General features: G+C 44.7%; 5 protein-coding genes across 5 annotated transcripts in view; 3 read left to right on the forward strand and 2 right to left on the reverse strand.

Annotated features, from left to right (window-relative positions):
* Nucleotides 1-13,850, forward strand: part of LOC118785400 (integrin alpha-6-like) — a 16,107-nt gene extending 2,257 nt beyond the window's left edge. The window contains exons 2-25 of the mRNA XM_036540015.1: nucleotides 1,632-1,759; nucleotides 2,010-2,089; nucleotides 2,637-2,898; nucleotides 3,501-3,632; nucleotides 4,079-4,292; nucleotides 4,551-4,744; nucleotides 4,840-4,934; nucleotides 5,521-5,648; nucleotides 5,776-5,865; nucleotides 6,025-6,086; nucleotides 6,171-6,340; nucleotides 6,519-6,662; nucleotides 9,333-9,448; nucleotides 9,742-9,901; nucleotides 9,989-10,075; nucleotides 11,255-11,334; nucleotides 11,575-11,652; nucleotides 11,841-11,943; nucleotides 12,162-12,338; nucleotides 12,486-12,584; nucleotides 12,718-12,828; nucleotides 12,956-13,054; nucleotides 13,436-13,561; nucleotides 13,761-13,850. Of these exons, the coding sequence (XP_036395908.1) occupies nucleotides 1,632-1,759; nucleotides 2,010-2,089; nucleotides 2,637-2,898; nucleotides 3,501-3,632; nucleotides 4,079-4,292; nucleotides 4,551-4,744; nucleotides 4,840-4,934; nucleotides 5,521-5,648; nucleotides 5,776-5,865; nucleotides 6,025-6,086; nucleotides 6,171-6,340; nucleotides 6,519-6,662; nucleotides 9,333-9,448; nucleotides 9,742-9,901; nucleotides 9,989-10,075; nucleotides 11,255-11,334; nucleotides 11,575-11,652; nucleotides 11,841-11,943; nucleotides 12,162-12,338; nucleotides 12,486-12,584; nucleotides 12,718-12,828; nucleotides 12,956-13,054; nucleotides 13,436-13,561; nucleotides 13,761-13,850 (3,025 nt within the window). The remainder of the gene's footprint in view (nucleotides 1-1,631; nucleotides 1,760-2,009; nucleotides 2,090-2,636; nucleotides 2,899-3,500; nucleotides 3,633-4,078; nucleotides 4,293-4,550; nucleotides 4,745-4,839; nucleotides 4,935-5,520; nucleotides 5,649-5,775; nucleotides 5,866-6,024; nucleotides 6,087-6,170; nucleotides 6,341-6,518; nucleotides 6,663-9,332; nucleotides 9,449-9,741; nucleotides 9,902-9,988; nucleotides 10,076-11,254; nucleotides 11,335-11,574; nucleotides 11,653-11,840; nucleotides 11,944-12,161; nucleotides 12,339-12,485; nucleotides 12,585-12,717; nucleotides 12,829-12,955; nucleotides 13,055-13,435; nucleotides 13,562-13,760) is intronic.
* A 4,279-nt stretch (nucleotides 13,851-18,129) lies between these two features.
* On the reverse strand, nucleotides 18,130-44,701 carry LOC118785833 (neurabin-1-like). The gene is made up of 20 exons (XM_036540774.1): nucleotides 44,448-44,701; nucleotides 41,937-43,772; nucleotides 32,022-32,154; nucleotides 31,812-31,932; nucleotides 31,224-31,328; nucleotides 30,292-30,427; nucleotides 29,011-29,163; nucleotides 28,383-28,436; nucleotides 27,943-28,172; nucleotides 27,541-27,637; nucleotides 26,899-27,025; nucleotides 26,350-26,501; nucleotides 25,652-25,976; nucleotides 25,137-25,194; nucleotides 24,979-25,050; nucleotides 24,620-24,827; nucleotides 23,362-23,406; nucleotides 21,547-21,663; nucleotides 19,008-19,196; nucleotides 18,130-18,798 (listed from the first exon to the last, which is right to left on the reverse strand). The coding sequence occupies exons 2-20, from the start codon at nucleotides 43,665-43,667 to the stop codon at nucleotides 18,649-18,651; spliced, it is 4,203 nt and encodes a 1,400-aa protein (XP_036396667.1). The 5' UTR covers nucleotides 43,668-43,772; nucleotides 44,448-44,701; the 3' UTR covers nucleotides 18,130-18,648.
* Nucleotides 44,702-58,242: 13,541 nt separating this feature from the next.
* Nucleotides 58,243-103,361, forward strand: LOC118785455 (rap guanine nucleotide exchange factor 4-like). Its single transcript, XM_036540097.1, has 30 exons — nucleotides 58,243-58,350; nucleotides 65,882-66,024; nucleotides 66,242-66,330; nucleotides 67,174-67,320; nucleotides 84,178-84,250; nucleotides 85,014-85,063; nucleotides 88,859-88,965; nucleotides 89,459-89,580; nucleotides 89,996-90,179; nucleotides 90,516-90,600; nucleotides 90,691-90,751; nucleotides 91,042-91,118; nucleotides 91,364-91,510; nucleotides 92,282-92,397; nucleotides 94,528-94,613; nucleotides 95,189-95,267; nucleotides 96,206-96,356; nucleotides 96,834-96,922; nucleotides 97,079-97,109; nucleotides 97,804-97,882; nucleotides 98,705-98,851; nucleotides 99,492-99,589; nucleotides 99,899-100,024; nucleotides 100,189-100,367; nucleotides 100,852-100,942; nucleotides 101,459-101,509; nucleotides 101,620-101,707; nucleotides 102,260-102,324; nucleotides 102,428-102,482; nucleotides 102,885-103,361. Exons 1-30 carry the CDS (start codon nucleotides 58,268-58,270, stop codon nucleotides 103,010-103,012), a joined length of 3,027 nt encoding a protein of 1,008 aa, XP_036395990.1. The 5' UTR covers nucleotides 58,243-58,267; the 3' UTR covers nucleotides 103,013-103,361.
* Nucleotides 103,362-104,644: 1,283 nt separating this feature from the next.
* On the forward strand, nucleotides 104,645-121,625 carry LOC118785660 (mitogen-activated protein kinase kinase kinase 20-like). The gene is made up of 12 exons (XM_036540490.1): nucleotides 104,645-104,783; nucleotides 106,821-107,018; nucleotides 108,025-108,112; nucleotides 112,060-112,161; nucleotides 112,870-112,935; nucleotides 113,127-113,155; nucleotides 113,605-113,742; nucleotides 114,260-114,346; nucleotides 115,964-116,038; nucleotides 116,447-116,553; nucleotides 119,758-119,893; nucleotides 121,215-121,625. Exons 2-12 carry the CDS (start codon nucleotides 106,860-106,862, stop codon nucleotides 121,533-121,535), a joined length of 1,308 nt encoding a protein of 435 aa, XP_036396383.1. The 5' UTR covers nucleotides 104,645-104,783; nucleotides 106,821-106,859; the 3' UTR covers nucleotides 121,536-121,625.
* A 14,956-nt stretch (nucleotides 121,626-136,581) lies between these two features.
* dnah9l (dynein, axonemal, heavy polypeptide 9 like) overlaps nucleotides 136,582-139,921 on the reverse strand; it is a 61,428-nt gene continuing 58,088 nt past the window's right edge. Inside the window, exons 79-82 of the mRNA XM_036540016.1 lie at nucleotides 139,672-139,787; nucleotides 138,702-138,814; nucleotides 137,418-137,558; nucleotides 136,582-136,829 (exon numbers count right to left, since the gene is read on the reverse strand). Of these exons, the coding sequence (XP_036395909.1) occupies nucleotides 136,582-136,829; nucleotides 137,418-137,558; nucleotides 138,702-138,814; nucleotides 139,672-139,787 (618 nt within the window). The remainder of the gene's footprint in view (nucleotides 136,830-137,417; nucleotides 137,559-138,701; nucleotides 138,815-139,671; nucleotides 139,788-139,921) is intronic.

Genomic DNA, 139,921 nt, shown 5'->3' on the forward strand with positions numbered 1-139,921 from the left:
ACATCGCTGCAGGAGTGATCTTACACTGAGTAACATGGGAAGGGAAGCTTCAGTGTAACTGTGATGTACAAATCTGTGTCTTACTGTTTTGACACAAAATTTGACACTACGTCATGTTCCTTTATGCTTTTTTATGTGTACTCTTATATGTTGTTTTAATTGTGCTAGATTTACTTTATTGGAGGAATGAGTTGAAAGGTGTAAAGGGAATTTCTATGCACAACAGAAAATTAAAGGAATCTAATCAAAATCTATGGGCTTCAGAGAAAGTAAGTACCAGCACTGTGTCTTCCACTCTCTTTACAATGTTTATATAAATACCTGGCAGACTGCAGATGATGTTAAAAGACTGGAAGTAAAATTAACTAATCAAAGACTTACCTTCTGCCATTGAGGAAGTCCTGGACTAATAAAGAGTAACCCTTGTCATGCAATGGACCAATAGCGTGTGTACAGCAGAGATTCAGGACTCATGTGGACAGCTCTCAAGGGTGAAAGGAGTTTTGGTCTAAAGGAAATGTCTGCAGTATGTCACATAGTGTTGCCCAAGTAGTACATTCCCATGATCCTTTACCACCTCTCCTCTCTCCAAAGGCCCCCTTTAAAAGCACTTGGACGTGTTGATGGTGTGGTCAATTTTTTATTGACTTGGTGTGTTTCTAATTGTTTTTTATTAGTGAATGGTTCACACTTACTGTCTGAAGAGCATTGAGTAAGTGAGACATTTGTTGAGTGTCTTAAATTTAAAGCCAAATGGAAAAGTGTTCCCTACATCATGATCATATGATGTGTTCCCTTCAAGAGTTTCTGAGGTGTTACAGGAACATCACAGAAGTTATATTTTTAAGAGTATTCCAACTTCATTGCACATAATTTCCTTCCCAGTTCGGAAGCTATATGAGTAACACACAAGTTCAACAGGAAAAGTCTCAGAAAAAGTGTTTTTGGACCTTTACCTTTTTAATGGAGAGAGAAAATTGCTTTGGCAAATTGGAGGAAATGGCTTTTGAGGACTCTTGCCTTTAACTGCAAGTCTTTGATGTTACAACGCTTACAGGCACTTACGGCAGACCCTACAAACAGTACAAATCCATCTCCTAAAACTGTTGTGGAAAAAAAAAACTAAAACATCTTTTAAATGTTTTGGTGTTGTTCTCTGGTTAAACCATTTCAGATACTGTACTTTATAGAATTTAAAAAACTGAAATTTCACTTATACAGCTGGATGTATATATATATATATATATATATATATATATATATATATATATATATGATGTAATTCTGGCTTAAATACTGCCCAAGGGTACAACAGCAGTGCCTCAACAGGGAAATCAAGCCAACAGTCTTTGGGTAAGGAGCCCTGCTCATTAGCATCATACCACTCTGCTGCCTTGCGGCATACTATGCAGCCAGATAGGATGTGTGTCTGAAGAGGAGAAAAAAACTCAAAGACGGCAGGGATGAGTGTTAATTTTCTTACCTTGACGTCATTCCTATAAACCAAAATGATTCTACCTCACAACACACATTTAGCAGCACACATATCTACATCACTCAGCATGTTTAATTTCAAATCATGAAATAAACTGTGTGTCAGTTCGAGAAACGTAAGCAATTACCTCTTCCAGATTGCTGGTTGGAGCTCCTCATGCCAAAGCTTTACCCCGCCAGAAGGCCAACATAACAGGGGGCCTCTACAGCTGTGAAATTACCCCTGATTCCAACGACTGCAATCGCGTCCAGTTCGACAATGAAGGTGAGCGCTCCACAGAGGTGGCTGTTGCGACTGACTCAGTGATTGCCTCTCCGTAAAGCACATTACCATTAACTCAAAGCAAGGACTGCTGGGAATTCCACATTTCATGTACATGATAGTCGTCAGCTGTAGATGTCACGTGTGTGAAGAATGCTTGTTTGAAATGCGCAGTCACAATGATTCAGCATTGATGTAACCTTGGGGAAATATGCTGAGAATTTTTCTTTCCTGTATGTTTCTGTGCATGCAGTGAACCTCAGAGTGGAGATTAAGGAGAACCAGTGGATGGGGGTGACAGTGCAGAGCCAGGGACCAGGTGGGAAGATTGTGGTAAGTGAGGAGCAGCACTCCTAACGCCATGACCTCTGATAAGGAGGCACCCATCATTTCAGTCAGCCTCACTTACAGTCATTTATAGTCATTTCTTATCCAGAGCAACTTACACAGGTTACAGTTTTTACATGTTATCTATTTATACAGCTGGATGGTTACTGATGCAATTCTGGATTCAGTGCATTGCCCTAAGGTACAACCACAGTGCCCCAGAGGGGAATTGAACCAGCAACCTTTCGGTTACTAGCCCTGCTCCTCATCACTACACCACACTCCTGCCCATATCCCTTATCCCTCCCTGCGCTGGGGTTAGGGTTAGGGTTAGGGTTAGTTAAGAAAGTACTACAAGAGTTCATTGAAATACTGAGTTAAGTGCTAAACTAGTGCAGAGTGCTTTTTTTAATAGAAAATATGGGTAGTTAGGATAGATATAGAGGAAGGTAGACTACACCACACTCCTGCCCATATGCCTTACCCCTCCCTGCGCTGATCCATGTCCTCGTTTGATCCAATTTGGTGCAACTCTGCTGCCGGCTCACTGCAGACTTGCGCGCATCGCTACCAGAGGCGGTACTTCGTGAACACGCCTCAGGAGATGCGGGACCTCTCGGGCCGCTGCTACGTGCTGAGCGAGGACCTGAGCATCGACCCCGAGTCCGACGAGGATGGCGGTCTCTGGAAATTCTGCGAGGGCCGTGCCTCGGGCCACGAGAGGTTCGGATTCTGCCAGCAGGGCCTGTCCGCCACCTTCACTAAGGACTACCATTACACCGTGTTTGGAGCTCCCGGAGCCTACAGCTGGAAAGGTATGGAGGTCGTCTCGTGATGTTCTGAAGGTCTGTATGAGGGGGGAATTTTTTATTACTTTATACTAATAACTTTGCTAATGTAATGTAAAATAGCTTGCTGGTTGATGGTTGCATATCTTCTGATCTAACAAACCTATCTTGCAGAAAGCAGTTTTTTTAGCATGTGACAATATACAATTTATTCTTTTCCATCTTACCATTCTAATTATAATAATTTTTATATCTGGTAGGTCACTATCTACTTCGTATTACAGTATCTACTTAACTCTTCATTGAATAACAGATGTGCCGATGGTCTTCAGAAATATCTGGAAAACGTGTCACAGCCACACCCCCATGACTTGCTGCGACATAAAGTCATAGTGTCATCTTGAATGCCACAACAGCAAGTTATTTTCCAAAGCTCCAGCTTTAAGTAACATTTTTCTCATCTACAGATAAACCATTCACTTTTACAGTTTCAGACTGTTTTGTTCACATATTCATGATCAGCCTCCAGACAATATTATATATATTTAGTTTGGTGGTGAGTTGCTGTGTTTCATATCGTCCTTTCGCATTGTGTGTTTAGGCATGCATGTGTAACTCTTGCTTTGCAGGTATTGTACGAGTAGAACAGAAGAACAGCAGCCTGTTGGACCTGGGCCTTTTTGATGATGGACCTTATGAAGTTGGGGCTGAGAACCTCCTGGACCCAGATCTTGTGCCAGTACCAACTGACAGCTACTTAGGTAGGTTTTCCAGCCAATGGGTGTGTTTTCTCCTACAATTCCAAATACCCAATAATTGGGGTAATTAGCAACGCTAAACCCTCAAACTGGGGTCATACCGGCTGAATAATTTATCAAGTAAGGATGTCACTCAGTGTATAGACATTTAGGATGAATACCTGAGAAACAACACCACTTTTTGGCTTTACTGTTTGTTTCTTAATGCTGCATTATGTGTGCTGAATATGCAAAGAATCAGATTTGTTAATTAACATGTTTTCTTAATTTAGTAAGCAGTCAAGGACAACAGTTCCTCATGTTGCTATGTCTGGTTTTCCACTGCTGGACTTCATCTAAAGCGTTTACATTCAACATTTAAGACATTTTCATTTACTTGTAAGCTTAAAATGACATTTCTGTCCATCCATACACTGAGGCACTCTGGTTGACCTTGTTTCAACTGGCAGGATTCTCTGTGGATTCTGGGAAAGGCATCACCAGACAGGGCGAGCTGACAATCGTGTCTGGGGCACCACGGGCCAATCACAGCGGGGTGGTGATCCTGCTGAGGACAGACTCAGAGCCGGTCCTCATGCTGTCTCCAGAGTTCATTCTGGAGGGGCCGGGACTGGCCTCCTCCTTTGGCTATGATGTTGCTGTGGTCGACCTCAACAGAGACGGGTGAGTGTAACAGCTTTGCCCCTTTGCCACACAGCGGGACGTCTCTCTCATAGAGCCGCTGTGTTTTGACTTAGAGGCAGGTCCATTGCTGTCATCTTTGCACAAATTGAGGCTGGGTAACTTCCCAGGCAATTCTACAGCTAAGTATCTGGGACAACCGAGTCCTCAGGACAAGACATAGCTGCCTACCTCTGACAGAACTGAGAATAAGCAATTGCCGTCGTTCAGTAATACACCATGGTTTAACTTGCTTTTCAGGTGGCAGGATATTGCCGTAGGAGCCCCCCAGTTCTTCCTGAAAGACGGGGATGTTGGGGGAGCAGTGTTCGTGTACATCAATCAGGAGGGGAACTGGGACAAAATCACCCCAATTCGCCTAAACGGCCCCAAGGAGTCCATGTTCGGACTGGCAGTCGAAAACATTGGGGATGTCAATCAGGACTCCTACGAAGGTGGGAAAGCATGGAAATGGCACTTAAATTCTCACCGCTGACAGGTGCTGAAAGAAGCCCGCAGCCCCTAATCGGAAACCTCTTGTTTCACGCAGACATTGCTGTTGGAGCTCCCTACGATGATGCCGGTGCAGGGAGAGTGTACATTTACCACGGCTCTGCTGAAGGAGTCGACACCAAGCCAGTGCAGGTCAGCGGCTGAGGGGTTTTCCACAGGGTTGGGATCAGTGGCTGGGTAACTCTTTGGATTAGAATGAAACCATAAACCAGATTGGGTTACAACAGAACTGATACTGCCAAGTATCCAAAGTTGTCTGTTGCAGTTATGTATAGCCTCAGACACATGTAGAATTGGTGTGAGTGGGCCAGGCCACCAGAATTATAGGGACAGCAGTGTGGTGTAGGCTTGTAGACAAAAAGTTGCTGGTTTGATTCTCTGCTAGGGCACTGCTGTTGTACCATTAGGCAAGGTACCTAACCCACTGCTGCCTCAGTGAAAAAATATCCAGCTGTATAAATGGGTAAAACTGTAAGCTGCTGTGGATAAAAGTGTCTGCTAAATGACTGTAATGTACATGTAAAAACTGCATTGCAAAAAGGAGAATGGGTGATGTGAGATTTGGGAAACTCATTATCAAGACGCCACTTTAGTACAAAGAGGCTGAACCAGTTGGAAAATAGTAAAAACAGTCTTCTGGGCAAGACCAGTCCCATGTGACAGGGAGTAAACTCCCTGTGCCCTTATATGTTACTAACAAATGCTTCTTTAATTTTAGGTTCTTGAAGGACATGATCACAATATCAAATTATTCGGGTATTCTCTGGCTGGGAACATGGATTTGGATGGAAATTCTTACCCTGACCTTGCTGTTGGATCTCTCTCAGATGCAGTATTCGTTTACAGGTAATTGTTTAATCCTTTACTACAATGTAATAAATAAACCTGTGTAACTGATCAAAACCATGACTACAATGTAATAATCACCTATGTAACTGAAGTCAAAGTGAAATGGTATTTATTGTTGCTATAGGGCAAGACCAGTCATTAACATTGAGAAGGTTGTCAAGATAACACCAAAAGAAATTGACCTGACGAAGAAAACCTGTGGAAACAGTGTTTGGTGAGATGATGATGTCCCTTGGGGAATAGCTTCTGACAATAATCAGTTAAACCACTTTTTTCTGTTAGCTTTACAACTTCAAAAAGATAGTGAAATCATTTAGAAAAATGATTAAAAAAAAAAAACCTGAACAAACGGTGAAATGTTTTTTGCTTGCAGTTTGACGATTGACGCATGCTTTACCTATACGGCGAACCAAGCTTCCTACAACCCCAAACTGAGTAGGTAAATTATTGACTGGCTGTAGAGGTTGGGCGGCCAGCTGTAGAGGCCAGCTCGTGATGCCCTGCTCTGTGTCTTGGCAGCTCTGGCCTACAAGATTAAAGTGGACTCTGAGAAGAGGAAGCAGGGCCTGGCCAGCAGAGTCAAGTTCCTGAGGGATGCCAAAAGCGACCAGGACCTTCAGTCCTCGGGAACCCTGGAGCTCCGCGGGCAGAACAAGAGGGGCTGCATGACAGCTGAGCTCAAGCTGCAGGTGCTCTAGCGTTTCAGTCTTTCTATTGTCCAGCTTGTAAATAACATGTGATTGGCTGTTGGTGTTGTTGGCCATCTTGTAAATAACATCTGATTGGCTGTTGGTGTTGTTGGCTAGCTTGTAAATAATATCTGATTGGCTGTTGCTGTTGTTGGCCTGTTGACCTGTATTTTCTCAGGATAACGTTAAGGATACACAGCGGGGCATTCCCATTGAGGTGGCCGTGTCCATTCAGAGCACCAGGCGGGGTAAGAGGCGGAGCTCTCTCCCACAGCTCCTCCCTGTCCTCAACTCCAACCAGCCCAGCAAGGTCATCACGCAGGTAACCACAGCAACCAGCCAAATAGCACCAAATGGGACACTTTCTGTAGCACCAGGAACTCAGATATTGAGAGTGTACTTTCAGTGTTTTACACAGTAAAGCAAAATGAACAAGTATTGTCTTGCCCCTTTTAAGAAATTCTATAATACAGTGCACTCTGTTTAAAAGTACCCCATCCATCCCAGATGGTTTGATTCTTATGAACACTTGATTCCTAAAAGCAGAGTTCAAGTGAAGGTAGTGGGTGTACAAGAACACAATGATCCAAGCTATCAATTTGGCCAGTAGTCTCTTATTTTCCCCCACTCTGGAGCTATGCAAAATAGAGAAAACACAATAGAATAGGTTTAGTCAGTAATCCAACACAACAAGTTTTGTGAGAATTTACAAAAGGCAAAATCAAACCAAAACCCCCACACCCCACAGGCCACTTCAAGGCCCTTTTTCTCTGGCGGAATGAAGACAACAAGCCACACTTGAGGTGATTAGCAATCAGCTGTGCAGGTGGCTGTGTGTGAGGCTGCTGCTATCCCAACCTCTGAAACCTTCCAGGGCGTGGTAGGGAACACATCGTCCGAAAAAAAGGGCAGGAGCAGCAGCCCTCTGTACCCTCACCCCACCCTTTCCAGTGTCACGTTACATTACATTACTGTCATTTAGCATACACTCTTATCCAGAGCAACTTACTATTTTATCCATTTATACAGCTGGATATTTATGAGGCCATTCTGGGTTGAGGACCTTGCCCAAGGGTACAGCAGCAGTGCCCCAGCAGGGAATCAAACCCAAAACTTTTTGTTTGCAAGCCCTGCTTCTTACCATTATACCACACTCCTGCCACACAGAAGCATTCAGCATTTTTTAAACAATCCTGTACTAAATAAAAATAAATAAAATAAAAATAACAAGAAACACTTAATTATTTAATTATTTTAATTATTAATTACAATTATTTAAATATCACTGTGCAGATTGGTGGTGATCTTCCACTCACTGTAATTAATTAATCATATGACCATATTTGCATATCATTGCCTGATTTGTCTGAATAATCATTCATGGTGTTTTTTTGAAGGGTATATCTTCCACATCACACCTCACACCTGTGTGTGGGGGCTGAGGACATTTAAATACAGCACCTTGACAATGTGTTTTGCCTACGTAGTAAAGATAAGTCTCCCACTCAAACATTGGACCTTCTCTGGATGTCCATGTTGTGTGAAACAAGTAAGCATGAAGTATGATTATGACTATTAGTAGTCACAGTTACATTTTGCACAAAATCTATGAAATCAAGTAACCCTTCTTAGAAGTATCATCCAACTCTCTCTCCACAAGATTGTTGCTCTCACTGGTAACACAGGCTGCTTCACAGACAGTTCACAGTACGCACAGTTCATCCTGTGCGTATTAGCTGATCTTTATGTCATTACGATGGACTAAAAATCGGCACAGAAGAGAAGATAAACACATCAATATAATATAAAGCTTTGTGGGTCTGTGCAGGCACTTAATCTGCACTGATAACCATCAACCAACAGTCATTCACTTGAGGAGCCTATTTACAGGGCTATTGATCTCACACACGCACACACAATTAAGGGGAGTTTCCTGCCCACCGAGCGAGGTCCAGAATTAGACTGGAAAAACACCTGTAGAAACAAAGTGTCCTTTTCCGTTTCCTTCGGCCTCAAAGCGGCAGTTAAATTTTCCCGTCTGCCAGAGAATTTGAGGATGGGGGAGTGATTACCTCTCCCTCCGGACTCTGGGTGTTTATGTGAACACAGTTCACCAGCCCTGGCACTAAATGGAGCCAGGAGACAGCATTGCGCTGCAAGCCTGCAGTCAGGCAGATACTGTCTAACGTCATTGTTTCAGACTTTTTTTGTACATTATTAGGTGGAACATTTGGGATGGTCTGAATTATAATGGGGACCATCTCTTTTGTATTGCACATGCGTATGACCAAATAAATTCCAGTTATCAATAAATTGAACTTCACTCGGAGGTTTAGAGAAGTGGTAGGAAGAAAGGATTAATACATTTTGAGAAATCTTTATTTTGTTGCACTGAAACAATGATTTTTGAGCATGTTGTCCTGTCTGCATCAGTATAAATAACCATTCTACTTGGCCACTCACTTTTAGCCACCAGTAAGTTGCGGATATCTGAAGTATTTCATCCAGGAGTATCTTAAGTGCAAAGAAAGCTTAGTTAAGTTTGAAAAATTCCAAAGTAGATAATTATATTGTTTATGTATTAAATATGACATTTTTATGTAATTACCAGTTTAATACCATTTCCTCATTGGGTGTTAGTGTGCCACTTTTGTCAGGATGCACCTAAACTGTATTTATAAAAACTAATTGTGGAAACTGTTTTCTAACTTTAAAGGTCAGGTCATACTTAATAAATTAAGGGCAATGCACTCATCAGCTATTTTAAAATAGTATTTATGGGTATTTAAAATAAATTTTTGAAAATACATGTGTAGTCTGTGAAACGTGGGAACACATGTGAGGAATGGGAACAGTTTTATTGAAACACACTTTAAACAGATCCAGTGTTCCTTTCGGTTTTTCTCACGTTTCAGCTGAGACAAATAATAGCACTTTTCCAGCCATTTGTAAGTGTAATCACAACACAAAAGCCCTGTGAACTCTGTTTCAGGTGACCTTTCTGAAGGAGGGATGTGGGGCTGACAGCGTTTGCCAGAGTAACTTACAGCTACAGCACAAATTCTTCCAGAGAGAGCGCAACAGAGATGAGTTTACTGCATTACCTGTGTGAGTATGAGTACAAGGGGCTCCTGGCAATGAGCAGAATCATTATAAAATGATTTAAGTGCTGCACTTATGGTTTTATTTGTCACATTTCACATTACCAATGGGGCGAGGTAGGCTTGGCGCCAGGAGAAGATACAGAGGGGTGCAACTGCAATCCACGGAGGTGCACAAAAAGTCGTAAATACTATGTAGACATCAGGATATAAGGAGACAATTAGGGGTGCGCTGAGGTCTGTCTGATACTGTCTGTCCGTAGTGCCAGGGGACTGTCAGTGAGGTCTCCTGTTTTTCAGAGTGGATGGAGTAGCAGTGTTATCCCTCAGTGACCAGAAGGACATCGTCCTGGAGGTCACAGTGAATAACCACAATGGGGATGATGCCCACGAAGCCAGACTGGTGGCAACATTCCCCGATTCTCTGCACTACTCGGCCTTCCGATCCCAGAAGGCCGCGGTGAGCTACAAGCTGTGGTTTCGTCTCAGGGTTGAGCGCTCCTCCTAGCGGGTCAGTGCTGTAACTGGTTCTCTTATCTCCCTGTAGGGTAAACAGGAAGTGCGCTGTGTAGCCAATCAGGATGGGTCACGGGCAGACTGTGAACTGGGGAGGCCGTTCAAAAGAGATTCAGAAGTAAGTCTTGGAAGTGGATCTTATTCAGTGCCGTCACCTGCTGCATTTACAGTGGTCCCGTGGTTGAACAGAAGAGAGCTTGCTGTCCGTCCCTCTCCCCACAGAGCAGTTTACAGACCATTGTTTCCAGAGAAAAATTTAAAAAATAAACCAAAGTAAGACTGAGTGGGAAAAACCAAAAAAATATTACTTAACCCCTTGCAAAAGGAGATATTGAGATACACTCCTGGAAATATGCATGAACAGACATTACATATATATGAGTGATTGAGGAGACACCATGTGACAGTCAGCCAGAGTGGTGATGCAGGATGTAGGGACTCTGTATCTTCAGGGTGGTGAGTGGGTGATCCAGAGAGGGTGACAGAGCTGGATAACAGATCAGAGCTCACGGTCATGGCTATGTCTGAAAGCTATATTGACAGGGGTCCTGAGCAAATGTGATGTTTTTGAAAGCAGGTCAAACTAATTGTTTCAAATAGAAAGTTTCTCAAAGGAAAAAAAAAAGAGCAGAAAGTTTCTGCAGTGCAGATATTTTCTTTTGAGCAGAAAATTTCTCTGGGGCAGATTGTATTTTAAAGGGAGCAGGTGCAACCCTCCAGTTGCTGGACAGAAGAACCTGCTGTTCAATCTGAAGCCAACCTCTGTGTTATTACAGTGGACATAAATGCCTTCAGTCTTTTGGGGAGCAGTAAACCCATCAAAATAGATGATGATTGCAACTTTTAACATTGTCAACTGTATTTATTGAATTTATATAGATATACAAAGGAAAGGATCTGCTTATATTCATGTGTATTGTATTATAGAAACAGCATTAAATTTGTTTCATTGTCATCAGTTATTTGCTTCCCATATAATAGGGTTTGTTGATACGCCTTTCACAGTCTGAGAGAGAAGGGTTGCTTTTTCACAACTGCAATATCTTCTGATTGGCGCATGTATTTTTTACTGAGTTGCAAACAAAATGTTTTGTACCAAAAAGTATATTATACTGCAACATTACAATAATACTTAATAAATTGACTGATAAAGGTTATGAAAGCTGAGGGTTGTGAAAGTTATTTGTAGTAAAGCAGAATTCACTTAGTAGCACCTGAGAAGTATGTATGATGAGAACAACCCACAAGAGTGTGTCAATCTCAACTTCATCTGGAAATCTTTTTTTTTTTTCTTCAGATCACTTTCTACGTAATTCTGAGTGCTGCTGGTATCTCTCTGAACACCACAGAGATTGAAATAGACCTTCAGCTGGAAATGTAAGTATTTCTAGAATTTTTCTTGATCTCCTGATCTCAAAAAGAATATAGAGGATGATGGTTAAACTTTCTCTGTTTCATTTAGGTTGTTAACATTTTCATGAGGGAGAACACATTTTGACCTGGGATTTTCATATATCTTATATCATTGTTCTTACTTAATTACTTAGTTAGGTATTCTGCTTGTGCTGCCTTGGACAGAATCAACACAGTCACATTAGGGCTTATTTCCTTTTCCAGGACAAGTGAGCAGAAAAAGATTGAGCCGATGAAAGCCAAGGCCAAAGTTATCATCGAGCTGCTGCTGTCAGTCTCAGGGTGAGCACATTTCTCTGCTGACATCCTGTAATCCGTGTGTATTTTCAGATCAGTTAAGTCGTAAACCACGAGTGCTTCAGATTTTGCTCTCTTACGCCACTTAATTGCCAGCACCAGAAGCATCTGGTTTCTGCTGCCCCACGCTACAGGTTTGCATGTTCGCTAATGTGGTGTTTGACGTTCACCAGAGTGGCGAGGCCTTCCCAGGTGTACTTTGGGGGACAGGTGAAAGGAAAGAGTGCTGTGAAGACAGAGGAGGAGATTGGCAGTCTGATTGAGTACCAGTTCAGGGTAATTCCCACTCTCTTATTTAACAATTCCAAGCATTACTGTGTTTTTTTGACAGGCATACAGTATAGTGTTTCCGATTAGTTTTTTTTTTTTTTTTGTACCAGATAGATATAAAAACGGCGCATAGTAGTTCACATTACATCACAAACTGTCCCCTGATGTCACACAAGTGTTTTCTTTCATGCATGAAATCTCACCTCTTTGTGTTCACTGAACAGATAATCAATTTGGGAAAGCCTCTGAAATCGTTTGGAACAGCTTCTCTGAACATCCAGTGGCCCAAAGAGACTGCCGCTGGGAAATGGATCTTGTATTTGGTGAAGATTGACACAGATGGCTTGGAGGCCATCCCCTGCTCCCCTGGGAAAGAAATCAACCCATTCAAGTTCACTGAGGTAGCTTTTCCTAATGTGTGTACTGTGATGTGGAGAAGAGGAAAAGTAATACATCTGCCTCAGTGAAGTTTTCTTTTTTTTTGTAATAATGCACTTCTTTATGTAATAGACTTACAAGTTGATAACTCAAAACCATGATTTCAACAGTCCTCCTCATCTAGGAAAACACGTGCAGTTGGAGACAGAAAAGCTTCAGATTCAGGAGAGTTTTCTCTGTTCGCTGGCGAAAGAAAGTACAAAACTCTGGTAAATTAATTCACATCAACAGTTTTATTTATTTTTTTTTTTTTGCAAAAAGATAAATCTTGTGCTTGTTATTTTGTGAACAGATGTGGTGAGGTGATTTGAAAGAGGCTGAAAGACTTGCCTTCCCTTGCAGACGTGTACTAATGAGGCGAGATGTGTGGAGATCAGATGCCCTCTACAGGGTCTGGACAGTAATGCAGTCATCTTTCTAAGGGCCCGTCTCTGGAATGCCACTTTCATTGAGGTACAGTGAGGCTCTCTGTGGAAGACACCAAAGAAAGCAAAGCAGAGAGAAAGAACAATGACTACACATTTTATAAACCCATTTCTCATGTAGAAGTAAGGAATATGCCGTTCTTTTTTCCACACAGGATTATTCAGACTTGCATTACCTTCACATCATTGTGAAAGCGTCCGTTAGCCTCGATGCGTCTCCACAGAACATTGTTCTGAAAAATGCCGAAACCCAGGTAAAGTGCTCCAGAACCATCGGAAGCAACCATAGCCTGCTCTTCTGTCTGTTGGTAACCTGATGCTAATCAAAGATGTTTTCTTAACAAAGAAAACAAAGAAGAGAAAGAGAAAGAAAAGCAATTTCTTGTCTCAATAGCTTGTATCAAAATCTCAACATGCGAAGCCTGAATTAGGTGTCAGCCTTTGTATTGTTTTTAGTGGAGTGAATATGACCATGCTTGTGTTGTGACGGTACACTATGCTGCATGCTGTTCTGCTTACCATAATATTACCCAGATCACTCACTCATCACATAACAGCAAATCTGTATATATTTAAAACAATTTCAAAAATGAATGAATCACATCAGATTTATATAAGTGATTCCATTTCTGCAGGTGAGAGTCACAGTGTTCCCAGAGAGGACAGTTGCACACTATGCCAGTGTTCTGTGGTGGATCATCCTGGTGGGCATATTGGCCGGACTGCTGATGTTGGCTCTGCTGGTGTTTCTGCTGTGGAAGGTAGGTATTGCCAGGGAAGAGCCCACATCTCTGGAAATGGTAAATCTTACTTTCTAACGCAGCAATAGCCTTAAGATGGTTAAGTGTTATGTCAATATAAGATATGACTTTGAATCTTCGTGTTTAAAAATCATGTTTGAAGTCTGGTGGTTCAGAGAGAGGAGTGTTCACAATGATGTAACACGTTGCCTCCTGTTAGTGTGGTTTCTTCCAGACAGCCCATGATGATGGGGCAGGTGACAAGGCTGAGAGCAGCGTCCAAACCCCTGAGAGAGAAGCTGTCAACTGATACATTGCGTTGTCATCCTCATGCCAAGTGATCCTCATGGGTAAAAGTGATCAAATTTCACTTTTCTGGGTACCGGTGTCAGAACGGGGTGTAGACTTCAATATCAATTCACTTTCAGTATTACCAATTTGGTCTAAATTGCTTCAGCGGGAATGCTTTCTTGCAATAGTTTATCATAATAGGCAGCTTTCAGCAATAACAGCAATGTTGGATCTCTGTGCCACTTACGAAGTACACTGCAAGTTAAGTAAAGTGCAATTGTACAATGACAAATATAGATTAGGCATGCAGCCATCATTATGACTTCGTGTGCTTATAAACATCTGATATATGATTTTCTGCGGGGGCTTCGCTTTCTTTTTTTTAGTTTACTGCTTTGGCTGCCTGCTGCCTTGGATGTTGTCCATATAGAATGAATTCTCTTTGTGCACAAACATATTTTCACACAGAAACCTCCAAGCTGCTCCTGTCTGCTTCTTTGTTAGACCAGTATTCAAAGGTATTTAAGATGCCATTTTGGAAGATCATTTTATGTTATTTTCTTCCCAGTGTATTTTTTTTTTCAACCAGTCCAAATATGATGACAGCATTCCAACACTCTGTGCCAGACATCTAGGGAAGAGGAATTACAGTTTCACGTTGGAAAACCAAACTTGATATCCTTGAGGAAAAAATAGAAAAACAAAAAAATGAGGATGAGAAGAATGAGAAAAAAGCTACTCATAAGACTTTCTCACCGGTGTGATGTTGCTTGAACCATCATTGTACTGGTTTCTTTCAGAGAGGGGAGCTGAGGACCCACAGTCATGCTAGCTAACTTGCTAGGTCATGCTAGGGAACTTAATCACAGTTATACCTGATAATCGCTTCAGGTCTGAATCACTCCGATGCCACAGGCCCTTTTAAAGTGAAGTATGAAATAAAGCTCCACTTTGCATGGATTTATTCTGGTAGTTTTCTGCAGAATGCATGCCATTTTATCCCCGTCTGAATGTGTGTGATCACTTGGTTTGAGGCTGTAATAGCAGTCCAGAGGCATTTTGACTTTTTACTTCCACAGTTTCTCAAGATCTAGTCCTGCCTGCCTCAATGACTTCTGTCTGCATTTATGTGGCATTTTAAAAAACTGATTGTCTTTAACGCTTTTTAAAAATGCTTTTAATATACTTAGGTAATGTATATTTAATAACAGATTTAATGTTATAGGTGTTTATTGGTCATAGTGAATACTTTATTCTAGTTGGTCCTTAAGAATGGTTTTCTAGACATCAAAGAAATGAATAGGCAGTGGTATATAAAGCTAGCAGTCGCTGTTAGTTTGTGATGTGCAGGGGATTTAGGCCTTGTATATCTAACAGTATCAGTTCAGTTGTCTGAATCAGTGTGATTGTCTTAAAATGCAGTGGGCAATTGCTGCACTGCCTGTCATAATGGCCACGGAAACTTGATGATGAATGTCCTTTTATATTTATGTAATTTTAATGTACAGTACAGACTATGGTTAAGACAGGTAGTTGTCATATCTGAGACATATCAATATACAATAATCACACTGTGCCATCAATGCATTAGGCTGTGCAACTCCTTATTTGCATGGCACTTTTTATATCATTACACTTCAAGTGCACATATAGTTTAATATGAAAATGCATATGTTTTCTTTCAGAAGTGGCATGCTTTAAAATTGTACTTACAGTAATAAAACTGCAGCGAGTGGTAGAAAATGAAACTGGGTATTTTTTTTCCAACTGTGACACAGTGAAAAGGACAGACAGAAAAATACTCACCCATGAGTACTCTCACAGTGAACTGTGTTAAAGCACTTTAAGCAATACATGTAAGGATATATATCTACAATCTAAAGTGTTTTCATCACTAGCTTCTCTCTCACTACATCACTTCTTAAGAATACGTATATCGCGACTGAAGCCAAATTGGCGCCTGCCAGGACGCTGCTGGACCAGTGCAGGGAGAGAACAGTGGCTGTGGGTAGACCACAAAGCCAGTGACGCTTATGAGAGCTGACACTTGTTCCACATTCATGTGCCACAGAGAGTGAGTGGCTCCTGTTTTGTCTTCCTCCTTGTTCAGCAGAGTGGAGAGCAGGGTAATTGTGTTTGCTTATTTGTCAGAAGCAATCTTGCTTTCTTTTTTTACCCATTTTTCAAAAATTAAATTCATCCCAGCTGTTTTTGAGGTAAACAGTTGTGATAACTAATAATACCTCATTATTCTTCATTTGCTGTGGACTAGGGGAAACTGGGATAGCTTTTGAATGTTATTCATTGAAACATCTGGCCATATTTACTGAATGAATTAGGCTTTGGGAAAGGAAGTCTGAATGAGTAGAATCTATTCTCACAGAGACAGGCGTGATATAGCAAGAATAAGTCTAGAGTCTAACACCTTTAACTTGTTGGTGGGTTTTCCTGTAAATATTTGTAGCCTGTTCAATCCCTTTGTTTTGATTTCCCTTCAGACGCTTTCAAGGTGATTTAAAGTTTTAGTCTCTGGAATGATATACCATAGATGTCATGGGTAAATCATACCAAGAAATAAATTGTTCTGAAATGTTCTGATGCGTGTTCAGATGAATATAGAGAAGATTGTTAAGAAAATGGAAATAACATTAAAATCAATGTGAAATAAACAATCCTGTGAAAGTGTGGCCTTTGCTGGAACTTTTAATCCGGTATCCTTATCCTCAAGCAGCACCTCTCCTCGCTTCACCATGTTGGTTTTTTCCCCACTTTTCCTTGCAGCAGACATTATCCTCTGACTCCACAGGGATTCTTGGTGTCTCAGTCACCCCTGGGGAACCACAGGAACCCCCACTAAGCTGTGTTCCCCGCAGTGAAGCCGAATGACACCTTATTAGAGATTCGGCTGACCGTGCAAAAAGGGTCCCGACTGTTGGCCATTCTACTTAGTAGAAAACCTACATCTAAAAGCCTAAATCTCCCTTCATCACATAAAAGTTCCCTTTTAAAAAAAGGTTTATGCAGTTAATAGGCAGATATCTATAAAAGTTTTTTATTTATACATTTAAAACCATGTCAAGCTCTGTAATTTAAAAGACAATATAGCGTTTTTATCTCAATAACTGTACAAACATCCTGTAAGAAAAGATCTGTACATAGCTGCAGGTAAGTTATCCTTGCAAAAATACAATATAAAACATTTAAAAAGTAGTATCTTTCTACAGTAATAAAGAAATAGGTTTGTGCTCTGCGATCACTCATTTCTGGAAAATCTTGAGAGGTACTGCTTTGCAAAATTATAGTGCTTTTTCATATTCATAGTGGTAAACAGAACTCAAACAACGGTTAAACTTCCTAAGTCAATTCTATGACGCTTGCATGTACATAACTATGTTCGTTCTTACAGTTCCCTTCTGAAGTCCATGATCTCCAGATAAAAACGTGGTTCCTGTAACATGCTTATGTAGCACATGTTGCATTGGGTGTAAAGGCAGTCTGTGGGAGATCAGCACAGTAATCACTTGGTCCTGCTGATTCTCACAGCACCCTCCCTCCACCCGTAAGCTTTGCCGTCAGAGGGCACTCCGAGCCTGTGGCCCCCACTTCCACAGAAAGCTTTACGGTGTTTGCGGGATGTAAGAACGACAAAGTCGATTTCAGTAACTACACAGACTACCCATCTGGCAGGGGGTGCTTGGCTATGAGCTTGAAGGACTGGGGTGGGGGGGCAGTGAGTATCAATGTAGCAGGACACTGTGCTCCTTGGCAAAGGCACTATATGCCTCAAATATATCTCCAACTGTGGGCTATGCAAAAGGATCAGGAGGAACCAAATGAAATTGTAGCAGGTTCAGAGCCTACGATGGAATTTCAAACATCTCTCATTGTCGAGAATATAACTGTTTTTGTTATGCAAGTCTTCCCTCAAGTCTTAACTCTCACACAATTATTAACAAGGAAGGGATGAAGATACTGTAGAGTGGAAATGGGACCCTATGAAGACACAGTAATTGTATTAGAATGTATCGGTTCAGCTAGGTGTTGTACATGACTTAATTACATCCATGTACCAAACTCAGAAGTGCAATTCATAAAAAATTTCATTTATATATTAAAAAACAGAGCAATTAACAGCCACAACTCTCGCGCTGTTTGGGAATTCCAACCAAATTTCATACATTAAAAATATAGCATTGTCTGAATAGAAAATGCAAACCATCCACTGAAATGCTACCAAACAAATTAAATATATACAAAATGTAAAAGACTACAGTGTAAAAAGTTTTCACCTGAAACATATCTCAGCTCAAACTCGCATTATAAAACAACACTATGTCCTTGAGACTCATGGGTAATGTAGTTCATGATGTATGAGGTGTCACAGGCTACACTATGTCCTGCTACATTGGTTGTGTGTGTGTGAATCTGAAATAAAATCTGAAATCAAGTGCCTAATACGCTGTGACTACCCTGAAGTGCAACCTGGCAGTGACATCACTAACTACACAAATGGAGCGTACGTTTGTAGCAAGAAACTGATTCATGTAAAACATATCAAGCAGAGACTGTTTCAAGATTTACAGTTTTCAACTACGCATGAACACTACTGTGCAATGACAAAAGCGAGCCGTCACGTTATGGATTCTGTAACTGTTCTAGTTCCAGCTGGTGACACGCGGCATGTTTTTACACCAGGAACAGCCAAGCGGCCTAAAGTCACACTGTCTGATGATAGGCCTGCTTGCCTCCAATGGGAGAATGGCATGGGAGGGGGACAGGTGGACAGAGGCTGATCTGGAGTCAGTTGAAGGGGAAGCTCAGCAGGTGGAGTCTGTGCTGAGGGCCCGCTTCCCGCTGCGCCTGGCCTCCTTCTCCCTCTTCCTCTCCACCTTCTCCTGCGCCTTCCTCATGTCCTTTACCTTCTTCTTTATGGTGGCGCGGTCGCTCTGGCTCGAAACGCCCAGCGCCTGAGTGGATGACAGTTTTGCTGGTGAGGAGCAGGGTTGCTGGTTCAATTCCCAGGAGGGCCACTGCTGTTGTACCCTTGGGTAAAGTATCTACTTCAGTAGAGATCCAACTGCATAAATGGGGCTACAGTGTACTGCACACCTGTGTACTGGCAAATGAATCCTTACAACCAAAAATCCCAGCACAGACCCAAGGAGCACTCTCTTACCTTAAGCCTGTCGCTGTCCAGGTGCATGAGCTGCTGTCCGTCCACACACCTGGCGGTGAACTCGGGTGTGTACTGGTCCATGTTCATACCCATCAGCCAGTGGCACACCTGCTGGGGGGTCCACTCCAGCACGGGCCGGTTCTGCCACTGATACTCCTTCCCCACGGGCACCTGGTCCTCATCCAGAGTCTGCCAGACATCACAGACCCACACAGAGACACACACACACACACACAGTGCTGTTACATTACATAATGCAATGTAATGTTGCATACATGTAATGCAATGTAATGTTGCCCAAGCCCTGCCTGCTGACTTCACTTTAAATATACAAGCAGAACACCAAATATTCTACATGCCTCATAGCTAAAATTTCATATTCAACTACCCTACAAATTTCATATTCAACAATGAGAAGCCCGGCAGCGCAAAAGAATAATAAAATCCTATACTAGGAAAGATATATATGATTAGAAAGTAAGAGTACATACCACTTGACGTTTAATATTACCTCAACACATACAAAACCTAATGAATTTCAAATATAATAATTATGTGCATGGAAAACACAGCTATATTTGAGATGATATGTAACATGATAGACATTAGAAACCAAACATAAATCCTCAAGTACTAACCTTTTCATAATTACAAGCTAAATGCAAACAAGTCACCTGGTATAAGACTACAGCTATATGATTTTAGGCTTCATGGCCTCTTAACCTGCTAACTGAACATTCATCAGTACATACTTAGCAAAGCTACAGCATATTAGCTGAAAGAACAGAAATGAAATGAAAAATGATAAATATTATTAAGTGACGGTGCATCATATGCAAAAGACAGGCTGCTCACGCTGCAGCAGGAGCAGCAGCAGGCCTGTGGAAGGAGGCACCAGGTCAGCGGCACTGAAGACGCTTTTAACAGCTCTTCTTTTTCTCACCCTCACACCCTGCCTCCACACCTTTCTGAGGTGTGAGTACGCTTCCACGGAAACACGCTGTGGTACCACGACAGCCGTGGCCCCTCACACCCTCCCTCCACACCTTCCTGAGGTGTGAGTGCGCTTCCACGGAAACGCGCTGCGGTACCACTACAGCCGTGGCCCAATCCGAGAGAGCAAGCCTGTATACGACATTACTACATACTGGCCCGTGGAGGGGAGAGTGCGCCGGCAGTGTAGCTTAGTGGTTAAGGAGCTGGACTCGCAACCAAAAGGTTGCTGGTTCGATTCCCCACTAGGATAAGGTACTTAACCCACAATTGCCTCAGTAAATATCCAGTTGTACAAATGGATAACATTGTAAAAACACTGTAACCAATTTAAGTCGCTCTGCATAAGAGTGTCTGCTAAATGCCAATAATGTAATGATGTAATAATGGGAGAGGGTGCTATCTGGGAGCTGATCTGGGATAAGCTCTGATGTCACCATTCAGATACAATCGATTTGCCCTCTGTCATACCATATCCACACAGTTAAAATGTCTGAAGAAAATATGCATAGATAAAATGAAATTATGAAGTTAAACACATAGTGATGTTTATAGATGTTCTTAGCTTCATGATTCTGATATGATTTCCAGATGCTGCTGCATCTGCCGTTTCCATGGTTTTCAGCAGTTGCGCATTTTTTTTGTCACCCTTGTTCCGTCACAAGCCAAAGTGCTGGAACAATGATGGTGGAGTGTCCCCCAAATAACACCCTTCTCCTCTGTCCTCAAATATGCACTTAGTTGACAAAATCTGAAGTACAGACTCACATTTCCCTCCCACACTGTGACACGGTCACGGCCCATAAATATCAGAAAGAGAACATTCCCCGTCGTGGCCACTAGGGGCGCACAATAACAAGCAGAGATCACAGCCAGGGATGCAGTACAGTGCATATGCTTGTCATACTGAACACATGAAAAATAATGAAGCAGGACAGAAACTAATGTCAGCAAAGTGTGTTTTTATCGAGCTGAATATGGCTCTGTGTGTATACAGCAGGGAACACTGCCAGAGGTCAAAGGTTGAAGTGTGTTTCTCTGAGCTGGTTTTTTCAAAGCCACTTCTGCTCTGACCTGTTTTCTTTGTGCTGTCCGAGAGGTTCGCTGTCGGGTCCACACAGAGCCAAATTCAGCTCACTACACAACACACTTAGCAATCAGCAGCTGCTGCCACATTTATTTTTATTTTAAAAGCAAGGTTCCTTACCAGAGCAGAACCAATTACAGACATAAACATACACTGCTCTACAATCTGTGTGAAGCAAGCGCTCTGCAGAGAATATGTATGTGAATAGCAAGTGGGCCACCAGTAGGGAATCCACCTGTGATCAAACTGAAGAACGTTCACTAGCAGTGCACCAAAGTTGCAAGAGGACACCTGGTTTCCTGCCAATGCAAGCCTTTCATTTCCATGCAAGCTGCCCTCTACATGCATCCTGTAACTCGCAGAGCATGCCCAGCGTGGTGTCTCTGCGAAGATACAGCCGAGCAACTCGGGAGCGCTCCCGGGCCAAAGACAGAGACGTGCAGGGCTGCCACCACTCACCTCGGTAGAAGAGAAGGTTACAGTGTGCGAACGCCCAGACAGATTGGGCTCGGCTACTAGCCCTGTCAAGTCCAAACTGGGACTTCCAGGCTTTGAATCATCTATGACCGACAAACTCTGGAACAAGCGGAAACAAGGAACACATTAACTGGACAGAGACACTTGATATATGCCATGTCTATTCACTATGTGGCTCTAGGGTCTATTGGGTGGTATCTGGGGTGAAAATCTAGAGTAAAGAACATGAAAATGGGAGACATGCTAAATGATTGATGGTTTCACACATAAAACTGACATCTTGACATGACATGACACCATAAATGTGTCACTTCAAGTGAGTAAAACTTTGTGAAATTACGCACTAATAATGATCCAGAAATAACAATCAGAACATACACCCTTACATGCAGATAGCTTTTTCAAAAGGTTTTCAAATTAGGTTTTCAAAAGGTAAAGCTAAAGAAAACTCATGAGGTCATTCCATATATAATGAAACATACAGCCAACAAATCTTCCCTCTTAGTTTTAGAGCCATTTCCAAACATGTCCATTTCCAAAAAGGGAGAAATCTTCTGCTCAAGTGCTTAAGAGAGAGAAGAACCTGTGGCTACGAGTCCACTGTGCCGGGCACAGGTGCTCAGACCTGACCCTTGTGAGACCCTCAGGACTGGAACGCCTTTATTCCGGACTGGAGCAGAAAGCTGCACTTTGCTACGCTTGGAGGACGATACACAGGTCTGTCAGGCCTGGCTTTAGTTACTTCAGAAGTACTGAGAATTTGAAAATGTGTTTTTTTATCTTTTATTTTCTCAATATTTTTCCGTATATATGAAATAACAAATAGTACCCCATTTTTCACATTAGCTGAAGTCATTTCATACAAAACATGGGCAAAAGCCAAAAGGCTTGAGGTCAAAATGGCCCTTTTTGGACTGATTCCAGACAGAGTGACCCTACTGAAAGCGGATTGGCTAGCCATATGCCCAAGCTAACAGGCCGGAGAGGTGCTGATAGCCTCTTGTTAGTGAGACACAGAGTGTGACTACACTGAGGACAGTGTGAGGTAAACTCACACACACACAGAGCTCGCTGGAGGCTGTGGGCCTCCGCTGCCACCACATTCTGTGACTGTTCTCCCGAGTATCACAAACTACAGCCTTCTACAGAGAGCACCGCTACTGAGACATTTTTGACAACTACTGCTGCTACAGCTAGAGTTAGAACTGTAATACAACACACTGCCCTGTATGAATGGTACTGCGCCATCCACAGTGTGGTTATGGATCATGTATAAAGTCTTTTTTCCATACCAATGTTTCTTTCCTTTTGGTTTTTGTTCAGCTATAGCAGCCTCAGATATGAAATAACCACTATCAGCATGATCTGATCCTTATCTATTTACCGGCTTTGCATGATGCAAATGCTGTGCTGTGTACAGGGGGCTGCTGTGTTCGTCATAAAGTTTTACATGTATGATAATTAAAATAAAAGGATGGGAATACATTCAGGTAAAATTTTAGTGATCCAAAAAATCCATTACTGGATGGTTAGGGTGAGTTTCCATTAGAAAAAAACATAAGCTTGATTGTGCAACAAAAGTAAAAAAAAAACAAAAAAAAAAACACTAAATTCAATTCAACTCTTAGTTTAATAAAACTAGAAGTGCTAAAGCTGTGGTTTTATTTTCAACAATCAAGCTTATGCCTCTTCCTTATTTGTGTTAGTAGTTATGAAACTTAATTGCTAATCTACTGTGTTTAGCTACATAACTAGCATCCGCACACAGCATTCAGTGAAAAAAGGTTTATACTGTACCAAATCTAACGAGCGACTGAATAAGGAAGACCAGGACAGGTTTGTCTGTTTGGAAGAAGCAGAGTTAGCTCCAGCAAATCCCTGAGATTTGCACATATTTATGATTGACAAGCACTGTATGAATGCAAAACACACTGAAAGAAATTAAGGTCTCCTTTCAAAGGTAGAGACAGCATTATCTGGCCCAATAGCAGCATCTGCAGTCTGCATGTGGGCTGAGGTACTAAGGAGCATTTGCACCATCTTAAGTCTAAGTCTTATATAAGTCTTACATCTGAACCATTATACTACAGTAAGGTGTACAGTAAGAAATGGAACCTTTAACTTCTCTTTCTCTTTCGTGGCATGCTCTCTGTGATTTCACAGACGATGCCAGTGTGACTGTAGACATTAGACAGTCTGGGATACTCAAGAATTATGCTAATGTTAAAAATTCTAAAACTGGTCTGTTATAGATCTTGTTCTAATTATGAAATTTCTCAAAGTGAAACACAAATCACTTTATCTGTGACTGATTACTGATTGATTTGTGGTTGGAAGACACAAAAATGGCTGAAACATGCCAATTCACTAGCGTGGACACACAAACTCTGTACAATAAATCACTATATTCCTCAAACATCCAGTGCTATCAATGATTTCAGAATGAGAGTGATCCTCTCCAATACTGAAAAATTATTATAAAAATATAACTCATCTGCAATATAAAACACAAGATAATATATGGTGTGTGCTGAGCTGGCTTACTGCATGGTCACTGAACTGTCGTTAATGCCCTGCCATTAAAAAAAAATATATGACTTCTTATTGTCAAAGCCTGCTCTACTCTTCCATAGGTGAATCTGCAGTGTAATATATCCATGACAGAAATCACAGAGGCACTTCTCAGCTCCTTTACTGAATGAACCTGACTGTCCCTCCCTTGTTATCAAAGCTCATTATGGTAACCTGATAGCTGCCCAGCAGTCAGAGGGAAAAAGGAGTCCACCAGAACATTTTGTTCATTTTGCTCGTTAGCTCACACACACAGACAGGCCTCTGGCATCGTTTCGGGAGTGAGACACTATTTTCTGCCCCTAAGAGTGTGCCAGTTTGCCTTGTTCATCGCCTTCTAAAAAACGTATTCCTTAGTATGAATAATACATTTGAGAGTAAAAAAGGCCATTCTGATTGGCTGGAACGGGCTCGGTGTTAAAGCTGCGGTCCCACCTGAGGATGCAGTGATGGAGTGGAGAGACACGCCCCCGGTCCTGCTCACCTTGGGCCTCCGGTCCTGGCTCAGGTCACTGCTGCTCTCGGTGGTGGTGTAGGGCAGGCTCCCGCTGGAGGACGAGGCTGCCTGCTCCCTGTCCCGGTCTCTGTCTCTGTCCCCGAACCACGAGAAGGGCATGCAGGAGGGGACGGAGGTCACCGACTGCGACGGGGACACGTTCCCCCCGGACTCATCCAGCAGGTCCCTGGACCCCCTGGCAAAAAACACGACCACAAACCGCACCTGTGGATTAATGCCTGTAACTTTAGCGCAGAGGATCTCAGGGATCTGAGGATCAGCTTCCTGACAAATCAGCAGAGAGAATGTTATTATGACATCACAACAGCAGAGACATGTGACCTCACCGGCTGTCTATGGATGTCCTCAGGGCCTCCTTGTCCTGCTTCTTCCCTTTGCCGCCAGACTTGCGAAGGCCGCTGTTGGCATTGAAAGAGCTTAGCATTACGCAGGGGGGTCAAACGGGTACCTGGACAGCACACTCTCACAGTCGGTAATGGCCTACCCAAAGTCAGGGAACCTCCTTTTGGATTTCACTGTGGATGAGCTGTCACCGGCCTCATCTGTAAAGGGGAGCACTTCTGTGAGCAGCAGAATCCCAGCACAGTGCAACGAGAGATTAACACAGTGACAACAGCTCATTGGGACATGAAGCATTACATTTTTTGTTTTTCTTTCATCAACAGACACAAGAGGTGCAAGCTCACACTTTCTGCACCCTACTTTTCCCAAAATTGAAGAGAAAATTGCAATCCACTCAGGTTTTTCAAGGGGCCCACCATTGCCTCTATGAAATCTCTCAAGGTTTTTCAGTGGATCCACAACTGCCTCAACGAGATCTCCCAAGGAAAGGCCTTTTCTCTGTATAGACACAGTTTCCCTGCCACATCAAACGTAGCCAACAGAACTGCAGCAGACAGGCTTTGGTTAAAAGCACTCAGACTGCCTGGGCTCTCCCTCAGCCGGCTCCGGGCTCCGGGCTCCAGGCTCCGGGCTCCGGGCTCCGGATCAGGGCCTCACCTCTGGCCTCCTTGCTCTTGGACTCCCTCTTCTTCACGCTGCGCAGGAAGCCGGTGGGGGAGCGCGGGGTGGACGAGTCTTTGGGGGGCGGCAGGCCGGGGCTCGCCCCGCTGCCCGCGCTGGCTCTCTTGTGGCTGACCCCCGCGGGGAGGGAGGGGGTGCTGGCCAGCTCCGCTTTGCTCTGGCCATTTCCCACACTCTCAGGGCTCTCACCCTTCTGTCTGTTCCCAGGGTGGAGGACTGGCACGGGCAGCGATAAGCTCTCCCTCACGGAGCGCCCGGTCCTGAGAGACTCCCCATCCTCAGCCACATCCTCCCCGTTCTCCTGCAAAGACACCACGATCACCGCACCGAGCCGTTACAGTGGGACAAAGGCATCACCAATCGCTCTGCAATCGCGCAGGCACAATCACACGCTCGCATTCCAGGGGAAGGACAGATAATCGAGCCCAGAGACCAACTGAGGAGTGATGTGGGGGCAGACAGCAGAATGGCACAGCACTGAGTCATAACTGCTGGAACAAAGGCATCACCAATCGCTCTGTGATCACGCAGGCACAATCACACGTTCGCATTCCAAGGCAAGGAGAGATAATCGAGCCCAGAGACCAACTGAGGAGTGATGTGGAGACAGACAGCAGAATAGAGTTTTTTTCAGCTGAGGGCTGTGCAGATGATAGGGAATGTTCCAGACTGACCGGTGCTTGGCAGACGGAGGCCCCCAGGGTCTCTCTCAGCTTGCTGCGGGATGGGGGCTGGCGCTTGGCCTTCTGGGCGAGCTGGCCCTTGGCGCGGTGAGCGCTGGTGTCCAGACGCTCCGTCTCAGGCACCGCCTCGGGCCAGTCCGCATCTGCGCGGGAGACAGAGCGCGTTTCACTGCTGCGACATGCAGTACGCACACTTCCTCCTACAGAAACAGGCTGTCTCCAAACTCTGTACGCAAAGACCCCTGCCTAACGTGAGGCTGACAGCAAGCACAGGGCAATACAACCACAAAACGCTCGTGTCAGGCTCCAAAAGGTGACTGCTTGCTGGCAAAAGATGAGTAGGATGAAGAAACTGCCAATCCCCAGCGCACATATTGTTTGAAGCCATCTGGGTTACAGACACAGAGCCCACCGAACACAGGCCAGCAGCCAAATGCTGCCTAAATGCTGGAACTCACAAAGGCGTGTGCTGATCGCACTCAAGCAACATCACACTCTCCACTGAAGCTAAACCGCTAGCAGAAACGGAGCAGTCCTTACCCGACAGCATGGCGCTCACAGACTGGGCTTTTGTGATCAGCCCCGTCTCCTGGCTGCCCCACCTCCTCTCCGCAGACAGGACAGCTGCATGCTGACCCAAAGCGGATCCAGCCTCCAGCACCACAATCTGGAGCAATGAGGAAACGCTGTGAGCCACCTTCACCATGCTTTATCCGCTATTTGACTGTGACTCTTCCTGCTTTACCCACCTATGTAACTGTGACTCCCCCTGCTTAATCCACTGTTGCACTGTGACTCCCCATCCTTTAATTACTCTTGCTGACTCCTCATACCTTACCCACTCTGACTGTGACTGCTGTACCCACTGCATCATCAAGACTCCTGCTTCACCAAGTCTGACTCACCGTGACTCCTGCTTTACCCACTCCGACTCACCGTGACTCCTGCTTTATTCACTGTCTCACTGTGACTCCTACTATGACTATGACTCCCCTTCTCTCTCACTGTGACTCCTGCATTACCCCCTCTGCCTCTCTGTGACTCCTGTATTACCCCTCTATCTCTGTGACTCCTGTATTACCCCCTCTGCCTCTCTGTGACTCCTGTAGTACCCCCTCTGTCTCTCTGGGACTCCTGCATTACCCCCTCTGCGTCGCTATGACTACCCTCCCCTGGTCTTACCCTCTTCTGCAGACTCTCCAGCATTTCCCTGTGCTGCCTCTGCTTCTCTCCCAGAGCTCTCTTCAGCTCCTCTTCCCTCTTCACGAAGTCAATCTCTCTGGGAACGGGGCGAAAAACCCATCAGGCATTGCTGGAACCCGGCGCGCTCCAATCAGACCATGATTATGTAAAACCTAACGGACACGTCACCCTGGGCTCTGACAGAGACAGTGGCAACTGTTGTCTTTGGTCTGAAACAGTCAGGAGAGCTCAGGTCAACCGGAAAGCGCAGCACAAACAAAGCGCCTAGCCGCCAAGGTTTTTAAATAATGAATGTGGCGAGGAGGAAGTGCCCGGGGTGGGGGGGGGGGCGGTTTCACCCTCTCTCCCCGGCAACAGGTCCGCGCTCGGACGGGAACTCACTTCTGCTGGTACTCCTTCAGCAGCTTCTTGGCCTTGTTGTACTTCTTCTCCAGGGCCTCGTACTGGCTCTGCGTTTCCGCCAGGTGCTGGTTGGCGGTTGTGCAGAGGGCCTGCGCCTCCCGCCAGGACGCCTCCAGCCTGTGGATCCTCTCGTTACTCTCCTGCAGACCGTGCTCCAGCTCCGCCTGCCTGGACCTCCAGGCGGCTCTGTCCCCCTCTAATGAGCTCAGCTGGAAAACCACCAGGAGGGGCGTTTTTTTTCGCAATTACACAGAGAATAGCCGTTACATAAGCGCTGCCGCACTTCATACGCTGTAACGCCGAAAATGAGGCCTCTTTCTTCGGGATTTACGATCGTTAAAAAGTGCATTAGCCATATCAAAGGAAACTGTCTGCCTCAAAAGGTGACAGATTTCAAAGACTCTTGTGGCTTGACCTACCTTCTCTTTCATTTGGCTGAGCTCAGCTGTGGTGATACTGTGCTTTAGCAGGAGCTATAGAGACAGAGCAGGAGACAATGCAGAATCAAAGTCCAAAGCAAGCGAATGAATCTTCCACCTCACAGAAATCATCTAACGCATGTAATTCTGCAACCTCCCTGCCAATTCGGGACATTTTGCTCAGCTGAATACTGAAACTGGTGTGAGTATGGAGCATTAGCTCCATTTGACAGATAACCTGCATACCATCCAATCAATAAGATCAGCCCAGAAGCTTCCCGAAAACTAATAACTGATGACCAAAAGCAACAATATTTATTATCATGTTCTGAGGACTGCTCACGAATTTACAGTGAATCAAAGTGACAGTCTTCAATATTACACTACATTATCAGCAACTATCAGACACGATTATCCAGAGTGACTTACATAGGTTACAATTTTTATATGTTATCCATGTATACAGCTGGATATTTACTGATGCAATTCTGGGTTAAGTACCTTGCCCAAGGGAACAGCAGCAGTGCCCCAGCAGGGAATCAAACCAGCAACCTGTTGGTTACAAGCCCTGGTCCTTACCACTATGCTACACTGCGGCCCTTCGGGGAAAATGGTGTAATCGATATACCTCTTTGAACCTGTAGGTCAGCTGTGTGGAGTCCATGCTGGAGGGAAGGAACATCTCCTCACTCTCAGGAAGCTCCAGCACCTCAGACGGCCTCCCCGTGAAGCTGGAACCCAGGAGCTCCTCCTCACCGTCCTCTCCGTCGTAACGCTCCTCCTGAAGCGGTACACACGCGCACACACGGACACGCACACACACATGCACGCACACGGATACACGCACACGGACACACGCACATGGACACGCACGCACGCACGCACGCACGCACGCACACACACACACACACACACACACACACACGCCCCGGTTCAGGACACGCCCACCGACACCTCCAGGAAACAACGCCGCGGCACTGGAAAAAACCCTCATCACCATTTCCATGGTAGCCAAATTTTACTGGGCGAGTGTGCCTTCAGACAGAGCCTCTGCACTGAATGGAAACTACAGGCTTATCAGTGCACTGCAGGCCATGAACAGACACCCTGTTCAGGTAGAACAAGCAGCGTCACACAACCCCAGATTCCTCCTATGCTGTTTTGCATACCAGAATACAGCAAAGGTCAAATATCCGCGTGCGTTTTATCTCCCGAAATGACACGCTTCAGCTGCTGACACATGCTGCTTTAAACACAGATAAAACAATGGAAGATTCAAATGGTCATTCTGAACTTCATGAGATTCAAAGGAGGGTCCCCAAAGCTAAGATTTACAGACTGGTTTTCTTCATGGAATCCTGCCTTTTGTACCCAGTTCTGTTTTCAGTAAAGGTTTATGGTTTTGAATACTATCGTAAAGGAGTCTTTGCAGTACTGCGTCAGATGGCATCATTTTGACAAGTCACTTCTCCAGCACAGTACTCACCATGTAAATGCAAGTATAATCACCTCTTTCTTAAGATCTGTTTAGTGTTATTACTTTAGGTTGAAGCTGACCTCACTATGTCCACTCTGCAGTGTAACATTCACTCTGACCCAAAGTGGTCTTGCTGTTTGATGTATAAGGCCTGCTAAGATACAGACTGGCCCTGGGGCTGAATAAAACTCACTTTAACTCAGAACTGTGTAAACCTACTCTAACCCAGAGCTGTATAAACTCTCTCTAACCCAGAGCTGTGTAAACTCTCTCTAACCCAGAGCTGTGTAAACCCTACTCTAACCCAGACCTGTGTAAAACCCACTCTAACCCAGAGCTGTGTCAACCCACTCTAACCCAGAGCTGTGTAAACCCTACTCTAACCCGTAAGCGTGTAAAACCCACTCTGCCCCCCGTGGCGGGGTGACTCACCTCCTCTGTGGACTGCTCATACGAGTCCTCCAGCTGCTGCTGCTTCTGCTGCTGGCTCCTCTCCTGCTCCAGGGTCTCGCTAATGAGCCGTGCCACCTCACTCTCCGTGCCCGGCTTCTCCCGGCCAATCAGGAAGCTGCGTGCAGAGGGAGGCGGGGCATCAGCAGTGACAGCTTCCCTGGTAAAATGGTGCTTCCTTCTGTCCCCTCCCTGCACACTGCACTGGGGTTCACTCAATCCCTCTGACAGCCAGTAATTTACATATCTTGTAGGAAGTGACACTGAGACAGCAAACAGCGTTTCTGTGCTCTCATTGGCTCATTGGTGTAGGCCTCTGTGTGTTTGCGTGGAGTTGATTTGCCTGCGGTAAACCATTAACATATCTACCACTGCTCTGTGAGTGCTGGTCCCTATCACAGCCAAACAAAAACACACACTGAGTGAAAGGCAAGATGAAGGCCAGAAGACCCAGCTTTGATTACTTTGCTCCTGACACCTCTGGCCAAATCTAATCACAGGAGGAAGGTCTGCCTTATCTGACACAGCAACAGGAAAGTCTTCCAGAGACACAGAGTGTGAGGAGAAAGGCCAAGTGAAATGTTCAACAGGCTTTCAACAGGCTCTTAGAAAAAAGCTCTTTTGATGCTAATTTTATGTGTAGTATTATGATATATTATAATTTGTGTTCTAGGGACTATTGTAACGTAGTATACCTGGCTTTTGTCAGAGTGCACTCGTTAACTTGTGGTAGGGCTTGAATAGTGTTATGCTCACGCTCACTGGTCTGGGAGTGTTGTTAGCCTGGTCTGACACCGTTGCTTGTTTAAAATGAATACTTTCACTTATGTTCCAGTGTGATGGAAGTGGCTCTGAATAAGAGCATCCGCTGAATGCATGTAATGTAATGTGATGTAGAAAACATCTGATCTCACCTGACAATGCCTCTAGTGTTCTTCAGGACTGTAGCAGCGAAATGTTGCGTGACCCCAACCAGTCTGGTGCCGTCAACCTCCACAATCTGGTCGTTAACCTGGATCCTGCCGTTCAGAGCAGAGAGAAACCAGAGCGTTAGCGCACGCCTGTCACCGCTCACTGCGTTTGGACAGCTCTGACTGGTAAAGCAGCACAGTTGTGTGTTCTTTTTTTAAACGCTTCAGTTAGCGTGAGTTATCGCCCGCTGACAGGGGGTGGGGCGGGGAGCTGGCAGCCTCACAGAGAGCCGGCAGCCTCACAGAGAGCCGAGCTCCCTGGGAAACTGCTGAAGATGTTTTCTTTCGCTCCTGCTAAGGGTTATGGCTACAGCCGGTTGTTTAGAAATGTCATCCGGAGACGCCAGAGGATGAAGCACCAACGGCCTCTGACAGGGCGCGAGATCCGGGACCACAAAGACGGGAGAGGATCGGGGACAGCACCTCCTCACTGACAGCTTCCTCAGGGCATGGAACGGTTCACTAGCTCGGAGGAAAGGAAAAGACCCGCTCATCCCGTAGAGAGATCCCCCCACCCCACCCCCCGCTCACCGGCCGTCTCTTTCCGCGGCTCCACCCTCCGCTATGGTCTTCACGAATATCCCCAGCTTCTCCAGGCCCTGGTCCGCCCCCACGCCCATGCCGATGATGCTGATCCCGAGGCCGCTGTTCCCTGCGTGAGCCAATCAGAGGAGGGGGTGTCAGCGTGGTTGGGCGGAGCTGAGTTTGAGCTGCATTTCTATGGGGAGGGGGCACACCCACCCTTTTGGATCTCCACAGGGAACACGTCCATCTTCTCCACCCTCTTCTCCAGCTCGTACTCGGCCGACGCCGCCACGGGGTCCACCTCGTCATTTCGGCGGTCGTACTCGTCGTTGGAGTAGGTGCTGAACACCTGCGGCAGAGGCGGGGCAGGGCTGGGTGAGTCATTAACGCAAAGGCCAGGACAAGCCTCAGAGCAACCGCTGCTGACGCGATCCAGCGGTGTGCGTGCGGGAGCAGCACTGTAACAGGACGACGCAACTCTCACTGACATCAGCATCGCTCACACTTCACCACCAGCAGGGGGCACTGCTGGGTTTACTTTCATTAATGCGTTTTTACACAATAAATGGAAATACACGTGATAGTATCTGTATCTGTATTTCAATTAGTATAGGCATCATGGAGCCCTTGCTAAGGCCTGAATAGTGCCTGAATAATAACTCTGAATGAAGCACTGCAAGAGCATCACACAAATTCTGCCGCACAGCTGCTAAAAAGAGGAGTGTTATGCCTTCAGAGGAATCTGAACCCTAACCACTAAAGAGGAAACACTCCCATGCCTGGTGTTGAGTTACAGAACATGACGTAACGAGGTTCATATCAAGTTCATACTTTTCAGAACATATTTTCATCTAAGGAAAATGATGCATTTCTCTTTACTGTGAAGTCAGAGGCCCGCTCAACAATGCCCCCCAAATTTCACAATGAATCCCTTTCTCAGCCCTGTGGACTTCCATCTGCAATCACTGAATTTTAAAGTGCACCTTCTTATGTGGAAAACATACATGTATAGACAGTTAAATGGATTACTGGGAATACAGACTCATTTGTTTTGCTAAAGATAACAGGACCAGAAACAGACGAACATCAAATCCAAGAATACAGTTCACATTCCGCAGACCATCTATCCATGCACATCTGAAAAGAGGTCAAGTGACCAAGTATGAAAAATACAGACAAAAAAACACTTCTCTTCCCTCCGTGGTGACAGATGTGACCTCGTGGACCTGTCCTTTCAGGTCAGCCAAACTAGGGAATGGATTCAATGTTAAAGACCCCATTCAGATGACACAAACCAGGGACTCGCCGGGTTCATGAAACATTCCATGGAACTTACTGCACAGAGGGGGAATCCCTAGTATCTGAGAGGAATAGTTTTGGTCATCTTGTGTCAGTATCACAGAGTAACTCCCTCCCTCCCCACCTTGGCCAACAGCTGGTGAGTTTTCACCAGGGGAGTCATACATCTCCCAGCTGGTGCTATGAAGTGCTGGTGGTAGAGATTAGTAACCCCCTTCATTCGAATGCACATTGGGATTCACAAAATGGTGTGATAAAAATACACTCTGTTATTGCTGTTGTACTAATAACAAAGTACCAATAAAAAAGTACCAATAACATATATGTTAAATTGTTATGAAATAGCGATCACAATTTTGTTATCACCAACACCACCAACAGCAATAACAATAAACTAGTGTTATAGCAACACATAATAAAACATTTGTCAGCGTTATCAAAGATGAGAATGTCACGGAGTCAGCACAAATAGCACGGCTCTCTCCCACACGCGCAGTGATTCACAGCAGGCCTGTCTGCGCAGCAGGGATTCTCCACTGCCTTAATCAGCCGGAGCGTCTGTGCTGTCAGGACTCCCCTGAAACAGACAGCCAGCACAGCAGTGCCAGCCCCGCACTGACGCATCTGCAACACTAGGGGGCGCATTTAGTGTGCAGCTACACCTGGTGGAGATTCAGACAGGGCTGCTCAGTGATACACCAGCACATTACATTACACTGCTTTATTATATTATTGTCATTTAGCAGACACTCTAATCCAAAGCAATTTTATCCATTTATACAGTTCCATATTTACTTTGGCTATTGTGGGTTAGGCACCTTGCCCAAGGGTACAGCAGCAGTGTCCCAGCTGGGAATCGAACCAGCAACCAAAAAGTTCGTAACCAAAAGGTTATGAACCCTGCTCCTTACCACTACACCACACTGCTGCACCACATCCAACTGTCCTGAACTGATTTTCATGTTAAAAACTGCAGTTTATATCTGTATTTTCTGCGAGTCCCTTCAGACTTGCCTGCATCTCCAGCAGAAACGTCCCGAGTGTCACCAATTAAATATCAAAATGACATGAAATAGTAAAATTACACCAAACTGAACTGACGCACCATGTCAGACAGGAGAGGCCCGAGTTTGGTTACAAAGGCCTTTAAAAAGCATTCCATCCCTCCTCGGTCAGCTCCGCCATGGAGCAGCGGCCTCCCTTGGCCTCCCTCCTCACGCTCCGTGTCTCTGGAAGACTATCCTGTTGCCATGGTACAGTCCAGCAGTTCGGAACAATGTCCTTTTCTTTGCTGAATCGCGGCAGCCCGGCTCTCTCTCTCTCACACAGGAACCAGTCTCAGAAAGCAACCCCTTCATTATCAGCACAGGAGAAACCGCATGTCCTTCCTATCGCCATCTCTGCTTACAACAGCTCACCTCACCTTGTTCAGGTAGATAACGTCAGTATTACAGTTCCAAGGGTGGAACTTTCACAGGGAAATCTTTTCATCGGTAAAGCCTAACGAACCTGTCTTGCAGTTTCACAACTGACAGGAGTCATGTTCACAGAGGTGATAACGGCTAAAATGTCTGTGTGGTTAATCGTGCGCAGTGGCTGAGTAAATGAGTCATGCTTTATGTTTCTGTGCTGCTCGCAGAAATGCCCGGGATGACTCCACATGAATCTGACCTCCTGTGCTCAACCACAAACAGAGCCCTATTCCACAGACCACACCTCGTATCCTCTTGCCCTTCTCCCTTCTCCCCTCCCCCCTTGTCCCCCTCTCCGCTCTCTCTCTCCTCACTCTCCTCTCTCTCCCTCACTCTCCTCTCCCCCCCTCTCTCCTCCCTCTTTCCTCTCCCCTCTAGCCTTTCCTCCCTCTCCCCCTCTCCATTCTCTCTCCTCTCCTCTCTTCTCTCCTCTCCCAGTGTGGGGGATCAGCAGGCAGCAGAGAGTCACCCTGGGATGAGGAGAGGGCAGAAATCTGGATGGAGGGGCCTGTAATTTCAGCACATCTCCACACACAGATGGAATCATGCAGTGGGCGCAGGCCTGAGATGCAGGCCGGGTCACACACTGCAATTAGGAAAGAGCTCCTCCTGCCAAAGAGCTCCGGACTGCGGAAGCAACACAGAGAATCAGACGCTTCCCGCGAGTGTCGCTGCACCAGGGGCAGAGATACAGGAGAACCGCACCCTCAGTGCACCGAACACTGAAGCCGTTAAAACTCAGCACTGCTTCCAAGGTGGTCCTGCCCTGCAAACCAAAGGCAGCGTAGCTCCGTCCAAAAACACAGCGCTTCTCCCTCTCCGTCCCCCAAAAAGGTTTGCTAGCCTGACTCTAGGGACTCGAGTTACAGGAAACAGAACAAAGGGAAATTTGAATGACTGTAATTTAATGCAATTACACCTCCAAAATGCAGACGGCAACACAAAGTAACAATAACTTCAAGACAGATGCAAAAAATAACAATAATTAACACTGTAGATGAGAAAATTCTTGCTCAACACAAAGTTTTAGCGGCCAAAAAGTCAAACACATGCATTCTACACACCCATTGGGATGTTCTCAGTTGGGGAGGGCGATCGCTAATATTACAGAGGGATATTGTTAAATAAAACTAGTCTGCACATCCATTCAATCAGCACCTTCTCTCTTAACTCGATACTAAGCAAAGCACCCTCCCCTGAGAGGCCAGGTACAGAGCCCACAGAGGAGGGTACATCTTAACATAGTTCCTGCAAATTTAACACTTCAACATTTTCCCATCTGACACTGCCAGGAAACAGCACAATGACATAAAGGGAGCTTTTAAAATGACACATTCACTGAAAATGGAGTTTCAACCTACTGTACAACATCCTGCTACTGTCCAGGCTGATATTAACCCAAGAGAATCTTCGGTTAATCTTCTTCCATCTAGTGGTTATTGTCTGTGGTTTTGCAGAAATTCATTCGGCAATAATCAATATTGTCAACCACCCCAGTACCATATGATTGCAATCATCACTTCTGTGCTTCCCAAACCGATGTGAAGGGTTTTGCAGCCAAATCAGCTTTTGTTCAGTTAAAATCCACGGATTATTTAGAGAAAAAAACACATGGGAAACCAAAGTGTCAACAGAAAGCACAAGGGTTTCCTTCTCTTCAGTGCGGCTGTACACCGAGGGCTGACTGAAGCAGGTGTCCTGCTACAGCTCTGGTAAGGACTTCTTAGTGAATGATAAAGGCAGTCAATCTCAGATGGAACAGTTAGTAACTTTGCATATGCATCTTAAATTACACTGCATAGTTCCTATGGAAAAAAAAAAAACACTCCTTGAAATATTCCCACCCCCTCTGCAGTGCCTTCTCATTATGACCAATCATGATTACAATACGAGGCCATTACTTTCACTCAATGTGAGCGGCGAAAACAATATTACAGACCAATTAGGCAGCTGCATCCTTCAGCACGCCCTGAAGCTGAAGCTGCCGGGTTATTGGGGGATCTGACCCATTCTGCTACACACCGCAAGAGCAGAGATAGGAAGGGGGAAGCAGTCACTCCTCACAACAGCCAATCAGGACGCAGAGTCTCAGAGCCAGCTCATGCAGCCCTATGACATCACTATCACCCCCACAGTCAGCAGGACGGCAGCCTCAGAGATCACTAACACAGAAGGAAAAGGAGCAAAATTTTTTTGCAAACTTTTAACTGCAGTGGCTGAGTGAGAGGCCGTGAGAAAGTCAGATGAGAGATGTTCAAATAGATCAAACAAAGAACAATGCCTGGTACTGCTAACACACACACACACACGCACGCGCACACATACATGCAGACTCGCGCGCGCGCACACACACACACACACACTCGCGCACACACACACACGCACGCGCACACATACATGCAGACTCGCGGGCGCACGCGCGCGCACACACACACACACTCGCGCACACACACAAACACACACACACACGCGCGCGCACACACTCGCGCACACACTCGCGCACACAAACACACACGCACACACACACACACGCGCGCGCGCGCACACACTCGCGCACACACTCGCGCACACAAACACACACGCACACACACACACACACACACGTGCGCGCGCGCACACACTCGCGCACACACACACACACACACGCGCACACACTCGCGCACACACACACACACACACACACACACACACTCGCGCACACACTCGCGCACACACTCGCGCACACACTCGCGCACACACTCGCGCACACACTCGCGCACACACTCGCGCACACTGCACAAGGATTGTTATCCTGTTCGCTGCAGTTTTACCCATGAAAACGCGTCTCTTCAGCCGACTCTGAGCTCAGGAACACTCAGTGCCTCTCTGCACGTTCGAGCTGAAGAGCAGACCCTGTGGCCTGCAGCCTGTACATACTTCACCAGCCGCAAACTGCTCTTCGGAGACATGATTTACTTAAGATTAAGACACACCAAGACAAACAGTAAAATCATTCCCAGAGAATGGGATTTAACCCTTTTTCTTCTCTAGCCTACATAACCGGCAACCTGTGTGAAATCTCCTGCAAAATGGCTGCGTTTTCACTCAGTGCATTTGAGAATGGCTCCATTGTGCGCTGGCCTGAGCGGCGAGCTGGACCTGAATGCCTAACTATTCAGGAACACTGAGCGCAGGGTGAGGGCTCCTCTGCCCAAGACTGCTACAAAAGATATTTATTTCCTATTAATCTTTTATTTTCAGAAATTTGATTGAAAGTTGATTGAGGCTCGCCTGAGACCGACTGAGATTGAATGAAGCTTGGTCCTGCAGCACTTCTAACACTGTGACTCCGTGTGTGGCTTTCGCTTGTGTTGTACTCTGCCTCACGGGTATGTCACTTTGGGTAAAAGCGTCTGCTAGATGAATAAACGCAAATGTAAATGTAGGAAATAAAAGGAAAAAAAACTGAAAGACGCAGAACTGCACTCAAAAAGATTCTAGAAGAAATAAAAGCTGCGTGCTAACAACTGAAGGAAAAAAAAATGTTTTATTGTTTCATCCATACCAGCGCTGTAACGCACCTCATGCAGGAACTGCGGGAGTCTGCACTGAAGCCTCTGCTGTGCGATGCGAACAGCACTGACTCACGCAGACCAGGAACACCCAAGCGTGAACGTCCGGAGAGAACAGAGTCTGTGTCACGAATCACACCATTACTGAACTGTCCATTTTTCAACGGAAAAGCCCCATTTCTTCGCTTTAAACGATACATAAATCATAACCTCTATTCCAGTGAGGGATTAATCTGACAATGACAAGTACTGATTAGTATGTCAGTGTCTAAAAGGGTCAACTCTGACCTCCTCCCGAGGGGATAATCATTCACTATAACTACGCACCAGTGAAAATGTGTGTATTTTTTTTTTAGCTGTTGTTCAGATAAAACACCAATTTCAGGAAGGACTCAGCAGGTAAGCTGGAGAGCAGACTGCTGCTGATGTCACACCAGCTAACCTGCAGCAGCCACTAAAAGATGCCAGTGCAAGGCCTGTTAACACATACATACATTATTACATTTACATTTTACAGTATTGGCATTTAGCAGATGCTCTTATCCTGAGTGACTTACACCAATTACAGGTTTTTACAATGTTATCCATTTATACAGCTAGATATTTATGTGGGCAGTTGTGGGTTGAATGCCTTGCCCAAGGGTACAGCAGCAGTGCCCCCGTGAGGAATCGAACCGGCAACCTTTTGGTTACGAGTCCTGCTCCTTAACCACTATGCTACCCTGCCACCACTCTGCATACAGTAGCTGTGTTGGGGAATCTGATGCACAGGATAAGCTGAACACAGAGCCCAGCATTAAGGGCTTCACAGCAGCATGCTGAGGGAGACACGTCCACACACACACGTTCATATCTTATCACAGACATGATGCAAATATCAATCCTTACTAAAAAGCACCTTAGTAAAAGGCTGTGGTCTTCAGCTTTCAATGAGATCGCAGTTCAACTCAGCCTTCAGTCACTCAAATCGGATCTTCTCTGGAGAAGTTGTGAATGCAGTAAGCCATGGTCAAACAGTGTCTCATCTCTAGGTAGAGGGAGCAAACTGGCCCAGGCTGAGAGCACATTAGCAAACCCCAGGCACTGACCAGTCAAATAACTACAAGAGAAAGGTTTTGAAAGGCTGTGTAAACTACCACAGCCAGGGTAAGTCCACGATAAGTTAATCAGTTTATATCGAAAGGCGCACATGTGTAGTTAATAAAATGTCTGTTCCAGCTGCTGCCCATACCTCAGAGAGAGTATGATAAGACTTTGTGCTCATGAGTGGCTCAGAGACTCCTGGGGCTGGGGAGGTTCCTGCTGGGTAGGTTCCTGCTGGGGAGGTCTGCAGCAGGAACCGCAGTGGCTGGGTGGAGGAGGATGGTCTGTTTACAGCCGCTGGCCTTTGTTATGGTTGAGAGAGACAGACTACTGTCTACTGTGTGTCTATTGTTTGCAGGAGCCCAAAGCAGGCCACACCAGAGATGAGGCGTATTCAGACGAGAGGACCGGCAACGCACGCACAGCTCACAGCAAGCCCTGTGGCTTCCACACAATGTCATTCCATTACAATGTCTTTTAGCAGATGCTCTTATCCAGAGCAACTTACACAGGTTACAATTTTTACATGTTATCCATTCCCAGCAGGGAATCTAACCAGCAACCTTTCCGTTACAAACTCTACTCCTTACCACTATGCTACACTGCTACCCTTTGACACCATGTAACCATTCACCTCGGTAAAAGTGGCAGAAGACATATTCTCTCCCACTCTCAGCTACACAGGGCAGAAGCTGCCAAGTAAACTAAAAATAAAGATAAGCAAATCAAAGACCGTGAAATAAAGCACACACCAGGGCAGAACTGACATGTTTACAGGGATCCAAACCAAGAACTGCACCACGCTGCCCCTCACACTGCTGCAGCTTCAGCTGTTTCTGGAAACTTCCAGACTGTGACAGTAAGCGAGAGGATCTGACACACGGCCTAGTTACAGCAGTAAGCACACCTCACCTCTGAGCTGTCATTAATAAGAGGGAGATATAACCACACCCGCCCGGGGGCCCCACACCTACGGGACAGCTATCGAAATCCTCTCCCACAATCCCCTGCCTGGCTCCTCTGAACCGGGGTCCTGTGTGCCGACAGGTTCTCAATGCAGGCCACGGGGCCCCCAACACCCCTCCCAGATACCCCCCCCCCCACCACCCGCGACACTGAGGCGGAGGAATCCTCACAGGTGATTCGCTCTTTCCTGCAATCCCCAGCTGTTTACTGGAGGTAATGACACATAATAACACCCCACCGCGAACAACGAGCTGAGCGGTCACAGTAACGGCAGCAGCACACAGACGCGGCACAGCGGAAACCAGCCGCCGGCTTCCCCCACTGCAGGGTGGGACAGCAGTCACTCAAGGCCTTCGCCAGCCGAGAGCACGGACTCGCAACACGGAAGAAAAACAATGGAAAGTTACTAAAAATGACCTGTTTTTACCAATGGCTTTGATATGGAAATCCAGAGGCCCTGATAACAGCCAGGGGACTCGGTCCTTCTGTAACGACACAGTCATGCAAATACATGCTTGCTCCTGAACCTCTGAAGGGAGACCTTACACTTTGAAAGGCAACAGAACAGGTCCACATTACATGATTTAGCAGATACCCTTATCCAGAGCAACTTACACAGGTTTACGATTTTTACATGTTATCCATTAAAACAGCTGGATATTTACTGAGGCAATTCTGAGTTAAGTACCTTGCCCAAAGTACAGCAGCAGTGCCACCCGCGGGGAATCGAACCAGCAACCTTTTGGTGTCAAGCCTTGCTCATTCCCACTACACTACACCACCCCCTCTGTTGCTACAGAAACAAAGTCCATCAGTAAATCACAAACTCAAGGTGGGCTCTCTCTTACCCCCCCTTGAGCAAGGCGCCCCCTGCTGGCCATTTCACATGCAGGGCTAAACATCCAGCTTCAGGGGAGTCCGGTCCCTCATCACTGACCCCCTCAGCTGCCACACACAGAGCCCATACACAATGTCAACAATACTTACAAAAATACTGCAGTCCCTCCACTGAACATTCCTGAGTAATACCCATAATCCCCTGTTGGCCACCCATTCCTCTCCACAGTAACCATGATGAAGCCATGGACCTCTGAATTTCACAGCATGAAAAACTGACTGAATGGTCTAGGCGGCGCTAAATGCTAGAGGTTCTGCTTCCTTGATCACAGGCCAGTATCCTCGTAATGTGAGAGTCAGTAATCAATACGACGTACAGTGTGGACAGCCATGGCGATTACTCAATGGGACACTTAACCACAGAGAAAGCGAGTCCTTTTCCTACTTTATGCCAGAGAAAAATTAACTTAGTCAGTCTGACTGCAGGAAAAATACTATGCTGGGTCGCCCTGACAAAACTTTCCCAACATACTTGTCTGACCCATTTTAAAGAAATTAGCCAGACTGGGTGCTCAATATCAATACAGCCCATGATCCTGCTATTCGTCTGTGAAAGGGTTTAGCAGACTGCACATAGGATAATGTTGATGATCTCCCGTCTCAGTTATGTTGCTTGTGTTGTTGTATTGGAGTAAAATATATTCAAAATGTGTAAATAATTACACTTTCACCCTCCCTTTCTGCAAGCTCTGACAGGTTGTAAAATACTTTTGTTGTCATCTTGATTTGTTTTTGTGATCATGCTGGGATTTGATCATATTCATGTCATGACCTTAACCTTTGACAGTGTGAGGTGAGAGATGTGACCGGCATTCTCACTGTGGTTTCTTGGACGTGCACAGCTGCTAAACTGAAATGCTTACCTGGATCTGTGCTGTGGAGAATCGGACCTTCCTCCGCGGGCCCACGTCCTCCTCGTCTGACAGGCCGGGCACCTCCTCGAACTCCTCAGTGGGCGGGGCCTCCTCTTGGGGCTCCTGCTCGGGGTCCCTGTCGTCCACAAAGGCGGCGTTCTCAATGCCGCAGACAGCAGGAGAGGCTTCTTCCCCGCTGTCCCCCTCCGGCCGCTCCTCCTGCTCGCTCTCGTCCTCTTCCACCTCCTCTTCATCCTCCTCCTCCTCTCCGCTCTCCACCTTCAGGCTCTTCGGCCCTGCACTCTCCTCCCTCCATCCTGACTCCTGTCCACCACTTCCTGTTTCCTTCTCTTTGACCACCAGCCTGACCTTTGACCGCTCATCCACCTCCTGCTCGACATGGTTCTCAGGGGGTTTGTCAGGACCCGGTTCCACTCTCAGCTCCTCTGAGGGGTCGCCTTTCGGCTCCTCTGCACCATCCTCTTTACGGATCTCATCTTCGTTCTCCTCGCTCTCAGACGACTCGTTCTGGACCACCACCAGCTCTGCCCGGACCACTCCCACCGGCAGTGGAACCACAGTATGGGATGGTCCAGAAGGTTTCCCTGCAGTGGGGCTCTGCACCACTTTCCCCTCACTCCTGTGTGTATCAGGGGCGCTGGCACCGTTTGGGCTATAGCAGCTACCGGCAAATAACTGAGGCTTGTCATCGCTTAGGGGTGAGTGAGGGGGCTTGTTAGCAAAGGCGCTAACAGGTGGTTTCCATGATCCACCACCCTCTGGGGAGGCTGGTTTATAAAAACAGCCGCCTGCTGGGAATGTAGGTTTAGATGAGCTGCCTGCAGCTGGGGTGGCTGGTTTATAGAAACAATCCCCAGCTGGGGAAAAGGGCCTGGATGAGCTGTCTACAGCTGCTTTCGCAGGCACTGAGCAGGCAGTAGTGTCGTGTTTATGCTGGCTCTCCATTCCTCTGTGCACCGCTCTGTTTCTGTCACCATTCTCACTCTCCATCATGAAGTCCTCCAGCCTCCTGGAAAGAGGCCCTGCGTTTAGGGGAGGCCGGGAGGCTGGCTTGGTTTCCTCCCCGACGCCCCTCTCCACCGGCTGGCTTTTGGAAGGGGAGGTAGGGCTCTGATCGGCCCTGACGCCGTGGACAGCGCCCTCCGAGGACCCTGGCAACCCCCTGGCACCTTGCGCCTCGTCGGGAACGCCGATCGGAGAGCCCAGCCCGACCGCTTTGCCAGGGGAGAGCTTCTCGGCTGAGGGCTGGCCCTTGACGCCGCTCTCAAACAGCTTCCTGGTCACCGAGAACTTCTCGGCCAGCGCCGCCTTGTCTATCTCTGCGTCATCGCCCTTGCCAGTTTTGTCTGAACTCTGAGCTTCCGGACAGGTGGCGTCGGCCAAAGTGGTTTTATGTGAGCAGGTGGCAGGTGGCAGCTTTGGCAGTGGAACCTGGGACACATCACCCTTTAAACCCGCTTTAGCCTCCGGGCTGTCCTGCTGCTGCTGCCCGTCCATCTGCAGGAAGATGTTCTTTATCTTGCTCACCCGGTTTCCAAACGGCCTCCCCCTCCCGTCCTCTCGAGTCTCGCCGGATCCATTTGCGTACGACTTAGGAGCGCCGTCGGATCTAGCGCCGTCGAAAGAGCATTTAATTGCGTGGAAGTCGGATTTGTAGGCATTTCTGTGGGGAGACGCGCTCCGCAGGTTCCTTTCGCCTTTATTCTCGGTCCTGATCATTTTAACAGGTTTAATGCTTGACTCCCAGCTCCGTCGCCGCTTCCTACTCGCACCATGCCAGGAGTCCCGCTGCGCTCCTCCCGGCGCCCGTCCTCAGATCAGAGACTGCGCTCATGGGAAATACGGAAAAACGAATCGTGACACATTGAAATGATCGTGACAGTCAGATTGCTAATTTAGAAATTGTTTTACAGTCGGAGTGTGACCACTTTACACAATAAGACGTGAAGTCAAGTTTCTAATTAAAAAAAACTTTCTTATTAGCAAGTGGCTGGTTAGGTAATCTAGCTCGTGTTACTAGGGTTGGCACCAGCTCAGGCAACGTGAGAATTTAATTTAAAAAAAAAAAAAAAAACTTTTCGTATTTGAATGTTTTATGTTTTACAAACATACCGTAGCTAGCAAACTAGTACTGTTGTCTCAAACGCACGTTTGCTGGAGAAAGCTTTACTAGAAACCCACAAGTTTAGGTAGCTCGCTTGCTCATTGGAGTACTCCACATAACTTGACTAGCAAGCTAGCTGGCGATCTTTTGTCCGTACATACTTTGAAAAGTTCACAAAAGAAATAGCACACATTTAAACATAAACCTGCACCGATTCCAGATTTAGCGTTAGGTTTATATAAAGCTGGCATCAGCTTGTGAAACACATTTTGTCAGAGAGCCAACTGCAAAGGATGATCACTTCTCTGCAGCTGAGGAACGTTAAGTTCGCTAAATAACATCGCTAGAGAAACACTGGTAACAGCTCTTCTCCAAACATTTAACAGCTACTGTACCTCTGCTCTCTGCGTTTTAGGAGTCTTCGAGTACCGGCCGAGTGCTGCAGTTAACACTTTCAAACTTGTCACTCCTGCACCGCCATCATATTCCCCTTTCCAATGCTGCCTTCTCCCTTGTTCTCCAAATACTCCGACCTGTCCCTCCGCCGCGCGTACCCGCGGCTATCCGGCGCGCCGCGCACTCTGCAGACGGAGTCGGGGACGCGCGTGCGAAAACATACACTCTGTCCGTTTCCCCGTCTCTACTAGGCTCCTGCAGGGCTGCGCAGGCACGCAAGAATGCATGGGAATAGCGTGGGAAAGAGATACTCCCCCCCCCCCCCCTACTGCACTGCAGTGATGGAAGGTCTGAGCTGTAAAAAAACGGGATGAGGGTACATGGTGCGCGGTCAAGACAGAAAATCTCTCCCACTGTTCCCTGGGGATAAAATGTGTTACACATCAAGCTAAGGCTGGACAATAACAACAACTAGGCCATGTGCACAAATAATGAATGGCCATGCAAAATCTTTTCGGTCTGTGTGTCATGACACAATTTTCACAGGAGGATTAATTAATTACATTTGTGTTTACTTTTTATGTTTCAGTATCTTTAATTATGCTAGAAATGTTTCTCCTCACCAACAGCTAGGCTATCACTAGTATGTGTTTGTTAGCATCGCAGGGAGCAGACTGTGACAACAGTGAACACATGAAACACCATCTGTAGCTTTTCACTGATAGAGTATGTGAATGTTCTGTCCACTTACTCTGCTGGACAAACCGCAAGGCTGTGTCCCATGTGACTCAGCTAATATTGAGTTCATTGTGGGGATTGCCAGCTCTTGGACTGAACTTTAATTTTAAAAATAAAATTGAAAAAAAAAAAAATCATGTTTTTAAAAATTCATCAGCCTTGCTGCACTTGTTCTGTTGTCAGCTGAAAGCAAAACCACCGGTAAGCAAAACCGAAGAGCGTTTTCACGTGGTGTGTCCTTTGGCAAATGCAAAGCAGTTGTTTAACTTGGGTAAAAACAAAACAACCTCACACTGTTAAGTAACTAAAAACTCACCTGAAAATAAATACCTGAAAAACAATCGTGCAACAGTTTTTTAAATGAAATATCATGCCATGTGTGTCTTCTGTTCTCTTCCAACAAAGCATGGTCCTCTCTTTTGCAACTCAGTCTCAGTGTTAAAGAGTGCATGTAAGGCGTAGCCTTCATGGGCTATAGGACAGCTCTTTTCCAGTCATGCTGCTGGCCAGGACCTGAGCCTATCGCTGCTTCTTTGTGTACATATACAAATTCATCCTTCAGGCAAGACTCAAGTCCTTTTTACTACCATTGTTTCACTCCATCTGCTTGATAATGAGTGTCACTTTACGTGACACTGTTAAAGGCCATTTCCAGCAGTCTGTTGACTCCCAGCACAGACACTCAAACCAAAAGGCAACCAAGACAATATCTGATCTAACACTGTGCCTCTTACGCTGCTATAGCCAGTGTCCATGTCAGAAACAACTCTGAATGAAAGGATATAAAGTTAGATTATTTACAGATCAATCATGCTGTATTTCCTTGATTTGCCTGGATTTAAAGTGTAATGAGAGCTCAAACTATCTCTGATATTAATAAGTGAATCTGACAATCTAGCTGATTTAAGCAAGTAGGTCATGGTCACAGGGTTTTCTGGCAGTCAGGAAAAGATGTGCTCACTGTGGCATTGAAAGACAGCATGCCTCACTGATAACCTTACTGCTCAGCAGTCTGGATGCACTGGTTCTCTGGCTCAGGCAACAGCTATGAAACCTGTAAGGAAATTACCCCGTGGCAGACAGACAGTCATCCACACTGCTGGTGAAGGATGCATTACATGTTCACATCGCTAAATACGTTATTATTAGCCTAATTATTTCAAAGACACCTGTCTCCAGCATACTACGTTTGGGACCTGTGGCAGAGAAAATGACCCCTCCCCAATACCGCCTGTCAATATTGCAATAATCACTATATTGTGATGGGTGAAAAAACGCATCACACAAACGCACACTTTATTATTTAATTTAGCGCTTGCTGCTGATGTCGCCAGGCACCCAGCGGCAGTGTTTCCCTCCAGGTAAGCATAAAACAGCTGAATCGCTGACCGGAAGAGGAGGAAGGTGAAACACGTACGGCGCGAATCTTTGAATTTGACGAAGACGTTTGTGGCTATAGCGTTTTGGATAGGGCGACGAGTCTGCAAAATCTGACTGGCGAACAACGATTTCGATAGTTTTGTTGCTGTTTTTTTTTTTTTTTTTTTTTTGGTTTCGCAGGGACAACAGCAGACTGTGTTTGTTGGAGGCCTACAGGGACCATGGCGCTCGGTCGCTTTGATGGCCTGTTTGTTTTGCTGGGGCCTATTCGCCGTCAGTCCTCTGAAGCCGAGTGTTGGACTGCCGTCTTTGCGCCATCGGTTTTGAATAAACAAATAGGCCACCAAGCTAAAGATGCGGTGGCTGTGGAGCCCTGGCGACAGCAGGCCCCCGAAGAGATCCCGAGAGTCGGGTGAGTCAGTAAATTCACGTTGGCTGCCTTAAATTGTTAAGTCTGCCTTGTGCCACTTTTGGGTTTATTTGTTTTTCTGTTGTGTAAGTGTAGCAAAGAAAAAAAAATAGGTTCAGCTAGATATTGCTTTACAGCCGTTTCTCATCATTTGTTTTTGAGCCAGGGGTAGACATAACAAACTGTACAGTCAGAAGTTTTTCCATTACAATAAAACAAATCCAAAGGGCGTAAACACTTGGAACAATGTATAGTTATGTTATGCAATGAACGAAAAATATGCTTTGTTAGGCTTTACAGAGTGTACAGCATAGCATTATACACTCAAAATCATAATACATGTTTAAGTATAGAAAAGTCAGTATTAATGTGAGCAAAAACATCTACTTACATTCCAGTGAGACAAAAATGTTGTGTTGGAGAGGACTAACGTCGTTTCGGAACTAGTCCAGGTCATTGCAAACATTCTAAACAAAATAATGTCTTCATAACATCCACGTAGCCATAAAAAAATCAAATGGTCATATGGTCATAACCTGCACGTTGCTAATTGGATAATGTTCGCAAAGCAGCGCTCAAAATGTGTGATTTTAGAATATGGAGCAACTTACCGGCAAACGGCCATCCTGCTCTCGGACGAAGGCGATCAAAAGGGGAGGGAGATGTACAGAAGGTTAGGTCTCATCCTGGGTGGCAAAAATAGTTTCCATCTGCTGGATTCAAACTCAGCCGCCAAAAATGGCTTTTATTACTCATAATCAACCTGTGAAGCCTTATCTGAGTTCTTTCATGTCCTTGTGATCAGCTACAGCCCTCTCTGGAGTGAATTTGGTAGTGTTTCCCATGTGGCCATAGGACCTAGATTTCAAAAATACCCCCCAATCCGAGCCATTCTATATGTGAAAGAGCAGCAGAATGAGGCTAGGGGAAAAACCTCTTTCTCCTCCCAGCTCATTCATGTCTATGGAATGGAATGGAATATATTTTCAAGTTAAGTTTCATAAAGCATCAGCAATATTTTACATACATGTGATGTCTGTCATTCTAAAACCTTAGTGGGATCACAGTGACTGTTCTCTTCAAGAGGCACTATATTCATTAAATGTGAACCTTCTTAAAAATGTACATCAGTGCATCCTCAGTGTAATTAGAACCTGAGGAAGCTGCACGTCCATGCCCAGTTTGGCTTTGATGCAGTCTGCAGAGCTGCTAACTGATTAGAAAACTCCCCACCTCGCCACATGTTCATCTGGTAGATCGTGTGCTGAAAATTAGATTATTCGCAATTAGCGGCATAATGCCGCTTATAAAAACGGCTTTAATTAGGAACTGCCGTGCATCAAAGTGCAGGAGTATGGATGCTGTGTGGGGAGACTGCTCGGAATGCTTGATTGGGGAAGCTTTTGAAGGGCTGTGAAATTATGGGTTAGAGATGAGCTGGGTTTCCATTTCACCTCTCATCACATTGTCTACTGGTACTGCATGCGAGAGAGCTGCTGGAAAGCTTTAACTACAGACTTTAAAAGATGACTTTAGATAATTAGAGATTTAAATTAGGCTTATTTTATTTGTTCGTTCTTCATATCGATGGAACGTACATACAATTTTCCACAAGACAAAAGTTGCTTTAATTGAAGACCCAGACTGAAATGTGACAGTACATTGAAATCAAGCATGACAAAATTAATAAACCTGTGGAAGTGGGGCAAAGGAAGAGGCACACAGGGTTGCTTATTGGCTGTAATTTTTTGGATGATTATTTCCATATACATTTAAATTTGGGACGGTCATTTAACATTCAAGTTTACTTTTTATTACCTTGACCTGCTATTATAACACAATAAGCTGTTATAAAAGAAAACGGTAAGAGCCTGTTAGGAGGGCCTTGTCTTGGGTATTACTCTCTTGCACAACCTTGTGGAACCTCAGATATAACTGTCAAAGGTGATGTATGAGCTTGTTTTTGTGGTTATATGTTTGCATGGTTTACATGTTGTCTTTTATAGATTATGAAATGAAACCTCCATTGGTGTTGTTTTGTATGTTGTGTACTCTCCTTTGTCTTTGACTGTGTGTATGTGCAGTATCTGGTGGTAAAGCAAATGCCTTCTTTCATATATTTAAATACGCCATGATAAATATTCACCCGTAACTTAAAGAAGAGATCGTGATTTATATGGCAGCCAGTAAAGTTTGTAAATGATCACATCAGTCCGTTTCATCGTGTCTTTTTTGTCATGATTCTCAGAAGAATTTTATTCTTTGCTCTAGTTCGTAAGGTGAGGCACATGTAAGTCACGATCATTCTGAAATCCACTTATGCTACAAAGCAGAGTGATGAAGGTGCATCTATGAGTGGGTGGCTTGCTTTTCTGAACTGTGAAGTCAACTTGGCAGACAATATCCAAACAGATGGTGATCTGTTTCGTTCAACATATTTAGAGCTTTCAGTTTTCTCCAATGCCCTAGGGATCCCACAATATTCGCATTAATTATGACAAAACAAATAAAATAACCTTCATGAATACCAAAATGACTTCTAACTGTAGATTCAATTCAAGCAGGAGATTAATGCTCCTGGTTTAAATTGTGTGTGCTTTTACAAACCTGGATTTTCATTTTGTTTGCGTCTTCCTTTCTCATGCTCATTGTTTCACAGGCACTGATTACTTTCTCATGTTTAGTGATAGAATCCTGAGAAAATCCACTAGTATAGATTTCAAATTTTTGTTGTAATAAATGTCTCTCAGATAATTTGGGATGGCAGTGCCTAGACCAATCAGATTTCACAGAGTAAATGTGGTCTTCTGGCATTTCCTGGAGTCTGCTGTATTTCTGCTGTCATATTCCATTAGAGGAAATTTTATCTGATCGGTAGGCTTTTATTTAGTTTCTTGTTCAATCTCATATACGCCTCAAGTTTAATATCAAATAGTTGGCATATAAAGAAATGTTGATATTTGGCCTCTTGTTGGAAATGATTTCAGTGTCAGTGTCTTTTGAGGTTCAAAGTGTGAAAGCCAAGAGCATATAGGGTTAAAACTATTATCAGACTGAAATCTTTTTCTACTTTGAGTGATATTTTCATAATAAGTATAGAATTTATTTATTGGGTGTGTGACCCTGAAATATTTGTGTCAAATGGTCCCTTAAAACTGTTAGCACCAACAAGTGATCAAAATAGAAGAGAGATTTTCTGCTCCTTTTGAGTTGTGGATTGAGAGTCTGGTTTCTGTTGCACTGCTCAGATTCCTCTTTTCCATCAGCTGCTAACTCAGGAAATGAGACCCCTGACCGCATATAACAAATAGCGTTTTGCTTGCTGGCCAGCATCTGCAGTGATGTTGCACTGTGCACAGTGTCTGCATGTGTGTGTTTACTGATACTGCTACAAGGGATAATCTCCTAGCAACCGTGACAGGGCTCTGGAGGCAGGCAGGCCAGCAGACTGCCACTGAGGGAGCGTTTCAGTCCAGGAAACCATCGTACCTGCTGCTCCTGAAACGGCTCCTCAAAGTGTACCTTTCTGTCCTTTTATAGGTGCCATTGTCACAACAAGGGGACACATAGGGAGTTGAATTTGACGGATTGTTAGACGAGGACATACTGTAGCCCTTTAGTGCTAGTACTACATGATCCTTCAGGGGGGGATAGGGCTGCGGGATATTTTTCAGGTACATAGATGCAGTGTGATTAACATTGTCCCTCTTTTCCAATGAGAGTAAGAGGAGATACTGAAAAAGTAAATGTGCTCAGGCTGAATTCAAATCCAACCACGCACTTTGTGCATTTGAAATGTCCTCAGATGCTGCTAAACACTGCTAAAGTTCAGACTGACTCTGAAACACCTGTAACCAATTACTCATCAAAGCCCATTCAAATTCCCAAGGTGTCTTTGCCAATAGTCTTTATTTACTGCTTGGGAACTGCTGTAATAAATTGCTTAATGTGAGCCTTGAAACAAAGATCGGTTTTGTTTTCTCCCAGTGCAGTCGTTCAATCTTGGATCTAAATGTCAGTTTGAGCTATGCGCATTCCCCCTTCTCTTTTGAGAAGGAGATTCAGTGCATCAATATAAGTGAAATAGATCTCCATAGGCCTTTTGCCTGTATTAGGACATGGAGTGGAACATACTGGTTGTGTGGAACTGTTGGCGTCCTGCCATTGTCATTGCTGGCATTTCACTACATACTGCCTAACAGAATGCAGCCCATGCACAGCAAAGCACACACTGGAATTCTGTGAATCACAGAAGTAGGACAGAATTAAATTAAATTATTTTGGTGTTTAGTTTCTTTGCTAGCTCCTCATAAGATATTTCGCTTTTATTTGACTTTACCACTTTGCATTTCAGCAGTCAATTTATTTGCATTGCTGAAAAATCCAGAGAAATGAATTTGAGACTTTTTTTGAAATGTTAAAAAAAATTGTTTGGAAACTTCTATCTGTAGTACACTAACCCTGGAATAGGGTCAGCAAATCACCGACTGTTGCATTGTGGATGGGAGCACAGACCTGCCAGTATGATGAGCTTTACATGAGAGTGTTACAGGTAGTGGTGCTCACTATGGCAGATTTGAAAACATAAGTATGTGAGTACATAAGCGTTAAGTACGAGTGAGAAATGGTACAGGTTCAGACATGTGAGAACATGAAGAAAATCGCTGTTCTTTTCCTTTTCACAGCAGTCTGGTTTTATTCTGTCAGGGAGCACTGGGGAGATGTTTCAGAATGAATTCCAGCAGATAGCTTTACCACAGTGGGCGAGAGACACCGATACTCTCATGGAGAAATGATATGATCGTGGTATCACGTTATGGTGATTACTGCCTAATTTTTATAAGATTTGGAAAGAATGTTCTTCCAAATCTTCCTTTCCATCAATCAGTGCTCTTATGCACAATATAGATCATTTTCTCTATTTGACAAATGTTATGTATTCAGTATAAGTGAGGTTTCTCCTATGTCCTTCTGCATTCATGGATTTTTGTTTCTTTGTAAGGAGACAAACTTTACCATACAAATGAACACAGCAATCAATCAATCAATCCAAGACTTCTCTTGTGGAAGTAAGTGTGTAAATAAGTAGGATCCTAAAAATTGTACAGTCTACATTATACTGTATGCATGATTACAGAGTGGAATATCCAGGGAAATGCATCTCACCATGTAACTGTAGACATTATTTTTATTAAATTATTGAAATTCTGCTTTTGTATATGAAAATACAAATTACAGAAATGAAACCACCCATCACATATTTAGCATATATTGTTATGCTGCCACCAGATTGTGTGTTAGTCTTTACCCTGTTGCAGTCTTTAACAGTTGCAGTTCTATTATCATGGTTCATGAGACTGCAGGGTTGTCATTGACCATTTTTACTATCAACGCCAAGAGGAAACTATTCAGGAAAAGTTTATTTTCTTTCTTAGTCATAAATATTTATTCTCTAATTGATGTTCCACACCCACTCTGTTATGTTCTGCTGGTACCACTGCTGTGTTTCATAATGGAAACACACCATCTCCATCTCCTCCTCCCAGCCTGGACATCATTAGCACTGATCATCAGCAAAAAACAGTGCAAGTTTCCCATACTGCTGTTAGTGCTTTGTGTACAGTACATTTCCTTTTTGTTAGAAGTTGTACAAAATTGTATTAAGCGTAATAATACATGCCAAATTATAAAAAATATTAAAACATTTTTTAATTATAGAATCTGAATGCTAACTGCACAGGGGGCTGACCCCGTGAAAAGCGGGTTTTAAATTCATTAGCACAGCTAGCGGTGCTGTGAGGTGGAGCATGTGTGCACTCGGGCTGCAGTGAAGCGTTGCTGGAATGTGTGTTCTGGCCATGCAGCGGACTCCAGCCTGAAAGGGGCTTCCCTCCCTCCACCCTGCCATCTCATTGGCCCGTCAGGAGGTTCCAGAAGCCTGCTGCTGTGACATCACACTCTGCATCTGCATCATGTCCTCAGGGGGAGTCGGGGTTTCCACAGCTTTAAGTGTCATCGTTATTAATGCTTGCACTGTACAGTATGTGTAACCACCGAGGGACTTTGTAAAAACAGTGACCACCCAGTGTTCTGTTTTCAGATTAACACGGAATGAGCAGTTCTCTCCTTACACACTTTATTGCTTTTTTTGGTAAACAGCTAAAATGAACAAAATGAATAATGTAAAATGACTAATGTCCTGTGCTGTAATTTATCAGACAATGTGGAATTTTCTCTTTATCCAATGATAATGTAATCTTCTACTTTGGCATGCGGAGTATTGTATATGGCTCTCCAGATGGAAACGTTTTAAGCACACACACAACATACTTGCTTGACAGACTGAGATTAATGGTATTTAGTAGTATTAAGGCTTCCAGGATGTTTCATTCAACCAAAACTTTAATCAGCCATTTGTACGTTTGTTTTACATGTTTATACAGTTTTTGTCAGTTACACTTTGTCAGTCATTGACTCTTACAGCTTAAAAACTAAACTTTAAGAAGCCCAGCACCTTTTATATGGGGAAAAACGCAGAATAAATCTGCAGAAGAGCATTGTGTTATGGCATGACAAGGTAGTAATAAAGATTTTGGATAATGTTATTTAGAACTGGGTAATAACTTCACTGTTTTGTTATGTGTGTTACAATGGTAGGCAGGTGTCGTTTTAATTGTTGTGAAATCATTATTATTTTTCAAAGCCTATGGTTAGGTCTCATTCTATATCATTTTTCTCTTAATCCAGGCATTTGATGTCTGAATGTTCACAAATAATGATATTATCATTATTTGTGCTGATCTTGAATATAACTTGGTAACATTTCACATATCAGTGCTGCCATCTGTTGACAGTAAGTGGAATGGTTTGACCATAGTCCCCTTGTTGCTGGAGTTGAGGTGAAACTCATTTGTGTGTTGAATGTTGAATTAAGTGTATGAAATACATGAATGAAATATTAAAATGTATCAACCATGGTAAAGTTCAACATGATAAATATTAACAACTAGAAGATTTTAGGCTGTATTTCTGAGCATATGCAAGATATTAATAAAGGATAATATTCAGTTAATATAAATTAGGTGTGGTACAATGCTGAAATTAGGGACTGCCGTTGGTGATGACCCAGACAAGCTGAAGCATTATTTCCCAGGTTTATGCTGGAGCAATATTAATTATAGCAATATTATATTTCTGTTTGGGACAAGGGGAAGGTGTGTGTTATTAATCAGTCTACAGCAGCTTGTGAGAGCAAACGTTTTGCCCTCTCCTTTGAAGTGTTGTTACTCACTGTCTGTTGCCAAGGAGACAAGGAGTCAAGAAAGGGAAGCATCTTGTTGATAATATTATTGCAGGATTGTTGAGAGAAGTTTTCTCTCACTGAAATTGTCCCCTGAAATTGTTGGGGTTCATCTGAATGCAAGCTTCTGTTTAACACAATAAACTTATTGATTATTTATACAGATGAGAATTCTGAACAAGGCGGGACAAGGTAGATTATGAAGCTAATGCAGCCCTGGCGCCGTACCTTTGAGGAGTTTCCTGTCCGAATTTTCAGCCTCCAATCCCCATGACGTCACCTCTGTGAGTTCTGTGTCCTCTCCAGCCTGCCCTGCTTGTTGGTATCCAACAGTGTGAAGTTCCTCTGATGTGCTGACAGACATTCTGATAGTGCTGCTTGGCACATCTGTTCTGGACAGCTGGAGCCCACCCCCCTGCTGCAAGCGGGACGTCCACGGTCCTCTGCAGCTGCAGACATCTACCTCTTCGCTTCTTTCCAATAGGACGACGGGGTGGGGTTCCTACTTGGCCTCAAATGGAAAGTTGCACCGAGATCTAGTTTGCACTGTGGGTGAGTGACCCTGATTTACACTGTGGGTGTAAGAGTGACCCTGATTTACACTGTGGGTGTAAGAGTGACCCTGATTTACACTGTGGGTGTAAGTGACCCTAATTTACATTGAGAGTGAATGGCCCTGATTTACACTGTGGGTGTGAGAGTAACCCTGATTTACACTGTGGGTGTGAGTGACCCTGATTTACACTGTGGGTGTGAGAGTAACCCTGATTTACACTGAGGGTGTAAGTGACCATGATTTACATTGAGAGTGAATGGCCTTGATATACACTGTGGGTGTGAGAGTGACCCTGATTTACACTGAGGGTGAGTAACCCTGATTTACACTCTGGGTGTGAGAGTAACCCTGATTTACACTGAGGGTGAGTGGCCCTGATTTACACTCTGGGTGTGAGAGTAACCCTGATATACACTGTGGGTGTGAGAGTGACCCTGATATACACTGTGGGTGTGAGAGTGACCCTGATTTACACTCTGGGTGTGAGAGTGACCCTGATTTACACTCTGGGTGTGAGAGTGGCCCTGATTTACACTGTGGGTGTGAGAGTAACCTTGATTCACACTGTGGGTGTGAGAGTGGCCCTGATTTACACTGTGGGTGTGAGAGTGACCCTGATTTACACTGTGTGAGAGTAGCGCTGAGGTTGAGACTGCGGTTGCTATGGTGAGTGTGGCAGCAGTGCAGTGCAGTGAGCTGTCTCTTTGCTCCAGGGCACTGGCTGCCCTCCCTGTTTCCATGCGTGTCCATGTGTGCTGTGATCATGCTCTCTCCCTGCATGGCTGTGCTCGAAACACATGCTGTGCGTGCTGAGTGGCTCGCCAGGCGATGTCTCAGTGTGGGGGTAGTGGGTCAGAGAGGTGGGGTTTGTGTGTGCTGTCTGCCAGCTGAGAGGCTGTGAGTTCCCAGGAGGTTCCTTGCAGTGACCCTGAGCAATGAAGGTGACCTTCAGATAATTGGCCACTGAACACATCAATAAATGCAGCGACAAGATGTCCGCAAACACTGTCTACTGATCTGGTTTCACCAGCCGATATTTTTCCCGCTCGTACGGCACCGCCGCGCCTCGTGCCGGGTCAGGCGACGGCGGACGTGCTTTCTTCTTTCTTTGCCTCCTGGCCTGAGGAGATTGCGAAGAAAAAAATAACACTCCCAGCGATGGAGTGATGCCGAAATTCTGCAGGAGCACTGGTCTCAATTATGCACGGTGAATTTAATGACACGCCGCAGTGAGATTTGATCACTATCTAGTCCTCTCTCTATCTCGTTATCTCGCTGTATCAAGGCTTTTAAGGAGGCCTTAAAAGGGCCTGGAAAAGTGTTTGTGGCTCCTCGCAGATACCGTGTGTCCTTCAGGAGGCTCTAGATCATGCTGTCTGAATCCGCCGAAATGGAGGATCATACTGCCACAGGGGCCCGATTGCACTGAGTGCACTCCAGAGGTTATGAGACTGAACAAAATTTCCCATCCTTGCATCACTGTCTTCCCAAATCTTATGAAGAAGAAGATGATGATGATGATGATGATGATGATGAAGATGGGAACTAGTTAAGCTCTGTGCGTGTCACACTCTTCTACATTTGTTATTCATGTCCTCAGTTTTTCCTGTCGTTGCAAAAAAACATGAAGCAAGACTAAGAGAGAGCTCAGCAATCACTGACTCCCTCCCTTTATTGTCATTATACACAGTATTCATACAGTACATCCTTTATGCAGAAGGACGCAAAGGTACAAAAATCAAATCCCAATGTGCATGTTTGGGAGAGCAGCAACACTTTGTAGGACATATCCAAAAACAGTGTTATTTAAACAGTGATTCATAAGGGCTATGGCCTAGAAATGTCCGCTAACGAATGAATCTGGTTTGAGTGTCCACCGCTCTGTCAGAAAGCGCCTGCTGGCTCTGGAGCCTCCCTCAGACACCGTACTGTGCTGTTCATCAGCTTTCCCAAATGAGCTCTGGGAGTAAAGCGCGACAAACAGTCGATTTTGCTAATCCCGCTGTCCCCCCCCCCCCCCCCCCCCCCCCCGCTCCTCCTGTAAGGCATGTAAACAGCCCTCGTCAGGATTCCCCTGGCAGACTGCAGGGGTGTGTTTCTCAGCGCTGACAGAGTAAATCTCTGCCGCTCCCTGTGTGCAGGTCCCCCGGGGAGGGGGCTCCACGCTTCCTCCCTCCCACTCGTTTTGCAGCAGCGGTGTTGCCGTGGCGACTGTCCGTCAGCGCTTTGCTGTTTCTCCCAGCTGGTGAGACGCGGTCTCGTCCCGGCGCTCCTGCGCCTGACGCCCCGGGCCACAGCTTCACACTTCCCCGACACCGCGCCGCCGCACTCCCCTGATCACCGCCCCGGCGTCCGATTGGGTGCGACCGTGTGGAAACGTTTGGGCGAGAGGAGGCACAGAAACCCGGCTGGGGATCGCTTCAGTCACGGCTGCTCCCCCGTATCTGTTGATCTTAAAAAGGGTATTAGTTTGACTGACACATATCCTGCGACTCTGGCTGGGAAGGTCCGGGCTGACGAGATTGTGTTTCAAAATAGGAAACAAGCGTGAAATAAATCTTCCTTAACGTTTCCTTCATCGAGACCTTCAATATCGGCCCTCCTGTAGGGCACAATCAGATATGTGCAGGGCCTCAGTGGTTCTCATAAATTACATTCCCCCACTACACCAGCCCCTCCTTGCTCTGTTGTCAGAAACATGCTCAATCTCCAGAAAATCTCAGGAGCAACCTAATTTTTCTATTTTTATATATTTTTAAATCTAAATATTTGAATGTATTTTCTGGTGCTGCACAGAAGAAGAGCCATCATACAATATAGCTTTAAGTAAGTGTGTAATATCAAATGCCATTTAATTTTTGGAATTAGAATTCATGTCAGAGATAATTTGGGAAAACCGAAGTTTACACTAATTATATTTATAGACACGCTGCGATCCTCACCAGATTTTGTTCAATATGCTGCGATTCGTTTAAATAAAGTGGAAAGTTTCAACCCATCGAAGCGGTTTCCAAGGAAACTGTCTGTAAGCATTCAGCTCATGCCAGGAGGTTCTTGCTGGTTTAGATGGTAGACACTGGAAAACTGCCAAACCCGCAACGTGAAATGTATGAAACATCTCAATGAGTCCAGACGCCCACCACCAGGGTAACATTCCATTTTTGGCATTAAAAATGCTTCAACTAATATACCTCCAAAGGTAGCTGTATAGCCTGTAACTCCCCTTTCTTCATTTCCCCGTTTAGGCTACCTGCTTTTTCTCACATTTCCTCTGCACAGCCTATTATATCGAACGTCACAAAGAAGCTGTTTTAATATGTTGGGAATGATCAAGTTCCTAAGTGCTTGCATGGCAACTTCTCAGATGGGAGGGAGCGAGGAAGAGCTCATTAACAAATGCGGGTGATGCAAACCGCTCTCCAGCTACACCGGGTCCATGATTCCGTCAAAGATGGTAGCAGCGCACGCCACCGTCCACTCATCTGCGTCCGCAGAATGGATTGTTTGCCTCGATAAAAGGTGAGTTAATGAAATTTCAGCCTGGGTAATTGCCGAATTTCTTTGCCCTCTTTTGGACGCCGCATTATTGACTACAGACGCTGAGAATAGACCAGCCGTTTTCGCCCCGCGCTCAGCCGGCGCTCGATAGCATTGTGTGCCGGTTTCCTTTATATACGCACGTGAATATGGAGTATTTTTAATGTCTTTATTTACCCCTCAAACACTGTACGGGTGAAGTTTATATGATTATGCAATTATCTGCATTATAGCAAAAGCCTCTTGTTGGGGGAAAAAAAAGCGTGAGCTGAAAGCATTGTCGCGTTTTGATTTTCCGTTGAGGCTCAGCCAAGCTTATCTTGCCATTGTAAGATATCTCAACGAACGGATAAACGGGCTTAATGTTGAGATTTTTTTTTCTTACAACTAATGTAAGTGGGGTGTATGCAGCGAACTGCAACAGAAGGCTGTCATTGTGATGTTGAATAAAGGAAATGTCACCTGGAGGAGGATTGCGGAGTCGCAGCGCTGTTTTTGCTGCAGCCCCATGAATCAGCTCTACCCGCACAACCACATTCACGTATATTGTATAGCTACACCTCTCTATCAATGCAGGGATATCAGGGAGTCCAACAGCACAGCAATTTTCATCAAGCTTTAAAGGAAAATTACTTGAATAATTATCTTTCTAGCGCCTTATTTATTCCATATAACTACTTCATTAAAATCGATCCTCTGTAGCAGTGTAAGCATGCAGATGTTACACATAAGCAAAAATTCACAAACCAAAAGTAACATGAATGGTTTTGACAAAATGATCAGATTTTATTTTAAAAGATACTTATCACTGAATCATATTTTTTTTTACATGCTGTGCTTCAGTGCGCTTATCAATAAATGTGCTTACATTTGTTAGGCTGACTCCAGCACCTGCGTTTTATGCATTTCATTCATACATGTTGAGAAAGCCTTAGAAATGTGCATTGCTGTGTGAGTGGCCGAACTCCTAGGAATGCAGAGCTGCCTTTTGTAGTCCCCTCTGAGGTTAAATTTAACATGAGCACAGCAGACATGCTTAAACTCCAGGTAATTTTTTTAGGGCTCTGTCCTCAGATATCATTGTGAGAGGGTGCATGTGTGTGGAGGTGATTGGGTACTTGTCACAGAGTGAAACATTTGGCAGAAATATCCACTGTAGAGGGGAACAGGTTCTACGTATTTTCTCGAGGGGCAGAAGACCTGATCCCCTGCACCGGAGAATAGGTAAACATACAGGGTTAAATCCCACTACTTTTTGCATTATCACTTTCCTCTGTTTCGTTGAAGCAGTTCCACTCCCTGAGGATGCTGCAAAGTTTTCTGCATTAGACAGCTGTGCTATGGTTTGCCTTTCTCTGTTTAAGGGTAACTGAACGGTTTTCCTAAGTCCTTTCAGAATACAGGATGTTCAGTACAGTGACTTTCCTCCAGGTGGTTAATCTTATTTCTTGTATTAAAGTTCCCAAAGCTTTATTCTCCGTGCTGCTTTCGCAGAGCAGGCATGGGAGTCTGCCATTGGTTCATTGCTTTCTGTCACTTTGAAAAAGTTCCACGCTGTTGACATGCTGACATTAGCAAGTTCAGCCTAGAGTTGTACTGTACATGCTGTACAATAGCCAAGTCTGTGTTGCAGTGTTCGCCCTGTTAGGGATGTCTGAGATATTTTACGCGGCTTGCTAATCTTCACAGGTCTCAGCTGCTATTTCACAGGAATTCATCCAAACAGACAACCAGCATGAGAAATAGGATATTGACCTTTTAACTGTTGTAACGGCTGTAAAGGCACATAGCCAGCATCACTCGCTTGGTTAGCAGTCTCACACTATCAGAACTGCACAGCGGTCTTCTAACTACTATTTGGGAAATTTTGGTTCAGAGGAATCAAAGCTAATGTTAAATTCCAGTTTCTTTCTTCCCCTTACAGTCCTGAGGTCCATGCTAGGAAAAGGTGGATATTCACCTACTGAGTGAGACTTACATTTTCACAGAACATTGACGGCACAAAAGACATTTGGTCTGTAACTGTGGAATGGCACATTTCAGCAGTTGTTCAGGCAAACAGGTTAGCTCTTATTTCAAGCTTTATTACATTGGTCTTGCATCATAATCAAACTGCATTACTCATCACATAATGCACCCTTGGCTTTAAACACCCAGTAATTGTTGCACTGCAACAGTCACACAGTTTCTTGTTTTTCCTTATTTAAATTTTCCACTCATATGCTTCAGCTTCAGGAACTGATTTATTTAGACGTTTAAAGATAGATGTCTTTGTGGGTTATCGGTGTATCTGATAATGTACAGGACTGTCATGGCTACCTATCAACAGCTGCTGGACAGAAGAATCATCCCATTTAAATGTGTTGTGTTGTTATCTGTGGAGGTTTAAGGAGGGGTGTGGGACTGGGAGAATATGGGATTGGGAGAGCTCCATCCCCTCAGAGATCGGCCTCACCCTAGCTCAGCCAAGTTTTTTTTTTTTTTTTTCCACTTTCACTATTATGTTTTCAGGCCATTCCAGAATTTTCTGAACTTACCTCAGCGCCTCCCAACAAACCGCCAACTGTGGTAACTTCCAGAACGTTCTGGAACGTGGAGCTTTCTTAGTGTATGAAACAAATTATGCACTGCTTTTGACCAGCATTTTATACCATGCTACACACACCTGCCGTGGTCATGTTTTCTTCTCTCTGCTTTGTATTCATTCCTGTGACATCATTTATGGTTGAGTCATACTGTTGTATAACTGGGGAAAGAAAGGCTGGCTTATTTCTCTGAAGGTTCCGTACCCCTGAATCACAATTGTAAGTGACAGGCAATTCACTTGTGCTCTGGGGATCCGCTTTGTATCGCTAGTTTAATGTCAAATATCTGTGTCTGTTTGGATGTTAGATTCCCAATCACAGTGCGCAGTGCTGCCTCTTTTGTGGCAGTAAATGATTTTACCAATAAAGTGTGGTTTATTGAAAGTAAAGGAGAGTAAATTGTTTTACCTGTCAAGTGTGGTTCATTGAAAAGAGTAAATTATGATCGTAACATGAACGTGTACTAGGTACAGCAAGGCAGGGCAAACAGTGTGTCTTTATAGATTACAGGTCCAACTGTGATGGTCCGTCAAGAATTCTGAGATTCTAGGATAAACCTAATCACTTTCCTGTCACAAACGCAGGGGTGGCTGTTAGGCTAATGCAGTCCAGGTGTTTACCTGCACATTCTGCAGATATGAAAGTGAACCTTCCTGAGAAATCTTTTTCGTGGTAGTTTTAAACCAGTTTAATTCACAAGAACATTTGAGGAGTCTTATGATTCATATACATATTACAATATGTACATCAAAGATGGGGTGATTTCAACATCTGGTATCTCCGTTTTTGTTAACTGAAATATATTGCAGTTATATTTATGTTTCACTTTTTTACATTATTAATCAATCAATAAATTAATCAAATTGTATCTGTGATGAACTAGACAGTAAAAATGGAAAAATCATGAGTGGTGACCATTCTTCTGAGAGTGGGAAGGGAGCCAGTCTCTGCTGCTACAGGCTTACAATAACAGCATGTAACACCAGAAATATTGTGGGTGCGCACTGCTGCACCCATACCATTCAGTCATGGATAACCAGCTCGTAAATTACATTAACATCAGCGGTTTTGACAAGAGATGAAGTGTGGATGTCGGGTATGCCACAGATATACTCAGCATGCGTCCGCTGTTCTCCTGAACGTGAAGAAGCCACAGGAATGAGATGTTGATGTTGGCTCCGCTACAGAGAGAGCAGCCCCCCCACTCCCTGATCCAGAAGCGTGTTTTTCACAAGGCCACACGCAGAGCGCTCGGGCTAATTTCCATGGGAACAAAACCAACCTCAAGGGGCTCCCACATCGCTCTGTAATGTGTTTATAACACACCCGCAGGTGACATGGTGATCTTTTAACACACTCCCACACATGTGCGGACCTGCGTTAGTCAGATCTCCTCTCTGTGGATCAATATTCTCACATTTTTTCTCGTTTTCCTGCAAAGCGTCCTCCTGTTTGGGGTTTCGGGGACTTGCGCGAATGCTGCGTTTAACACCTGGTTTAATCCGTCAGCTGTCACGATTCGCTCCAGGACGCGAGGAACATCTGCTCTTAAGATCAACAGTTTGGTCTGTGATTTAATTCAGTTTGTTTCAGGCAGATCGTGGCTGAAGTCAGGAAACAACAAATGTGTTAAACTAATCCAGTCAGCATATCCCTCATGAAGCCTCATTGATACAGTGAACTGGGCATTTGCTTGTATAGACGGCATATGCAGGAACGGGCAGAAGGGTCCATCGCCTCTCTGACCTGTATGCAGTTAAATGCTCTGTGCAGAAATGTGTATTACTAGTGCTGGAGACAGGGGGAAAGACATGCCTGAGCTGGAAGCATCATAGGTGGCCAGGGCAGGAGGCTGTGGACGTTTCACCTTCATTTACCCCGGCCATTAAACTTGCCATTTTGGCTTTGCTGAGTGTGGCGTGTTGGAAAATCGACCTGTCAGAAAGATTACTCCCAACACGCAGCCCGGACAGGGCCAGGAGGGGCTTCAGCCCGGTGCTGAGGAGGCGATGGAGAGAGGGAGAGACGGACACTCTGCAGCCTCCGGTGGGGGCTGGACCGGCTGCCTCCAACCTGCTCGCCAGCTCCCCCTCCGTGCTCCCTGCCTGTGTTTGCGGACAGAGGCTATTGGTCTCTGAACGGGCCGGTCTGAAGTGCGTTAGCCGCCCGGCGCTTTGCGACTCTCTGTGTCGGGTGTGACTCCGCTCTGCCCTCAGATTCCTTTCGGAGAAAGAGGCAACACAGGTCACCGAGCGCCGAGCTGGTGGCACATGGTCACCTGGGGGCAAATACGCTGCGGTTCCGCAACTGGCTTAAGACCAGTCTGTGAGTCACTGTTATTTGAATAAATTTGGGTAAAAATAGATCCTGCTTCATAAGGCTTGTTTTGTTGGGTACATTTGGATGCCGGCAGTTTTGCTAAACGTTCCTTAAAATGACTTCTGTCAGCCATTTAAGTCATAAGACAGACACTCGTGTCATAATGGAAGTTTACTCTGGTTTTCGGTACGTCTGGAAACAGAGACTCTGTGTTTGTCATAACAGGAGTTTAGTTGCTTTAATCCCAAGAATATTTTGACATATAAATAACAGTGTGATTCCTACAGCTGCAGTACGGTTCGTGTGATTTCTCTTTGAAAGGCTGTGCAAGAGAGATCGGCTTACCGGCAGAGAAAAATGCGCAGCAGGTAGCAATGTGCCGAAATGCCTTCATGTCAGCAGCTTTGTAATCTTGGGAGAGAACACAGATCAGGGTCATACGGTGTCATGCGTTCTGGAATCCCTCAGAGAGTGCGTCTGTCTTCTCACACATCCCATTTCAGCACGGCGGCTCCGTTCTGCGTTGACACTTGACCCCGTCTGGTATCTGCTGTAAATTGGCTGTATAATTGGTGATTACTCTGTTTCTCTCCATGGTAGGCCACAGTAGGCCAGTAACTCCGCTGTCCGGTGGCAGAGAGAGAGTGTGGACTCATTCCATTGTGCCACAGAAACTCAGAAAGGTGCGTTTTACACCGTGTGTTTGAGTTTCATCGGTGGTGTAGTGGTATGGAGCAGCAGTCCACTGTAGTGCTAAGGAGCAGCAGTCTAGAGTAGTGGTGTGGAGCAGGGCTCATAACTCAAAGGTTGCCATTTTGAGGCTAGAAAAATGTTGAGTCAAAAGAAAGTTTAGCTAAGAGTGGAAGCTAACAGCAGCACTGTGTCCATGGAACAATCCATTAAGGCTGTTCATTTTGTGTGTGCGCGTGTGTGTGTGCCCGTGTGTGCATGCATGTATGTATGGATATTCTAAAGGGCATATGGAGGGATTTTGTGAGAAATATATTGTGCTGTTGCACAGAATAAAACAGAATGTAGCTCTGCTAATATACATGCTAGCTTGGGTTACATATTTTAAAGATTTAATATCTTTATCAAGATGTTATCAGCCATTGCTCAATGGCTTTAACTGTGAGATGGGTTAACAATTATCCACTAAATAAAAATTTGTGCAAATATCATCTCCAGGCCTGAGTTCTGATGTTGGCAGTTTCTGCACACCATGTCCTAGAGTGATGCATAAATGCAGGAGATGTGAGCGTGTTCCCTCAGACACGCCGTCTGTAGGACTGTCTCTCCGGCTGTGCTTCTGCCTGCAGTGGGGTGAGGGCGGGAGCTGTGCTGTAACCGCCTTCGTCACATTGCCCTCGGCTGGCTCCTTCACCCTTCACACCTTCACCCCTTAACATTGCTCTGGGATCTGGTGTTACCATGAGTCTCTGTAAGCCTAGACTGTAGAGTGAGCATATTTACAGCACCCTCTGTTATAATTACAGTTTCCGCACCTCTTACCCACAATAACATTTGAATTTTGCCTCAAGACTTCATTAGGTATATATATTTTTTGCACTATTCATTTCGTCATCATCATAATTTCCAAGCCATTAATATTTAATACCTGTTCCAGACGTGGATCAAATATAGCAGATTGCGTCCGTCCTGAAGCACAAGGAAAGACATTTGCTAGTCGCTGAAATATTTATGCTGCATTGGCCTTGGGGGTAAGAACTGAAAAGGGAAGAATGGTGTACGGCATCAATCAACAGGGCTGCCTGCACTGCCATGATTTAAAGGAGGGTTACAGAGGTTTGGAGATTTGAGAGGCGTTTGCAGTGTGGATATGCATCACGGCACTGCAGAAACGGGTCAGATTTTAATGCTGTAGATGCAGGGAGGCCTTGAAAGCGTGGACTTAATATGTATAACCACTCCACTTAGCTTTTCTGTGTAGCGTTTTGTGTTTGGAGATAGAATTTGAGCACTGCTGAAATGAGTGTTTTGTACCTGCTGAAAATGAAATGCAAATCAAACCTGTGAAAGAACAGAAACTGCGGAGGTCTGGGTTCTGACATCAGACACTGGCTTTGGGGCTGGGCGCGGGGGGCGGGGGGGGCGATTCAGTCCCAGCTGCGGGGAAGGTCACAGTTTTGGGACAGAGCTATCAGCTCATGGCCCTGGTGACCGAGATTCCCCAGGAGGAAGGACACAGCTGGACTTGAAGGAGAGCGAATGGATGCCTCAGTCTCTGATAACACACTTTCTTTAAATGTGAGCGTTCAGGAGACTGCCTGTGATGCCTTGCACTGCTCAGTCTCCTTATTCATTAATGATTATCACAGTCTGCAGTCATTTGTTATGCATATAGTTTCAGGTTAGCGAGGCATCCTTCATACCTATACAGCGCTGAGAGTTAGGGCCTTTTTGGGGCTTTCTTCACAAATAACCACAATGACCCTGGGGTCTGAGTCATTACGAACAACACCTTCTCTGATGTGTGTGTGTGTGTGTGTGTGAGTGTGTGTGTGTGAGTGTTTGTGTGTGTGAGTGTGTGAGAGTGTGTGAGTGTGAGTGTGTGACGAGCCCTCTGACAGGCTGTACTCTACCTTCAGGCCTGCAGAGCGCTCTGGGGAAGATGTCGACATCATTTTGGCTCGTTTGAAAGATGTGAAGGCCTTTGAGAAGTTCCACCCCAACCTCCTGCACCAGATCTGCCTCTGTGGCTTCTATGAGTGCCTGGAAAAAGGGATTACCTGTAAGTCATATTGGATTTTGAAATAGCTGATATCTCAGTGTTACTATATCTGAAACTGTAAACTTTCCACAATGTTAACCAGATAAAAATATTGCTAATAAATATTTTGTTATAATGAATTAATGCCACAGCACTAATGGACTTAATAATGTAATTAACAGGACCGATTCAGGCCTATCTCAGTATTGTTTATACAGATAACCGTTTCCTTTTTCAGTGTACCGTCAAGGAGACATTGGAACGAGCTGGTATGCTGTTCTGTCCGGCTCTCTCGACGTCAAAGTGTCTGAGACGGCCAACCATCAGGTAAGAGCTACTCAGGATATCACAGAGGCATTAAGTAACTCTAGGTGGCCCTTACTGCAGTATATATTGACCTACATTAGGCAAAACATCCAGAAACTGCTGAGTCTCCGTATTGGAAGAGCAGTTTGCATCCATTAATGAATATAATGACTGTAGAACATGTAGACTACGCTGTTCTGCATCCTTAGCTCTTTCCCAGATCACAGCTAAGAACTGCTCCTAAACCGTCTGTGGAGACTCTATTGATTTGCGTGCATGTACTATGTCAACATAATACCCTGCTGCTGAGTAAAATCATTTATCATTCATTTAATAGGATGCTCATTTTGTGTTTGTATTTCATGCTTGCTGAGCCTCTTTTTCATTCAATAAGTTGTCATTTGTCCTCCATAATTCCAAATAGCAGTTGAACTTGTATATTAATTTCCATATGTATGCGAGATGAAGTTGCGTGCAGAGCTGCAGATTCTGCTGCAGATCGTTTGGGGTCTGGGACTGCTCACCTTGGGGATTGCAGTCCATTTGGTGCCATTATCTCTGCCGTATTTGTTCCTCTCTTTCTGTGCGCTAATTGGAGTGGTTAGAGGCCCTTTCAGTCTAATGTGTGAAAGTGCCACGGGAGAAGATTCCAGATAATGCCCTACCTTAGGGAGCCCTTCAAATGAGCTCTGCTTTTCAGAGATTCCTGACAATGAATAATTTTAAATGAACAAACACGTTTTGTTGAGATAATAAAAAAGAAACACGCACGCTTTCTTTTCAGCCTCTCAGTTAAACATTAGTCACGTCGCATACGAGCCCGTCAGAGCTGATACGTTGCGTCTTTTCTTTGTGTCCCTGAAGGATGCCGTCACGATCTGTACCCTGGGGATGGGGACGGCGTTTGGGGAGTCCATCCTGGACAACACCCCCCGCCACGCCACCATCGTCACGCGGGAGTGCAGCGAGCTTCTCCGCATCGAGCAGAGGGAGTTCAAGTCCCTGTGGGAGGTGAGGCCGCTGTCCGCACACACTCACACGCCAGCCAATAGCGTGCTTCCATGGCAACGCGTGACATCGACCGCCATGGTCAGCAGCTGTGATGGGTTGTGGGTTTGAGTAGCTGAATGTTAAGGAAACCCCCTCTCTGAACATTAAAGTATGACATTACATCTGAATCATGTGCTCGCATTGTGTTTCTTAGGAATGCTGTAGGACAGGGCGGGGCTAAGCTTTGAGACTAAACCCACAGATCTTTGCAGGTCCAACTGACTCATTTCTGGCACTTTAGCAACAGTGTAAAATGCAATAATACAGCTTTGATTTTACAGGACACATCATTGTGTGATTACGGTTTTCCAAACAATTAAATACAATAATGACAAACGTGGACATAAATTGGTCAGTAGATGTAAATGTGATTTCCTGTTTTGCAGGTTCACAGTGGGTTAGAGGATTGTGTAGGATGTGTCAGTGTGATAAATCGATTATAATTTCAGTCTCTTTGGAAACTGTCTAGTTTCAAGTGAAGGCAATTTCAGAAAACGGATGCTGTGGACAGAGAATGTTCCCATGGAAAAAATGACTCAAATCTTATAATAAAAGAAAAGAAATAGAATAAGATCTTTTTGCTGTCACCAACAACATTGCCTGATGTATTTCTGGCTGGTCTTTTAAAGGTGAAAAACACAATGTCCTGAATTAACCTCCCACTGACAAGTGTATACAGTTAGTATATAAAAGCTGAAAAATATATTTAAAGGTTGGACCTAACAATCAGAAATAATTGTGTATTGGATATATAAACTATGTTTGTTGCTGTACATCATATCATATATAAATCCTTCTATCTAATGTAACAATATGTCCCTGTGTGAACAGAATGTTTTATATGAATGATTGGGGCTGTGATGAGCTGTCCTCACGTTGACTAAATTATATCTAGATGTGCTTCCATCTACGGCCACCAGAGGTCAGGGTTTCTTCCAGTGGAATTAAAGCCTGTTCAGCTTGCCTCTGCCTCTGCATTGAGGCATGTATCGTGTTCATTGGTCTCTCAGAGTATTTGGTGTGTCATGCTGTGGACTGGCATCCTTTCCAAGGGGAGAGACATGTGCTCTTTCTGATCTGCTTTAGACTCTGAGGGTGAAAGGATGGAGGGGGGGTGATACTTCAAAGCTCTGGGAAAAGATTGTATATTATTTACATTTGCATATGTCCACAGGTGTGCATATTCAGGACTTTTTTTCAGATGCAAATTGGTTACATATGTACAGCAAGCCAAGCCCCAGTCTGGCAGCTGTAACCTTGACCTGGATGAGTAGCTTGTGTTCTTTCAAAGTCATTCAGCTTTCCTGCCCCCTGGGTTTTGCTTCTGTGATGGATTCAGTGACACTGTGGTTTGCCTGAAGAAACAGGCATAATTTAATATATATTATTACAATGCTGTATGTATAAATATATAATATTATTTTAATATTATATATTTGAAAATGTGTGTGTGTGTGTGTGTGTGTGTGTATATATATATATATATATATATATATATATATATATATATATATATATATATATATATATATATATATATATATATAAAAAAAACTAGATAGATATAGTATCATATGTAATATTATACATATGTATATATTTTTATTATGTTTCTTTGACACCTGAGGTACAAGGTCAAGCTCAGACTCATGATAAAAAGGCCTTGAGTGAGACAGAGGGCAGGAAGCAGCACGCAGGGTGTGTGTGTGTGTGTGTGTGTGTGTTTACTTCATGCAGTGTGGCAGACAGGGCTGGAACAGCGTGCCCCGGGCACCGGCAGGCTCAGGGGGTCACAGCGGAGGGGGTCATAGAGGGAGGAGGGGCGAGGACTGACCCCGCGGCTGTAGGGCCCTTCCTGCTGGCCCCCCCCCCCCCCCCCTCCATTCCCACTCCGGCAGGAAGGGATGTGACTCGGTGTCTGGAGACTCCTATCCTGCAGGAGACAGGGCTGGCTTCCTGAGCCGGAGCCCGTTTCCTCTGGGAGTGGCAGAGTCTAAAGGCCACGGGCTGCGTTCCACGGGCTCCACGGGACTGGACCCCACGCTCCCCCTGGGTGTTTGTTTGGGTTGTGATCCTGAGGACCGGGGCATCCGAGAGGTCGGTCTGGTCTTTGTGTGTCGTGCAGATGAATCAGGCTTTCATGTGTGGCGGATTGACTGTGGTTTTTCCTCTTGTATTACCAGCTGTTTAAGCACATACTCTACCTTCGTTTTAGATATGAAATGATTTCTCCTTGATTAACAGACGTGAGTGACATGCTGCGAGTAACACCTCCTGGAGTGTTTGTGAAAATGACTGAGTGGGTTTTGAATTTCTGAGACTGTGTGGTGATGTGTATTTCTGCTGAACGAGTCTTTGGTATTGTGTTTTGCAAATGCCTGATGGCAGTTTTGTACCTAGTTCAGATTCTGTCTGTTTTATTAATTACAGCTTCAGCTGGAAAAGTTGGTTTTAATTTGGAGTTTAACTGGTTTTAATTTAGTTTTGGGGAGAACATGTCTGATATTTTGTTCTTGTTGTTGACTTGCTTTACCAGTACCATTTTAAAGCATTATTACTGTGCCAGCATAATAAACATTTAACCAAAACCAGAAACTGTCCAGTTACTGTAAGGTTGTACTGCATATTCCTGGTATTTTCAGTCTGATGTCTGATGGGATCCACTCTGCTTTTCTGTGTACTCTGTAAAGTATGCTGGATTTGCATAGTTATTGCCTTAGTTGTCATAAATAGCATGTACAGCTGAAGGTTCCCTTTATCGTTGGCAGATGTTGCTATTTAGAGTGGCTTCATCATGGCAAGATACATTAAACATGCATGACAGGAGCACAGATACAGAATAACTGGGAACATACAGCTTGCACACTGGAAAAACAGTGCTAACGTATAGACATACAGGAGGAACAGTTCACATGTTGGCAATTGATAAGCCGTACGCACAATATTACTTTGCGTTAAACCAAACGAGTGTACTTATAATGCCCAGAATCAAAAAGCAGTGCTGCGCAATGTCGAAATACACACAGACTATGGAGTGACCGGGTGTTGGGGGCTTGGTAAAGGCTGAGTGCAGTTATGAAGTCTGAACCTTATTGCTTTGCCAGGGCCTCATCCAATACCTTTGGCAGCTGTTACTCCACAGCTCTACAGAGCATATTGTGAGCATCTCTTTTCATGGCTTCAGGCTTTTGAGGATAATTAGAGTAGCACTGCTTCTGGTTTTGTAAGATTGGGTGTGGAGATGGAGACCGTGAAAAGGCTAGTTGTGACTATGTAGAGTAGATGTCAAGGCGAACTGTAGCTAAACCCTGGTGTTGATGTTCTGTGACTTAATGAGATTCGTAATGAGATGCCTTACAATTCCCCAGTGCGCATGTATTTTTCTCTCTCATTCATGAACCAAAATGCACCTCATAGAGAGAGCATTCAGTGCAATCTGAAAATCTGAAAGCATACAGAATCTGAAAGCATACAGTAATTGAACACAAAATTTCAAACGTGGATCATGAGCGTGATGGTAGTTTGCTGCTGTTGAGAGAGTGTGACTCAGTGGCAACTCATGCCCTGTCAATTGAAACAAATGACTCGGTTTCCTATTACTTATAAGACTTCTAATTCAAGTCATATACCATATGAGACTTGGTTTATAATTTTATTATTTTGTTCGTAATGAAACAGTATTCATTTAACATTAAAATATTTAAATGTGAAAATTAAAATATATTAAATAATGATTATAATATATACTTCAATATTTAATATAAGAAATAAAATATGTATTTCAAAGTTCACAACTCTGTGTAGCTTCTGTGCTGCAAAATCAATTAAGATGGTAAACCTTTTATTTCAGCCTCATACAGATTTAATTTCAGTGCATAAATGCAGCCAGCAGCAGTAGCTCTTTATAGTATATTGTTCAGTGAGAATTTGTGCGTCTGGTGTTTCATTCACCCCATAGCACAATATCTCAATATTCAACTCAGCGAGGGTTTAATATGTTACATAATACCGAGTGGACTTGCTGTGCCCATTGGCCTAGCCAAGTGAAAAACAGCACATGCAATTTAACTGTCCACCCATACAATCCTTAACAATTCGATCATATGGTTTTGCTAGGTTCATTCTCCTCTCTGCCCACTGCCTATTTTATTAATGGCTGTGTTTTGCACACACAGGCAAAGATAGAACCATATGAAATATGAAATAGTTCAGTACAGCAATAGAGCCAAAGTCTCTCAGCCAGACTGAGCGTGTTGCCTTATTTCGCCTGTGGATCTCACTGCATATGGGCTGATCTTCGCTCCTGTCGCCTCACACTGATGCACTGGGATGAGTTCCAGCTGGGCTCTTAACTCCCGACTGGCTGCACTCACAGAAGCGTAACCACAACGTTTGAGTAACGTGCGGACCTCGGTCACCCAGGCGCTCCTCCAAAAAGCCTGCTTTGCTTTCCTAGTCTACCCACACCTGAACACTATACGCAAACCTCCAGAGTGCTCCTTTCTGCGTATGCTGGCTGTAGCTGAACACGTCTGAGAGGAGGCCAGCTAACCCCGTGCCAGATCGAATGCTGACTGTCCAAACTGCACTGGACAGACGCTCCTCTGCAGGGCCAAAAATAGCAAGCGTCTGGCAGTCTCCAGCCTACAAAGTTCTGAGAGCTTTCATTTTCACTTTGTGGCAGTTAACCATATACCCTGCTGAGGTTTAAACTGTGTCCCTCATCTGGTTGTTTGCTATAATGCAATTCCCATTGTCTGCCTTGGCAAAAATATAACTCATTAGTCTGACAATGGATCAGTCTGTGAGGGAAATGCTTTAAAGATAAGACATACAGTAAAGCAATATTGTACTGGTCAACAGGCTGACCCAGAACAGCCTTCATTGTCCTCTGAGACAGGTGCTTTGGAGTCCTTTCAGACAAACTGCTTTGGGACTCCCTGAGACCAGCATCAGAGACCACATGATTAGAGCTTTCATTCTGATGGAAGGGAGTTGAGTCTGAGTCAAAACCAAATTATACCTTAGAGAGCGTCTCTGCCTGGCACCACAGGGATAAGATGACGGCCCTGTCATGTGGGGGGGTGGGGGGGGAGGGGGTGCAGGCGTAAAGGAGACTGGGGGATGGGTGTACATTACATTATTGTCATTTAGTATACGCTCTTTTCCAGAGGGACTTACATAAATTACAGTTTTTGCATGTTAGCCATTTTATACAGCTGGATATTTACTGAGGCAATACAGGGTTAAGTACCTTGTCCAAGGGTACAGCAGCGGGAAATCAAACCAGCAACCTTTTGGTTACGAGCCCTGCTCCTTACCACTACGCTACACTGCCACCCCCGCCCTGCCACCTGTATCACTCATTCAAAACTGTAACCGAAGTGATTACTACCTGAATGAACTTGGGGGACCACAAATCTGCATCCTTTATTCATGCAGTATTTCTTAGCTATCCAGAACACATCACTGTGTCCTGCTCTATTTAGCATACATAGATCAAGGTCTGTTAATCGTTGATAAACTTCTTGGAGCTTCCCATGTACTGTATGAGAGGAACGGGGCTGTGGATTGAACGGGGAAGGAGCTGATGGAGGTGATGATGCAACAGAGAAGTGATTCTGACAGCTGCAGTGGTTTGATTGGCTGAAACATGGTGGAATGGGTGCTGTGTTCCGCTGATACGAGCTGTAATGGCAGCGCTGTGGCGAGATGCAGCTCGCTGTGACGGCATCAGTCGCTGTTCTGTGTTATTGGGGGAGGCAGGCGTTAGTCTGCTTGATCAACAAAGCAAGTATGAGCCGTTCGTGTTTCGCACAGATACAGCTGCCAGTCAGAACCCTGTCAAATCGGTGCGAAAGAGCTGAGCAGTTTGGCATTCTCCATTCCTGGCAGCCAAATGAGATCTCCTTCAGAAAAATTCGGCTTACTTTGCGATCAGTCGTTGGACCCTAGTAGTGTGGTGCACAGCCCTGTCTAGAGTCTAGACGTACTAGCAGTTGAACTGCAGGGGTGGGTGCGTGTGTAACAGGACAGTGTAAGAATGAGACTGGAGCTAAGTCCGGCCGCCAAATCCCTTGGTGAGGATTGGCTACAGAGACTCTGCTGCAGGGCTGTCAGCCCGTTGGTCGAGCAGGCATTTTGTGGTGTCAGCAGGGAGGGCCCATTAACAGGACATGGCACAGACATGGTGTACCCTTAGGAGAGCATGGGTGTCCTGTGTCCAGTCTCCCTGCAGGCGAATCTCCAGACAGCCTAATCTGAGACCCAAACTCCACTTTCGCTGTGAGAACGGTATACACTAGGGAAGAGCAGAGGAAAAATAAAGGAAGAGCACAGGAATTGCAGTGAAAACGGAGATACTGTGTTTTTATTCATCTTCTCTGTGATCTTTACACATTTGTTGTCATTTTTATATATTATAAAGGCAGTTTTTTCATAGCTTCTCTACTCATGTTTATAAATGACACCTTTTCTCAATTAGCACTGCCATGAAAACATATTTTACAGTGAGAGATCACACACAGCTTAATTACAACTGTCTGATTACAACAGCGTCAGTCCTCTTTCACCATTTCCTTTCTGCTGGCAGGACATTGAGTCATCTTAAATGACGCTGAGTCTGAGACACAATTACATTATAGTACATTACATTACCTTCATTACATAATAATGAAGTACATTCATAACACAATACAGGAGCATCATCATCATCACAGTTCATCATCAGTCTCATCACTGTCAGTTCTATCTCCACCTCATGATTATCTCCATGCTTACACACACAGACTCACACAGGCGAAAACGTGCATACGTGCACTCTGCATGGGTGTGAAATGCTGAATGGTGAAATGAAACGGTGAAAGACCGGAGCGTGCCAGGCTTTGCGAGGAAAGCGTGCAGTCGGATGAGGTCACGCCGCTTACGGTGCGAGAGCCCGTCGGCTGCGGCGTTGAGGTCACGCCGCTTACGGTGCGAGAGCCCGTCGGCTGCGGCGTTGAGGGAGCACCGTGTTCATCCCTCGTTTCTCGTCCCTCGTTTTCAGCTGCGCGCACTCAGAAGTCTGCCGAGGATTCGCAGGGGGAATATGCATGAGCCATTATGCCGTGTTTTTATCCGATGGTAAATGGAAAGTGGTTCGTATTTTCAAAAGGCTGGAGGTTTATGAAATTGTCACGTTGCGCATGCCACTGACTCGGCCAGCAGGGAAGAAAAATTGTGCTCGCGAAATGGATCATTGACGAAAATGCGGATGCCTGTATCTGTTATGAGTAACCACGTTAACCTGTCCCTCAAAGATAACTCAACACGTGCCTTTTCTTGATACTGTCTCTATTTTAGTGTGAACAATAATTCTGTTCACCTTGGAAATTCAGTTTTGTTCACTCTTGACAGTTATGTTTATTTTTTTTTCTCAGCAACACAGGTGCTGTTATCAGTAGTGTGTATCCAGCACTCGGCCCAGCGGTTGTGGAGTGGGTGACACGAGGCATGCAAATAAGAGAACTGAGAGCTTTTTGCCAGGGATTGATATAAAGAATCACTGTCATATTAGCACTTCTAATAATATTGATTTGAAAGCCTTTCTGGCGGGTAGTTTGATCACTGGGTGGCAGACAAAGACTCAAAGGGAAGAACCCATGATTTTGTATGCTGTGCCATACCTTTAAAGCAGGTGTCATTCTCATTCCTGTCCACTTTCATGTGTCCAATCAAACGCAGTATCCCAGAGCCAAAGCACCTTGTTATGTCTGTGTCAGCTGGACTCAGAGCTGTGCAGTTTAACAGGTGGCTCGTCTCAGCACTGCTCTCGGTCAGTCCACGATACATAGGGATGTGTGGATCCTCTGTGCTGGTCCTGGGCAGACTTTGTCTTCAAGAGACACTGTTACTTTGAACACGTTCCTGGGGTTGGCATCACTGGGTTCGATGTAAAACATGGAAAAAATAAGAATCACTGCTGTTTTTAAGGTACAGAACAACAAATTAATGAATCAAAATGCCGACCTTTCAAGAGAATGTAGCATGATCAAATCTAACAAAATGGCACAGTCAAAACCAGGCCATGTCTGACTTGAATGAGGAAGCTTACATTCAACTTTGTTTTTCAAGTTGCGGTTCATTAACAGCCTATTATAATATTGCACATAATCTGTCAATATTAATTCCACTGCTTAGCTACAGTATGTGCATGGTGTGGGCACAGTGGTCTTTAGTCTATATTTAGCCTTACAATTCATGGGTCTATACAGCCAGTGTTTTAGTAAAGCTATTTGGACAGGACCAGGTGTGGAGGTCATTTGTCAAATTGAGAACGCCAGCAGTAAAAAGACAAACGAATGATTTGGTTTGTAATGTACTTAGCCTACCGTTCCAGCTGTGTCTGTTTGGCCATGCTGCCATTGTCCGTCGCAGAGTGAGTCTGGGAAGCCAGCCCGTGGAGGTGTGCATAATTAGAGAAATGTTCGTGCGGCACAGATACCGGCACCTGCTCCCACTTCACCGCACACTGCCCCCGTCTTACTCACGTCTGGAGGAAGAGCGTGGTTATTCTCAGCTTCGCTCCCTCCCTCCCCGGTCCCCGTGAAGTCAGCTCTGCTAAGATTATTTACAGTTAACTTCACAATAGTGTGTGGGGTTACATAACGTGCTGTTTAAATCCGTCCTGTGACCGTGATCAATTGACATTTTGTAATCGTTAACGGTGCAAACGGAGGGTGGGCTAAGGATATCATCCTTATAGGAGGTGACACCTTTTTAGCGCTGCGTGCTGGAATATATGTCTGTGTCTGACTGACAGCTTTTAAATTAAATTACAAAATAGATTTTTTCTTGCAACAAATTACCTGTAATAACATGTGATGCTTCAGGCTGAAACAATTTATTTTTTAATTAATCATCTCAAAGTGACCTGCGTATCAGTCAGATAATGAGGTCTTCTTAGAAATAGTGTCTTTAGGTTTTTACGCAAAGGCATGACTCCACTTCCGTTGTGTCTTAAATGGCAGAAATTACGGTTGTGATGGATATGGAGCAATAGTTTTGTAATTACCACTAAGCGTATAGTATTACAAAAATAAACTTTGTTGCCTGAGGGAAAGTTAGTAAATCGGGGAGTACTAGTACTACGCTTAAATGTAGAGGGATAGTACGCTGTACATGACAAATACAGTGCTGGGAATGACAACTTTTAACAAAATATACATTTTCTGCATCCAACTAAAAAGGAGCACTTGAGTATAGAGTTGTAAATAATTTACCTGCAGCTAGTATGTGTGCTGCCAAACCTTTTTAATTGATCCACGCAATTTCACGAGTTTCTTTCAACAGCGAGCGATAGAAACAAATGTTCTTTGTAGATGAAAATGGGATTTCGTAAACTCCAAGCCATTTAAAGCGCCCATCTGTGTGCTCAGTGTAAATACCACTTAATAGTTTGAATAATTGATGGAGCTCTCCGCTGTCGTTGCCTTTCGGGACTCCGAGTCCCCGATCTCTCGGCTCCAGCGCAGTGCTTGCGCGATGCTTCAGAGAGGACGCACTCAGCTGAGCGCGGTGATCAGAGCGCAGTGATCGCGTAGCAGCTGCTGCACAGACGCCTGCTGCAGGCGCCTGCTCCGGGCAGCCTGTTCGAGCGCACCGCACGGGTCTGCTGTCAGCGCGCAGGGAGAAGAGCCGGAGCTCGGAAACGCGGGCACAGTGTGGTCGGGACTGCGCGTTCGCCCGTGGGTGCGGACGGGCTGTATGGATCGGAGACGTTCGCTGTAGTTTCAAGATGCAGGCATCCGGAAATAGATTTGTGGATACTTTCCCCTAACTGTCAGTGTGCAGATGGGGATTTGATAACGCTACTGGGTAAGTCATGATGCTTCATAATTCTCCTTTTTTCTTTACAGAGGATTCTCTTTTTATATTTTTCTATAGCATAATGTATTCCTCCACTGCTAAGTCTACCATTTTAGAAATGCTTCTGCAAAGCGTTTACCACGAATTTAAAAAGTATGACACATGTGGTTCTCTTAAAGTAGAGAGCACGATTTTGAATCGAGCATAAATGTAAAACTTTATTCATGGGCGTTTTTTTTCTCCTTATTGTTTTGAGCGAATTATGTTGCCAGATTTAGAAGCCATGGTTTGTCGTGGAAATAATGCACTGTAAGGTCAAGTTATATATAGTCATTATTATGTAATATCCAGGGTGAATAATTCAACACAATTATATGTATGGATGTGCAATGAAGCAGAAAGCATGTGAAAAAACAAGCTCCTTACTGTGATCTGTGTTAATGTAAAGTCGTACATGTAATGTAATGATGTAATGTTTTTATTACTTTATCATTCATTTTGCAGCTCTAAATCAGCATTCATTATTTTGTTAAAGTTCTGAATTAGTGTGAAAGTAATGTTGATTTTTTTTTTTTTTTTTTGATTTGGGGTTGCAGAAAGGGGTCTGTTTTTCAGTCTCACTTGAACCCAGTATCCAAAGACAGTGGCAGATAGGAAGCAGGTAGGGATGTTAGTAATATGAATGAGCTCTGTCTGTGGGGCTGAGAAGGTATTCAGAGAGGCCTGATCTCCCCTCTACCGGATGGACCTGGAATTCCAGCTACGGCAGGTATTCCCCTATACCTGCTCTCAGCTGCGTGACCAGAAAATCCAAACTCGGGGAGATTTTAGCCAATTTAGAAAAGGCCTCACAGGTTGACAAGATCAGTTCTGCTTAACTGATGATTGATTGTGCTGCATACAACTGTCAGTACGATCTGTTCTCTTGTGCTATAAGTCACTGTGGATAAGAGCTAAATGAATGTAATGTAATGTAACTGACAGCCCTCACTCAATAATTGATCACGCACACTCTCTGACATTTGTGTGAATGTTGGGTATGAATACATACACATTTCCTACATAAAAACAATTATGACTCACAGACATGAATGAATGTATCCAATTCACTTCATTCTAGACTACCCAGTCTAAGAGTGACTCTGCTAGTATATGGTACCAATCAAAAGTTTGGACACACTTTTCTTTCTGTATTTATATTATTTACTACATTTTAGTAATAGTAAGTAACAGTAAAGCCTGGTACTGTATTATTAGACAGCAGACACAATGATCACGCTTTAGCATCATTATATATTGCTCTCATCACCTTACGCTCAGGGTTCACCTGTGCGTTGTGTCACCGTATACAGGGCACATCACAGTCCTCCCGAGGAAGCAGAAATTGTCACATCTGTCATCACAAGTGGTGACAAGGCCCCTGCCGCATTGTCGTGGAATGATGTTTTATTATGTGCTGCGGAAGCATCATTGCCTTTGCATCCGCAGAAGATAATTCTGACGTCTGATCTCAGCTCCGAGTCATTACCGTTGAGCCACAGTGCTGCTCTTGTGTCTTACTGTAAACGGTTCATGAATGTCTAGTGTTGTTTCTTGTGAAAAATGGAATGAACTAGAGAGCTCTCATGAAACTAAAGCTTTTCATTTACTGTAATGTACCTTAATTTCAGCGTGTAAGAATATCTCAGGGGGTTTAGAGGCAGTGGTTAGCTGCAGTTATACTGTTGTACATAAAACTCTACAGGTTTTGTTTTCTGTGCCTCACTGATGTCGTGGTTTCTCACTTCACCGTGATGGTTATAGAGAAATTAACACTCCACTTTTTAAAAAATTTAATTCCACGAAATCCTGGCGACTCTTCCCTTCAATTTGGATGGGGCATTTTAATTTCCTGTTTATGTAGTTAATTCTTCCATTAATTCAAAGAAAATCCACTTGAAACTGTCACTAATCTCAGCCCTCTAAGCTCGCTGCCACGATGGGATTACATGGAAAAGATTTCATTATCCCCGCGTAGTGCAGTCTGATTTCATTATTTATTTCGCGCAGGGCGAACAGGCACCGCGGCTGTTTGCCTGATGCACCATTCAAATTTTGTGCAGAAACTTAGGCATCTCAAGAGCAATATTGTGCTCTCTGCATTTACAAGGTACATCAGTTCATAATTTGTATCTGGAAATGCATTGTGGGATATGCGATGAAAGAGAAGGTGTTTATGTTGGTAAGGATGTCTTTCAGCGGCTTTTTTAGCTTCTCTTTTCATCCAGTACCCTCTTACAAACAGTAGCAGCCCAGGTGGTTGTTTACAAATGAATAATTGAAAAATATGCACCATACCATATATAAAACCATTTGAAGTGGCTCCAGAACTTGAGCAGCTACTTCTAGTAATTTTCTGTGACTTGCATAGTCTTTGGTGTAATGGACACTACATAGAGGAAATGAATGGCCTCAACAACATGAGAATTCAATTATGTGTGTGATTTTTTTTTTTTTTTTTCCCATTTCTGTCCGAAACTGCAGTGCAACAAGCACACGACACATACAATACAGTGAATAAAGGGAGGGGAGTAAATTATGTAACAAAACATATCAGAGCATGAAGGCAGATGCTGAACGGTTCATTACCTCCGAGTTGCTGTGATCACAAGTGCGTGATGTCGAAGCTCTCTGTGATGGAACAAGCCATTGTGGTGATGCGCTTGTTGACTGTTTTGGTGTGATCCTGATTCTGATAATGGTGCTGAATCTTCCTGCTAGGAAAAGCCCACCTAATTGAGTTTGTTCCAAGCAGCAGACTCTCCTCGGGAAATGACCGCGCCTCTTAGACATTGCTGATGCAATGATTATGATATTACCCATGATGCACTGCAAGGTGTGCCAGCCACGAGTGGGACTCTGATAGCCTGTCAAATTGTGCTGCATTAGGTCTCTGTCATTTCTCTCAGCTCCGGGATAGGAGTTTGTTTTCCTGTAGGTCTTGTTTTATACAAGCATTTTTTTCTCTGTGAGGAATTCCTTGAAAGTTGAAAGTGTTTAGCTGTAGAACTGTTGCTTTCTGCAAATAGAATCTAACTAGTGACACAGTGTGACAGAGGACAGAATGATCATAAAAAATATGATTTTCCACCAATGCTGTACATTCAATTATTTGTTTTTCCCTCTGACATATTTAGAAAGTGAAACAACAATGTGAAATTGACTTACTGTATACTATATCACTACCGTTGCTTCCTGATGAAATAATTAAATACATTTTGTTTGTTATTGAACATTTTTGATGGGAACTTCATTGGTTACTCTGTCAGTACTTTACATAGTGAGTAAATAAGTCAGTGGTGTTCACTGTCTTCTGTTCCCTAAAATTGAATTGAATATATCAGGCCCCACCTCTCCAGCTTGTGTTTCTCGCGGTGTGACATGGCTCCAGCTAATTCTCCAGCTTGTCAATCAGCAGGTGGGCCACCAGGGGAGACGGGCTTTATGCTGAAGAGCCCTGGTGCACCTGCCACTGAGTCTGTGATCCCCTCCAAAAATTACAGACCCCACCCCCAACACACTCACACACACAAACACAAACAAACACACACACACACACACCCCCCACGGTGCTGTCCTGGTTCAGATGAATGTTCCTGCAGCAGTGCAGACCTGTCTCTAAAAAGCAGCGTTTAAATGAGCCAGGCGTTGCTCGGCATCACTGCCTCCACACTCGGAGCACTCCTCGGCAGCACCAGCTGAACCGTCCCGAAGCCACCCGCCACCCTTTTATAAGTGCAGCAGCCGAGCGGATTCTATGCGTGTATGCAGACCTCCTCCTTTCCAGGAAGTAATTATACATTCACAGGCATGAGCTGGGGAGCCAATGTCAACCAAACAAGCATTTAATTAATCTGTTGGCTTATGAATTAATTTAAGCATCTTTCTTGGTTGGAGTTGGTGCGTTTCCTCAAATGTTAAGGCCTGCGTTTTCCCTTGGTCCTGTGCAACTGAAGGGAAATTACTGTCGAGAATCGCATTTCCATTAAAGCAAGGGGCCCTCTTCATGCTGTATGTCATTCAGGTGTATTCCCAGGCTATAAAATGCATGATTCAGTTCTTATATAACAATGACCAATTTTTGTATTTGTTTTAAGCATTGTGATACTACTAATCACTTACTGTATGTTGTAATTGAGCTTTGCGATAATACAACCAATTACTTATTACTACCACTCATTTGTTATACTATCCTATGTGAATGAATTCATTTTCTGACAAGCAAAAAACGAAAAATATTGGAGGACATCGATCCTCGTCAGGTACTTGGTGGAAGAAGACTGGATCTTTAAGAGAACGTAATTTGATTAGCTGACTGCAGCAAAGTTTGATTGAATTTTTTACTCAACCTTCGAGAGCACAGTGCCATCTGGCAACAAATTGCTTTAAGGTTGGGGCCTTTATGGGGTCTGTTGACCAGACGTGTGTTTTTATATGTGATTACAAATAAGATAAAAATTGAGAAGAAGCGCATATAAAATACAAGTGAGTTCAGAGCTTTGCATCTCTGAATATCCTGTTATGTTAATGGTAGAGCTGTACGTATGTGAAGTATACAGTGTCATCTTTTTCTTCTTTTAAATTACTTTAAGTGGCCCCACGTGGTCCTTCAGCTCTGACTCAGATAGGGATGATTATTGACAAGTAATTGAAAAGATCATCAATTTACCCTGAAAATATTTATTTAAAACATTTTTATCATAATAACAAGGAGAGGAAGAAGAAAAGTATGTTGTTACCAGCCTATCTACAGTATCTTCAATATTTATTCCCAGCACTGAATACACAGGAACAAAAACATGCTACAAAAGAAAAAATGTATATGTTGTACAATATTTCTGCTTTTCTTGTAGTATTTTCTGGCACTTCTGTGTGGGATTTTTGAACATGCCCCCCGGCAGAATTGCTCTAGGTCCTTCAGCTCTTTTGTTTTTTTTTTTTTTTATTGTTGAGTTTAAAAGTTTATGACGTTTAATCTGACTGGAGATTTTGATGATCAGTTGAGAACATTTATATGTTGATTTGGATGAATACTTTGGGTCATTGTCAGGAAGGAATGTCCATTTTCAGCCAAGTTTGAGCGTCTTAGCAGAGGGAATCTGTTCTGTTATTGTTGTTTTTGCAAAAATGATCTGGTTCATAACTCTGCTAATGGAATCTAATGACAGAGGCATCTTAATATGGCCTGCAGGACCTGTAGATGCAAAACAGATATGGAAAACAATTTCAGATCATAATACCCCCCCCCCCCCGCCCCTCCCATTCACATTGCACAGTAGACATAGATTCTTTCTTAAACCAAGATTCACATTTTTACGCCAAACATGTCCAAAAAGCTCAGTTTTCATCTCGTCTGACCATGAGACGTGCTTACAGGTATCAGTAGTTCAGATTGCCTCTTTTGTGGCTTTGAGGCCCTTTCCTTGACTGCTGGCCATGAAAGCCATGTTTGAAGGCCACTACTTTGAATGTCTTTTTAATACTTTGTAACTGCCAGTTAATTGAGAGGATCTCCAGCTGATGCCTTTGTGTTTGTTTGCCTCCTGAACCACTCGTCTCCTAGACCACTCGTCTGCGTCCTCTTCCTGTTAGGGCTGCTTCTGTGCCAGTAGCCTTGCCTTTGAAGCACTTTGTTCAGCTAATTGAAGTGACTCTTGTTCATTCAACCTGTATGTCAGAGTGGCAGAAATGGGATTTAATTCACATGAATGGCTGTAATGCCACAAACAGCAAATGTAAAGCACCTGATTGCCTGATTTGTGTATTCTGAGAATGGTTAGTATAGGTAATTACTCTTACTGGTTCAAAAATATAAAAGAATTCAAAAATGACAGTTGGTATCCCATCTACAGGTACCTCCCTTCCAGACTTTGGCAGCAATATCAGTGATGCTTTCAGTATCAGTATCACACTTGTCATAAAGGGCTCCATTTTGGAATTGTAGAATTTTCCTCTTCCTCCATCAATCCAATTGATGATGCTTGAAAATGCAATAGTATGACTGAAAGTGATCCGTTCAATCTAAGCTTTCCCCTGACTGCAGTGTTCCGTTAGCATGTAGCGCTCTGTGTGAGTTTCTCAGTCTGACTGAATTCTGAAGGTGTAATCTGATATAATCCCTTCAGAGTGTCAGGAGCTGCAGATTGCAGGGATTTTATATGCTCAGAATGAAGTTGCTTGCAGATCCACGACCCAATCTGTGCTTATCTCAGTCTCCAAGAACAAAACAAGCATTGCATCATCGTCAGGAATTCGGGGTCGGCTCGCTGGCTGTATGCGTTCCTGTACGGACGTTTTTAGCGCTTGAGATGTATGTTGCTTATAGTTCAGTTGTTCTGTGATAAATCCATGATAATCCCATATGTGGAGGGCTCAGCCCTGATCATCGGTTCAAAATAGGCTCTGACTGAGGGGTCTGGACCTGTATTAGTCGGTCTGGAAAAATCAGCCAATTAGATGCTTCATTCACATGTGTCCACCCGAGGAGCGGGGAGACGTGCTGGTGCTGTTTGAAGTCTAATTTAAACAGGGCTGCAGCTGTAAAGCTTCTGAGAGTGTTTTACTGCCAGCTGTCCCACTCAGCTTTAGGTTTAATTACAGACGCCTGAACTGTGATGTTGATCAATGGTGGTGATAAAAGTGACGGTAAAAATAACAACAGACTCAGAAGGAAGAGTGGGGGGGTTGGGGGGTTGGGGGGGGGGGGGAAGCTATAACAACGAACACTGAATTGTGTGTTTAAAGAGTAAACAAGTGAGATGATGTGATTGTCGAAAACGGACCAAACATTCGGAGGCAACAAGAACACTTAAAAAGCTGCGAGTCCTTGTCCTGAGTTTTCATTTTTTGTTCTTCTAGTTTTTTGTTTGTTTCCTTCTTTTGCAAGGTTGAAGAAGTAGTTGCGCACCTCTGTCATCCTCTCATCTTTTTTAGAAATATCGTCAGTGCATGGCCGGACTCCTAGCCCCTCCTTATGGTGTAATGGAGAGTGGACCCAACAACGACAGTGAGTAATGCACCCCCCCCCCCCCCCAGTGGCAGCCTCAAATGACATCACAAATGAGAACGGAGCACAATCTAAGCACTACAGCCTGTGTTTGGAAACAGTCACGTCAACTGCTGTTGATGACCAGGAGTCCAAGGCAGTGGAATAAATTGGCTTTGTTCTGTGCTGGATAGGGGTGGGTAGGTCAGCCAGAGTTTGGTGTCCACACAGCTGGCACCTTGCAGCTCACTCAGGCACCTGTGAGTTATTCAAGAGGATACACCTATCCTCTGTATGCTGTCAGCCTCCTGGTGCACTGTGGGATTTGCAGTTTCAGGTTCATTGGATTGCATGTGTATCAGAGGAGTGCATGTGCTTGCCCTTTGCATCCCCTTGGTGAGGTTGTCATACTGGGGCAAGCTTCATGTTCAGTTGCCTTTCAGGAATCGGTGGGTACAAAAGAGGGGAAATTTTTAAAAAATAAGAAAAAATTAAATCTAAATTTGTATGCCAGAAATTGCTGATAAGAAATACACAAAATTAGTATAATTTCAGGCACCATTACAATTGGTAATTGTATCATTTTAATTTTTGCTTTCTTCACAGGACAGTAATGCATAAATGTTATTGGATCCTTGATTGTGACGTGAAAATACCAATTCAGTGATAAATTCAAGCTGTCCACTTTGGCACAATGAAGAGAGTAATATTGATAGTGAATAATTGAAGACTGGAGGACATATTAAAGGAAATATGAACAGCTGTTTTATTTTTTTCTCCATAGGAATGCCAGACAAAGACAACATGAGTAGCATGTCTAAAAGCCTGAAGAAGGTAAGTAGCTCCTTTGAAAAACCTGTAAACTGGGATTGCCATCCAGACCAAACTAATCCATTGTATGTTGCCAATGAAAATGTGCCTTGTCATTTGCAGAGGGGCAGTCCAGGCTGACTTGATGAAACTAAAGTCTGTTAAATACATAATGGAGATGTACAGCACCGGTGTGATTGATTAGATTGGGTTTGTTTGATTGGTTTTATAATGTGCACTTAAGGTGCCCTAGTGCAGAGCTGTCACAGAGGAATATTAGTGGTACTTGTATCTGCTGGATACGAGGGAACTCACAGGTCAGCATCCACTGCAGTCATTAGCTTCCTGGAAAAATACTAAATAAGCAAGGAATGCGGAGTTTGTTTAACGTTTGGCTAAATATAAGCGAGGCACCACCGGCAGTTCCGTCTCCTGTTGCTGCACGGACGTGTTTAACACTTCCTGTTTCACCTCGTCCCTTTGTGGTCTCTCCGTGACGGATTTCTCTGAATGCTTTCAGTAACATTTAGAATAATATTAGGGGTTCTGTTTTGCGTTGCGGCATTGTTATTTGGAGAGAGTGAAAGAGTGATGAGCAAAAGTGTAGCCAAAACATACTGTTGTTGCCCAAAAGTAACTACAACTGTTTCTGGCTTCTGGAAGAGGACAGTGAAGGTAGTCACCGGTGCAGGGTTCTGGTGTGTTTTGTCTCTGTATCGTTTCAGTGCATCTTATCAAAATGAATAGCAAAATGAACGATAAAGAAATTGACACACATGGTGATGTCAGATTGACGAGCTTTATGAGTAGAAGTAGAAGTGGAACGTTGTGGCCCCTTGCCAGAATTCAATATGAATGTGAACGCAAACACTGACATTCTCATGGGAATGCTCTGTCAAAGCCCTGTTTGTTCTGCAGTACAGAGAGCAGTTTAATTACTTTCCTGCATCAGGTCATAGTCCTCGCAAGTGGCCTCCACCACAAAGCAAAGATCAGCAGTCACTAGCTCCATTCAGTCACTGAGTGCAGAAGTCAGCTACTTTAGTAGTCTTTGGGTTAGCGTTTTTAGTGATTATGCTTCAGAATCGGATCGGCCAGGGGGTTATAAATTATCAACTGAATCGTTATTTTTTATGTCATTGAAGGACATTTACCCTACATGGTTGTTAATAGCACATTAAAGTCGTTCCTGTCATAAATACCAGTGAAACAGAAGGGGGGATTTAGCTAAAGCATACACATAGGCCACATTGTCTGTTATTTTATGCATTATATGTAGGTTTTTGTATCGAGGACAGTGGTTTGCCTACAGGCTTCCTGTCAGTCTATGATAAGCTGCTGGCTTCATGTTGAGGTGGGAATTCACAGGGGGCCAATAACCTGACTGCAGTTTTAGATGGATGGATATTGACCGCAACTGAGCAGAATAAATAGAGAAGGTGAGGCTTAATTATCCAGTGTTCTTCCCGAACCCTTGACCCCTAGATTCAACAGTGTAGACTGATAACTGAAAATCCGCATTTAATAAACCTGTTAATCATTTTGAATTTGTTTGAAATTATTTTACATGTACCAGTAGAACTGTTCCAAAGAACATTATCATTGATAAACACCTTTAATTGCTCCAGGGTTAAAATTCTTGCTGAAAGAAGTTGAAAAGGAAGATTGTTCAGGGGAAGTTTTCACCTTTTATCACAGAAATTTTTGGCTTTTAAACATTTTTCTTATGGCAGAAGAAACACTATTTCTTGTCCTCATTTTTATCTGATTTCATTTTGCATCCAACGCCTGGGTTTTGGTATTTCCCGCAGTCACTGGTTTTCACAGTGATCTGTCAGCGTAAATGTATTCTTTATGCATTTCTGGTTTCCATGGTGAATGCTGTGGTCCCCTGATACTGCTCAGTGAGAGTGTGTGAGTTCCCCCTGGCTGGCAGTGAATCTCACAGCTCAGCGCAGAGGCTGGGCGCTGGGTGACGCAGTCTCAGTGTGTAACAGCAGTGTGTCTGACGGATGCACATGCGCTCCTTTGAGATGTTAAACAGCAGCTGTGGGCGAGGGGTCACATGTTGGCCGCGACCCCTGTGCTGGGGTGTGATCGTCTCTCCCGGGCTGCAGTCCCCAGGTGTGGGGCTGAAGGGGGCCGTTCCACAGTCCCGCGTGTCTGTCAGCGCACAGATGGGGTTAGCATGTCAATTCACCATAATGTCTCCCTGGAAACCCCCCCCCCCCCCCCCTTTCATTCCCAGGACTGCAGCTCAGTTCTGATGGGATGGCATTTATGCAGTTGTCATGACGACTGAGACAGATGTGATGGCAGGAGGTTGACAGCTCACTCAGTCAGGGAGGGAGGAAGTGCTACCAGCATGTCCTCGGCCAATCAGGTGTGTTTGCTAAACCAGCTGACAGTAACATGCTAACACACTGTCTCCAGGGAGTTAACTTCATAGCTGCGTCAGTCAGAAGTTTAGAGTGATCTTGCAAAGCTGTTGGGTTGGGTCCTGTCTCTTCTGAATGAGAGGTTGAAAGTATGCATGAAGACTCCATCTAATTTGGCATTGTTATCTAACCCCAGTGACCTCCATTTCAGTCACGCTCATAGTCATAAGCATCCATGTCACCCTCATTGCTGAGTGGAGCTATGGGTTGATGGGTCTGGCACCACAACTCACTTCATCTGCTCAGAGACAAAAGCCAAGTGCAAAAACAGAACTGCAGGCTTAGAGATGGTGCCTGTTCATGTGATCGTGCAAAGTAACGATGTTAAGATAATAAGTCACTTCAAGGTAAGGGGGTGTTGGATCGTGATGTGATATGCATAGATTGTTTAGGATTTGTTTAGGTTGGGAAAGGTCATGGCCTCTAGTTCAGGAAACACTCAACCGTGCACAAATCAGAGGTCTAACAGGTTAGTGGCTACTGTGAATAAAATGCTCTGAAAGGATTTATCCTGTATATTTAAGAGTGTATTATCAGTGCAGATACTTTCTAATATGATGTGGTAGGATGTGGTGGGAGATTTTTATAAATGAATAAATGGTGGTGCCAAGACAAGACTGCCTCACCTTCCTGGAGGCTGTTGATTATGTCATTATCAATTAATTGATTTTCGTTGCTGTTCTTAGTTTGCGTGTAGACCTCCATTATGTAATTGCTTAACGGTGCCCGCATCATCTGTGTCAGAGTGCCGCGGTCTGCCACGTGATAGCAGCAGGCGCAGATTTAGCTCGAGTCCGTGTTGCCGCACAGTGTCCTCAGAAGAATGAGAATCTGAGAACAGCTTTGGTGAGATCATGGTGAAGAACAGCCTCTATTTGTGGTGATGGCAGGAACGTGTCCTTGGCATCTCTGTTTGCCTCTAATACTCCTCTGGCAGAGGAATAGGCTGCCGAAGGGCCTGAATTTAGTCCAATGGTGAGAAAATCCATCCTGGAAATGCCTGCAAGGATATTCGGTAGCAACATGATGTAGCAGAAACTCTTAAATTGTGTGATAAGGAAAAAGGCATAAAAATATGAAAAGAATGATGGTGTTGCTATCCCCAACTTTGATTTACCCGGACCATTTACCTTTGAATTGACCTTTACCATTGACCATTGTTGAATTCTGTCTCCATGGTTTTTTTTTATTCAAATTGTGTGAACTTTTTTTTAACATCACTCATTTAAAGTCAAGCCACACACATCTTAAATACATTAATCGGGCCTGACGTGTCTGCCTTTATGCATTGAAAAGGGCCATTTCACACAGTTTCACTGGTTCTGTGCAGTAAACCTCTACAGTAAGTCATATCCTGCCACTTTTGCTGACCTCCTGACAGGTTCCATCAGAAAAGATTCTGAGGGCGGGGAAGGTGTTGCGTAACGCCATCCTGTCCAGGGCCCCTCACATGATCAGAGACAGGAAGTATCACCTGAAGACATACAGGTGGGTTTATCAATGACCGACAGTTCGACGAGACCTTACGAGGGGCACGTCCATAGGCGTGATATTCTTTAACACTGTCTCATCACTGGTGCTGGCTTGGCACCATTATATTGAATATAACATTTTGTAAGTGAGAGAAAAAAAAAATCAGAGCATTACAATGAGCTCAGTTGAGATTTTTTAAGGGCAACCCTGAGGTCATTCATACTCTATGTAACTACATAATCACGACAACAGGACGAGACTGGTATACTCTAAGGAAACTTTAGCTTTCTTTTCTTTAAAATGTGAACATGTGTCTGTCTGTGTATACATCTATTAGCAATATTTTTGTAGTTTCCCCCAAGAAAAGGAGTCTCACTCACAAGTCTCTGGGGTTTGTGCGTGTGCGTCTGCGTGCGTCTGCGTGCGTATGCGTGCATGTGCGTGCGTCTGCGTGCGTGTGTGTGCGTGTGTGTGTGTGTGTGTGTGTGTGTGTGTGTGTGTCCTGCAGGCAGTGCTGTGTGGGGACGGAGCTGGTTGACTGGCAGATGCAGCAGAGCTCCTGTGTTCACTCTCGCACCCAAGCCGTGGGCATGTGGCAGGCGCTGCTGGAGGAGGGAGTCCTGAACCACGGTGCGAGCCGGCCGAGAGCAGCGCACAGCACGGCAGCCCCTCCAGCAACCCTCTCTCACATACGCTTTCTCAATGTGTAAATAAGTGTAGCAGATTAAGAGCTAGTGAAGAGAGGTCTTCATAAACATTGTTTGAAAGAGCACAGCTCTAAAACGATTTAAAATTGTTTAATGTAATGCAATGTTAATGCAATTTTATTAGTGTAACTTTAACACAAGTCAACATGTATCGGTGATACGTGAGACACATGCATATCATAGGTGTGAAGTGCCTTGATGTTGAATGCTGTGAGTTTTCTTAAGAAATGGCTGAATGAGACTTCATAACATCAGTGTGCATATGGCGATCACATCAGGCATGTCTTTCAGCTGAGCGGCTGGCTAATCAGATGTGCCTGTGCTTTGTGTGGCTGCAGTGGACCAGGAGCACAACTTCCAGGACAAGTACCTGTTCTACCGTTTCCTGGACGACGAGCAGGAGGACGCGGCCCCGCCCAGCGAGGAGGAGAAGAAGGAGAGTGAGGAGGAGCTGCAGGACACCCTGCTGTTCCTCTCGCAGATCGGCCCCGACGCTCTCATGCGCATGATCCTCAGAAAGCCGTGAGTGAGGCCCGGGAGCTCGCGCTCTTTCCTTTAACAATGTGTGAAGTGTCACCTTCCAGTTCAGGTATTCAGAGGGACGGAATGTTTACCTGGTTCTATCATCCACACATCTGCATCTACTTTTAGCCACTTAGCAGTTGCTCTTATCCAGAGTGACTTAAAAAAGTACAAAGCATGATCCTCGCTATCACGCTATCTACCAAGTTCATTGACTGGCTGCAACTGTAGTACGTGCTGTTATTCCTGACAAATGCTGCTGATGATAAAAGTGGATTGTTGAGGTTTTGTCCCCATGAAATGCTTTCTAAATAGTATGTAACTCCTCATCTACAGGCCGGGCCAGAGGACTGTAGACGATTTAGAAATCGTATACGAAGAGCTTCTCCACATAAAGGCCTTATCCCACCTCTCCACCACTGTGAGTGTGGGTTATGTTACCTATAGTGGCTTGTTGTTGCTGTCCTCACTCCTCTGTGGCTGATCATGCTGTCTGCTCATGCTCCCGCAGGTAAAGAGGGAGTTAGCAGGAGTCCTGATCTTCGAGTCCCACGCCAAAGCAGGAACAGTGTGTGAGTAAAGCGCTTCCCCCTCCATCGCCCACTCGCAGCATCTACACCTTGCACTGTAGCTTTCATCCTTTACGCATTACTGATGCATCCTTTTGTATATGAATTGAACTGCCTGGCTCCTAAGATGTGAATCTGTAGTGATTTTTATTTATAATTTCAGGTAAATATCCAGATTCTGTTTTGGAGTTCTTTTTTGTCAGCCCCTTTGTGACAGGCTGTCAGGCAGTTAAGAGGGGTAGCTGAATACAGCTATTGATCTGTGGACATGCATTGATTTTTCTTGTTTTCAGTGTTCAATCAGGGAGAGGAAGGGACCTCATGGTACATCATCCTAAAGGGATCCGTGAACGTGGTTATCTATGGCAAGGTAACGCGTGCTGGTCTGTCTTTTTATGAATCAACTCCTGTGTGGTTTAATTGAAAAAGATGAGCAAGGAACAGCTCTAAGAGACAGTCTTGCCTGTCTCTGTGTTTTCTAGTAAAACAGATCTAAGTATCCATCATCACAAACAATTTCAGGCCTTTTCAGTGTGTGTTATCTTTAGTCTCAGGGGAGCTGTCTGCAGACTTTGACTGTGGCAGGGTACAGTGACTCTTTCCCTGTGTCCTCAGGGTGTGGTCTGCACGCTCCACGAGGGGGACGACTTTGGAAAGCTGGCCCTGGTGAACGACGCCCCGCGGGCCGCCTCCATCGTCCTGCGTGAAGACAACTGTCACTTCCTGCGTGTGGACAAGGAGGACTTCAACAGGATCCTGCGGGTGGGTCAGCCGCACTGCGACACTGTGAGGGCGTTTTGGCGGATCTCTGTGCCCCTGAAACAATCCCGTAGCCACTGTCTGCTGAGCTCAGGAAAAGCCCCCTGTCAGTAGCAGACAGTGGGAGTAGTGGTTATGCTCAGATGAGCTGGAGAGGGATGGGTCTGAATGTAGAGATAGAAAATTATGCTTTCGCTTTTTACTTTGCTCCTGCCTCTTGAGCTGCTTTTGCAGATGTTTATGTACCTTGCAAAAGCAGCTCTGCATACTTTATCGTAGAATTGTTTAAATAAAAGTCTAAGCATTTTATAGGGTCTCTTTTCATTTGAAAGATATTAGGTTGTACAATGTTTTTTTTTTTTTTTTTTTTTCCTGGAGTCAGTTTCCCTCTGGTGGCAGGATAGAGGTATTGCACTACTACCATTGTCTTGATTTTCCATGAAAGAGCAGGTGATCATTACCTGTATGACCCACAGAGGCTGCTCTTTGGGGTCTTCGAATTTTCAGGAAGAGTTTGGCGTATTTCCAGAACGCTTTGTCACAGCTGAGTGATCCATTATGCTTGTGAGACCTCTGAAAGAAAGGGCTATTCCAGGACCCACATATATACATTCTTATTTAAAAAGGGGTCTTAACCCTTTTTTCAAACCAAACAAAGTCCATTTTACCATCACTCAGGACCGTTTTATCTCTGCATTTGTGTATTTGTTTGTGATTGATTTTGTATGAGTGGCTGGCCAGCAGTTTGAGGTGTGACGGCTTGCGTGTCTGCAGGACGTGGAGGCCAACACGGTGCGTCTGAAGGAGCACGATCAGGATGTGCTGGTCCTGGAGAAGACCCCCAGCAGCAGCCGAAACTCCACCCACGGCACTACGCCCGCTCACTACAAGTACTGCTGCCCGTCTCTCTCTCTCTCTCTCTCTCTCTCTCTCTCTCTCTCTCTCTCTCTCTCCATCTCACTCTCTCTTTCTACTGACTGTAAGATTCAGCCACACCCACTACCAGTACTGCTGCCTCTCTCTCTCTCTCTCTCTCTCTCTCTCTCTCTCTCTCTCTCTCTCTCTCTCTCTCTCCATCTCACTCTCTCTTTCTACTGACTGTAAGATTCAGCCACACCCACTACCAGTACTGCTGCCTCTCTCTGTCTCTCTCTCTCTGTCTCTCTCTCTCTCTCTCTGCTGACCGTAACATTCAGCCACGCCCACTACACATACTCTACTGTCCTCTTCTCCTGTCTGTAAAATTCAGCCGCCCCCATAGTGAGTACTCTACTCTGTCATCTTCTGCTGTCTGTGACATTCAGCTACACTCACTTTCTGTTTCCCTCTGCTCTCACTGTGAGTACTGCATCCTGACTGCATCCCTTCACTGTTTGATGACACAGAGGGTCTCATTGCAGAGATAATACTTTACGTAGAGCACCAACACTGAGGGGTTCTGTCTGCGAAGCACTTGCTTGTTCAGAGCACAGGCTAAGGCCTGGGTTCGAGCCCAGCTTTATCATCTGCTGACAATGACTGGCAGCCCACAGCAACAGAACAATTGGGCTTCTTTCTGCCAGGAATGGGGGGTAGAGGTGTGTCTGTTGGCCACGATTCTATCATCCTTATCACATTACTCTCAGCACCTTGCAACTCCCTCAGATTCCTAGAACTTATTATCAAATCACCCCAGGGAGATGCATCTGTCCTCCCTTTGGCACCTGCCCCCTGGTGCACTGTGGGATTTGTAGTGTGAAACACAGCCCTGCGTTCCCGGTGCTTTACGATCCCGTGAGAGTGCACAGATTGTCACAGCGAGACCTGCCTGGCGTGTGTGCGTGTCCCTCACAGGAGGGTGTGTCCATGTGGCGGGTCAGAGGCGCGGTGCCACCTAAGGTGACAGGCTGCCGGAGCCTGACGAGACAAGCTTTGCTGGACCGGGGCCACGGTGATAAAGAGACAGGCTGATGATAATAACAGACCGCGGGTCAGAACCGCGAGTCAGAACCACGGGTCAGAACTGCTCTCAGGGTCGCCGTTAAATCAATTTCAGCACTCTGATGTGAAGATGTCAGCATTCGCAGTGCTAATGGTGTGTCTGCTCCCTCATAAATCTCCTACTGTTAGAGCAAACAGACATCAGGCTGTTTGCCGCAATATGCGAGTCGCACAGATGTATTGATAACACTTAACAAGTGGCTGGCAGTGAAACCGAAGCTTTACTTCAGGTGGGTTACAGCTTTGATTATAATTGGGCTGTGAAATTGCAAGCTTGAAATCATGGCAAAATTGCCATAATTTCGCTCTGCATACATGAAGCAATCAACAGTATTGACTAACTGTAAATCGTGCTAAGCGTCATTTTCACAGTGCTTTTCGACAGATCCAATCCTCATAGAGTTACTGGCTCTTGCCTGGCATTGTGTGGTGTTAGTGTTAACACTCTGGTGGAGTTAAAAGTGAATAAGAAAGGTGTGCCCACCGGCTGTAGCAGTGCGATGAGTGCTACTTTCCTAAATACCTACCTGCCTTCTCATCTTGCCATGCTTAACCCTTTGCTCGTGTCTCTTTCATCCTCCCAAACCACATCCGCAGGCAAACGTCTCAGGGCCTGCCTCATAAGAAAAGGAAGAAGGTGCTCACTGTTATAGATAGTGTTCTGATGATGGTACTGTTTGTGCTGAATGACAGCTGTCAGGTCATTGATAAAGGCAATGATTTGGAGTAACGGAGTGTGCGGCTTCTCCCTCCTGTGGCCAGTTTGCCGCCTGCTAATCAGCCTATCAGTTTCGCCTGTGGGCTGTCCAGCTCTGCGTTCTCTGAGCCCATTTACTGCAAAGGTGACTGCCTTTCATGATTGTCTGGAGGGAGACACTGCCATGAAATCTCACTCTTGTCTTCTGTTTGTATGTGCATTGAAATTCGTATGTTTGTGACCATGACCTTGTTCAGTTAAATATGTATTAATTATGCAGTTAGCTTTCCAGACACACTCAATCTCTCAATGCATTCATCATCCTGTATTTGTGTTATTCTAGATACACTGTGATGTCAGGAACACCAGAGAAGATTCTAGAACACTTTCTTGAAACCATGCGGCTGGATTCACATTTCACAGAATCAGGTAGTGGAAGTACCTTTTGCCAATGCGTTTCTAAAATTTACCCTTATGCGGTCTTCAATTAACACAATTTAATACAGAGCTGAATAATTTCAATTTTAATTGTGCTCTGGGATGCATGTAAAGAGTTTGTATTCCAACATTCAAGATGATTATGCAACTCTTGCTTTTTTGTAATTTAGTTCAATTCAATTTGTTCATATTTTATTCAGACAAGCAATCTGAACAACAGCTAATCTAATTTAGCTTGCTTTGGAGCAATTTACATTTCAGTAACCCTGTACCTGTGTAGTTAATTCATTTACATGCATAATACACAGCACTTGCTATTTGGGAAAGCTCGGGATACATAATGTAACTACACATGGGTAATACATCCACAGAACTTATTTGTAATTCTAAGGCGCGATCACTTTGGGGACGTTGAGCCTTGTGATTTTGTTGTATGCTGATAGGATGATAGCTGATGCCCCACCCACAGTGTGGGGCACAGCTCGATGTCCCAGCAGCCGTACAAATGGCACTGCAGGACCTGACTCTGGGATCTGCTGTGACTCTGAGCCTCTCTCTGCCCACAGACCCGGCTCTGGATGACTTTGTGCTGATGCACTGCGTCTTCATGCCCAACAGTCAGCTGTGCCCGCTGCTCATGGCCCAATATCCTTCCAGCTGTCATCTCTCTCTCTCTCTCTCTCTCTCTCTCTCTCTCTCTCTCTCTCTCCGCCTGTCTGTCTCTCTCCCCCCTGGCCTGTTCCTCTTTCTCTCCCTGGTTCTTACTGTGCTGCCCAAGCAAGGATTCAGCTTTCTGTTCTGTCCTGTCCCCTGCCCCTTGCTTCTGTTAGTGTAACAGCCCTGCTGGTATTTCCTCAGGGAAGCATGTTTCTCTTTGATCCTCTGAACTCAAACGCTGATGCCTGCTGACACATGAAGCTCCTGAGAGAGAGAGAGAGAGAGAGGTGGAAGAAGGTCAGGGCATAGTACAGCTACTGGAGTTGTCATGAATGAACAGTGGTCAGTAATACTGAAGGTGACTGAGATCAGATGGCCTGTGCTTAGTGACATAGAAGGTATTGGGACTATTGTTGGGTGGTGTGGCTGAAAAATCACACTCCAATCTGTTTAGGAGGTTACTGCAGTGAAGTCATTTTATTACAAGTGTACTTGGAGACTAATGCATTAAAGCACATACAAAAGGCACAGTATGCAGAAGTCTGCCACTGGAGAACCCCAGATATAGTCTAAAGGCACATGCAACAATGTCTATAAGCCAATCAAAACAGACGCATTAAACATCATCCAATAGCAATGTGTGTGATCATTGATACAGTTGCAACAGTCCAGTCATCAGGGAGACTCGTCTACAGTACAGAACTTCAAAAGCAGGCTAAAATTTCCAATGCGCTCTGCCAACTTATCTGCACCTGCTAGACGGGCGGTAATGAGCTGATAGATAATAGAAACTCGCTGAAAAACAAAACCTCGTCACACGGGGTAAGTTAAGGTCAGCGGTTTTCCACTTCCGCAGTGGACTGTGCTCCGTGGTGTGCAGTAGGTCTGGTGCCGTCTCTGTGCCTTTGTTCTTGACTGCTCTGCACCTACAACGCGCAGGCCTCTCAGGGCTCAGAGCAGGAGAAGCTGGACTACGCCCTGAGCAGCAAGCGGAGGGTGATCCGGCTGGTGCTGCAGTGGGCGTCTCTGTACGGGGACCACCTGCAGGAGGAGGAGGCTACGCTGGCCTTCCTGGAGGTCAGTCAGGTTCCCCCAGCCTCTGTGTGCAGACACACACACATACAGACATGCACACACACAAATGAGCACACACACATACACACATACAGATAGACATGCACACATAGACATACCCACACACACTCACAGACACTCACACCCCTATACAGATACACACAAACACATGCACACACATGCACAGACACTCACAGATGCATGCATGGACACACACACGCACACACACACACACACACACACACGTGTGGTCTTGTTTTTCTCCTCTTCAACACACAGACATACCTCATCCTCTGCACATGCGATCACCTCATTAGAGATGTTTGCAAGGTGCAGTATCACACCTAATATTTTTGCAAGTGTCTTTACTCTGACAAAGGCAGTGGTCCCAAGCCCAGTGTAGATCTACCTGCATTGGAACTGCGGGGGGTACAGGAAGACCCCAAACTCCCGCCCCTCACAGTGTGGCTTGCCTTGCAGGAGTTTTACGTGTCGGTGTCCGATGACTCCAGACTAATCCCAGCACTGAAGGAGCAGCTCCCAGAACTGGAGAAGATTGTCAAACAGAAGTATGTACAGGATCCAGTGCATTTCACAGAGTTATAATCTATTTACACTGAAACGGTGACTGTAAAAAGTTTAGGCATAACATTAAAGATCAGGATGTTGTTGTCTTTTTCTCTGAGAGATGCGCTCGCAAACCATGTTTTTGTTTATGTTCATAGTACGGAAGATGCAAAATCCTCCCAGAAAAAGGTAATCTGAATATCAAATTCCTTCTTTTTAATATCCTGTTCAGACTTCTCTGCATATTAGTATGCATATTAGATTAAACTGATGCTTTGTAACATATATTGTACTTACATTGTAATGCATATTATATATTATATATATTATATTATATATATTGAGGGGGTCCAGGAGATCCGATATACAGGCAGGGCCATGGGAAGGGAGGGGTGAAAAAATACTCTGCCTGAGTGGTGTATGCTTGTCATGGTGGATAGAATCTTCCTGAAGGTTTTAACAGCCAGCAACTGACTGACACAGGGAAGATCATGTTTCCCATCCTTTCAGTAGCTCAAATTAAGGAAGTAAGACTACTCCCATGCCATAATACTACCCTGGCCCCAGAATCTGATAATTCCTGCTTTTTGTCTATATGTGGTGGTAAGGAGCAGGGCTCGAAACTTTAAAAAGGTTCCAGGTTCAGTTCCCAGCTGGGTCACCGTCGTTGTACTTAAGATACTTAAACCACAACTGCCTCAGTAAATGGTAAATATCCAGCTGTATAAGTGGAAAACACATGGGAATCGTAATCCATGTAGATTGCTCTGGATAAGAGCATCTGCAAAGTAACTAAAAGAAAAAAAAAAACTGGATGCTGTTACCCCATCTCTCTCTCTCTCTCTCTCTCTCTCGCTCTGGCCCGCTGCCTGCTCTCCCTCAGCACAAAGTTCTGCTGCGACAGTTCAGCACGGGAGACGAGAGACAGCAGAAACGTCAGTCCATCAAGAGTAACGACGAAAGTAAGTCTGAGTGTGAGAGAGAGAGAGAGGGGTGAGCGTCACCTCACACACGTCCCTCAGCCACACGGATCTCTGATGATGAACTGTATGGGTCTAACTGTATTGGGAGGGTGCTGCCTGCGACAAAGTAGATAGAGAGCCAGACTTATCAACACCTGTGCTACCAGAGCAGTGTCTGTCTGTAAACCATCCTCTTTGATGGTGCTGCCCATTAGAAAGTAGATAGGTGTTTATAAATCACTTGCTCTATCAGTTCTAAAGCAGTGTGTTTATAAAAACATCGCCTTTCATTGTGTTTCCGATTAGAAAGTAGATAGGGAACATGACTTATCAACACCTGTCACTCCCAGAGCAGTGTCTCTCTGTAAAATCATTTACTTTGATGATGCTGGGTATTGGAAAGTATACAGGGGATACGTCAATCTCTCTACCACTTCCAATGCATTGTATCTCTGTAAAGCCATCGCCTATGATTGTGCTTGCCTGGGAGAGAGTAGATTGGAACTGTAAGTCATGCTCTCTGTCACTCTGAGCAGCGTGTCTCTCTAAGGCAGCTGTAGGCTGCAGTGTGGTGTAGTGGAAAGGAGCAGGGCTCGTAACCCACAGGTTGCCGGTTCAATTCTGCACTAGGCCACTGCTGCTGTACCTTTGAGCAAGGTACTTACCCTAAAATTGCCTCAGTAAATATTACAGCTGTATAAGTGGTATAACAACACTGTGCCCTATGCAAGTTGCTCTGGATAAGAGTGTCTGCTGAGTGCCAGTAGTGTTACGTGAAGTAAACCATCACCTTTGACAGTGTGGCCTGTGCTTTTTCCCCAGTCCTGTTTAAGGTGTACTGCGTGGACCACACCTACACCACCATCCGGGTGCCGGTGGCCACCTCGGTGAAGGAGGTGCTCAACGCTGTGGCCGACAAGCTGGGGTCGGTGGAGGATCTCTTGCTGGTCAACGTGAACTCAGCTGGAGGTGAGAATAGTAACAGCTACCAGCAGATCGGGGGACTTGGAGTTTTGCCAGTCAGGATGCTTCTGTTTATAGACTGGGAGTGTTTTACGGTTAGTATGTACTGATTGATTCAGTTGGAACTTGTAAGGATATTATGTTGTCCACTGTAGTTATGACCTGAGTTTGACCTCTTCATCCTCTGTTAACTGTGTATTTAGCAATATGTTTTATGGCCAGTATGGAGGCATGTCTGATATTCCGTAGTGCCACATCAAATAGACGTGGGTCTGTTTTGTTTTTCATTTTTATTTTTAGTTTTGTAAGTCACATTTTAGGGTCTGGGGTCCTCACTTCTGTGGTTATTAAATCCATGTTAGCGTACGTTCTCTGATGAATCACTGAGGTGACACTGCTGTTACATTGCTCTACCTTAAAATGACTCATATGGAGAACTGAGTACCAATGTCGAAGATCCATCAGGCAGCTAAGGAAAGTTTTCCAGAGTGACTTTACTTATGGCATCCTGCTGTTGATGTGCATACAGCAGGTAAAGGATGTGAGTCTGGAGCTCACCGCTTTTTCTATGGGGCCAGTGCTGTGGGGCGTTGTGTTATTGGCATGCCCATATCACTTCCCGCTGGGATATGTTGTGTTTTCTCAGACAAGATGGTGCTGAAGCCCAGTGACATTTCAGTCTTCTCCACGCTGAGTATCAACGGCCGTCTGTTTGCCTGCCCCAGGGACCAGTTTGACGCACTGGTGCGTAAACACCTCGCAGAGAAACGCGTCACATGACATACTCACGCTAATGGAAAAACAAGAGCAGCAAAAGATTAAACCTCACTGAACCTTACATTATTTGATGCTGTACAGGTGTTGTAAGGTATTTGTCGCTTTTAATGACTTGATGGGCATTTGAAGTTGGTATATGTAGTGCATGAGAGAAACCTGATAGAGCACACCGACATTTACAGTAGACATTTTCCAGATCATTGCCCATAGTTTATAGAAGTCTAATTTGTTGTAGTTTGGTTTTATGGAGGTCAATCTGAACACCCTCCCTTTCAGACACCACTGCCAGAGCAGGAAGGACCTTCTACAGGAACCATCAGCAGCTTTGAGCTGATGAGCTCCAAAGACCTGGCCTATCAGATGACCGTCTATGACTGGGAGCTCTTCAACTGTGTACACGAGGTGCAGAATGGGAATGCCGCTTGAGATGGATCAATAATTACTGCGGATGGATCAATAAATACTACTCCATATGCAGTTGGTTTACTTCTGTAAAGATAGTGTCTGACTAATATCTTCATGAACTTTCCTAAATCTTTCCTAAAATTTTTTTAAATCTTCCACAGCACGAGCTGATATACCACACGTTCGGGAAGCAGAGTTTTAAGAAGACCACGGCCAACCTGGACCTGTTTCTGCGCAGGTTCAACGAGCTGCAGCTGTGGGTGATCACAGAGGTGTGTCTGTGCGCCCAGCTCAGCAAGCGCGTGCAGCTGCTCAAGAAGTTCATCAAGATCGCAGCGCAGTGAGTGCAGCCCAACGCAGGGGAACCCCACAGCTGCCCCCCCCCCCCCCACTGATACCCCCCCTCCCTCTGTCACCCCCAACACTGTCCCTCCACCCTGCCCCAGTCACCTCCCCCACACACTGAGTCACTGTGACTTAGCCAATCAGACCCTACTACAACTGCACACTGCATCAGCCTCACACTCCCATTGGTGCATCAGACTCCCATAACACCCAATGAATGCACTTATGTCCTTTGAAGAAATAGTAAGATCACAACATTGTGATCTCACAGGTATTTATTATCGCCCCATGGTCCAGAGGTATAGGACGCCCTGTTCAGCACATCTGGTGAACCTTGTTCTCTCTCTCCTTCCTTCTTCTGCCCTTTGACAAATATGTCGTCTGTGTTAAAATGCCAGTTAACATGGCCCACACCGTGTGATTTTCACTGTAAGGAAACACCTTCCAGAGCACGTGGTTCTGTTTGTGTATGCTTTCAGCTGCAAAGAAAATAAGAACCTGAACTCCTTCTTTGCCATCATCATGGGCATGAGCAACCCAGCCGTGAGCCGGCTGCACCAGACGTGGGAGGTGGGTGTGGCTCTGCGCGGTGGTGGGTGTGGCTGCATGCTGCCGTGGGTGTGGCTGTGTGCTGTGGTGGGTGTGGCTATGTGCTGTAGTGGGTGTGGCTATGCGTTGTGGTGGGTGTGGCTATGCGTTGTGGTGGGTGTGGCTATGTGCTACGGTCACACACATGTTCCCCTCAGTGAGCAGGCTGGAAACCTGCACCTTTACATTACATTAAATTCATTTAGCAGATGCTCTTATCCAGAGCAGCTTCCAGCACAAGAGAACAGAAGTGTTTCCATTCAAGTTGAATAAGCAACAGTGTCAGACCAGGCTAACAACACTACCAGACCTGTGAGTGTGAGCATAACACTATTCAAGCCCTCCTATTCAAGTTAACATGTTCTAACCTGACTAGACAAGGGAAGTTAAGTATACTACCATATATCAGTCACCAGATCACAGAATCCAAAACACAGTGTGATACTACACGTGAAATAAACAGCCTTCACATGGGCTCCCTCTCTTTTGTGTTGGCAGAAACTCCCCAGCAAATTCAAGAAGTTCTACGGGGAGTTTGAGAGCCTGATGGTAAGATGCAAAGCAACTCCTCTGTCTCAGTGTTACCTGATGTCAGCCCGGTGGTTGAGCTGGGTCCATTTCCGCAGCGTCTGGCTCACGGTGTCCGTCTGCTTCCCCAGGATCCTTCCAGGAACCACCGGGCGTACCGGCTCACTGTGGCCAAGCTGGACCCTCCCATAATTCCCTTCATGCCCCTGCTTATCAAAGGTATGATCAGGAGAACTCCCCCCATGGCCTGCAGTTATGCACCATTTACAAAGTCTGCACAGTTTACACAGCACTGCACAATGGAAGATGATGTGTCTAGACATTTCGTTATATTACATTATTGTCATTTATCAGACGCTCTTATCCAGAGGGACTTACATAGGTTACGATTTTTTTTTTTTTTTTTTGTACATGTTACCCATTCATGCTGCTGGATATTTTGCTGAGGCAATTCTGGGTTAAGTACCTTGCCCAAAGTTACAACAGCAGTGCCCCAGGGAGGAATTGAACCAGCAACCTTTCAGTTGTGAGTCCTGCTCTGTACCACTACGCTATAGTGCCGCCCCCTCTGGACCTCTGGAAGTGATGAGGAAAAATGTGGAAACACTTGCACATGCAGGACACATTGTATTATCAGCAAAGACTCATTTAGTGATTCACCTCATGGCAGACTGTTTCTCTGCACTGTAACTCCCTCTGTAGCATTTCACTGTTAAACTGTTTGCAGAATAGTACATATTTATTTATATATATTTTTTATTATCTTTCTAGACATGACTTTCACTCATGAAGGCAACAAGACATTAGTGGATGGGTTGGTCAATTTTGAAAAAATGGTAAGTGTTTATTGTGGAGTGCTGGGCACTACATTCAGCTGAGTTTTTCTGAAGAAGCAGCTCCTGCATGGAGTGCTTTTCTGTGCTGTGTCCTGTGTTTCAGCGGATGATCGCAAACACCGTGAGGATAGTGAGATACTGCCGGAGCCAGCCGTTCAGTAAGTCAGCGCCCAGCTCCGTCTTCACATTTTGCCCTCTTCTTTTTCTCAAAATACCTTAAAGTAGAGCCATTTGGTGAAGCCGGAGGTGGGTAAAATTCAAACTCTCTGGTGATGGTGTTTTTGTTCCTTCTTCCCGCTGTTGTTCCAGCTCAGGCAGAACTCTCACTGTCATAACATTCCGGATTCCCTGTAAAGGTTTCTGTGCCATGTGATATTTTGAGCTAATATGATAAGAGTAATGTTATTATTGCATTATTTAAAGCCTGCACAGAGGTCTGCTTTATGCGTGCCTAAAACATGGCAGCAGGCTTCTAAGGGCTCAAACTGGTGGCAGTGATACAGACTGCAAATCCTCCAGGACTGGTGTTTAACTGACTTGTCTGCCACTGTCCCCTTCAGATGCTGAAGCGTCACTGGCCAGTAAGAACCATCAGGACGTGCGGAGCTACGTGCGACAGCTGAATGTGATAGACAACCAGAGGACCCTGTCCCAGCTCTCTCACAGACTGGAGCCCCGCAGGACCTAAGCCGACGCCCCACTCCGGTGCTGCCTAGCAACAACACAGTACTCATGCTGCTGCTGCTCTACTGCCAAAACATAACTGCGCTTGATGTGTCACTCACAGGCTCCGCCCTGCACCCTCCTCAGGGCCCCGCCCACCTGCAGTCAGGTGCTACAGTCCTGACAGCATCGTGTCTGTCTGTTACCTGTTTCTTCAAACAACACAGTGTTCCAGATCCCCGTCTCCTGTCATTATGATGTCACTGTCAGTAGAATTCTTTTTTTCCCCTTTTAGCAATCATCCTCGGCTCTTACGTACTTTAAAAAAAATACTCATGAAAAATTTTACTCTTCTTAAATCTTTAAACAGCTCTCCACCGTGCTCTGGATAAAAGTGAAGTTGAAGAAAATGATTAATTTATAAAAATTTCTAAAATTATAAGGCTGCATGGAGACTTCACAAAAATGAGACTGAAGTTTTCTGTGAATACAGCAGCAACATCTCATAGGTAAAGGGAATATCTTTTCAGAATGCTTGTTAAGATTCGTATTAATGTGTTCAATGGGGAGTTTGCACTGTCCAAATCAGCTCTTACTATTTATAAGAAGAATGTCAAAGAATTGTCAAAAACTCCAAATGCAAATATTCTTTGGGGATTGATATTGTGATATGCTATTAACATTAATGTGTGGATCCACTATTTCTTCCTTTCACAATACAGAACGAAGCCTTTTGAGTTTACATAATTGGGCATACGATCGTGTTCTTCATCTTACGTTTCAGCACCATTCTTGTGCATTTGTAAATTATATTTATTCATTTTTTGGTTTGTGTGGCAGTTATCTTACACGTGTGAAATGCGTTAATTTATTACCTTTGATCTCAGCATGCAAAGAACCGGAATTTTAGACAGGGGGAAACCAAGTGCCATTCCTCCGCAAAGAGTCTGTGAGGTATCTACTGTCAACAAACTTTGTACGTAATGTGTATTCTGTACATAATATAAGCCTATTAAACGTATTTGTCGAACAAATGTGGTGTTTAATTCTCCGTGGAAACTGTCACGCTTCTTAATGTCACACATTAAATTCGAAGACATCGAGTTTTCTTGCGCACTGGCGCTGGGTTGTCGAGATTTTAAATCTAAATATACTACTTACTGTAAATAAGTCACTCAATAAATTGTGAGTATTCGTGCTTACTTTCATATCGAAGATGATTTTAGAATAATTGGCAATTAGAAATATTATTTCTAATTTACAAAAGCACTTGTGATGTTTTCATTGATCTAGTTTGTTAATCTTGCTTGCTTAATAGGATGTCTTTACAAATGTCTTTCGACACGCGTGAATAATGCTGATGTAATCTTACTGTACCTAAGGAACAAAGACAATACGAATACTAATATTAGTTCCAACGAGGCCTGGGCAGGCATTGTTAAAAGTTAATCTACGAGAGACACTGCTGTCTTCAGAGGCGCTCCCTCTGGTTATTCACAAAAACGTCCAAAATTCGAGCTCAAAGCTCGGCCTTTTAATTACAACATCCACTAACAGTTATCCCGAGCGTGTCCGGTGAGCGGCGCTGTTGTCGTCTGCGTTTACTGCGTGCATTTCGCAGACCCCGTAAACCGCGTAGGAAGTCCAGTTAAAGAAGTTGGGCAACAGGAGAAACCGCCAGGGGGTAAGAAGAAAGACAACGTCGCAAATTACGGACTTAAAAACTTAAAATTTCCTTAGCTGGCGGGGTGATCAAACTGAGCGGCGGCGTGACATCCATTGTAGAGAAGTAAACGGTATGTATGCTTTGCAACTGTGTCCCACCGAAACTGCACTGTAAAAATATAGATCTGTGAGAACTGGGGGGCACGCCACTTTTGCCGTCTTGTGTTGCACAATGAGTTGTCTGCTGTTCTCTATGGCTGACTCGCAACTGACATATGCCTAGTTTGCAGTAACTGGGATGAGTGTGCGTGGGACACACACATCTTGTCAACTGTTTCGGTTAGGGATACATTAATGGATACAGATAACTGTTTTTGTGATTTACTCTCAAAGTATAGATTAAATGACGTGGTGAAATATGGAAATATTTATTTGAGCGACCTGAGTATTGTTACAGCACAGCAGGACTTTTCACTTCCATTTTAGTCAGTGACACAGAAGAAAACGGTGTGGTTGTACTGTAGGTGTGTCCGCACTGGTGTTACGCATGCCAAACGCGAGATTTTTTACCTTACTGGTAAATGTTCTTGTAAAAACTGAGATAACCCTTACTGGTCTTAGTCGTGCAATGCATTTATTATTATTATATTTTTTTACTTTCATTTTGTGCATAAATGCATCCATTGCAAAAACACTTGGCATGATTTCTGAGCCACACACAGGCTCATTTTGCACAGTCATGTCCTGGCTAAACTGATACTTTATCAAAGTGGGACAACGTTCCTGAGGCCATCCGTCTTTCAAATTAGTTTAGGTTGTTCCGTTTTTACTTTATTATCCCAGAGAGGAAGCGTTAGTTGGCACTGTCGGGCTCTCGCTCTCAGTCACAGCGGGTCGGACAGGCTTTGTGTCAGGTTGACTGTACCTGAAGGGTGAGGTGAGAGTTTGGACTGAACCAGAACTCCCGGTCACCCTTACCTGCGAGTCTTGATCGTGTAAGTAAGCTTTTTGGGAAACCAGTGAGAGGTGAAACAAATGATCTGTCCATGCTTATTTCTAAGATCTAAGGGATCTGTGGTTTTTGTTAGCAATCACAGTCCGTTTTCAAGCGAAATTTTACTTTCTAAAAGTGCTCAGGCGATTTGAGTGGTGTCCATACAGGGTTACAATTTGAGTGGTAGCAGGTGGAAATAAGTGCTGGAGTCCTTGTACGTGGCTGTAACCGGTGTTGCAAGTGGTCGCAGAGACCGTTAGAAGTGTGACGCTAAAGATGGAATGAATCGCCGCAAATCACCGGCGAGCGTGGCTCCCCTCTGTGACAATCCAGGAATTTCCTGTTGCGCTTGATAAAGATCCCAGCTGAGTTCCAGGTAATAGCCTCTTAAAAGCCGTTATTGCACTGTGATAAATGTGTATCTTATGATGCAATATCTGAACTACAGTTTCCTGAAATACAGACATTATTTTTACAGGGTGCTATGAATTATGTTCAAACAAAGATAATGCTTATTGCTGCAGAGTCATGCTCACATGGGGATGTGAGTTTATTCTTTGTGTTTGTAATCATCTGCATCCAACAACCAAGAGAGGGAAACCACTTTTGATTGGATGTGGGGTGAGAAACATTCTCGAAGCTGCAAATGCTTTTGTAAGGGGGACTGGTTGTGTGTTACACATCAGAGCGTAAAATGGTGAGTGTCACATTTCATTTTTTGCAAAAGCTCTTACTTTTAAAGGGTTAAAATAAGAGATCCTCTAAAGTCAGGGTGGCAGTGTAGCATAGTGGTAAGGAGCAGCACTCATAACCGAAAGGTTGCTGGTTTGATTCCCTGCAGGGGCACTGCTGCTGTACCCTTGGGCAAGGTACTTAACCCAGAACTGCCCCACTTAATATCCAGCTGTATAAATGGATAACATAGAAAAACTGTAACCTGTGTAAGTTGGTTAGATAAGAGCATCTACCCAATAACAGTAGTGTAAACATTCTCTGTGAGCAGCTCATGTGAGTATCAGACTCCTCTTTTAGCTGCGTCTGCAGGCAGCGTGTGACACCGGCCTCTCGGCGTGTGGTTAGGCACGGGGGCCTTGCAGAGGAGGCACATGTCACTCCCTCAGTGAGCGGTTTTCGGTAGCGCGGTGCCCTCTGCCTCTCCCCCTCTCTCGCCCAGGGCCCCCCAGAACGAGTCAGGATCGAGGGTCATTATGAGATGTCGTCTCTCGGCGCCTCCTTTGTGCAAATCAAGTTCGATGACATCCACTTCTACGAGAACTGCGGTGGGGGCAGCTTCGGGAGTGTCTACCGGGCCAAGTGGATCTCGCAGGACAAAGAGGTGGCGGTGAAAAAGCTGCTGAAGATCGAGGAGGAGGTGGGACTCACAGCCGCCTGCACTTTTCATAGATGCTTTTAACTGTCTCCACAGCGGGCTTTTTAACTGCTCTCCAATTCGGCAGGTTGCAGTGACATTTGTACGTGCCAATCAGGTGATCGTTATACACCCCTTTTCTTGTTGTGGGAGGTGATGCTTGTCTTGTTGTCTCTTGATGTAGAGATATCCACATACTCACAGCTTATCCTTCACAGAGAAAATTATTAGTCAGTGACATCATATTAACCTGAATTAAAGAATCAGATTTAGGACTTGTGAAATGATGACTTGTATTGGGAAAAAACAACCCATGTATTATTGTATTGAAAAAAAAAGTGCACATCTGCAAAATAATTTCATTGACTCTTTCCATTGTTTCCGTTATGTAGCAGTAGGTGCTGTGAAGTTAATCTGTGGTGCCAGGCTGTGCAGGTTAATTGGCAGAATCATTGTTTCTATTTCAGTAAAAGGAAGGAGAATGCTGGAAGCCGGCAGTAATAAACCTTAGAAACATAATGTGGGGGGTTCATTTTGAGATTCAGTATCACACAATGTCATATTAATTCATAGTTCTTCATTGTCATTCATTTCATATAATTAATGCACATAATGTTAAGGGCTTTACTGTGCAATACTGTGCATTTTCAACTCATTTCCAACTTTTTTCACTGACAGTTACAATGTCTTGTAGCACTATTTATTTCTGTCCTGATTCGGATTCATTTGGGGGGGGGGGGGGGGCTGTGGAATTGCAGGTGCTTTAACTGAAATGAAAAGCAGGTTAGCTGCTCCATTAGTGATTGTGAGCTGTTGTGTTTCTCCTCCTCCTTCAGCATGATCAGTAGGATTTCAGAGTAAGCCCTAACCCTGGAAGAGAGACGAGAGGGCTACACGCACGAAGAGTCTTGCTTTGCCTGAGCGCAGACAGGAACCGCATTTTGCGCCAGGCACGCGTGGTCTCGTTCTCAGTGCAGTTACCTGCCTCTTGCCTCTTTCCCTCGAACAGGCAGAAATCCTCAGTATTCTGAGTCACAAGAACATCATTCAGTTCTATGGAGCCGTCCTGGAAGCGCCCAACTACGGCATCGTCACAGGTACGGTGAGAAAAACCCCGTCTCAGTTATGTGAAGTCTCCGTGCAGCCTTTTTAGAAGGTACAGTCATAAACAAAGCTAACCTTCTCTGCCATGTGTTCACGATCAGGGATATTATTTAGGCAGTAATGCAAGACTGTTTGTAAGCGATGGAGGACACTAATGAACAATGAATGGCTGTCTGTCTAGGAAGGGCTTTGTGTTTGTGCTCTACTGACAGTTGTATGTCTTGATTTGTGTGTTATCTGTCGCTGTGACATGGAGTGAATTGTCCTGGGTTTGTTGCTCAACGCTAACAGTGACTGAGATACCTCAAACTGAGGCTCATTACACAGTACCTGTGTGTAGCTTCACCTGGCGGCGTCGCAGGGCTCTCTCTGGTCATGAGCAGAATGTAGCGGCAGGGTGTGTCCACCAGGGCATTGCGGCGCTGGGGTACAGTGGAGGTCGATGAGTGCTGGATGCAGGTGTCCTTTGATCACTCGGCCTGCAGCCGAGGGAACGCGAACCTGTGTCAGGGTGGCCCAGTATGTACACCTGCCGCTGCACAGTGGATAAAGTGCTGATCACAGTCTACGTGCGAGAAATTCATAGTGTGGCTATAGTTCCCTAACATTTGTATTTACATAACAACTTTATATCGGATGGTTGTAAAAACATTTACTTCTCTGTCAGATGACCTCACTGAGCCTTGTAAGGATGTTACATTTATAGGTATAGAATAATTTATTTCCGTGTAAGAAACCCTTATTGATTTATTCACTTCCCTTGCATTTTACATATCGTCCATCTCTTCTGCTGTATATTACTGAAGCACCTGCTGGTTCATATTTCGATGGTGTGAGAGTGGTGTACTAAATGGTTCTGTCCATTAAAAGTATTATCTCTGTGGTCACTTTAAAATATTGCTCATTTTTGACACCCAACTGTCACATTCTTTCATTGTGCACAAAGTAATTTGATGTAATTAATAACTCGGTACAGTGTTAAATTCAATAATAGAGTCCTCTTTCTAGCATGTAGTGTGTTGGATGGCTTGTGCATTTCTTGACTCATGATTAATAGTCTTGAGATGGTCATGAATTGACAGTCTTGACATGGCCATGAAGGATCCCCCACACACAGGGGTAGGGGGTGGCGTGGAAAGTTCCTCTAATTAGCAATCCCTGCTAAAGCCAGAAAAAAAAATTCTGCACTCAAGTGCTACACAGGGAATGAGTACGGTCCGTATCGTGGCCAAGAGGAGAAGCTTCATTCAGCTTTTATCTCGAGATGTGAAACCGTGCTATCTCTGAAAGAAGGCAAACAACTGCCTGTTTGATGTGTCTCCAGGATGGAGTTACTGCCAGGGCTGGTTTTTCTGTCTTTGAAAGGAAGGTTCATACTGTACTCACTGCTTACTGTGGACAGTACACCAGGGAACTGTACAAGGCCACTGGCCATTGCATTTCACTCTGCTGCCTGACAGCTCCGAGACGATTAGGAGACATCTGACCGGTTGTCAGGGAGGAGCCACCGCTGTTTATGGAAGCAGAATGTAATTAGCACCAGGTAAAGGAAAATGTCTGTGGCCAGCCTGTCCCTGGCTTTTCAGCATTCATCAGGAGTGTTATAGATTTCCCCTGTTGGCTCCTTTATCAGGGGCCAGCGCTCCTGGTGTCCCATAGAGAGCTTTCACCAGGAGATCCCTCCTCAGTCTCCTCCCCCTGGGTACCACCAGCACAGAACCATGAACTTACAGTATCTGCAATTACTGTGAGCTGCGACAAAATTTTTATTCAGTAATGATCTGTTTTATTCTGCCATTGTTTTAATTTGTACACGAGCTGCTTTTAAGTCAATAATGACACAAGTTTATTTAACTTGTTCCACTATTTCTCTTGGTTGTAATCAGAATAGTAAGCAGAATTAAGCTGCAAGAGCCATTTGTGGGTGGTATATAATGCCACACCCTTGGAATGTGATCATTTGCCAACTTTCCTTTCAAAGAATCTGTGGAGCAATATGTTTGCAGAAACGTAAGTCCAGCAGAGGATATTTTCTTTTCTTGTGCTTCTTATTGTCTAAGAATAGTTTCATAAGTCTTGTAAAACTGTAAATAAGTACAAAGTACAAACCTGAAAGATGAATCTTGATGGAGGTATACCGTTTATGGCATGGGACTCCTCACTACAGGAACCTGTGATGAAACCCTGCTGTTGTGTACAGGTGCAATTTGAGCAGTTCTTTTCAGAACACAGCTGCTTGCAAGCATAGTGTATGGAACGTGCAAGAAGCAGAAATCTAAGTGTTGAGTGCTGAGCTGTATAAAATTGTCTGTAATGGAAATGTATAAAGGGTGGTCCGGCTGTATTTACAGGTGTTATTATTGCAGGTAGTGTGGTGGAGCAGAGAGAGCGGGCTGGGATCGGGGGCGGGAGGGGAGCGTGTAGGGTGTGTGGAGGTAGTGCGGAACGGTGCTGTTTCTGGCACAGAGGGGTAGGGGCAGTGATTTGAGTTGCAGTTGCCAGCAGAAGGGGGTTAGGAGTGTGTGTGTTGGTCCAGCGGGGGGGAGTGGGGGGGTGTAGGGGTGGGGGCAGAAGACTGGTCAGGCAGTATAATTAGAGATGATTTGGAAGAATCACGTACTGATGACAGGGAGGCGTATTATGAGCACACAAGAAGGTGCATGACACTGCATGATCCCGCGTGGCCGGCGGTGTCCCCTGAAAAAGAAGACCGCATATCAGTGACAAGCGGCCCTAATGATTCAGAAAAAAAAACACACCCTAATGTCAAACTCTACAGGTCCTGTACGAAACAAAGCGAAAAGGTGACAGGTCACACAGCTCAGTACCAAAGAGGGGTGCTTTACGAGCTGGCTGCGTGTTGGAGGGCCGTGACCGTCAGGCGCTGCGGAGTTTCCTAGGTGGGTGTGTTTACTGCTTTTCCTGGCAGAGCTGCTGTAACACAATCTAGGAGGAGGGACAGCGCAGGGCTCAAACACATCGGCGTGCGCATGGTGTCTCCGGAGCATAATGGTGCATATAGAGATCACTTTGCCTGTCTGTCTTGGGTCACTGCGCTTGAGTGCACTATTATCAAGAGCCACAGTTTTTACTGGATGGACGATGTAGTTTGAAATCATTCCTAACGGCGAAGTGTAGTACTTCTATAACCCGCATTACAATAGTGGTTCATAAAACACGCCTTTGTCAGCAGTACCAAACCAAAGGACCTTACATAGGTTTAACCTCGCATAGCGGGCAAGAGTCCTGCCCTCTGATAATTTCACTGAACTCAAATTGATGTTAATGCAGTACGCAGATAAAGGCCATTGAATAATGTCTGTGGATTCAGACCAGCAGCCTGGCAGATGGTGTTTTCTTATTTTAAGAGCTGGTGCTATTTTAGGGCTGTTCGTGCTGGACAGGGTTGTAGACTCACTCCTGGTGTTCATCTGTGTTTGGCTTTCCTCAAGTCACTGTGACTTATGGGAGGGGCCAGTGTACAGGGTACACAGGGTACACACACCGAAACGTGCAGTGAAGCTGTTTACAGGTGGGTGAGAGAGGAATGTGAACAGTGCTGAGAGAGCCCCGCCCTGGCTCCCTCTCACAGTGCCAACCCTGCTCGAACCCTGCGCCGGGTCTAACGGGTCGAGAGTGTGTGTGTGTGTGTGTGTGTGTCTGACTCCCCTCACAGTGCCAACCCTGCTTGAACCCTGTGCCGGGTCTAACGGGTCGAGAGTGTGTGTGTGTGTGTGTGTGTGTGTGTGTGTGTGTCTGACTCCCCTCACAGTGCCAACCCTACTCGAACCCTGCACCAGGTCTAACAGGTCAAGTGTGTGTGTCTGACTCCCACAGTGCCACACCCACAGTCCTCTCTCGCCAACTCGAAACCTGTGCTGGGTCTAACAGGTTGTGTGTGTGTGTGTGTGTGTGTGTGTGTGTGTGTGTGTGGTTCCAGAGTATGCCAGTGGAGGGTCTCTGTATGAGTACCTGTCCAGGGAGGAGAGCGAGGAGATGGACATGGAGCAGATCATGGCTTGGGCCATACAGATCGCCAAAGGTGGGATTGATCATTCACCAGTACAGCTCACTCATTCATCCCATTAAGATTACATTACATTACTGCCATTTAGCAGACACTCTAATCCAGAGCCACTTACATAGGTTACAATCATTACATGCTCGTACAGCTGGATATTTATTGAGGCAGTTGTGGGTACCTTGCCCAAGGGTACAGCAGCAGCACTCCAGTGGGGAATTAAACCAGCAACCTCTCGGTGACAACTCCTGCTCCTTACTATTGCGCCACACTTCTGCCCCAAGATAATTCATTCTGTTCATATCTCTACTTAAGAAAGGGGTTGTGGATTTTGCTTTGGATAAATCAGATGGATGAACTACATCTTCAGCCAATGAAGGACTGTCAGGTTTCCGTGTAAATAAAACATAATCCAACTCCCAGTGGAGTGAGAACCCAGTAATGCCTTTCTGACAAAATACTTCACAGACATGACAGGTTGTGTGCAGTCTGGGAAGGGCCAGTCCTTACACCTTACACCGGCAAGTTATTTTTCTCTGAAAGGATTACTCATTCGGTCAGGGTGTGTGTGCTGTTTGCTGTTTGGTTCATGTAAGCAGTATGTACGATGCAAGCAGTGAGCATTGTAAGGAAGGAGACATGGCAGCAGGACAGAGTGATGCTGGTTTCTGTTTCTCAGGCTTCCTGTTGGTCTTTGACAGAGGAAATTTCCTTTGTTCTTCCCCCCAGGAATGCACTACTTACACTCAGAAGCCCCCGTAAAGGTCATTCACAGAGACCTGAAATCCAGGAACGGTAAAGAATCATACTCTGCCTTATGCATTAGCCTGATCAATACAATCATGCAATACTGCTTTCACAAGAAGCTCTGTAAAAACGATTATGGGAAAAGACCATGGCTGCTTTACCATTCCTTGACTATGAGAGCCAAATATGAGAGCCACACAGACTATGACTGACTTTGTAAACTTTGTGTTCTGTTGCAGTGGTGATGACCACAGACAAAGTGCTAAAGGTACCTGTGTACTTTATTTGAAGTGTGTTGGACCTGTCGTTTACATTTACATTTATTAATTTGGCAGATGCTTTTATCCAAAGTGACTTACAAGTGAGGTAGATTATAACATGAGCAAACCATAAGGAGTCAACAATATTACAAGCACTGTATGACTAGGTTTGGTTGGCCAGACAAGGTACAAGCTAGCTGGTAGAGATAAAGAGGGCATTAAACCAGTATATTACATTTTTTAATATAGTTTAGTAGGAAACAGTTTTGAGATATGTGAAATTCCTCTAGGGGTAGTGTTACAGATGCTCAGGTGAGAGCAGAAGAGCTGTGTCTTCAGATGTTTCTTGAAGGCAGAGAGGGACTCGGCAGAACCTGTCAAATAGCATTGTTTATGAATGTGGCAGCACCTGCAGGGAGAGCCCTCCTGATCTCATTTCTCCCCCCTCTGACTCCAGATCTGTGACTTTGGGGCGTCCCGGTTCCACTCCCACACCACACACATGTCGCTGGTGGGCACGTTCCCATGGATGGCCCCCGAGGTGATCCAGAGTCTGCCCGTGTCTGAGACCTGCGACACGTACTCCTACGGGGTGGTGAGTCATAGTGACAGCTAACATCTCTGAGAGGCCCTGATGCAGGAATCTGAAGTATAGCCAGCAGATCTACAATGAGGAGAGAACAATCATTAGTCATTTACATTGATCACCACCACTTTACACTACTAGTGCAATAGAGTGTCAGGGGTCAAACAGCCATGAACCTGGGGAACGGAAAAGGAGAAGGCAAAGATGGACGCCCTGCTGTTAGTGCCATTGCTCCGTTTTATTGCATTTTGTCACATTTATATGGGGCCTGTGACATCACAAGGACTGACATGCTCTGTTGAATTAAAAACGAATTTAATTTAATTTGTTAAATAATCATCTGATCTGCATCCATGACAAACAATCTGAATGCAGATTATTTAGTTCACATGATTGCTTTAGAGCAGACATTTTACTACTTAAATGTGTAAATAGCAAACTTGTCTAAATGAAACAAGCGCGCAGCCAGGGAAGCACCGCTCCTGCAAGCTGAAGGTAAAAACACACCTCCCTTCCTGCCCGACAGGTTCTCTGGGAGATGCTGACGCGAGAGGTCCCCTTTAAGGGTCTAGAGGGGTTACAAGTGGCCTGGCTGGTGGTGGAGAAAAACGAGGTGCAGCCCCCTTCTTTGTGCACACGATCACATTTCGTCGGTCACCCCATGGCTGCACACCATCATGCTGTTCCCCTTCCACAACACTGGGATTTGATACGTTAGACATGCATCACGGCAACATTTCATTTTCCAAGGACTGACGGTCATTAGCAATCTATCTTTAGTTAATGGAACAATATGATGCTCTCTGCAACTGGATAGTGATGTCAGAGTGGGTATTTTTACAGGACTGATGTCAAACCTCATACACTAACCCAGCTGGGACGTGCTTTTAGAGAACTAGTATCATGTGTCCAAGGTCCGTAGCACATGGACACATCTTCAGCATCTCTTTCTCAAGTCTGTACGTACTATATATTAACTTTCCGTTATTCGTCAGAATATTTTAAAAATTATGAAATCGCTAGACCATGTAAAGAGCTCCACAGGCGTCCTTAGAATGAGAAGATTCTAAATCAGAATGTTGGAATGATGATATTCCATTAAATAGAACAAAACTCCCCAGGAAAACTTGTTCAGTCCATTAGGGTTTATAGTCTGCATGTCAGTACACTGCAATTAACTTTTGACAGGAAACTGCTGAACATACAGTTATTCATTGCGCAAGTGACCCTCAGGCAAAGAAGACGGTTAAAAAAAAAAAAAGCACTGTAAGATAGACAGAAATACTTCTGACTGGGGAGCATTAGCTCATCTGAACAGCAGGTGCATGACTGCTTCCACCAAGTGGGTGAGATCACGTGTGCTTGTATGGCTGCTATTTCTAAATATCATCTTGCAATTTGTGATTATTAATGGAATATTGACTAACGCCTGCATGTTAATTGCTCGTTTGAAATACATATTTGATGTGCACATATTTGTTAGAGCTCAGCATATTGCTTGTGTGTAAATGTCATTACTTTGTTTCTAATTTTCATGTAAAGAAATGTACCAAACCAGCAGGTCCCTATAAGAGTATTCTCCCGCTCATTGAAGTTCAGGCTGTCAGTAGCAGACCCGAGTATGTGATTGATGAGCGTTCACCATTACTGCACGGCTCTGTTCAGGACCTCTCTACAAATAACCCAGCCGATTGTCAGAGGCCTCTGTCACTGTGTCAGCCATGAGATACATGCAGCTACAGCAGCATGAAAGAAGTTCCATCATCTTCAGAAATAAGAAACGTGCATGGCTGTGCCAACCAAAGATAGCCTGCAAGGCAAGAGTTACAGAACAGTTACGCTCTCAGTTTACTGTAACATAAGCTTTATATAACATTATTGTCATTTAGCAGATGCTCTTATCCAGAGAAGCTCACATAGGTTACAATTTTAACCATTTGTATAGCTGGACGTTTACTGAGCCAATTGTGGATTAAGTACCGTGTCCAAGGGTACAACAGCAGTGGCCCAGTGGAGGAATCAAACCAGCAACCTTTCGGTTATGAGCCCTGCACCTTACCACTACACCCCACACCGCTGCTAAAAGCACTTTGTCGTTTTCATTTGTCACTGAATTCATAAAGCTTTTTTAACACTAACATTCTGAATGAAGTTGACATGTTACGGTCACTCGGATTGTAAGGCAGTGAGCGCTGCTGTGATACTGTGACTCTCTGTGTCTGTGTTGCAGAGATTGACCATTCCCAGCAGCTGCCCTGCCAGCTTCGCCGAGCTGATGAGGAAGTGCTGGGCGACAGAACCCAAGGTAAGGACCCCCCCCCCCAGTGCATCATGGGACATTTACATTTACATTTACATTTATTTATTTTGTACGTCGCTTTGGATAAAAGCGTCTGCTAAAGTGCATACAGTAAGTATAGCGACAGTACGGGGACAGGATGTGTACAGTTCCACTATGAGACAGTTCTCAGCTGAGAGCAAGGTCTGTTTGAGGACACAGTACTATCAGATTTGTACAACTACAGCGTATAGGGCAACTAATACGATACACCTTCAAACAGCAAACTTTAACATGAACATGGACATGAAGTTCTTACCAGCTGTCTGTGCATGCTGAGGGAGTAGAAGAAATCAGTGCTGTTGCATCTCATATTTAGAAAGAAGTACTGAATGCTAGCATAATGATATATTATTGCATCTTCTTTTTCTCCAGGAAAGACCAATGTTCAAACAGATCCTGACCACCCTGGAGTCCATGTCTAAAGACAGCCAGCTGCCTGAGCAGTGCAATTCCTTCCTGCACAATAAAGCCGAGTGGAGGTACTGTGCCGCCCTGTAGGGCTCCCCCTGCAGGTCACTGTTATCAGCACACATTTCCACAGCTAGCATGAGTCCACACGCTCACAACATTAGAGGATGTCATGCATTCTTCAGAGAGGCTAGTGTTGAGTACATGCAGCATGAATGTTACATTACATTACATTACATTATTGGCATTTAGCAGACGCTCCAGAGTGACTTACATCGATTACAGTTTTTTCCAATGTTATCCATTTTTACAGCTGGATATCTACTGAGGCAATTCTGGGCTAAATACCTTGCCCAAGGGTACAGCAGCAGTGTCCCAGCAGGGAATCAAACTGGAAACCTTTTGGTTATGAGTCTAGAGCCTTAACCACTATGCTACACTGCCGCCTCAATGTAATGTTGTAATACTGATATACTCATGGTCTATTGTGCTAGAAGTCTGCTAAATGAGTGTAATGTAATTGTGCTGTTTAATATAGATAGTCAGCAGATATATTTATACTCCATGTACCTTAAGGTGTAGAAAACACCAAGTATCCCTTGTGTTCAATTGTTTCCTCTCACTACATATCAAGTCTGAAAATAATTTTAGCTAGCTTCTAGTAAAAGTCTCCAACTGGCCTCTCCTCAGAGCTTGTGGAGAAGCCTGTGTTGAGCTGTAACCTCAGTGCTGTCTGTCTGAGTGTGGATGTGGCAAATCACTTCACCGGGTCTCACAGCGGCAGAGCGATACCTGCCAAACTGGGTAATGTGATGTGCCCTGTAAGCACTCAAAGCATCCCCCATTAATGCCAACACAAGCTCAAGCATTAGGCATTGCGTGTGACTTAATGAGAGCCAGAGCGTGGCACTGGAAGCAGGCGGGATTACCCAGCAGGCACCTGGAGGGGCTGACCATTCTGACAGGAGATGATGGAGAGGACGGTGCTTCTTCCTCCTGCTCTCAGTCCGGTGCTGATTGATTGGTCTCTACTTGATCAGCTGCAGAAAGCAGGTGCTGCTGGTAACAGTTTAGACTTGTTAGTCTACTCAGGAGGGAACCGGTGGGCATTAGCTGTTATGCTGTAGCTCTACTGCTACAGCCTGTATCCGGTTTCCTCGAAGGCCATACTAGTCTGTGTTCAGCAAGACACCTCATTCCTGTTGATAGACAACATTCAGTAAAATGGAAACCTTTGACCTTCCTCTTCCAGTACTGAGTTTTTTCTTTGCTTAGTTGCCGTAGGTGCATTCATTTTTTGATGTTCAGTTTTATAAGCAGTTCTATAAACCATTTCTCCATTCTCTCTGTTCACTTCTGTTCTGTTCAGTTCTAAGGTACTGGTCATGTTTTTAAAATTTGACATTATTTCCCATCTGGATGTGGATAGTTTAAACTGGAAAACTAATCAGATGTGATTCTCTTTCCTCGGTCTTTGTTTTCTGAGACAGGGGGAGGGTGTGGTGCTCTGAAAGATTTGGGAATGTGGGTAGGTCTGCATTAGACTCAGATTGGGGTCGTGTTGAAATATTCAGGTCATTCAGAACACGGAGGTAATGGGGATAGAGGTGTAAGACCCACCTACTCCTGCACTTCCGTCTGTGAGATTCATGCTCTTGATAAAAAGGATTGTGTGTATGAAGCCTGTTTTCCACCCACAGACCACTTCCTGTGACATTTAACCTTCTTTCATCAAAGCCCAGGAAGTGAAAGACTGCACGCCAAAGACTCCATGTGCACATTCGGTCAGACCTATGATGTTAGAAAAGACCTGTGTTACATGTACATATCTATGTTTCTGTGACACGCACTCGCATGCAGGTACCCATGTAAGCATGTAAACCTGCACACATACTGACATACTGCATACACACGCACACACACACACACGTGCACACACACGCACACACACACAGTCTCTCCCTTTCTCCCTCCCACACTGTACTGTGCACATGTTTTCTTCCCCAAAGAGGAGGGGTAATTTCCGAATATCCTGCATGGCAGGGAGTTCTGAGTGAATTTGTTTAGCTTCATCAAAATAAAATCTCTCTCGTTCCATCTCTCTCACCCTCTCTCTCTTTTTGTCTCGTTTGTGTGAAAAACGGTAAGTCCAGTCTGGCTCTGTCTGCCGTCTATATTCAGCTGGCTGGATGTGGGCCAGAGCGGTTTGAGGGGGGCTGCTCTGGTTTCCACGGCAGCTGTGTGGGAAGATGAGATACGGAGAGGGAGAGGGAACCTGCAGACCCACACAGAACGTGTGACAGTTTAAAAAAAAAAAAAAAAAAAGGCACAAGAGAGGAGAGGAGGAGGATGAGAAATTCCGAGCCTGTTCATCAAGAAAGTGGCGAGCAAGAAAATCAATTACTGGGGAAGCCTTGGAACATGTGTGAGAAGAGTGTGTGGAGAAGGGCGGGGCGTGGAGCTCAGGGCAGGAGGTCTGATCCGCGTCACGTGCCTGTTTATAAATAGCTGCTGTGGGAGCTCGGCTGAGAGGGTCTCTGACTCAGCACGGTTACCCACCATGCACCACACAGCGCCACCTGCTGGGCAGAGGAGACCACACCAGCCATGTGCAGGGTTCACCAACTGCCCCTCTGACGCAAGCTTCAGTGTCAGGCCCTCAGGGGCTTACCTGCCTGAGGGCTTTGTTTAATGCTACCTTTCCTTCCACCGTTTGAATGCAAACGAGCTGTTTCCAAACAGACAGAGAGCCAGAACTAATTGATGAAGGATGCCCCTGATATTCGTCTGTCAGTATTGCACATCACACACCTGGTGGGGGATACACAGGTGAGAAGGGGGTTTTGATATGTAGGAGCTGAGACAGAGCCGTTCAGATAATGCGCTGCAGTGCGCAGTAGTGATTAAAGGAATGGAGTTGTAACCAGGAGGACAAACTTCCATTGTATGCTTAAGCAATGTAGTTAACCTTAAATGCTTAAGTAAACACTCAGCCATATTCATGGGTGCTGTGTAAGGTGTGACCTGGGTGAGTCAGGCAGGATAGAGCAGAGATACAGGAGCTGGGAGAGGTGTGCACAGGTTAGGTAGGGGCAGGTGACCATGCTGTGACCCTGCTCTCCACAGGTGTGAGTGTGAAGTGCAGCTGAGTACAGGTGATGTTTCTGTGACTCTGCTCTCCGCAGGTGTGAGTGTGAAGTGCAGCTGAGTACAGGTGATGTTTCTGTGAGTAGAAGCAGGTAAAGGTGATGGTGCTGTGACCCCGCTCTCCGCAGGTGTGAGATCGAGGCCACGCTGGAGAGGCTGAAGAAGCTGGAGAGAGACCTCAGCACCAAGGAGCAGGAGCTGAAGGAGAGGGAGCGGCACCTGAAGATGTGGGAGCGCAAGCTGATGGAGCAGTCCAACAGCCCGGTGAGTCGCTGAGCACCGCCTGAACACCGACACAACACCAACACACACCACAATAACAACACACGCACAGCACTCCCTGAACACTGACACAACATCAAAACACACACAGCATATTGCTGATGGAGCAGTCCAACAGCCCAGTGAGTCACTGAGCACCGTCTGAACACCGACACACCAACACACACAGTGTGTCAACTGCACACTACAACACCAACACACACTACAACACCAACACACACAGTGTGTGAACTGCACACTACAACACCAACACACACCACAACAACAGCACACACACAGCACTCCCTGAACACTGACACAACACCAACACACACAGGGCGTCAACTGCACAATACAACACTAACACTCACCATAACACCAACACACACTGCAACACCAACACACACAGTTTGTCAACTGCACACCACAACACCAGCACACACCACACGTCGCCTTGCTCCTATCACCTCACTGTGTGCAGCCGCTAATTCCGCACCTGATGGCGTGAGAACCGTCTCCACAGCTGTAGACACGTCATGGAAGGCCAGCTAAAAGCTCTGTGAGACAGCAGTGGCATGTTGAGGAGTGATGAGCTGCCCAGCCTGTAGAGAGAGGCTGCCTGCCGCCTCACAGGGAGCTTAGGACAGGAGGAAAGGGGAAAGCAGGTCAGAGCAGCGGTGAGGTCTGTCAGCGGGCAGGTCCCGGCCGCTGCAGTCAGAGCACAGTGTTGCATGCTGAGCTGAGACAGGTGAGGTGTGCTGCGGCTGTTCTGACCCGGCTCTACAGGTGGGCTCACCTGAGGCGCGCGGCACACGCACCTGCATTTGTTTGTTCGTGTTTTTGTATCTGCATGAGACTCTTTTCAGGATGGTGTTGGTGAAACGGAGCTGCATCCGTGCGGGATGTTTTTCCAGCTGTTCAGTTTTATGTCAGAACTGAGGTTTGCATTGGTCTTGATCTCGCAGTGTTGTTCTGGTTGAGCGGACCACTGGTCAGTTTTTATATCAGCTACATTTTTTCATATTCTTCTCAATGCAATGTATGCCTCTATTTTTGTTCTTTGCCAAAGCTGCCTTTTTTTCCAACTGCACAATTTCTTTCTTTTTACCTGTTATTTCATCTTAAAGCTGTATTTTTATCATTTCGTCTGGAAATTTCAGATTGTTTAAATCTTGAAACTGTCCTTTTGCCCTGAGTTCTCCGCAATCAACACTTTGTCCGTTTGGAATGAAAACTAATCACTCCTGGTCTGAATCTAAGTCCTCCTTACCTTCTCTCCTCTCCTGTCTCTTCCTCCCTCTTTCCTCCCCTCTCTCTTTCCCAGCTTTTCTTCCCTGTCGCTGCGAAGATTAGCGCCGAGTCCTTCTACGAGCGTAAGACGGAGGAGTCGAACAGCTCGGAGGTGTCGTGTCAGATCACGGCCTGCAGTAACGGGGAGGTGGGCGGAGCCAACCTGCAGGCCATGATGGCGGGGATCGGGAATGTGTTTGCCACGGAAGGGGGGGGCCCGGTCCTGCAATCTGGCATGCAGGTCAACATACAGGCCAAGCAGAACTCCTCCAAGTCCAGCTCCGTCAGAGAGGGACGCAAAATCAACATGGCCGTGGCGATGGGCGATTTTGATTGGTCTGATGACAGCGATTAAGCCCCGCCCTCCCCCGTGCCCCAATCTGTCCCATGGTAGCAGTTTGGTGGGTGTCACTCGCCCGCTGTTGCCTGCGTCAGAAACACAGTCCCCTTCAGCCAGTTGGCTAGATTTACTCTGTGGCACTGTTGTGAAGTCCTCAGAAGATGTGTGGAGGATATCTTTGTGGTTACTGAAGTCTTTAAGCCCTTTTTATTTTTGTTTTTTGTGAATGATCCAGTTTGGTTTCAGTATTGTTCTCTTGCAGTTATTATTTGACCAATCCCAATCTGAAAAAGTATATTCAAATTATTTTAGATTTTTTTTTTTTATATAGGAATGTCTTTCTTAGTTTTTTTTGAAACTGGAAATCTAAATTACTTTATTTTCAAAGACGAGTGTGGGTACATATCTGAAAGCCGTCTGGAGTAGGCTACAGAAATGTTTTCAGTCCTTTGCTGATTGCCATGTATAGAAAGCTCCAGCCAGCTGAACACCTACAGAGCACTTAGAGATGTCAGCAGGGCCTAATGCACAGGATGTATGGAGCTCCATGCTGGGAGGAAATGGCCAGGAGAAGAAGCCGCATTGAGGAGGTGATACTTTTTGCAGGAGACTGACATTTCAGTGACATTAAGATTGGCCAATTATGCGCTCTGTGGAGAGCGGCTGGTGTAATGGAGTCTCCCATCAAGATGGGCATGACCTTGAGATGACCCCTGCCGCCCCAGAGCTTGTCAGACGCGGCAGCGGGAATGTGGTCAGCTTCAGACGGTGCACAACGTGCCGTCCAATCAGGTTCATCCGTGTGGGTCATGTGACATAGACAGGCATCGCAGCAGACTGTATGTGTGTGCGTGTGTGTGTGAGTTGTGTGTGTGTGTGTGTGTGTGTGTGTGTGTGTGTGTGTGTGTGTGTGTGTGTGTGTGTGTGTGTGTGTGTGTGTGTGTGTGCGCGTATGTGTGTGTGCGCATCTTTGTGTGTGCAGGTATGTGGGTACGTGTGTGTATGCGTGTGCATGCGTGTGCGAGTGTGTGTGAGTGTGTGTGCGCACACGCATGTGTGTGTGTGCGTGCGTGTGTTTGCATGTGTGTGTGTTGAAGAAGCATAGACCTTAGACTCTTACGTCTGCAGGAAGTGCTCAATTAAAGTGAACTGAGAATTTCAGAGTAAATCGCTGACAGCACATGTACTGTACAAGAGCAAGTACACGGCTCTGAGAAGGACTGAAAAAAAATGTTAATGTGTGTTTTGTAATATACTGAAAATACACAGTTTTATTTGTTTGCCTGATGGAATGTTCTTTAACTTTGCAGTAGCTTTTATTTATGTTCTGCACGGTAATGTTTATATGTTAATACCATTATCTTACTTAACATTAATACTTAATATTTAATGCTTAATAAATTCTACAGTTTAGCATGTCTGTGCTGTAATCTTAGGGATTGTAGGAATGTGTTTGTCCTAACACAGTTTTGAATACAGGCTAATATGTTTGTTGATGACGTCCAAACTGAGCCAGTAGTTGGGCTGCTTTTGGGTGGATCGGATTTATGTAAGAGGTTTTGAAATTACTATATATGAACTGCAGGTGAGACCTTTATCTAGCACATCCCGGTCTTGAGGTCAGGAGCACCGCTAAGAGTTCACTCATCCAACAGTGTGACTGACTCGCACAGACCGTCAACATCCAAAGAGATAAGAAATGCCCAGTTTCTGTGTGGAATATTCAGAAAGTGTCCGTTAGTCAATAATGCTGGTGCAAGTTACCTACTAGCTAAGGAAATCAGGAATACAACGTCTGGAAAAGGTCAAATGCAGCCTGAACCAAACTGAGGTTCATATGGAGCATTTCAATAAGTTTCAGCTGTGTGCTATGTGTGTGTGTGTGTGTGTGCATGTGTGTGTCAGTGTTCTGATTTTTTGCTTTTGTGTGGAAAAGTCCACCACTTACAAGGTATTGTCTTTGTACTAAATATGTCAAAATTCATATACATAATTTCATATTCTCTGCATCTAAGCCTAGCACCTTTCATTTTCTAAATAATCCAATCTGAATGTTTGCTGGTAGAGTATGTATCTCTTTCTCGCCTATAATCTTATTGTTCAATAAACTTTTGACATGAATCTATTTCCTGCTTCTTTCCTTCCCTTTCCCTCTACCTTCCAGTGATTTCATTCTAAAAGAAACTAGACCACAATACACATTTTTGAATTACAGTGAGCTACACAAAGATCACATTCCAAATTCATCAGTATATTTGAAATGTGGTAAAAAAAAAAGGGCTTATTCTTCATTTTAGTGAGAATGGTGTCACTGGAATGTGAGAAATTTTGTCATCCAGCTGTGAATTTGATCATTTAAGTCTTAAAAACATTTTTCAACCCAACAGCAGTGAAACTGCTTTCTCACGTTTTCAATTATTTGTTGTAGCCTCTGTAAGAGACTATGCAGCAATTTGTCAACATTCTCTGTATATATTAAACAGTTCTAAATAATTCTCCGGACTGAAAAGAACATTAGTGTTATATGCATATATTTGCATGTTATAACTAATTTGCAAACTTTCAGATGGTACTTTGGGATGATGTTAACATCCTTGTGTAGAGAGAGGGAGAAAGATTAAATTGCAATGGAACTGGTTTTACCACTAGGGGGCAGCGTTACATGGACTAGACTAGAGAATTCTTCAGGCACTAAGTTCTGTGCTGTGCAGTGCTGTGAAACAACTGTGAATTACTGAACGATTTGTGCCGGCTATTTCTTCAATACAGAACTGTTTCTCTTTGAAAGTTCTACGAATCTTATTTTTAAAAAATAATGCACCTCAAATTTGGCTCCACAGAATGCAATATAGTGTCTGTAATTAAATGGTGTTATTTAATGGAATTTTGTAATTGGGGAGTGTTTTTTAAACTATTTCCATCTGAAATGATCCCACAGAGCATTAAAGACCAAGAAAAACATGCAGCTGCATTTATAGGGTTTAAAACAAGACTGTACAGAGGAATATCACTCTTACTCTGGAGCGTCCTAGTAAAACCTATAAAAAACAAAATAGCATTCACATCATATTCAGTGCTGTGTTCAAATATTTCAAATAAAGAAAGGAGAGAAACTCTTCATTCTCACACATCTTCCCTTCAATTCCGCAGTCATATTCCAGCCACCACACGCTGTTTTAATAATGCCATGTCGATTTGAGGGAGGTCATTATTTTGGCTGGTCAGTTTCTGCCTGATTACACTAAATGATCTGCCATTAGAACAGGCCAGGAAAGACCACTCAGACACATACTACATTCTTTTCAATTTCATACGCACCGTTCCTTTCTCCAAAGGCCTTTACCCAGTCATCTGAATTGCAAAATCCAATATCTTGAAAAATAATTGACTTCACCGTGGGGAAATCATTTCCATGTTTTTCATTAAAAGTGCATGTATTTTAAAGCTGTTGAAAGGTGTTTATACGTTTTAAACTTTGCAGTGATTGTGTGAAGTAACTGGAGTGATTCCCTGCTTAGCGCCAGCGTTACGCATTGTAAAAAGGCCTTGGATTGGAACGCACACACTGTGATTGATGAGAGCAGTTTTGCTCAGTACTCGTTTGAGTAGCAGTTCCTTATATCGCATCTGTCTGTACCTTTGGCCCACAGTTGCTTCCAACTCCTGACATCTATGGCTGGACAGAGGAACATGTGGTCAGTACCTAATATTTACTCCATGCAATCATGTTGGGTCCAAGTGAGACATACCACTGTCTTTATCTTTAATGCATTCCGGACCACCAGATATTCTGATTCTTTCATTTACAAGGGCAGAGACTGGTTTGTGAATTGTAATACTGATATTGTTTTTCGTAGTATTTCTGGATGCAGCAGATCTTTGGGGCAGGTACGTTGTTTGATATCATTTTGTTGTCATTTTTTTAAGTAGTTCATAATGAGAAGTCAGACCTCTGCCCTGTAGTTAGGTATGGGCTCAAGGCTTTTAACTGAAGTGATCTGAGAAAAAAATTGTTGATGTGATGGTGGTAGTGGGTCAGATTTTTGAGTGTGAAACCTGTGCGTGCATGCGTGTGTGAATGCGTGTGTATGTATGTGCGTGTGCATGCCTGATTTCCCATGATTCCAGACGAGGGGCCATGTGACATGCAGCTGTACGCAGACCTTTTTAAGGAGAACCATATCACGGGCAGGAGACTGCTGCTGCTCACGGAGACCGACATGAGGGACCTGGGGGTCAGATCCAAGGGTCACATCATTCACCTGAAGGTACTGCATCAGCACCACACACGGCTCCTCTGAACACTGGAGCATCGCCAGCTCATATCCCACACACACCCTGAAACACACCTGCCAGAGGGATGTGTCTGGCTTTCATTGCCCAATCAGATTGCACAAGTTAACTTGTGGTAGGGTTTGAATGGTGTTGTGCTCAAACTTACTCATCTGGGAGTCCTGTTAGTCTGGTCTGACACTGTTGCTCTTTTAACTTGAATGGATACACTCATGTTCTGTTGTGCTGGAAGTCGCTCTGGATAAGAGCATCTGACAAATGATTGTAATGTAATGTGTCTCATGTTCTCAGAGATATATTTCAGTCCAGTCCAATTGTGGAATGTATCAACTAAAACTAGAAAATGACTTCGACATGCGAGAGTTGCCACATAGTTTCTGTGATTAACAACATATGTTTCGTGTTGCCTTTCAGAGCGAGATTGAAAAGTTAACCCATGACTACCTGGGTCTTTTCCATTTCCCCCCATTAATGAAGGTAAGCAGTGATGGTGTTCTCTTTCATGTGAGTAACAGCTGGATAGGTCGCCATTTTTAACTGTTCCAGTCTGGGGTCCTACAGGATGAAGAAGAGGAGGAGGAAGAGGAGGAGAGGAAGGTTATCAGCCTGGAGCTGGTGTTTGGTTACCACTGGAAAGCTGGAACAGGTCCCCAGGTAGGAGGGTGCAAGGGCAAAGAAGGAGGTCATTAACAGCAAACTGTAATGAGAAACAGTGAAAACATCCCCAATTCAAGCACAGCAAATAATCAAATAAAAGCTGTAACATATTAAATATTAAAAATGAAATGTTAGTTGCTGTTTTAGCTTTATCTGTACTTTGGATATTCATAAAGGTGTACTTTTCTTTCTGATTATTATTTGGGACATACTATATAATTTATGTAACATCTTCATTTCGAAACACAATATGTTTTCCTTGTTGAAAGAACTGCTCATTACTAATTAAAATGAGCTTTAGATTTGTCAAAATTGGCATGGTTTTTCATGTTGAATAAGTGCAATTGTCATATTCATTTCATTCAGGTTGTCCCCATCAACCTCAAGCAAATATTGACCACTGTCATGCTAAGAATGATTTATTTTTTTTCTCAGAAATATATATTTCTTTGTTTTTGAGAAGGAAAATTGAATGTTTCATCTATAGTAATGTTTCATATTCATCCCCACTTGCACTGGGCTCTTTGTGAGGGTCTCAAAGGATGGAAAAAAGATTGCTTCTCCACTTGCTGTTTGAATATTATAAAAAATGGCCCATTTAGCCAGAAGTCATTTTCTTTTTTAAAGGCAAATGTTATTTAATCATTCAGCTGTTCATTGTCCCATCATAAATAGTCTCTTTTCAGTGCTTTCGGCGGGGCTGAAACGAGCTCGCTAATTGCCTCCCATTTTCACTGACATGTGGTGGTTTAGTGGGTAGAAAACACAGCAGGGAGAAGGAAACAGGAGGCTGAGAAAATGAGAGCTAATTATTTTCCCCTGCCTGGTGTCAGGTTCTGTGTCAGCCTTGTTTTTACAAACTGGAAGGTTTTTTCGCACTAAATAAAACAAACCCGTGCGGTGGGTTTTTTTTTCTTTTCGGCCCCCTCTTTTTGCTTGGCGGTGTCATGGAAGCAGCTGCACTTCTCAAAGACGAAACGAGGGCCCTGCGATTGTGCGGCCACCATCTGACGGCCACCGAGGGTCCCCGCTAATGAGGATATCAGCGCGCTGCCAAAGCGAAAGGTGCTGAATTATGTATGAATCTTCATTAGGAGCGCCCCGGGCCCGCGCGTCATTACCGCGCATTGTTTCCGCTCCAGCGATTCGGGCCGCCGCCGCGCCTCGGAGTCGCTGAGCCGCAGACCCCGACAGGGCCCCCGAAGGACCGGCCGCGCGGGCTGTTACCGCGTCTCCACGCCGACAGCGTCCCCCGGCACCTCTCCTTTGAGCCCCCGTCAGGCCGTCGGTCCCCCTCGGGGGACGGCGCTGGAGTGAGTCTCCACTCCTTGCACGAGTGCATTAGCCGTGCGCCTGTGATCCCGCGCTCTGTGATCCCCGGCACAATGGATCGGCCCCAATCGTGATCCCAGCCTGGTTAAGCCGTGACCTGGGCCAGGGTGTCACGGCTGCATTACGGCATTATGGGAGGGGAAAAAAAATGGAAGTCATTACAGCTTTGTCAGCATTCGGGGACAGAGACAGATCTATTTAAGTCTGTTTTTTTCTGGGTTTGTCTCTCTCTCTGTTGCTATCACACATTTTAGTGACATTTAAAATAGAACAGTACATTACATAATAGCACAGTGTAGACCAAAATATATGTGTTTCTGCAAGGGAAAACCTTTGGGCTTTTTAAATTTTTTACCACACTGATCATTTCAGTTGATGTTAAGATGAATATGATCATTTGGTATATTAAATCAGTGGATACTGAAAGACATTTTCCCCTCCAAGGCCAGGTACAAACTGTTATGTTTCATTTAATTTTCATTTTCTGCAGATTGCAGGTATGGTGTTTTATCGTGGAGTGTAACTAAGAATATTTTTTAGCTTTTTATTCCTCAAAATTATGACTTGCTTCCCTGAGAATTTTTTTTTTTTTGGTTTTCGAACTATCCTCTGAAAATCTGCATCCTAATCCAAGCCCTGATAAAATAACGACTCTCTTTCCATAATCTGTCCAGAGGAATAAAATCAAAAAGGGGTACATGGTGGAACCCCTTCTCCTTTGATCATTGAACAGCAGGTTCCCCTCCATCAGAGAGCTGAAGTGAGAATTACCTGTTGAAAATAAGACATCACCAGTTGCCTATGAACCTGTAGAATGTTACACCCTTTAATATCCCAGTACCACAACAAGAAACATTCAACATAAGAAACATTCAACATAACAGACCAAAATATTCAGCATAACAACCCTAACACAGAGACAGTACAGCAACTACAGCAACACTGCTGTCTTCTGCACAAGTTATTCAAAGCAGTTATGGCAGATGGGATGAAACTTTTTCCAAATTTTGTCTTTTTATAAGTTATCTGTTTGTATCTGATACCAGAGGGGAGGAGTGAGAAGCTATGTCTATGTACTATGTGCCATTACCTGGCAATGACCTCTAGGCTGTGCTGGTGGCTTGTGTTACTGAGCTGTTTGCCCCTCGGATGCTGTCACGGGAATCATTGCAGCTTTGTGGTTATTTTTGTGAAATCTTAGGAGCCTGCAGTCCAGTTCAGTCATCAACCAGGCTGAGGCAGAATGGCTCGTACACTCTGAACTCAGGGCTTAATGCTGTATCCCTCAAAGGGCTCTCCCTGTTTCAGGACTGCAAATGGAAGATGTACATGGAGCTTGATGGAGATGAGGTGGCAATAGCCTACATCAAGGATGTCGCGTTTAACGCCAACAGACCTGATGTGGACGTCGTCAAGATGACCAAGGTGTGGCCGTGTTAATGTCATAAAAACTGAATCCTTCATATTCATATTTTAATCATTGTGTGTGTGTGTGTATATGTGTGTGTGCGTGTGTGTGTGTGTGTTCACAGAGATCTAAGTCACAAAAGCCTGCAAAATCCTTTGAATTCAAATCCTTTTTCTGTCTTTGCAGTACGTATACCACACACCATGCGATGGACTGGTTATATTGCACATTGTCAACTGCTGTACTAGTGGTCTCAGATTATGTGGACATAAAGACAGAATAAACACAGAGTTATATCTTTCTTCACAGCCACCATTCGTGATGGATAAGTGGGTAGTTGGCCTGTGCGATAACCAGGTTGTAGACTGTATCGTTAATTACGAGGTAAGGCTTTTATAAACAGGTTCACAAATGTATTACATTTATTCTGAAGTATGATTATGGATTTATGCATATTACAGGTATGATCTGTTAGACAGAGTGCCCACTGTTACAGCTGAACTATACATTATGTTTGGAAGACTTGGCTTCCTGTAATTTCTAGGCAGTCTAGTCAGGTTAGCACAGGTTAACTTGTGGTAGGGCTTGAATGGTGTTGTGCTCACACTCACTGCCTGGGAGTGTTGTTAGCCTGGTCTGACACTGTTGCTCAGTCAACTTGAATGTGTACACACCTCTGTTCTCTTGGGCTAGAAGTTGCTCCGGATAAGAGCATTGGCTAAATGAATGTAATGTAAATGTAATGGGAAAATATGACAATGAGGTTCAACGTTGAAAAATCATTCAGCGTATACACCAAAATGATCCAGGTTAGTGGGCCTGATGTCTGACCGTGTGCATATTGTTTCTATATCAGAATGATGTCAGATCACCTAAGGTCACCAGACACAGCCATGAGGTGTGGTGGAACGCCACCAGTGGGACAGATGACATCATAATGGTGGAGCTGGTGATACAGACCAATCAGGTCACCTCGGAGGGCGTTCCCAGGAGCAGGTCCAACTCAGGTAACCCCTCTGGAGCAATTAGGTCGTTTAGATTCAGGTATGCTATAGTTCACAAAAGAACATGTAGAGTAAATCATGTGGCCCAGAGAATTTCAGAAACTTAAGCCTTATATACAACATTATCCGCTAAATGACAACAATGTAATACTTACGTATAGCTGCTTACATATGTTACAGTTTTTACATGTCATCTATTTATACAGCTGGATATTTACTGAGGCAGTTCTGGCTTAACACTAGCAGTGTTGTGTGGTGGTAAGGAGCTGTGCTATTAGCCAAAAGGTTGCTGGTTCTGTTCCATGCTGGGGCACTGCTATTGTACCCTTCTGCAAGGTACTTCACCCACAACTGCCTCAGTAAATATCCAGCTGTATAAATGGGTAGCATTGCAACCTATGCAAGTCACTATTGATAAGAGTGTCTGTCTGCTAAATGACAATAATGTAATGCAATCTAGTTAGCGTCTTGTTTGGTGCTTGCCTCGTTTCAGACGTGGATCCCAGGTGGATGCACAAGCTGAGGCTGAGGCACCTGAGGAGTCAGACTCAGCGGCAGCAGTCAGCAGTGACCCCCACGGGCCCCTCCCACGCCAGCACGCTCCCGCAGTTCCTCTCCATGTACGAAGACCAGGCCTCCTACGCCGCCGCCGTCAGGAGGTCCCCCAGCCGAAGCCCGCTCTCCCCCTGGACAGACTCCCGCAGCTCCTCCCCCACCTCAGGCCTCCCCAGAAGGCTCACCTCCCTCCATCTGGGGTCAAAGGGCAGCAGCTCCTCCAGTACCACCTCAGAGAGCACATATGAGAGAGAGCGCCCCCTAATGGCCAGAGCCAGGTGCATCTCCCACAGGAACAGCTACCCTGGCAATACATTAACAATGTCAGGAGGAAAGGGGGGAGGCATATGGTCCCCTTCAGGAACTAGGGGTACGGACAGGCCTGGTAGAGACCTGTACCACGGAGCCCGGTCTCGGTCCCATTCGTCTGCTGTGGCTGCGCAGAACCACCCCAGGGTGATACCTGGCATTTCACCAGCAGGGGGCAGCACCAGGACAGAGCCAGAGGACACCAGAGTCAGTGAAGGGGGCTGGATCAGAGTGCAGCGTCAGAAAAGGATTACACGGCAGGACACTACTAAAGAGGTCAAAGGTCGGCCCAGGAAAGGAAGCAGAGGGGGTCATGGGCGAACCTGAAGTCCCTGCTGTTCTCTTCCCTGATGGATACACAAACTTTTACTATGGTCCTGCACACTTCCTCTAACAAAGGAAAGACAGTTTACACTCGTATGAGAAACAGTCATGAGTACACTGTCCTCATTGGGAACACTTCTTCCTGTAAGGTGTGCTCTGACATAGGGAATCCACTGTGACTGCCTAGGTCATGATAGAATGAACAATTCTACTATTTAATATTTTGTACAGGTTAGGTCTGCAGGATAGTGACGTCATAAAATATGAACGTGAATATGAATTGATTATTTTTATGAATTAATTAGTGTTCTTCCAGTTATTTTGCAAAAGGTTTTTGTAAGCTTGCAATGTGTCTCTTGCACTGTCATATGACCATATGTATTGTGTATGTCCCCATGTATACTTATGCATTCTTTGCTTTTACTATAATTATATCCTACTTTGGATCTTTCAAACCATTTTACATATTTATTTTTAATACTCAAAGGGCTAGCTTTACAGACGGGCATTAAGCCTAGTCATAGGTTTATGGAATTCCCCATTAAAAGAAATGTCTTTGCCTACAGTTAGGTGTAATCCTTGACTATGAAACTGGCTAAAAAATGTTTAGAGAATCCATTGTGGTTGAATCCTCTGCAACAGCAGATGTTTATTGCCATTGATTTGTTTTATGTGACACGTAAAGGTATACAGCCTGACTTTCCTCCTGGAAGCTACAATGAAAGGTAGTTTCAACCTTTCTCCATAATAAAAATATTTCATCATTGCCAAATGATCCATAACAATACACTATGTCAACTATCTTATCCTAGCCAACTGGGTCAAAGTGTTTCAGAGTCAATTCATTTAACTGGGAATCGGACCAGGCACTGTCTCTCTCCCCCCCCCCCCCCCCCCCTTATGCAAATAAGCAGGAAGGCCACGGCACAGGACTTCACACAGGTAGAGCGTAAATACAGAGCTATAACTGCATAGCAAATGAAGGAAATGCAACCATACCATAACAAATGCAACCATACCATAACATATCATTTACCGTAGCGCATATCATCGCCTTTACCCGTTTTTGTTGGAAGATCGTGAGCTGTTGGTGTGCGCTGTGCTCTTAATTTGAGAAGTTGCCGGACTAGGTCGAGTTTGCAGTAACTTCAACCTGTTGTAGTTACCCAGAAAATGTACTCAACAAATGTACTCAACTTTACAAGATTCCCTTCAGCTAAGAATGTTCTATCGAATAACTAGTCAGCTGTGACGAAGGAGAATTCCACGGCAACTCCCTCTGATGATTCTGCGACAGCAGCCTCACCTGCCACCAGGTGCCAGGATGAGTTCGCGCTGCTTCCGGAATGTGCCTTCGGTTCCCATGGCACCCTCCTCCTCTTCTTTGTCCGATGACAGCTGTGACAGACTCGGTTCCGATGGATTTGCCAGCACCGTAAGTAATCTGCATTTCCACCGATAAGATAAGGATGTGTAGCCCTCTCGAATAGTTGAACTTGATGGGTTTGAATGCTGTCGTGTGTGATTTTCTTGTCACGGCTGAGATTTTTTGCATTTCTTTCTGCACGGAAGAAAGCCCGTTTCAGCAGGTCAGGATGAAAGCAGAAACGTCAAAGGTGTTTGAGACCCCCCCCCGATACCATCAGCATCAGCATCAGCAATGTCCAGGGAAAGACGTCCATGGCTGTGTGTTGTAATAGGAAATTATCTGATGGAAGAAGAGGTGGAAGAACAGTGGCAGGAATGCTGAACAACATTCTCCTGTGTCCACAGAGAAGGAATGGCTGGGAAATGTCTAACCTTTCACCTTAAAATGTGAATTTCCTTGTTATTAAATGACCGATGCTTAGGTGTGCAAATTTCACAAGTTGATTTAAAACACATGTTCTGTGATGTAATTAAAATATATTCATACAGGTGTCCAGTTCCAGATCTCCCTCCTGAGTTGTTACAGCAGCTTGTGCTGTGCGGAAATTCGAAGCTGACTCGGCCTGCTGAAACTCCGCGCCCAGCCCAATGCTTCAGGGTGCCCATATGAAGTTCCTCTTCCGAGAGAGACCTTCTCCCAGCCCAAGGCCTCAGGGCATGACTGTGATGAGGGTCAAAGCTTCATGGACAAGATAACAAGGCAACGGTGGGTGCATTTGCAGGGAGAAGTAAAGAGTAATGGTGTGGGTTCATTGTATGCAGAGGGGCAGAGTAGCTGTTGATTCATTTGCATACAGACGGGTGTAGTAACTGCCAGTTCATTTGCATGTAGAGGGGCGGGGTTATGGGGTGGGTACATTTGTATGGAGAGGGGAGGAGTCACTGTCAGTTGTTTGCATGCAGAAGGGGGAGTTTACGGGGTGGGTACATCTGCAGGGGAGGTGGTGGAGACGCTGTGTGGGGTGGCATGGGCACTCGTGTGCTTTTGTTTCCTTTGCTTGCAAAGCTGATGGCGGAACCGATCAGAGTGTCCAGGCTGTTTCCTAACAGGACGTCACCCATGGCAACGGCGGTGAGTTAGGACCTGCTTTAAAGTCACTGCGGTAGCTTAGATTAAACATGATCCAAGATACAAGAGCATCTTTTTCTTCACGCCCCATCTGCCCCAGTTCGGCACTGTGTTACGATGTTTGTGTGATGGGTGGGGTCAGCTGACCGTACAGGTGGGACGCTGTACTTTGGGATGGTTGTCTTGGTGATGACAGGTGCGTGGCGTTTCCCTTGCAGCCACAACACATGTCCTGCACCCCTCCCTCCACAGCCCCATCCCCTATAGGAGGAACCGTGTGTGCACCTCTCGCCCCCTCACACACTATTAAAAAAAACTTTGGTCTTTGAGCAAACAAAGATGGCCATATTTTACAGCACTTCTGGGTAGTTTATAAGATATCAATCCATACTTTCTGTAAAATGGATAATATTAAGTAATATGCATACGTGAACTGCATTATATACGGCCATAATGGAATTCCTAACTTCAAAACCAGGGTTTTCAAAAACGGGTTTCAGTCATGGCACATGTGACCAGGCACACTGTGGTTCCATAACTGTTACAACAGAATTTAACTGAATAACTCATAGCCTATGCATTCTATTGCTTTTTTATCACTACTTCATGATGTGAAATATGCATATGCACACAGCATTTTTGTAGCATACGTTTTATGTCCTTAAGTTTTGTAGCCACTGTAAAGTGAAATAAACATTTCATGTCATATTTTTCCAGTTCCTATATTAAATACTTTAGATTCAGGTTGGTATCAAGACCAGAAAGCCCCTGTTAAGCCCAGTAACCCATTTACACACACTGAAAGAGCCATTTCTATTCAGATACCACAGATAACTGAGAAAGCAAACATTTTCTTTTCTGATGTAGTGTCATGGAATGACTGAGAGCAATTTTACATCAGATTCACTTTTAAGCGATTTAAACCTGGTCCATTTTCAGAGTTGAGGTTTGTTTCATTTCAGACATCCTAAGTGAATTTTGTTTCGACTGCCATCCACCTGCAGAGGTTCTCTGGAGAATCTACAGTTGTGATGGTGACATGCTAAGTACTGTGGTTTTGCTTTTCCTGTGTGTTAGGTGGCAATTTCACCAGGTAACTACAGGAGAAAGGAGCAAAGTGGGAAAAAGTATGTCTATCTGGGAGATGCAGAAACTTATTTGGTATAACAACCAGACATGGGAGAAGCTGAAATTATTCTCTGATCCTTTTGCTAAGGGCAATCAAGACACACTATCTGAAATTTGTGAGGAAGAAGATGGTTTGTGTATGTCATTACTTCACTTGTTGGTGACAGGTCTGCCATAGAGTGACCAAGGCTGTAGGGACTTATCCTCAGGGCCATGAATGGAAGGTCAAGAGAACAGCGATAGAACTGTTTAAAAAGTCTGAGTTCAGGTCCATTTGCTGTTTGTAGTTGTTGGGTACATCTTATCCTAGGTGCTCTGTGCGAAAAGGCAGATAGCTAAAGCAAAGGGGAAAATGTCACCGCTGTAGTTTGTCATTTCTGATCAGTCTGATTCCAGGTAAACCCAAATGTGTTTGCCTTTCTAGTGCGTACCGAGATGGAGCCGAGTTGCCAACACACTCAATGACACCTGTTTGATCTTTTTAATTTGCATCATGATGTGACTCCATCACTGTCAACGCTCCATATATTGCTCCATATTAACTGGACCACACTTACATTTGAGGGTCCAATAAACTAGGTGTGAAAGTGCCCTAAAATTCATAAACAAAAAACAGTGGATGAAACCAGACACAGGTGAGGAGGGTCATCATGGGGCATCAGATTGCTGTGATAAATATAATATACGGATAAATATATTAAATATAATATATATTAAATATAACATGTTTAATACCAAATTAAATGTAGAGGTTGCAGATTTGTTGTGTAAGAGTGAGAGAGGCAATTTGGTATTTAGGAACACTTGTGATCATTTGAGCTACATAGTGGATAAAAATACATGGTATTTGGAATAAGGAAAGATGTCTCATAATTTAAATTTTATTTTCATTTGTTAAAACATTTCTCCAAAATTAACCTAAAACGTATTGTAATATTTTTAAACAATTTCATCTTTCCAGCTGTACCAGAAATAAAGGCAAAAGTAGAAAGTGAAACTTTTTAGATTTCGCTTGCACAACAAAAGTTGCATAACAAAATATTCCCTAGTATAGCAGCACAAGAAGTTCTAAAGCATTCACAGACTTTGAACACTTCAATAGGCTCAGTGCAAGGCAATTGAATGCAATGAAACATAATTTAGATCACACAAACCATCTGTTTCTGTCCTGTACTTCAAAACCATCTTCTGTTTACCTGAGGAAAAGTTTACTTACTTGCTCAAACAATGCAGAAACAAACATTTTTTGCTAAATGTTTCTGCAACATTCAGTAAGTCGCAAATTGTGAAATGTTCCCTGAACCACTACAGTTCCTGAACTTGGTCTGAACTCACCAAACCGTGCTCTCCCTAGTCTTCAATGGGCTGGGATCATAGAGAACCTTCTGGAAGTAAGTCTGATTCTGTCTGATGGAATGCTGACCATCCTCATGAAAAGAACACTGTTTACAAGCCTACACAGTCTGCATCAGCACTCTGACAACCCCCCACCAGTGAATGACACAGCCGAGCTCCAGAGAGACCCCCCCCCCCCCCCCCCCCCAATGGCTGCTCTCACACACTCAGCAGTAGAGCCACTCCTGCCAGTACCCACTTGGCCGGCCGCTCCTTGGTCTTCAGGTGGAAGGTCCACACGTAGGTCTGCCCCCGCAGCTTGGTCTTGTAGACGGGGCACTCGTAGATGTTGCGGGTCTCCTGCCGGTCATTCGGGATGGCCCTCACGAAGATGACGGGCATGCTCGGAGTCAGCTCCTTCAGCCGCGCCTCGGTGATGTGCCCCCCCTGGAGGTCCCATCTGGCCCCTGAGGCGGGGGGGAGAAGAGGACAATTACCCTCCCCACACAGCCTGCGGAGGGGCCGAGTGATCTACGACACGGCCTGCCAGAATACTTCATTAGATAACTGGCCCTAATGGGGTGGAAACAATTAGCAGCCCTCTAATGGGACTCTCGTACCTGTAAATCACTCCGCACTTTTAAAGCGTTTCGCCCGTCTCTCCCTCTCTCTCTCTCTCCGTCTCTTTCTCTCCCCCCGTCTCCTTTCACAGTGATTTTCACTTTGCCTCTGCCACTCATGCACACTCAGGTCAGGCGATGGTTGAATTACTACCTGCCTTTTCTGCCAGCATGTGGCCCCCAATGTCAATGTGCGGTGGCATGTGGAGCACCAGCATTGCGCCCAGCATACGACCAGCTCATATCCCAGGCTGTACATTACATCCATCTGTATTTATCTATTAAATCAGCAGATTAAAACCTAAGACCGAGTTCCAGGATTCTGATATCAGTGGCCTGACACTGAGCCATGCTGTTTAATTTGCTGGAGCAGCCGGGTAACGCACGGCAGCAGTGGCTTTCTCCTTGCAGCTGCAGTGGGATGCCAACACTTACCCTCCATGTAGAGCCCGTAGACATAGGCCCCCTCCCTGGCTGGCTGGTTGAAGTCCTCCTTGAATTTTTTGGTGACGTCCACAGTGAGGTTCATTTTGTCCAGAGGCCATTCGTTCTTCCTGGCCAGGCTCTGCATTACCGCTGGAATACCAAACCGTTACATTACATTACATTATAACATTATACCAAACACCAGACTAACAGCTGCTAACCAGGCTTTCACCGCACCGACCCATGTGGTGAACACGACCTGTCTGATCTAACATGACCCGAAACTGCATGCTTCATTTTCAGCGTATGTCATTTTAATTAATCAAATGATTTAACATTTCTGAATAGTCACAATTAATGCAAGTCATTAAAACAAACTATTACTGAGATCCATCGCTGCTGATGTCTGTGGTGAGAGAATGAGAAGGTGTTTGGCACAAAAAAGAGTACTGTAAAGCACTGGTAAAAGACACCATTTGATACGTACAATATTTTATATTTTAACTTCAATAAATTAAAATTAAGTTTGCATAATCATATTTGTTTAATTTTGATATGTAAATACAACTCACTAGGGAGACCAATACTCTGTCAATATTTTGGACTCCAGTCTCCAGTGCTTCAGCTGATGGTGGGCAAAATGTCAAAATGAAAATTAATTACCAGCATTGAATTTATCTTCACTTTCTTTGTGGCAGTATTTTTTTGTCTTTACTGAACAATGATTTCAATATTGAAGCAATAGCAGTTTCAATGTGGGTCAATTAACAAAAACATGTAAATTCTTGTGTTTTGTGAAAAATGCTAAATCTTTTTTTTATTAGATAAACTAAACACAGAAATTGCTATGCTTTGAGGGATATTGTGAATGCTAACTAAAACGTAGACATCTATAAACCATTGTCACGCTCTGTTGTACATTTTCCTCTGTGTACGTATTTCTGTAAAAGTATTTAAATCACAATGTTGTCATTTTCAGTCGTTTGCCAAGGATCTTCACATTTCTCCTTCAAAAAAACAAACGCTTCAGAAACTATTAGCATAATAAAGATGCACTCGAAAATACCAGTATTAAACACCAGTGATCATCCACTTTGGGGTGATGAATATTTAGGGAAATAATTGTTTTCGACGCTCAAGCGTCGGGCTGATCTGGTAATCAAGCTATGAAATACAATATTTATTCATTAGAGCGGATTTAATGAGGCCTCGCGGCGCTAATTACGAAAACCGCCGTAGCAGTAAATTAGCAGCGAGTGGCGGCCGTGCGGCGGGGGGGCGGGGGGGGTTTACCCGTGAGGAAGGACTGGGGGTTGAAGAGTCCTGACAGCCACACCACGCTGGGCAGGGCCAGGTCCTGGGTCCAGCTGTCCAGCTCTCGGCACCTCAGCAGCACGTCGTTGTACCTGCGGACAGGTGAGCACATCTCTCTCACTGCCCCCCCCCACCTGGGTCTCAGTGTCCCTGTCTGACTGATGAATTTGGTCACCCGAAAAAAAAAAAAAGGGGAAAGTGTGCTGGAGCCTTCTACTGTGAGGGCTGGGTTAGAAGCCTTTGCAGATGCAATAATAACCACATTGTTAGTACGATTATTATTATTAGTGTAGTAGTAGCTGTACCTGTAGACCCTGCATTTGTAGTAAGATAATCATTGTTTTAGGATGTATGAAGTGATATCCCCCCATCCCCCTCTCATTGCACCTTTAAAAGGCTCCACGGCTGTATGCATGTTCTTATACACTGCTGTTGTGCCCTTGGGAAAGGTACTTAACCCACAATTGCCTCAGTAAATATCTACCTATTACCTGGATAAGAGTGTCCGCTACATGATAATAATGTAATATAATATGTGTGTAATGTATGTAATGTGTGTGTGTGTGTGTGTGTGTATGTGTATGCATATGTATATGTATATGTACATATGTGTGTGTGTGTGTGTGTGTGTGTGTGTGTGTGTGTGTGTGTGTGTTTGTGTGTGTGTGTGTACATGTAACATGTTCTTTCTGAATGAAATACATGATGGACTTCCATCATGATAAGCCGTCATTGCTGCATGATAACCAGTTGGCATTCTACAGTAACAGGAGCAGAGCCCTTGGGCACGTGGGACATGAGGAGAAACGGAGCACTTTGTTCTCTCAGAACAGGAGCCTCTGGCCGTAACCCCCACCACCCGAAACCGGGACAGGGGAGCACTCGGTCGCCCGTGGAGCCTGGGACCCCGAGGAGGCGGCATCAGCGCGGCGTGTGACATGTTACTCACCACTGCGCCAGGCTGAGCGTTGATGGATACGCCAGCTTGGTCCAGGTGTCAGGGACATTATCGAAGAAAAGCGCCGTCTGCAGTTGCTCCATCTCTGAGGAAATTGCCAACTCACCCTAACAAAAGGAAGCGTAAGTGCACTGCCTGCCGCCTCAAAGGCGGCGTGATAAGATGACACGATAAATAGTGAATTCCTCACGGAGGGGGAAAAACATCAGGTGGCGGGATTTTTTTTTGACAATTCTCTTAT

Source organism: Megalops cyprinoides, chromosome 11 (genome assembly GCF_013368585.1).
Source record: "Megalops cyprinoides isolate fMegCyp1 chromosome 11, fMegCyp1.pri, whole genome shotgun sequence".
NCBI classification, from domain to species: domain Eukaryota; kingdom Metazoa; phylum Chordata; class Actinopteri; order Elopiformes; family Megalopidae; genus Megalops; species Megalops cyprinoides.

Coding starts and splice junctions, on each gene's coding strand:
- LOC118785455 (XM_036540097.1), top strand. CDS start 58,268: ATGATTCCGTCAAAGATGGTAGCAGCGCACGCCACCGTCCACTCATCT. Junction 85,064..88,858: donor TGTCTAAAAGCCTGAAGAAG/GTAAGTAGCTCC, acceptor ACCTCCTGACAG/GTTCCATCAGAAAAGATTCT. Junction 96,923..97,078: donor GAGAAGATTGTCAAACAGAA/GTATGTACAGGA, acceptor TTATGTTCATAG/TACGGAAGATGCAAAATCCT.
- LOC118785833 (XM_036540774.1), bottom strand. CDS start 43,667: ATGATCAGGACCGAGAATAAAGGCGAAAGGAACCTGCGGAGCGCGTCT. Junction 27,026..27,540: donor TGGAGAGTCTGCAGAAGAGG/GTAAGACCAGGG, acceptor TCATTGCTCCAG/ATTGTGGTGCTGGAGGCTGG. Junction 25,195..25,651: donor CAAGAGCAAGGAGGCCAGAG/GTGAGGCCCTGA, acceptor TCCCCTTTACAG/ATGAGGCCGGTGACAGCTCA.
- LOC118785660 (XM_036540490.1), top strand. CDS start 106,860: ATGTCGTCTCTCGGCGCCTCCTTTGTGCAAATCAAGTTCGATGACATC. Junction 113,743..114,259: donor ACACGTACTCCTACGGGGTG/GTGAGTCATAGT, acceptor CCTGCCCGACAG/GTTCTCTGGGAGATGCTGAC. Junction 116,039..116,446: donor GCTGGGCGACAGAACCCAAG/GTAAGGACCCCC, acceptor CTTTTTCTCCAG/GAAAGACCAATGTTCAAACA.